This window comes from Simochromis diagramma, unplaced genomic scaffold (assembly GCF_900408965.1).
Source record: "Simochromis diagramma unplaced genomic scaffold, fSimDia1.1 OVJJ01000596.1, whole genome shotgun sequence".
In the NCBI taxonomy this organism is placed as follows: domain Eukaryota; kingdom Metazoa; phylum Chordata; class Actinopteri; order Cichliformes; family Cichlidae; genus Simochromis; species Simochromis diagramma.
The window spans coordinates 12,343,032-12,456,267 of record NW_024387245.1 but is presented as its reverse complement, the minus strand read 5'-3'; the positions used below and the strand labels follow the sequence as shown (position 1 = coordinate 12,456,267).

At 39.6% G+C, this 113,236-nt stretch overlaps 7 protein-coding genes across 12 annotated transcripts; 3 read left to right on the top strand and 4 right to left on the bottom strand.

Moving 5' to 3' along the window:
- Nucleotides 1-10,418: 10,418 nt before the first annotated feature.
- LOC120714132 (TBC1 domain family member 10A-like) lies at nt 10,419-22,148 on the bottom strand. Its single transcript, XM_040000190.1, has 9 exons — nt 21,510-22,148; nt 18,545-18,644; nt 18,341-18,448; nt 17,194-17,300; nt 16,978-17,092; nt 16,713-16,778; nt 15,446-15,635; nt 13,267-13,421; nt 10,419-13,089 (listed from the first exon to the last, which is right to left on the bottom strand). The coding sequence occupies exons 1-9, from the start codon at nt 21,689-21,691 to the stop codon at nt 12,685-12,687; spliced, it is 1,428 nt and encodes a 475-aa protein (XP_039856124.1). The 5' UTR covers nt 21,692-22,148; the 3' UTR covers nt 10,419-12,684.
- Nucleotides 22,149-24,535: 2,387 nt separating this feature from the next.
- LOC120714286 (protein phosphatase PTC7 homolog) lies at nt 24,536-33,779 on the bottom strand. Its single transcript, XM_040000420.1, has 6 exons — nt 33,234-33,779; nt 30,909-31,088; nt 29,777-29,975; nt 28,533-28,656; nt 28,314-28,443; nt 24,536-27,145 (listed from the first exon to the last, which is right to left on the bottom strand). Exons 1-6 carry the CDS (start codon nt 33,433-33,435, stop codon nt 27,087-27,089), a joined length of 894 nt encoding a protein of 297 aa, XP_039856354.1. The 5' UTR covers nt 33,436-33,779; the 3' UTR covers nt 24,536-27,086.
- A 2,093-nt stretch (nt 33,780-35,872) lies between these two features.
- LOC120714153 (calcium-binding protein P-like) lies at nt 35,873-40,837 on the top strand. The gene is made up of 2 exons (XM_040000215.1): nt 35,873-36,016; nt 36,541-40,837. The coding sequence occupies exon 2, from the start codon at nt 36,545-36,547 to the stop codon at nt 37,913-37,915; it is 1,371 nt and encodes a 456-aa protein (XP_039856149.1). The 5' UTR covers nt 35,873-36,016; nt 36,541-36,544; the 3' UTR covers nt 37,916-40,837.
- A 2,860-nt stretch (nt 40,838-43,697) lies between these two features.
- LOC120714154 (calsenilin-like) lies at nt 43,698-61,995 on the bottom strand. 5 transcript variants are annotated; one of them, XM_040000217.1, is made up of 11 exons: nt 61,785-61,995; nt 60,138-60,235; nt 55,997-56,195; nt 49,450-49,452; nt 48,465-48,589; nt 45,811-45,880; nt 45,480-45,550; nt 45,289-45,396; nt 45,109-45,213; nt 44,313-44,375; nt 43,698-44,219 (listed from the first exon to the last, which is right to left on the bottom strand). In XM_040000217.1, exons 2-11 carry the CDS (start codon nt 60,141-60,143, stop codon nt 44,172-44,174), a joined length of 798 nt encoding a protein of 265 aa, XP_039856151.1. In that variant the 5' UTR covers nt 60,144-60,235; nt 61,785-61,995; the 3' UTR covers nt 43,698-44,171. The 5 variants fall into 5 exon arrangements, with proteins under 5 accessions (XP_039856151.1, XP_039856153.1, XP_039856150.1 ...); XM_040000219.1 differs by lacking the exon at nt 61,785-61,995 and having other exon boundaries at nt 55,997-56,171; nt 60,138-60,447; XM_040000216.1 differs by lacking the exon at nt 61,785-61,995 and having other exon boundaries at nt 60,138-60,446.
- A 3,709-nt stretch (nt 61,996-65,704) lies between these two features.
- On the top strand, nt 65,705-69,907 carry trim69 (tripartite motif containing 69). The gene is made up of 6 exons (XM_040000569.1): nt 65,705-66,679; nt 67,303-67,398; nt 67,601-67,834; nt 68,518-68,540; nt 68,632-68,747; nt 68,875-69,907. Exons 1-6 carry the CDS (start codon nt 66,044-66,046, stop codon nt 69,417-69,419), a joined length of 1,650 nt encoding a protein of 549 aa, XP_039856503.1. The 5' UTR covers nt 65,705-66,043; the 3' UTR covers nt 69,420-69,907.
- On the bottom strand, nt 69,721-92,562 carry LOC120714385 (bone morphogenetic protein 1-like). Of its 2 annotated transcripts, none has more exons than XM_040000567.1 (20): nt 92,079-92,562; nt 86,957-87,058; nt 86,724-86,873; nt 86,282-86,399; nt 85,771-85,949; nt 85,553-85,658; nt 84,539-84,663; nt 82,685-82,800; nt 80,015-80,117; nt 79,818-79,934; nt 79,553-79,698; nt 78,971-79,166; nt 78,743-78,868; nt 76,395-76,558; nt 76,030-76,210; nt 74,063-74,188; nt 73,552-73,679; nt 73,262-73,475; nt 72,199-72,449; nt 69,721-72,108 (listed from the first exon to the last, which is right to left on the bottom strand). In XM_040000567.1, exons 1-20 carry the CDS (start codon nt 92,203-92,205, stop codon nt 71,974-71,976), a joined length of 2,910 nt encoding a protein of 969 aa, XP_039856501.1. In that variant the 5' UTR covers nt 92,206-92,562; the 3' UTR covers nt 69,721-71,973. The 2 variants fall into 2 exon arrangements, with proteins under 2 accessions (XP_039856501.1, XP_039856502.1); XM_040000568.1 differs by having other exon boundaries at nt 76,395-76,555.
- A 1,425-nt stretch (nt 92,563-93,987) lies between these two features.
- LOC120714024 (anthrax toxin receptor 1-like) lies at nt 93,988-110,998 on the top strand. Its single transcript, XM_040000018.1, has 18 exons — nt 93,988-94,583; nt 97,287-97,358; nt 97,456-97,527; nt 97,633-97,714; nt 97,833-97,866; nt 98,119-98,198; nt 98,839-98,907; nt 99,878-99,958; nt 100,041-100,101; nt 100,460-100,558; nt 102,735-102,804; nt 102,990-103,068; nt 103,331-103,426; nt 103,550-103,591; nt 103,689-103,781; nt 107,883-108,047; nt 108,777-108,857; nt 109,565-110,998. Exons 1-18 carry the CDS (start codon nt 94,384-94,386, stop codon nt 109,940-109,942), a joined length of 1,854 nt encoding a protein of 617 aa, XP_039855952.1. The 5' UTR covers nt 93,988-94,383; the 3' UTR covers nt 109,943-110,998.
- Nucleotides 110,999-113,236: the final 2,238 nt, after the last annotated feature.

Genomic DNA, 113,236 nt, shown 5'->3' with positions numbered 1-113,236 from the left:
ACAATGTTCAGCTCTTGTTTTTCCTCTTTAATTGGCCACCTGTGTGTGTCGTACTGTTTGTTGTTGTAGTCCACTCTCATGTGTGGCCTAGTGCTGTAAACCACATGCCATGAATGCACAAAGATGCTCCTTGTGTTTTGCCTTTTCTTCAAGCACTTTAAGGCATTTCACTCTTAATCCCAGCCCTTCGCTCAGCTGTCATCCGTCACAAAGACATAAACACACGCTGCAGTGGAAGTGTGTCTGCAGGGCTGCAGAACGCCTCTCTGATCTTTTATCGCAGCCTCGTGTGTTTGCGTGTTTATGGACCTCTTTCAGTGATACTTATAGCGCTAGAGGAGCATGAGGTGTGTGTTCTCTCTGTTTAGGTGTGTGTGAGAGCTGGTGGGGGTCTGACAGTTGTTTGATGTGTGTGTTAAGTTGTCAGACCACATGCACACCAGCACCCCCGCCCTCCCCCACTTTACCAAGGCAACTGTCTCCGCAAAGGTTTTATTTGTGTTCTGACGAACTCTGAGTCAGACTCGTGTGGAAAAGTTATGATGTTGCCCGTCTGATACAAACACCCGAGAGCAGTTTCACAGCCCCGATGATAAAATAACCCTCGAGGAGATACTGATCAGCACAGGTGATATTAGCAATTCAATTACAGCCTGATATCCACTTTTAATTATGAGAAACTCATTAAAGCTAACACTTGAGCTGCTCCTGGAGAGCGAGACCATTTGGGTGTCATTCTGGTCTTTTAAGCAGAGACGCTGGGGTGATTGACACCAAGTTGTTACCAACAGGGTGGAAGTTTATGCATAAATATTTCCGCAGAGACTACTGAGCTTTACAGCTTTACATTTGTTTGGCTGAACCAGCGTTGAGCTCATCTTTTAAGAAGTGATTACCTTGCATAGACTTGTGGCAGCTGGTGCCCAGTTGCCCTGCCAGACTGTGGGTGGGGAAAAAAGTTTTCATCTGTAGCTTTTCTCTTGCAGATGATAGAGAGTAAAACGATCATACTCTTTTATTTGGGATGTTTCACTTGAGTTTTGGATAGCTCTACTTTAAGTTATTGTTATATTTTTGTTTTTTGTTTTTTTGTTTTTAAAAAGAGCAGCAGTTAACAGTTAACAGCAGGATGGCACAGAAGCTATGAGTATTGAATACATAGATTTCCTTATTTTCTGTTTGTCCTCCTCACATTTAGCACTGTTTCAGTTGTGTTTCACTTTCACAGCCATAATAAATAAATGACGTATAGTACTTCGAGAACAATTATATTAAATAAAAGGTCACAAAGGATCAGGAAATAGCCATGCCACAGCACCCGAGCAGTGTAAACACTAATACTGCACTTTCTTGTTTCCTTGCAGCATACGTGCAAGAGGTCAGAGAATTTTTTTCTTTGTGCACTTTTGACCTGATGACCCCACTGCACTGCGTGTCATTCAGATATCAAGAAGAACAGCAGCTAAGCTCAACAACAGGTCAACCCACTGCAGACTTGTTAGTGTTTTCTGTTTGTAGGTCATCTGGCCAGGACAGTCTGTTGATAGAAATCTTCCTGCTTTCCAAAGTGTTGCTGTCTTCTGAGCCAAGAGAGAAATATTTATCAAATACAAATCCGAGGACAAGACAGGAAAATCCTGAATAGTTTTTGTTTTTATAAATAACTCAGGCTTGGACTCCGGATCATTCGTGAAAATAGAATATTTACAGAGTGCGACTCCTCGTCTCTTAAGCTGAGTTGAGTTTTGATAATAAACAAAACGTGATGAGCTAATTCGTGATTTATAGAAGCACTGTTGCATGGCAACAGCGGCTTGTTTACAGCCACAGAGCGCTGTATCAGTATGTTTTCATTTCCTGTCTGCTGCAGGATAATGACCTATAAGGAGGTTTGTTTGTTTGGTGATGGTAGGAAACAGATACAGCATATAATAGTGAGAGATGTACAGTAACTCGTACCGCCCTTGTTTACAAAGTCACAGCAGTATGAGATGCGACTGTGTCGTCTTCAAGTCACAGCGTTGGAGAGCAAACCTGCTTTGCTCAGAGTATTTATTTATTTATTTAATAGAGTTGACTCTGTTTAGAAGATGTGAACGTGACGTATGTTTATTACTCAGTATTGGTTTGAGTGTTGCAGCCATTTGAAGCTGCAGACTGGAGCTGTATTATGCACGCTGCGGGATTTAGCCTGCTCAGGGGTTTGTTACTAATATGGGGGGGATGGGTGAGGACATGGGGGACTGGACTCCTTCTGAAAGTTTTTAAGGGATCACGTAGATAGGAATTACAGATTACAACTGCAGTTATTGAATATGCAGTGCTCAAATAGTAACAATACAGGAGTGATGAAAGATGAAGTAACTGATATTAGTTAGCAGCAGGTGCAAGCTGTATGTATACAACAAGTATACATACAGCTATACTTGTGGTATACAAGGCTGTAGTTCATCTAGGAGGTGCAATGTACAGAAGTTTTCATGCAATCATCATTGGCACGAATGTCAATGGAAATTGTGAATGGTAATTTTACAGTTTATTAATTTCTTGTAATGTTCCTTTTTCCAGGGTAGAATGATTGTATAGCACACATCTGTTCTTAAGTTTGAAAGCCTCACCTTTACTCCTGTAAAGATACCTCTTGTCACTGTGAACAAAAAGTCTTTGTCTCACCAATCTTAAAAATACTTAAAAATTCTCAAAGTTGTTTCTTATCAACATCACCCAAGATTATTCATTTTGGCTCTACCATTGTGGTCTCAGTGAATAAAAAAATAGCTAATGGGCTTGCCTTCTGGACATAGGCAATGTTAGACATGTCAAATACTTTAAAGAACCCGTCTTCCACTTGTGTTGGGCGTGCAGAAAAAGAAAAACATAGTGGATTTACTGATAGCAGACTTAGTGGCAACTGAATCTGTAGCTGTGTCATTAACTGGCAGTTATGCGTGTGAATGTTATGTGTTGAGGGAGAGGATGCATGCCAATTTGACGATCCAAACCGTTTGGGAACAATAGAGATAGGACCAGTGGTTCCCTGCAGTAAAACCCACAGTAACACATCCTTCTTCCTGCAGGGATCATCCAGCAGGCAGGAAAACTTTATCGTCTGCATTCCTTCGCCTTCTTTTTCTTCTTCTTCGTCTTCTCGTTGGAAGACCAATGTTGTCTGCAAGAGCACTAGGTAGCCTAACAACTGTGTGAACTATTCCAAATGCACCTCAAGGGTTTAGTAAGTGTTTGAGTCTTTTATCCCTCACATGTAACATGAACATTTTTATAGATTTTTATGGCTGTCCAAACTTCACAGAGTTTTTGAAACACAAGCCTCTGGTTTAGTTTCAAGGTTGAGAAATGGACACACACACACACACACACACACACACACACACACACACACACACACACACACACACACACACACACACACACACACAAAATCCTGCATGTTCATAAAATAACACCCATGACTGCACTGGATGCAATACAATAAGCTATTGTAACCTCAAACCAGAGGTCTTGATGGACATGTGCTTTTGCCATTAGTTCAAAATTATAAAATGAGGTCACTTGCTGCCGTATGTTAACACCTACATCCCTTGCTCTCTCTCTCTCTCTCTTGAGTGGACACATGTATACACACACAAAGCAAATATTAAGAAAAGAATATAGTCTCTCTTAGTGCCTGTTATTAGTTTATTTTTGACTGTTATTGAGAATTTCAGTATTTGAAGGTCGCTCCCATTAGTTCCCCACCACTGTATCCTATGTGCACAATGCACTTACTTGTGTAGCATGAATTTCTACAGATTACTGTGGCCCCAAAACATTGTGAGAGAAATGATAACCACAGCATTTAGCTGTCTGACACTTTTATACACATAAAATGAAAATGTAAAATCAATGCTCCTTAGCTAACTACTGGTTGATGATGTATCCTCTTCCTACGCTGTGGTCAAATTGTCCACTTGTTCGCTCACTCATCCACTAGTGTTTGCTACATAGTGGGGAACATGTGCAGACAGCTGTTTATAGATTTCAAACCCTACTTGGAAGTACTACAGTTGCATAATTATCCACCTGATATTTCTAATTATTTCTGTTTCTGAAACACTGACAGACGATCTGCACCACATTTGAAGCTACATTAGCCTGAAGATTATTTTTGAAAACGTACATATTGTCTCTCCACATTTATATAAAAATAATAACATATATATATATATATGTGCACAGACATTTGTTACACTATATTGAAAATAAAGATGGTAACTGCTTGGGGTTGCTACTTACATATTACTTGTCATTTTAAAAAAATGTGTTACGTAAAGCATTACATTACTTATTAGCTTATTAGCTTCCTTTAGTACAGTACTGTGCAAAACTCTTGATGATGTGCTTTTGTGACAGCCTGCGAGTGCAGAAAGTAGTGAACTTAAAATGAAAAAGAAACAAGAAATCCTCTGAAACTGGTTAAGTACAAGGACTGGACTGAAAATGGGTGAAAATGCAACCATTGTCCAACAGAAAACACATCACATAATTAAGAGTATAAATGTTGGGCTACAGTCGCTCATACTGGCCACAATCTCTGCGCCAATGAGGACACATAGAACACCTATTATTTGGTTTTTAAGCATTAACTCAAAGCTGTTTTAAAGTTTTAAAACAACACAAAGAACACTTCATCCTGTAGCCAAAATCCTGTAGCCACTGTAGCTACTGTACTACTACAAAAGAAGGTACAAATAGAAATGGAGGGTACAATCCCACAAGTGTAACTGCTGGGTTGTTAGCTTTGTATTAGCATGCTGTTTTTGTAGAAGCTTGTACTGCTGTGTTACTTTCTGGGAGGGTGCTAATTGCATATAAAAACTGTGTACAAGTACAGCTACAACAAGTATACTGCACTGAAGCTGAGCCAGAATACTGCTTTGTGTCTGAAAATAAGATCCATCTATTCATGCAGTCATTTACAAATATTATAACTGCTTATCCAGTTTAGGGTCACAAACCCAGCTGTAACCCAGGAAACCCAGTAAAACAAGATCCACTATAATAAATCGAATGATATACATTTCTGATAGGAACTTTGATTCTCTGTATCTCTGAGTTATTCTGAAGGCAGGCCCAACTCACTAACCTCAATATTTTTTACACTTCTGCAGGTCTTTGTTGATGTAAGGATCCGGCTGACGTTTCTGTTGGTGTTATCAAATGCTGGCAAGTGCTTCTGCTCACCAGTGGCTACGTTATCAGGGTCAGAGCAGACTCTGCCCCTCACACACAGACACATGCACGCCACAACTAACATATCCCAAGGTTTGACCTTCATATAATTAACACAGCTTCAGCTTAAATTTTTGAATCACAGCCCTTGTATTTTTTTCTTATTGTTGTTCTTTTTGTCCCCCTCACGTGCCTGTAAACAGATTAATGGCCCTAAAACATGAGTAATGCTTAAACACTCACCTACGGCACTACCACCCCCCCCCCCCCCACCCCCCATCCCCTTCTTTGTGTATCCTCTTCAAGCCCCCGGTTTCCTTGCCGGGGAAAAAGAGGACTAGATGGACAGGAAGAGAGGAGACAGTGGGGATGTGAAAAAACAATGGCAGGAAGTGGCTTTAGATCAATACAGATTAGTGGAAAACATCATCAACGCAGCAGAGCGGAGTCAACAAACATCCCCCGGTGAAGAGATAAACACGCCACACGAACAGTGCCAAAAACTCTTCACATGAGACGGGTCTTGTTATAGGATATTTTACACCTTAAATCAGCAGAACATCTCCTACATAATACAAAATTAGCTGCTGAAACTTCACTCATGAGCTACGACATTTTCATTGTCACTGGCTTTTGATTTACAAAAAACAAAACAAAAAAATGAGTAGTTGTTGCATGTTAGACACCCGTTATAGATTACAAGCAGCGCTGGATGACTTTAGCTAATTATTATAATCATATGTTAAAATTGAAATGGTTTAACCACAGTGAATTAGAGCTGTAGGCATTTTTAAGTTATGATGCATTCCTCTGTGTTTTAAATATGCAAATAGATAAAGTATAATCATCCTCTGACAGCTTCAGTTGCAATGAATGTAATAAACATGCTGAGCAGTCCAGCCTGCAGGCTTCCATCAGCTTAAATGTATATTGTTATACAGTGTTTGATATAGGTAGGTGGGTAGAGCCAAATATCTATGATATCGATACCAACCTTGGTATTGGAAAGACACTAGTGTGGTGGGATAGATATTGATTATTGCAGAAAGTTTACATCACAGTGATTTAGTCGTCATTAAAATGTGTCCAGAATTTGCAAGTTGATGATGATTCATGTCATAAATCATGGCACACTGCTCTCTCCTACATAAGCTGCCTAAAAGTGTCAGTATAGGTATTGGCAATACTGGCCTTGTATTCACTTGGTATCAGATCGATACAAGTACTGCACGGCGCTAGTGTTTGAGTGACATCCCAAAAAGAAAACGTGCAAATTGAAACACAAAGGCTAATCAGGAGATTGTGACCGCGATGAAACGAAAACAACTTGAAACAGAGTGGGAGGTTCAGCAGGTCAGAGGTCACATGGAGGTTACTAAAACAGAAAACCTGATAGGAGTAGAGGTTGTTTATTGTGTAACCAAGAGCCTAGCCAACTTCAAACATACTGAAATCTGGTGGAAAATTGGCAAATTAACTGTCAATGCTGGTGCACAGAGCTCCAGTAACCAAAGAATATTATCATTTCACTGTATGACGTCTTTTTTTCTGTTAATGTGTAAAACTTGACATGACCCAATAAATTTTAATTATATTTAGTCTATAAAGGGCAGCGATTTCGTTGCATCTTCTTGGATCTTTTGTATGAAGAGAATCTGTGGTCCTAGAACCTCAAGGCTTTGCTATCCTGCACTTCATGCTCTGCAGTACAGGCTACAAAGAGAGGAAATCATTCTTTTGGTGATTGCTTGCTTAGTTGTAACTTTTCTATAAAAGAGACTGGGGGGAACCCCGGGCTTAAACCAAACAGGTGTGTGCTATCATTTCCTATTACAAATCACAGAGTGTCAGAAAAAGCTGATGGAGCTGAGATCATCAGAGTTACATTCCCAACTACTGTTATCCTGAGGGAGAGTGATAAAGGGAACACACACACTTCCTGTTCACTGTCCATTCAATGAGCATCTGTCTGCCCCCCTGACACCTTCCACTCCTCTTCCTGTCCCACACGTGCTGCTCTGCTACTTGAAACTTCTCATCAAAGCCCCCCAAATACAGAGGGGTTACCAACTGGAAGGTCTCAGACAACTAAGATGGATAATTTCCTAAATGCATGTTTCTCCCATAAAAAGTCAGCCTTCCTAAAGGAGTACTGGGTTGGATTAGTTTTACAAGAGCAGCTGTTTTGTCTGGCACTGTCCAGCAATAATTTGGTTTTGCACGCAAATGCAGACTTCAGAAAAATCATATCAGCAAATCCTTACAACTCATAATGGACCCACAAGAGCAGTGGAAGGCTCTTAATGAGATTGACGCAAGCGTGTGTGAGGAGATGACGTACGGCGAGGTGAAAGCCCCAGAAGAGTTTGCCCTGAGAGATGAAGATAAATAATAATACCACTACCCTGCTGAGGAATTCTACCAGGACCTTGTGGAGTGGGTGGTGCCAGTCATCATGGAGCTGGAGAGGCGAGAGAACATCCAGCGGCAGATAACCAGTATCTGCCTGGATAAGAGTGCAGATGAGATGACCTACCTGCTAAAATGTCCACTATGCACAGTTCTCAGAGATACACTCTTGTTTTATCTTGTCCTCACATGTTCCCTTCAGGGATTTTTATCAACCAGCTGGGCTGTGTTTATTGTCATTGCTATGCTGATGATACGCAGTTGTGTGTGTGTGTGTGTGTGTGTGTGTGTGTGTGCAACTTTGCAAACTGTTGCAGGGATCTCACATATTTCAGTGTAGTGATATCATAACCTCATCCCAAATGTAATCAGGAATAATTAAACAAATAATAATTTGTCTGACTTCAAGAGCACACGAGTCCATCGACTTATGAATCATCGACTTGCAGAAACTACATATTTCCCCCCACATCCTGGTATTTTCACTTTGGTAAACAGCTTGAACACATCACACTCTCTTTTATCTCATTGGGTATTGACAGCTGTGACACACTTAACTTTTTTTTCTTTTTTTTAAGCCAAGATGCAATGTCGTTTCTACAGTTAGTCCGAAGAGTGACTTTCTGTTATCACTTTGGTGCTGGCTTTGGGACACTCGCCTTCTGTGAAATTTAAGATGGGTTCCTGCCCATATCAGTAAGCTGCTGATCCCCTTATAAGTACAGCAGGCCTCTCAGAAACTCCTGTTGGTGCTCAAAGTTCAAGACTTGACGGTAACAGTTGTGCTTTGAAGGCCACACCAGCAGACTCCGAGTGTTTTAAACCCTGCAAGCTTTCTCTGTTGCAGGAATTTCATTTAAGCAATTGCTCTATCATAGTTAGCCACTGTAAAGCAGGTTTTTTTCAGAACGTTCCACAAATGTTCAGTTTACTTAAGGTTGCATTTCATTTTTGTTTGGTTTTTTAAAGTCACCCCTTCTAATTTGCCCATTGGGCAGGGATGGGGGGATGGCAGGTGAGGATAAAGCTTCAGACCCTCAGTCCTTGTTACCAAAAAGCTTTACAAGAGCTTTAGAGCTCACGAAGGCAGACTATAATCTCCCAGACGCTTCACACATATGGCATCGTGAGATCATCCACCTCACTCTGCTCACCCCCCCATAAACAGCTACAGTGTATAAACAGACATCACATGAGAGATATCTGCTTACATACACATACTGTATGTGCATGCTGTTGATGTGAATCTGCTGAAAGGAAAATGGTTAAATGATTGTGAGTAAATATTGTGGGTTTCATCCTTATACACCTCTGGGATGCTCCCTTTTGAAGAAATGTTGTTATACTGGTTTTTGTACATATGTACATATTTTTACATATAAAATGAGCCACATAACATAAAAGTGCATAAGAAAGCGCTATTTAAACCAGGACATTGTGCTTCATATACACTGGGGACCTTTAGCAGGGGCATAGTGCAAAATGCTGTAGCCAAGAAAACTGTGCAAGAACACTGTGGATAGAAGGTGATTGTTGTTGCTTCCAGTGTAACAAAATACATGATTTTTTTCACTTTCCTGGATCATCTTTTGTGCGCACACACCGTTATTAGCCTGCAAAAAGCTTCACCACTGGGAGAAATAGCATTTCCAATTTAGAGCACTTATTTTCTGAAGATGATTTCACTGTTATTAAAAGACTTGTTCAGGTCACTCTACTTTTAAAGCACTGAGAGTAGGGGTGAAACATTTTAAAAGCTAAACAAAGTACAGTGATGTTCTTGTATGCAACCGAGGCCCAGCAACAGGCGATTACACTGCTAAAGCTCAAAATTCTCATCTGCTCTTTACAGAGCGTGGTTATGGGATCACGTCTGGGTCACATCTCCTCCTCCTCCTCTGCAGATTAGCCATAAACACAAAGTCTCCCATTACACCCTCTCTGGTCTACGATCAGGTCTAACCAGTGTCACTGAGCACTAGCAGAGGGAGAAGGTCCACAGGTGGACGGCTGGGGGGCAGGGTGGGGTTAGATTGAGGTGAAGGGTGTCGCTGGATTGGAAATAGGCAGTTCAGCCTGCATTGTTACAACTAGCGGAGACATACACAAAAATGCTCTAATGACAGGCATCCCCTTGACAAAAACACGCACAAAATCCTTCACATAAATAGAAGAAGCCACTGTGAAGGCTTCCTGTGCAGAATGTGACATGAGGAAGCTGGGTGTGCCAAATTAAATCCTAGCATCTCCTCTAATTCAAGAAGTGTACTATCAAATGACAGAAAATAAGAAAAACTGAGACCATACAACCATCTTTTACTTTTTAATGCAGTTTTGGCTTCTCACCAGTTTAGTAAATTAAAATGTAGCAGGAGACATTCTTGGCTGTCATGTTCTTGGACTGCAGCTGAATCTTACTGAGGGAACGAGAAGAAGAAAAAGAAGGCCTGTGTGCACGCAGAAGACTCCATTCAGAGACCAAAGGCAAATGGCTGTGTGAGGCACTTTGGATGGTGGTGTGGGAATTCGCCCTATTTGACATGCAAATTCCTCCAAGAGCTGAAAGAGCCGGAGAAACAGGTGTCCAAGGAAGTGTGCTGCTGCGTGGGTGAGGGCGGGCGGGCGGACGGGTGGGTGTGAGGGCGCTGAACGATAACACAGGAGGCATTCAAATACTGCTCGTAACTTTGGTCCCGTCTGTGTGGCACTTTATCCCCTTGTGTTTGACAGTAAATGCAGACGTAAGAGGAGCGTTATCATAAAACAAAAAACCCAGGAAATACATGTTCAAGTTTTATTGATTTAAATGGAATTTGGTGGAAAAAAAAATACACATTTTAAATCAAATGAGGCAAAATATCAGAAATCTACATGCTCCTATCAAAATAAATGCTCTGTTGTTTCAAAATATAACTGTTGCAACGATTAATAATAAGCAGCATCTTATCAACTTAGTGGAGTGTGCATTTTCCAGTGGATGGGAAGCAAACTAAATGTTCTTACTCTTTAAAACGACCGGTTAACTTATTCAAATTCCTTCCCTGGACCAAAATCAACTCTTCAGGACAGCTTTTTGCAGAAACCGTTGAAGTATTGGTTAAAAAACAAAACAAAAAACCCACAAAAATCAAAGTTTTAAAATCTCCAATGTGACTTTAAAAAGCTACACAGGGCATCACAAGTAAACAGTGCCTCAGAACAAATTTTTTAAAATGAACCCGTAGCATATGCTTTACAACATTTGACAGTGTTTAAAAGTCAACACATACCCACAACCATTTTCCATTATAAAAATCATCGACTGAAAATAATCTCCAAAGGTATGGTGGTAACTCCAAATAAAGCCACATCTTTTGCTGGTAATGTTAAACGTTGCCTGTTTTTCAGTTCATTTCGAATTTTTCTTCACTTGCAGCATCTCTGTTTTATACAAGTATTTATACGTCACCGTCAAAGGTGCAGCTCCATCGGCTTTAGCCGCAGAGAACAACCCTCTAGTGCGCTCCTTTTCCTTTTATTGTAATAATTATACAAATTTAAAGCAGATGAAACCTTTAAAGTGTAATTGTACAAAAACAGCTTATACTGTTTTATTTACAGCATAAATAAAAACTCCACACACTCCCAAACTGACAATACTGTCAGACACAACTGAATTACTTCCACGAATACATCTTAAAAAATAAACTTTACAAATCTTTGGCTTAGTGGCACAAAATGTCCCTGAACTATCGTCCTTCATTTGAGTGTCAAACAGCTTGCGTCGGTTTTTTCCTGTAAGACAAAGGCTGCTGCTCACTGACGGAGGCTGAGAGATAATCTCAGGACGCCCTCTAGTGTTCAGTGACAGCAGAGACTGACTCACTGAGGCAGCACCACAGACTCTGCAGAGTGCACGCCTAAAAACTGTGCGTCTGCGATTTAGTGCGAATAACTGAGACTAACGATACAAATCTATCTGATGGCAACGTAGTGACTGTAGGCAAAAAGGAAGTCTGGGAAAAAAAGCAAAGAGCTCCTGGCAAAAAACTCAATAATTAAGACTCAATGTTTTAAAAGATGGGAGATAATCAGAGTGCTGCTTTTAAGAGGTAACTAGCAGGAGGTGTTAACAGTTAGCTACAAGCTTTTTTTTTTCCTCCCAAAGGGAGAGATCAGCAGCCTTTACTATCAAGAGAGCTGCTCTGAAGCAATTCTGTATACAAATGTATGGAGCAACAAAAGCTATTTGAGCTTTATAACTTTCTACTTATAGAACTTCCCAACTCTGTGATAAATAAGAGAACATATACTTTATATATAAAGAATACGTTCTTCTCTTTTCAAGAAGGTGCACAGCGTAATAAGCATTAGTGACCCTGTCAACATTACCGACAGGTGTCATTAAAGTCTTTTGCCACATGTGACTACTCTCCAGTGGGCTATTTTTATTATTATTTAGTACTTTAACGTTGCATTGTGATTACAATCACAGAACTCCAGTAGTGGCTCAAGCATACTGGTAAGACGGTGGCATTAGAGGTGAAAGCAGGCGAATTTGATCATGCACTCACTAATTCTTTTTTCTTCTTCATTGTTTATCTTTTAGAGTTTGAATTAAACTTGGGGGAATCAGGACTAGACATTTATGTGTTTACATGAGTGATTATGAGGTTCATCTTTTTTTGTTGTTAAAGCCCAATGGAGATGGGCAAAATAGCCCCAAGTTCAAACGCCTGCCTGCAGGAATAAAACCTAATTTATCAGCGTCACACATTGTTGTCATCTGCTGCTGGTCCCTGGAAATGACACCTCTCAGTTCCACTTTACAAATGTGGCTGTAGGATGTAGTTAAAAAGCATAGCAACCTGTGTGAGTGAAATGATTTCAGCAGCTGCTTAGCCTAGCTGCTTAGCTGGCGTTCAGTTTTACAAACTTACGTAAAAATTCACAAACATCTCAGTTTTATTTTTGCCCCAGACACACTGAAAGGTGTCGTCATGTCACTGCTTGGTTAGGCCTGTATGGACTTACTGCTGTTTGTAAACTGTGATAAATCTTCTCCTGCTACAGATAGGTGTCTTGCTCTACACTGCTCAGACTCTCTTTGGACCCTTTTAGGGTTATATGTTCAAAGAGAGGTGAGGGGTCAGAGGAAGGAGCGTAAGGATTAATCAGCTCCTGTGAAGGGAATGCTGTCTTCATCTCATCTTCATCCTTAGTCTTTCTACTTCTTGTGGCTGCATTTTCTTCATTCACATCCGTCTTGGGTGCCAAGGGAGACTCCACAGTGATGGCAGGTCTTTGTTTCAGGTGTTGTTTGCTGTGTGGCTCAGAGGTCATGATGGCTTTAGCCCCGTGCATCCTGGGAGGGGATTTACAGTGCAGATCTCCGTGACTCTCCTTCCAGCGCCGGAGCTGAGCATTGTGCTCCTTCTCAATCTTTGTCTCGGATATCGTTAACTCGATAATCTGAAACACACATAAATACAGGACTGTGAGCCACACGTGATTTAATGTCTGAGTTTTTAGTTAAAGCATTTTCATTATTGGTGTTTTCACAATCTCAGCAGTTAAAGTCTCAGAAGGGTTTGCAGGGTCAAAATAAGAAAATGGATTGCAAAGACTTAATGGTCTGTGTAGGTGTACCTCATGCACCAGGAAACTTTCTTGCATGTACTCTGGATTTATTGCTCGGAGCAGCTCCATTGTCTCATAGAGACCTTGGCAGTCCTTCAGTTTCTGCTGGGATCCCAACGTGCATTTGAGGAGGACCAGGCCCACTTTGAAGAGGATCTTCACTCCTGAGAACATACACGTCACACAAGATCAACTAACTTTCACATTTTATATTAGTAATTCATTTCTCCATAATAACCATGAGAAGTACTTTGAGTTGGGTTGGGTGACACAATGATTCAGTGCGGTGACACATTTTTATTATTTCAAAATAAAACAACAGGGAGGCTTCATGTTTTTAGTCTGTGGGTTGTTACTTGGATATTCTGATCACAGCTCACTGATCACTCTTTATCTCTGTTTTACCCCGATTAGTACCAGAGAAACCCTCCATCAGCGCATATACACTTGCCAGCCACTTCATTAGACACATCTGTTAAACTGTTCATTAACACAAACACATAAACAACCAATTACACGGCACATAAATGCAATTAGGCCTGTAGACATGGCCAAGATGACATGCTTTAGGTTAAACTCAGAAGAAATGGTGACTTCAGTGACTTTGAATGTGGCAGATGGGCTGATGTGAGTATTTCACAAATAGGTGCGATTTTTCTGAACAATCATCTCAAAGGTTGACAGAAAATGGTCAGGTATGCAAGGTATGCAGAAAAGCATCTCTGAATGCACAACACAATAAACCTTAAAGCAGAGTGGCAGAAAACCACAGCAGGAGCCGCTCCTGTCAGCTAAGAACAGGAAACTGAGGCCACAATTTATAAGGGCTCACAACAAGTAGACATCTAAAGATTTGAAAAATGTTGCTTAACCTGGTTAGTCTTGACTTCTGCTGCAGATTCTCACTCTCTCGCTCTCCCTCACACACAGCAAAATTTTATTTTTGTGTACCTCCCTTTGTTTTGTCTTTCAGGTGATAATAATATAAATAAGATAAACAACAAAATAAAAAGATTAACAAGAGGAGCCTACAGAGTCCATAGTGCTCCTCTTGGAAAACAAGTTGTGTTTGGCACAACAAAGCAGAGTGCCCCTTTGTGCCAACTGACCATCATTTAAATACCACTCTCTACCTGAGTATTATTACTGACCAACCCTTTATAACCACAACGTCACAAAGCTAGAATCATCTCAATCATGAGATGACATGACAATGAGTTCACTGTGTTCAAAACACAGTCACCAGATCTCAAGAGCACCTTAGGTATGTTGTGGAACGGGAGGTTGCCATCATGGATGTGCATGAGTCTGTGATCCTATCATGTTATCAGCACCCTGTTGACTTTGTGCAACAACAATTTAAGACAGCCAGTCATTAAAAAAAAAAAAAAGAGTTCCTAGCAAAGTGTCCTGTGCATGTAAATGGTAAATGTATTTATATAGTCCTTTTCTAGTTTTATCAACCCACTTAGATTCACACACAAAAATAAAGCAAGGTTTGGGGGTTCAGCATCTTGCCCAAGAGCACTGATGTGCAGACTGGAAGAAGCCTGAATCGAACCACCGACCTTTCAATGGCTGAAAAACCGCCTCCCCCTCTGGAACCATCAGACCCAGCTCTTCAGGTTTTGTACTTTCTACTTGGTTTTGTTACAGTTATCTACCTTAAACTGTTACTGATTCCTGACATTAAAGTAAAATCAAAGAGGAGGATGATGGTCATATGATGGGTATTGGCGGACCGTTAAATGCTACCATTTTGTATTCATTTAATTGCTGTCTAGAGACTGATAATTTAAGCAACGGAGGGATGCGTTTAAATGAAAAACCAAAAAGCACACAACTTTCAGCCAGGCCACTAATACTTCATCTTGTCTATCTCAACACTTCTCTTATTTGTCTGCACCAACTAACTCAATGCAAAGACAGGAAGTTCTTCTTAGGTGTGCCCCCAAACTCAAGTGTGGCATTTTCCACTACTGCACTGTGAACTCTCCACTCAGTCAAACAAAAATCAACCACAAGCCACATCAAACAAATCTTCCATCTGTGAGCTTAAAGTAAAACACTTCTGTTTAATAGCATTTGAATACACTATCGTATCTATCCCATCATCTCTGTAAGAGTAGCAATTCAATGCAATGCAATTATAAAAAAGAAGAAAATCTATCAGTGTGGGGCACTTCACCTTCACACAGGAACATGTCCCAGACGCGCAGCACCGAGGCCCACGGCAGAGTGCGAGAGAAGATGCACATGAACCACTCGGTCATGCACAGGGTGGGCTCCAGCTTCTGCTTCTTTAAGTGACGGTAGGCCACAGAGGAAACCTGCTGCAGCAGAGCGTACAGAATCTCCCCGTCGAGCTGGATCGCCTCCTGTGGAGACAACATGCAAAAACAGTCAGCAGAGAAAGAACAGACTGCTTTGTCTTTGCTTAATCTGATTGTCTGATTATCCTATCCTTCTAGCCTGGTCACCACCTCAGGTAATTAGGCTGTTAGCATATCAGCATGAGTGACAGAGACAACGGCCTAAAGAGCTGTAACACTAGAGCAGCCACACGTACCATCGAGCTGAAAAAGTGAAGTTCTGACTTTAGAAAATTAGGCCAACAGACAAGCTGTAAATATCAAACTAAACTTTGAATGACTTCAAATCTTGAAGCTGAATTTGTTTTAGCTACGGGTAAAAGTCACCTTAATTCCTGGGAAAAATATCCATAAATATCAAAACTGTAAAACAAAATGATTTTTGCCCATTATGGGGTGTGTTTGGAGTCCTTAAATGACTCATTTATTTACTTGTTGGTAGAAAACACATGTTCATTTTGTGTACATAGATATACACTCACCAACCACTTCATTTAGTATTAACTTGTTACAACTTTCACTTACACCTTGTTATTACCAGGTTGGCCCCCTTTTGTCTCACCCCATATTAAATCTTTTCATCACAAAATCAAAAAGGTGGTGGAAACATTCTTCAGAGATTTTGGTGTATATTAAAATGACACCACTGCACAGTTTCTATAGGTTTGTCGGCTTCACATCCATGATGTGAACCTCCGGTACAGCCACATTCCAAGGGTGCTTATTAGATTGTGATCTGCTGAGTGTGGAAGCTATTCGAGTACAGTGAACTCAAATAACACAAAAACCCCAGTGTAAGATGACATGGGCTTTATGACATGGCACTTTCTTCTGCTGGAAGCGGCCACCAAACATGGGTACACAGACATAGACAAGGTCAGCAACAATGTTCTGACATGGTGTGGCATTTAAACATGCCCAGTTTGTCTAAGGGACAAATTATGCCAAGAAAATATACACCTAAGAAATTTCCTGTTCTTAGGTGACAGGAACAGCGTGTGATTAGATATTTAGTGGCTGGTGAGTGTACAGATTACAGGTAGATGAATAACAGGTGGAACAATGACACTGACAGCAACATACCAGCCCTGCACTGTAGTATCCAGGAAGGTATTTTTCACAAATCTGAACAAGAACCCAGAAAGCATCCTAGGACCAAAGAAAGAGGGAGAGAGAATTAGAGGAATCACAAATTAAAGTAATAAAAAAAGTACTTTTTACATAAAGTAAAACGATGATGCCGTTGATAGAAAAATATACATTTGAAAAACAAACTTAGAAATTAACATTTTCGATTAGAACAGATGGCATCCAGTATTTTAGATTAGAAAAAGTATTAAATATTCACCTCAGCTGGCATATGCATCAGAAGTACAGCAGCGACGGGAGCCTGAGCCTGGCAGTAACCCTCATCAGGCCGATACAGAGTGTAAGCCTTCAGCACACGAAACAGGTCCTGCTGCCTATACATCAAAACAGCTGGTTTAGAAACAACGTTTGGCCTCATTAGGCGAAAAGTGGGACACATAAAAGGATTCTGGAAGCAAGGAATGGAAACGCATACCCGTGACCTCCTCTCGCTGCAAACATTTCATGGAAAGGGAACTGTCGATGAAGGTCCCGCTCAATGATATCAACCCATTTGGGATCTCCTTGCTCCTCGTCCAGTTTCTAAATAACACAATTTGGTCGGCATTTTTAACATTATGTTGCTTTGTAAAACATTCTAAGTATAGCTACAAGCCTTCTATTCCAAATAGCAACATCTGTTTGCAATTTAGTCTTTGCTAAACTATAGCAGTGTAGTTTTGGTTGCTGATCTTAACAATGCTTTTCAATGCAAAGTGCAACAGCACAGATAGAAATATTGAAACTAAAACTTTAAGTGTGTACCGTGTTTGGATGTTTACTGGCGTGCTATTGTTAAAACTGAAACAATAGACAATATCCTGGCATGCTGTCAGTGATGTGTACGTATCAGGACTCTTCCTGCACAGTTCCACCCAAAGATATTTTAGCCAGAGCTAAAACTAAAACTGTTCCTTTAACTGCATTCTTGCTTTAAGGATTTATTTAGTCGATCTTTAACGACAGTTTCACATCTAAAATTGTCACAAATATGGTAAAAAACGTACAGCTGAAACTTTTTCTGTCAAATACAGGAAGACAGACTCCCTAACTTATTTTACAAATGATTTTGCATCATATATCTTGTCCCAGGCCTGAAAAGAGTGCACTTTTTTTCCAAATAGATAATAATAATAATAATAATAATAATAATAATAATAATAATAATAGATTGGATTTATATAGCGCTTTTCAAGGCACCCAAAGCGCTTTACAATACCACTATGGTGGTATTGTAAATTATAACTATATAATTACTCTAGGAAAACAATTCAGGGTGAATTTAAAGAAAAATTGATCCAAAGTGGAAAACCCCATCTCCATTCTTATGTTACAGAGCTTATGTTCTTCTCATCATACCCAGCATATACTCTGAACACATGCTAAGACTGCCTACCATGATTGGTACGTGCAACACATCTCATCACCTTCTTTTTGTAATATTTCTGTTTGTCTCTTCCTATGTTTAATGTGTAATTGTCTTTTTGTAATATGTCGTCTAATATTGTCATATTATGTTTTATTTATTTGAGAATTTATAAAAAAAAAAAAGTCCACTTTTTAAACAGCTTCCTATGACTGACCTGGAACTTGCCCTGGTTTAGCTCCCTTTTCACTTTGCCTCCAGAAAGGTAGAGCCAAGCTCGGCCTCTCAGGGATGGAGGGATCCCCTTCTGACAGCGCTCTTTCACCTGTTATACAACACATGGACAGTTCAAGAAGAAGCTGTATAAAACATCTGGACATAATTAATACATCTGATGTCATTTACAGCTTATAAAGCGGACCTTCTTGTGTCTTTTGGCCATCCACTTGTCCCAGCTGTTGAGCATCTCCAACCATTTTGCCTCCCGCTGTCTCAACACCTCAGTTGGGACCTCTTCAGCACTGTGGAGGAGGAAACAATTAAACTGATAGAGGCAAACAAATTATTCTCAGCCCTGACTGACAATGGTTTCACTCTTCTGTGCCATGTCCAGTAATCCTGTCATCATAGAGGGCAGGAATCTCTTCCTTGTACGTGTAGGAAACCTAACCTCAGGCTAAGCAGTTAAACACTGGCAATCAGCAAAGTGGATGGAAAACAGGAAGCTGTGGGAGAACTTTCCCTTTGTTCAGCTTACTACAGCCTCCTACTCAAAACATTTACTAATCTCTCACCTCACTGCAGAGCTGCTGAAGACCTGAGCTGTCACATTTGACACACACAAAAACAACCAAAGAAACCTGGTCTATTTATTTATATGATTAACTTTACAACTTACTGCAGTGCAGTTATTAAAGCAAGCTCAAACAATGCCACTTACACCAATGTTATCTAATAACCCCAAAAAACAAGATAAGGACAGACTGCATTGTGTCTTCAAAACAGTAAAAAACACTAAACATTTTGTTGTTGACAGTACAGCCTGCTTGGCTGAATCCGTTTTTCTTCATTTATTTGAAAATGAGTCATATCACTTGGTTTATAAGGAAAATTAAAAGAAATGAATTAATTAAAGCAAACAAACAAACTTTCTGCCAAACTTTGCCTATGTTCAAGGCAAAGTCCAAGACTAGCTTTAAAAGCAAGGAAGATAGACAAACCAGGACGGTGAGCAGACCCAGAAGTGAAAGCTACCTTTTGAGGAGGGCTTTATTAAAGGGGACTTACAGCATTATACACAAACATGTACAGTAACAAAGGTAGATATTTGTATGTCAGCTAACAAGGTCAGCATATGTGCAAGCAATCCTTGTGATCCAAAATGTCAGGATTTATATTGCACCAAACACACTTTTTCAGACCCTTTTTTTACTCTTAGGTCTGTATGATGACCACACATAGGTGAGTGTGACAAAGGAAAAAAACAAAAAAGCTACCTCCTATTCCTACCTTCTGTTTACAAGGGTCAACCAATCAGAAGAAACTTGTCTTAAAAGAACTGTGTGTCCTTAAAAAGAGAGGAGCTACCATGACTTCTTTTGAGGTTGAATTGAGGGGCTGCACCAAGTCCCAGTATAAGAGAAATATAATGATTTTGAACTGTGGATGATGGAAATGTGGCTCCTTTGGCTCCACAGGGATGGATGGTGAAGGTATAGAGAGCAAATTTAGCAGTGGAAGAAACTTTTCTCCCACTCCCACTTGTTATTACCAAACAATTCACAATTGAAATTCCTGTCTGATGTCATTTCTTTTGGAATATCTCAAATATTGTTCACTAGAATACATCTGTTTCCCCATTTTCAAGCCTTAATATTTTTAATACCATTCATGTCATTTGGGTAAATTGATGGTATAGAGCACACCTCATATATGGGAATCTGTGTAACAAATTTCAACCCCCTCTTTAAAACTGTTCTGTCTACAGGGTTTCTAAAACACTAGTGCAGGCTGTACTATCAGATTTTCAAGCAAATGCAAGAATTTAATGTTGAACTTCAGCTACATTTTTGAAATTCCACATTCATTAAATCATAGTAGCAGATATTTGGCCTAAAAAATGTGATTGACATAATTTAAGCAGCTCCCTAGGTATACCCGTTTAAAAATGGCTCCACAGAAAACTATCTTCATCACAATATGTTAGTTTACTTATTGAAAAACAACAGTAATCTGGCAGTTCTTCTACTAAGAAGTATAGATATCATCACCCAAGATCCCGCTGCTCCCCCATGGAAAGGTGGTTAGGCTGAAGGAACTTGGTCCGTTCACATGAAATGACCCTTATCTAATTCAGGGTCATGTCCCAGAGCCATAATGGGATGAAATGTGTGGTACACCTATGGCCAATTAACCTAACAGGCATGTCTTGACTCTGGGAGGAAGCCAGAGTAGAGTGAACCCACCCAGCTGCAGACAGAACATGGAAACTTTGAACCAAGAAATTTCTTCCTGTGAAGTGACAGTGCCAAGTTACTGAATATTAATGCCAGTGAGAAAAATACAACAAAGAAGGAATCCGGTCTCTCTCATTTTGGTGCCAGAGAGCTGTTGAGCCAGAAAAGTAGGAACACAGAATACAGACTAACACAAATAGCTTGGGATGAATGGAGAGCCAGTCCCATCAGAAACAAACTGACCAATCCACTGAATCGTAACCCTCCTTTTTAACAATGCGGCCATTTTTTTTCCCTGACAGTGATGCATTACAAAACAGTGACGTCAAACTCAGGGCAGTGTACACTATTGCACATACGGGCTTTATTTCTGCTGTTTCTACGCCGTGGTGTGAGATAGAGATGATACAGCAGCTGTGCTGATGCTGAGGCTGTAACAATGCACTGAAACCAAATCCAGTCTTATCACGGTGCATCTCAAAGATTACAATGGTATAATATCCTTTTGCAACAAATAATTAAATACACTTTTTTTTTACTAAAAAACTTTCACCCTGATGCACAACTCATAAGGTCAAGGGATCATCAGCGCACTCTGGTTCACTTTGAGGCAAACAACAGTAACAATAAAAAGCAGTGAACCATTAAACCAGGTGGGGTTGGGTTAAACTGTAAAGCAATGTGTTTACCGTGTACAGTTTGAAGCCATCCAACCTTAACTTTTCTTCTTTTGACTATAAACAAACTCATTAATGATAAATATTACAGCGTCAGTGGGGGAAAGAAGCCATCTGAGCCGCAGAGAAGACTGAGTTTCATTCCCGTTTATCCATCTCAGTCAAAGAAGAAAAGGGACAAGGAAACCTTTATGAATTACTCCATTGATTTCGAGGGCTAAATAAAATATCAGTTATGTTAAACGACACTTACGAGTCTCCAGCGTATTGCTGGGCTCCTCCTGTGAATCCGTACTTGTCCACCTGGGTCTCTCCGGGGACGACATTGCCGTTTACCTCTGGGTCTAATCCGTGCGAGGAGCCCGTTCCATTTTCTGTCAGCTTCTCTGGGTTGTCTCGCAAATTAAGTCCATTGCTCAGCTCCGTTCTGGCCATTGAGCCAACATTTATCTTAGCGTAAGCCGCCTACAGGGTCTTCAGAAGAAAAGCTGACACTTTAATGCCGTCCATGGGAGCCGCCTGCTAGCTACGGTTGCTACTGAGATAGCTGCTAGCTCGCTAACGCTACAACAGCCACTTGAGTTTTTTTTTTTTATGTACATCCCCCTCTCCTCCACATAATTAACGCTCCACTCACACTCTAAATCGCACCTCGATGACCGCTTAATTAGCAGCAAAGTATCTGTTTGCTAATCGCCCAAAGTTACTGTGCTAGCATCACACAACTGTCAGCTGACACACACCTAGTTTCTGTGCTGTCAGCAGGAATGTGAGTTAGCTGCTGGCTACAAGGAAGAGAAAAGCTGTCTTGCCCCGAAGAGCGTAGTAAACAAAACATCCATGGAATCTTGTGACTCCCTGTTGCCACCTAATGCTGGAAATCACACATGCAGGTACGGTTAGCAATTTCACTTCACTGACAGTTACCACAGGAAGTTATTTTTCTGCAACCAGCATAAGAGTGCTCCATTAAATCGTTATATCTGATCTTAATTACAAGTGAGGTGACATTGTCTTTCAAATAGTTCAGACAGAACTTGTATTGTAATAACTGCATTGCACTGAAGCAGCAAAATCTTAGTTGATGCAGAATACTGAGTAAAATAGCAGACATGCAAAAACGCCCTGCATTCACATCTTTAATCATTCACTTCTGCAAAAGTCATGAGTCATCCCTCATTTCTTCATATTTTGCTTTCAAGGAGTCAGACTTGAGCAATAGTTCTCTGGGCTTTCTGAAAGTCTTCCAAAGATAGCGGCTCCTTTTTGATTCAATTCCAGAGTGAAAACGTTTGTTTGTTTGTCAAACCACTTTACTGTAACCTATGAATATTTCAAGAATAAAAGAGTTAGGTGTGTATTTTATGTTTGCACACAGAAAGGAATTTAACTCAAGGGATGAACAAGATAAGACAATATAAAGATAATTTAAAATTGTATACTTATCTACTTTGTTATTAGGAAAATGTAATTTGTTCCAATTTCTAGAGATGAATCTATGAAAAATGAAAGAAATAACACAGTGTGACAGGCATAAAACAGTATTTTGGGATCGACAAGGTGATTCCTGAAGCGATATTAGTTGAAAACATGGTATAAATCAGCATGGTGCTTAAAGTGTTCTTAAACAATAGGGGCAAAAACGAAGATGCGTCAGGCCTAAAAACTATCTACAGCAGATGAATAGTAAAAGATGAAGATGAAAGATGAAATTAATATCCTTAAAAAACAGGAAAGAAATCCAGCAAAGACCTGACATAGGACCTGAGAAATGCATCTGAGCCCTTAGTTGCGCCATCTGCTGTTCACTGAAGCCTCTTCGGAAATGGTCTCAGTGGAAGGATGACTGTCAAGAAGCCAATTCTTAAGAAGAGAAACAGAGAAGGGGGAGGTATGCCATATTACACAAGAACTGGATTGAATCTGTAGCAACAGGTCACTGTCAGTGCGTATGTGGGAGGTGACTGTCTATAGGTTTGGGACTGAATTTCAGTCAGTCAGAATCGATGGAATTAATAACCATCAGATTTTTATCCACCAGGCTGTACCATAGTGGATCAATCACACCACCAATGCAGTAAAATCATACCTGGCTAGAAAAACACACAAAGGACACCTATAAGTCACAAACAGATAAGCTGTGACATTCAAATGATGCTCAGTTGGTACTAAGGAGCCCAAAGTGTGTCACTAAAGTACCCCCCTGCACAATGTGTTATACATTCATATATGTTCTCATACATAATACACTTGTTGACATGCAGTATCTTTTTCTTTTTTTGCAGAACTGTATTTTATGTGTATTTATGCTACATTTAAAGTAAATTAAATCTCCTTCCTTTCCCATTCTGGTGCTCAGTATGAACGTCTTGACCATGTCTACTTCCATTAACTTGCTGCCATGTGACTGGCCGATCAGGTATTTGGGTTTCAGGTTAAGTTATATTAGATTAGATGAAACTTTATTTATCCCTCAGGTGGGTTCCTCTGGGAAATTCTGTTTCCATTAGCACAGCACCGACAGAAGTTGCAGAATGTGAGCAGAAATGTACCGTATATACACATATAAATACAGAGACACATATAAATACAGAGTATACAACAGGGATAAATAAGAATAAGAATACCAGGGAATTGCACATTTCAACTATTGCAAGTCTATTACACCGCTGGATATTTAAAAAAAAAAAAAGAAGGAAATATTGCACAGTGAAAAAGGCACTAATGATTAGTTGTTCCCGCCCTCATTTGTCCCCGTTTCCCCTCCCTCTCCCCTCCAGCGAGGAGTTAGGGCGTGTGGGACAAAAGCATTTTTAAGTCTGTTGGTTCTTGACTTTAGAAGAAACAACCTGTCACTGAATAGACTCCTCTGGCTGTTTATGGCCATGTGCAGAGGATGCCCAGCATTGTCCATAATGTCCAACAGTTTCTTTAACGTCTCTGTGAAGGTTCTCAGTCATCCAGGTCATCGTAGTCTAAGGAGCTTGGAAAGAAAAGCGTCTGGACTTCTTTAAGTTGCTTAAAGACATTTCACCTCTCATCCAAGAAGCTTCTTCAGTTCCAGGATCAAATGGTGGAGAGTCCCAGATTTAAACCCTGTGGGAGTATCCCCCCTTTTGTCCCTCTTGGGGGGACACTCCCACAGAGGTTTAAACTCCTACAGGGTTTTTGTCCCTCGTGGGGACATAGGTAGGTTATTGTAATTGACTTATCCTGTTTATCCCTTGAGTTAAGTTACTACTTCAAACATGATATGCATAAAGAAGACACCTAAACAAGTTTAGTATAAATACTAGGTTGTTTATTTAAATATTGTACATATTTTAAAACATATTTACATAAATTAGACCTGCATTGTTTCACTGTAGACATAAGTTTATCTTTCATACGCTTGCTGGGAACAGGACAATCATACCATACAGACTGCAGAAGCACCTTTGAGAACGGCTTTATAAGAGAAAAAGACATGTCCACATTTCATTTACATCAAACACCGGGCAACACGGCAGGGACGACACAAGCTTGCAATGACAGGAAAGGCCTCTTGATTACAGGTCAAGCTATTGGTTAAGGCTGAAACTGTGCTCACCCTCATACTGCAAGTTCACACCCCCTCCTGCATAAGGGTTACATCTCTCTGTCAAATATAGGTCTATATTTGAGAAACAGACATTCCCCCCCCTTTTTTTTTCTTACATAAACCCCTCAAAGACAAGAAGAGCCTAAAACAGTGAGAAATTACACTAAAATAGAAACTACACAAAAAACAAAAACAATGATGAAAGCAGGACAGATATGCAAATCATTACCCCCATTATGTTTATGAGGAAGAAAAACCTGCCTAATTTGATGTGAAATGCAATCATTGTAGCACAAACTGCTGCCAAATTGCACATATGAACTGCTCTCTAGTAATAAAATGCATGGTGGATCAGTGGATTCAAGTATGGCAGCAACAGTACAACTTCTACCGTGATTGTTAGATAAGCACCACAGTGACTGTTACCATTACAGTGGTGCTTCCAGAGCAGTGCCCTAATTGTGAACTATGGCTTCCCTTCTTTGGTTTTTCTTTTAAAAACCTGTCTTTATAGTTACTTACAGATAACCAGTTACATATAACTTAAAACCAGGAATATGATACAACTTTAGGAATAGAAAATACACTTTAATGTAATTCTGAACATTTCCACACAGACCTCTGGCCATCACACACACATAGAACAAGAAAATTAGAGTATTTAGAGTATTGCTGTATGATGTTTGTGTCAAAAAAAAAAAAAAAAAAAAAAAAAAAAAAGAGCATAATGAGATACACAAAGAAAATGTGTCTTTGGTGCACATGCTTTTAAATTGTAAAGAGTTTATCCACAACACTTAGGTGAAGTGTTAGACCCTCATAAGCAGAACGGTATCATCAGTGTCTTTGATTCGTGTAGTTTGGTGAAATCCAGAGCGCACGTTTACGCACTCGTCGCAATCACGGTCACAGCGGTTATGCAAATCAAGTCATACGTGACTAACAAAAGCAGCAGCAAACAAATGAAACAGGAAAATGAGGGACAGAGAAACAAAACATTTGAAGCAGACTCACACAATGCACATTTCTTCTTCTTTTTTTTAAGATACCTGGATCTTTTAGTCATCCACGGGACGTTTGTCACATCTGCATATGCTTCAGTCTGTAGCTTTTAAAACAAAATAAGGTTTAAAAAATACATCTTTCTCCTTTGAATTTGTTCCTGACCTATCACTGCAATTGTAAGCATTCCCAGATGCTAACTTGAGCTTTATAACAAATATAAACATTACGTACAACAGCTTCTCAAATATGCCACACAAACCAGTCATATGTTTTAGCGGCCTTTCTGCAACACGACTGCTTCAGAGATTAATCTCAGGAAGCGACTTTCAACTTTCAAACGGAAGTGTGGTATTGATGAAAATCACCTGGAGATTAGTATCTGTACAAGAAAGTATACGAGAGCATGTGTAGATCTTCCATAAAGTAACGAAACAGCTCTTCGCTTTAACAACCAATTCAAAGACAACAGAAAGGCCAGAACAAGTTTCTCAAAAAACAAAAATATTTACAACTCATCAGGAGGTGCGGTTCCCTCGGCCAAGCGACAAAACCTGATTAACCTTCATGTGAAAGCTTTAATAAGTGTTACAGTTTCTTATTACAGAGTTTTGATCTGAGCAAAGACACTTAATCCCAACTCGTACATTTCATACTCAAACAACATCCCAGCAGCAGCTTCCTCAGTCTAGTCTACATGCTTTGTTCAAACACATTTACCACATGGAACAGATTAACAACAGAGACCAATAGCCAGGTTTCGCCTGCTAAATCTGTTACTAAGCTCTAAAGAATCCAAACCCATGGCTTACTCCTTATCACATTTTTATTTCAGATTTTAAAGCCTACAGGCCGTCCATCTGTCCTGGGCTGTCACATCATTGAAAAAGATGTTGATGCTACAGGATGAGACGTTGAAGAATGAAAGGCATCTTCCCGCCCGTCTCTCTCTCTCTCTCTCTGCTCCTCCTGCATCACGATCAACATGAAAGAAAAAACAAAACGTTCTAGCTGCCTGCCTTCCCTCAGCCGCTCAAGCACCAAAACAAAACCAGCGGAAGAAAACTAAATGTTAACACGGGCCGTGCTGTAAGGAGTGTGTGCCGTGGTGTTGGCGGGCCTCCCCTGTCAGCCCCACAGGACGCAGTGCATTTCGGGAGGGCCGCAGGTGGAAGACTCAGGCAGGCGGCGAAGAAGGAACAGCCCCAGAGAAGCGCACTCAAACACACACGCACCCACACACACATTTTAGTCTGTGTATTCAGCCACGATAGAGAGCAGCACCGTGATGTCATCTGGCTTCCCTCCTGCAGGACAAGAAAACAAAGATAAAGTGAGGAAATGTAAGAACTAGTTCATGCAAAGTACTTTTTAATTATAAGACCTCCTGAATATATAGGAGAAGACTTTTCTATTTCATAATAGTGTTAAAGCCGCATATAACAATAATTGTAGTGATTTGTTTCGTATTAGCTGTAAAGCGGTGGTCAGCCATCATCAAGGTTAAACTTGCAAAAACTAAATGCTTGGGATTCCTACAGAGAAAAAAAACTGGTTGTGCCAGCAGGAGTTTCGTCTCATGTGTGTTATCATGACCACGCCAAGGACACAGCGGAGGAACTGCAGACGTCAGAGCCTCAATAGGTCTAGATAAACTGATTGAAAAAATGCTTTAACCAAGCTTATTACAAACGTGTCATGTAATGTGGCTTCAAATATAAAGTATAACTGCTGAAATCTTATTGTGTAAAGCAACTTTTAGTCAACACAAGGAGAATCACATTTAAAAGTCTGAGTGGTTTAAGGCCTGATTTGGACTTCTGTGAGCAATCTTTGTAGAGCCTATGACATACATCCCTTCAGATAGTTTCAGCAATCTCCCTCCAAAGATTTGCTGACATTTGTGAGAATTTCAATTCATGTTATGATTGTTATTTCTTAGATTGAGGTGATGAGTGTTTTTCTCTCACTGACAAATTCAAAAACGCAGCTGGAAATGCACAGGAGGTATCGACTGTAGTGAACCGGCAACAGTTTTGTGCCGTGTGTAGTTAGGTTTCTATGGAGATTCACATCAGGTTGCGATGTAGAGTTTCAGATGGGTTTGCGGTTACGACATAGTTACAGTGTAGATTTACTGCTGAAGTATAAAGCCCCAGCGAGACATCCTTAACTTGTGTCTTTTGTGGCCAACTACTAATATTAACAGTGTACAGTTTTATTAAGGACATCAAAAGTACTTTGGAGTATGTATGTTTGTATGCTCCTCATTATGCATCTAATAACACACAAATTATGTTTATTTCAATGTTTATTAATTAATTATTCAAAACATGATAAATAATAGTGCCATCTCCAAAATTTGTACAACCAAAACTTATTATTAATATTAATCAGGAAAAGGGGCGTGCTGTAAAAACATTATACTGCAGTTATGTGTATGGTGCTTTTAAAGGGAGCTAACAGTAACCTTACCTCTTACATTCAGGCCATTGTCACAGGCAAACTGTGCAAAAGGGGACATATAATTAGGGTCGTAGGCAAGATCATGAGCTTGCTTTGCAATGCTCTGTGCAGTCTGCAGGATGCTGTCATAGTTGGTAGTCTGAAACGAGATGCAATAATAAAAAAAGCATTAAAATTTGAATTTGTTTCCAACACATATAAGCATAAGCTGACATGTTGAAGTGATACCTTGAGTTTTTTGAGCTCCTGAAGAATCATGTAGTCTGGCATGTTGTCAAAGAGACCGTCTGTTGCGGTTAAGATGATGTCACCAAGCTGCACGTCGAAAGAGGAGCTGTCAGCCGCTTCGGGACTACAGGAAACAAGGAAGCACGGGAAGATCATGAAGTGAAACTAGAGCGCGAAGCACCTGAGCTGCTGGCAACAGTTTTAAGTGTGGAATTAAGCAGGTCAGAAGCCACTCTGCTAAATTTTGAAGATGGAGTGTGAGCGTTTAATGTGACAGCTGACGTAAAACCTGACTTCTCCGTTTACTTCTCTGTCCGTGCCGAATGCCGGCATGGCCTGTCACTTCCTACCACCATACACAAGTCTCAGACTGAGGTTTTATTACCTGGGAGCCTCATATTTCTGCTTGGTCTTAATTTATGATGACATTTAAACAGGTCTATAAATGTACTTTAATGGGAACGTTAACCCATTAAACCTGCCAAACCAGTGAGAAAAGTCAAACAAAACATCTAGACTGCTCCAAATGGATTACAGAGTTTCCCTCTTGTTTATCAGTTGCCATTGCCATGGCTTGCTAGTACTGAAAGCCTGTATCCATGGAGGAACGGGCAATTTGAAAGTAACATTCCTGATGTCTGCAGAGAGCTAAAAACACTAAGGAAAACTTCTAAAGAAGGACACTTTTTGTTGTTGCTACCAACTCTAGCCAAATCCAGGTAATCACTGACATCATCTGGCAATTCAGACATAAAAACAGATCATGTTACAAAAGCTTTATTAGAGTTGATGCCAGTCATAACAGATGTAAATTGGTTTGGCCAGCAAACCTGTGCACACCTGCACACACTTTAGTGTGTGAGGTGAAAAGCAGGTTCTGTTTACATGGCAAACAACAACATAAAGGCCTTTATGCTATGATATTTGCTTCCCACATGAGAGATGAGTCATGTTTTTGATAAGTTGGGCTAATTAAGCTGTCCACAAATTAGCTTGGCAGCGAAAATGACAGAGATCATGACCTGCACTTCTATTTTAAATCCTGCTTTGCATTACAAAGTGGCACGCAAACCCAATGACTGCAAGTAGGGATGCTCAGAATGGAATGATATGCCTTTACCATTTTATCCGAGCCTGCTGTAAGCAGGACATGTACAGTGCTGTACAACTACCAGCCCAGCCCAGCATCTATCTAATATAGTTTTATTTATTTACAAAGATATATCTAACACTGAGCAACTGACCTGTCACTGAGCACGACTCCCTCGGCTCCCGGAGGAGCGATGGACAGCTGGAAGGGTGTATTAAAATAGTGCTGTTGCTCGTCCGAGCGATGGACCACCTCTCCACCACGTACCACTAAAAAGCCAGAGTCGCCAAGGTTACACGTATGTAGCCTGTGACTCCGCCGATCCAGAACTACGATGCAGGCCGTGCTGCTTCCTGAAAATAAAGCGGAGTAAAACAACACTAAGGTTATGTATACAAACAGATAATTTGATCAGGGCAAAAGAAAAGAGTTATGTTGCCCAACCAGTACAAAGTAGTCTTTGTGAGTGTCCTCATTGTGAATCTAATATATCCATGGAGAGTGGAAGAAATATAATACAGACGGAAAAAAAAAACAACCAAAAAGATTGCATTCCCAGTGACAGCTACTAGCAACAATTCAGGTAACCTTGAGCAGAGAAGGTCAAGAGCTGACCTTGCCACGACTTTCCAAAATAAAAGTATGCCAACTAAATTTAACGACAGCTAACCTGCGTCTGCACTAACTCTTGGCCAGGGACACTGAGCCAAGATATGAGACCTTGATCACGTGCTTGGTGTTAACCTACTTTTAAAATCTCACTGACCCTCCTGTAGTATCAGTTACAGACAGACTCATGACCTTTTGAAGCTCTGGCAGGGGGCAAAGTGTTTGGCCTGCGTAATAGGGCAAATTGTGGGGAGTCACAAGATCGCTGAATTTCAACTACCAAGTGTTAGCATAAGAAATCACTGCCCAATCAAAGATAGTTACCTCTCTGGTTTTAAATCACTCGGTGGGACAAAGGTTTGTGTCAAACAAAATTCACATAATATATATACCTCGCCAACTAACACAATCGTTGAAGCATAATTTGGTTCCCTCTTGATGAACTGATCACGCACTTAAAGGCTGTATATTAGTAATTGCCAAGGTAGAAGAAGAGATTCCATATTAAACAGATAGTATAACTCAGGACAGAGCTTGTGTTCTGTGCTCGGTGAGCAGGGCCAATACTCACAGTGTGACTCATACTGCAGCTATGTTATTTATTTCTCTCAGCACGGCTGAGCTCGCTCCACCACTTGCTGTGTTTGTAACCAGGTGGATCATCTCTATGTACTCACCTAGCAAGGGAACTTTGTTCTGCAAGAGCTCGTAGTAGCCAGACGTCAGGATGCCCACTGGATTACTGGGTGTGAAGCGACCCTCCTTCACCAGTCGCTCACAGGTCTTCATTAAGGTTGCAGAGAACTGAGATGGGTCGACACCATAGTCCCGCCAACCACCTACGCCATCTGCTACGCCTGATGGGGAAAAAAAAGGAATTAAAAACATTTGTTTTACTACTGAACCACTACCATACAATACCTTATTAACACCAGATTCGTGACAGAGGATTGATCAGGCATTTCAAAAGTGTAAATACCAAACATCTGCTGGTAGCAGTTTGGCTGATTTTAGTTGTTGAATTTTTATTAAGTTATCTTTATTTTTTACAGCAGACATGACTTTCTTTTCCTTCCAAGGTCAATGCATCATGTCTATATTTGCACAGCCACACTGCTCTTCTGATCTTTCTTTTCTAGGTGCTGATGCTTTATTGATTACTGAACTGCTTTTCTCTCTGGTGTCTGTATCCCTGCTAAACAGGAACACATTGGTTTATTATCTTTCCATTGTAACTTCTCATGTACTGCTTCGTGTGTGCCTAATTTATCTAGTTTACCTGAAGTGTAAGAATTTTACCCCGGAAAATGTGTTACTTGCAGCTATGGAACAGAAATAATTGTATACTCTTTAACATCTTGTGTGTAATTCATATTTACACACTGATACCTCATAATCTACTAGCTTCCTGTTTTATTTTACTTTTGATTCATTCTAGTTGCACACCATGAGTCAGAACAGCAAAGATACAAATTGATTTTGAAACCTCATCAGGAACCAAAGTCTCTTTAGCTCTAGACACACAAACAAACGTAATCTAATATCCTGTAGGTGCTACATGAATCATTCAAGTTTGTACTTGTAAGCACGTGGTTCCAAAATGCATATAATTTTTGTGGTATACCGGTAAGGTTACTTGCGTCCAAATGACTTCTAAAGTCAGTTTAAATATATTTACACATTGTGGCTTCACATCAATCACCTCATAAATGCCTTTATTTGCACATTCATTTGAAAGCTGATGCAAAGCAATTTTTTTCCAAGACCAGATGATTTTACTTAAGTTCTGTTTAGTTCAATGGCCAAAGAGGATGGCAAGTGAATATCTGCACCAGTATTTTTTTTTTGTCAGAAGACAGTTGTAAAAGAAATATGTACATAACAATGAGAATAATGTAATAATGATGTATAACTTTTCTCCCCACTACATGCTCATAGTATTTGACTTTCAGAGAATCTATGTGTTTCCTCTTAACTCCCTGCTTAGTTGTTTTGAAAGTATTTCTTTCTACAGCACACAGACTACTGGGAATATTGCTTCCATAGTTTATAAGGCTGTGACTTTGGAATTATTTTCCCTTTCTCACAGAGGTGAAAGTAACCTTTAAAAAGAAAGTGAAAATATTATACATCCTGGAAAACCCCACGCATTTTCTTCTGCACTGCTTGATCATCACTGTCAGCTACGCCCTTCACTACGATTTCCATCAGCCTGAATTAAAGCAAGGGACGTTTTCAACACTCTGACTTGAAGTCTCACAGATTCCACTTCCATTTCTCCTTGCCGTGTATACACGTGTTGCCATGTGTTCCTCAGAAATGTCAATTTTATTTCTCTAACCAACCTAAACGTTTAACACTAAACACACCTTCTAAACTATGAAATACACCTTGCGTGTGTCTAACCAACCACGTGGTAGTTTAAGTCTTTGGCAGCAGGAGGTGGCGAGGACAAAGCAAGCTTAGCCTGCTAGCTAAGCTAATAGGCTAATGATGCTATTAGCAACATGGCTGCCTCCATGCTCAACCATTCTGACCTTTGCAAGACATTGTAGTGTTAAGTCTGATACGTTTTAATGAGCTCTATTTTTTGCCACGTCCGAATAAAATAAGGCCGATTTACGTCTTCTAATGTTGTGATTGCAACAGCCTACGTCATCGCAGTGTATCCCACAGTGGGGACACATGTAGGTGAAAGGTCATTTAGCGTTTCACCTGAAAACTACCCCCTAACAGTAAAATAAATGTCATTTATTAAAGTAATGACGTGAGTGCAGGTGCTATGTGCGTACAGATATGCTTTAAGCGTCTATCCGGGTTAGAGTCTTGTTTTATCCGGGTTAAAGTGCTGTCTTTTTTTTTTATGTGTGAGCGGGGAGGGGGGCTGGTGTGTTTTGATCCGACGGGTCGGCACACGTGCTGGCTAAACTCACTGAAGGTCAACCGAGCACAGAGGGCGTCTAACTTTCATGCAAGCCATTTGCAGAGCCCTGAATCCTTACCCAATACATCAGCCGTCTTGTGCCGTGCAATGAAGCAAGCATCATCACCGTAGCACATCCCTTTCTTCAGGATCCCCTTGCGAAAGTCTTTACCGAAACCATAACTGGCGGTGATCAGACTGTAGTCCCGACCGTCCGTCTGAGAGAGTCCGCCCAGGACAGCCCTGGCTACCAGTCTGCCATAAGACAGTACGGATAACATCCCCTAGCAAGGAGAAACCCCGTTCTGATCCGAGATCGTACACGCTGTCCCCCCTCTCTCGCTCTTTCTCTCTAACCGGCTCGACCACCTGCCTGCGAGGCTAAGTCTTCAGATCAAGCCCCGGCTGTCTGTCTTTAGTCGTCCATCCGATCCCGACCGGCTCGCTTCTGTGACAGCGGAAGGCTGCAGTTGCTCCAAACTCGAACAAACACGCCGCCGTTTCCTTTCTGACTCTGTCGCTTTCGGTTTATGTCTCAGGTGAGCATTTGATAGACGAAGCAGTTCCTCCACTGGGCTCTCTCCTCCCCGACATGTTTCCACGGGACACAATGCGAGTACATACGGGTGTTTACAACCGTGACGTCGCGTGCCGTAACGTGGCCCCGCCCACCAGGTTCACCGTGGGGGTGTCCAAATTCATCTTTTGTTGTTTTTAGCTAACTTATGCAATAAATATGGGCTTAACGTAGGTTGCACCCAATAATGCAGCCCTAGAACATTTAACATGTTCTAATTTTCTTTAAAATTTGGGGTCTATACATGATAACCTAAAACTAAAAGGGGAAATTTGGAGGTTTTATAGGGATTTAGAAGTATTATAAAGTGTAGGATAAATATTTTTAAGAAATGAGTACCTTCAAGTATTTTAAAATGAAACGGCCAACAAATATACTGTAAATAATTTTTAAGTAATTGAATTTTTTTTAGTATTTTAGATAAAGGAAATGCAAATTATACTTTTAATGCATTTGAAATTTCACTATAAGCTACTGCAGTGTTACAAAGTGCTAATGTAAAGACAAGAAAATTAAAAGAAGGGTTTGGTAAGCTCTCTAATATGTAGCCCTCTTGTTTATAACGTAATTGAGTACTTGGACAATTGGCTCTGAAGTTTCTCCAACATGTGTGGGCTATTTCATTGTTTTTGTCTTTGTTAGCTAATTAACCGAATAAATGCCTGGAGTTAATTCTAAATGTGGCATTTACATCTCCAGGCTGCAAAATTCAAAACAAAATTACCAGAAAGAATACAGAAATATGACTGGTCAAAATAACCTTCTGGTATATTCTGCAGGAAGGGGGTGCACTGGAAACCTCAGCAGCATGAAAAGACTTGAGTTGTACAAGAAACAACAGTGGGGGGATGATTGCAGGATCCTTTCTATGGTGATGAAAATCCCCTTGACAATACTGAGCCAAGTGAAGAGTGCATTGTGTATGATAGACTTGAAAGCATTTTTCAAGTCAACCATAATAAGGTCATGTTACAAGAGCGAATAGAGAGGGTTTACCACAAGGTGTTAACCATTTAAAACCTCGATAATTAAAAGGTTGCCTTAAATATGGCCAAAAATAAATAAACAAACAAAGAGCATTCTGCAGATGGATAAAAATAAGAAAAACATGGGTATAAGCATTTGATGCTTTCATGCATGGACAGATATGCAACATATATATATATATATGAGATATCGCTAAACAAATGTATATTTATATGTGTGTATAAGCTGAAGTTGGCTCAAGCTAAAGGGACTTGGGTTGCTGATGAGTTTTCAAACTTGTTCTAAGTCTCTTCTTGAAAACAGCCGAAATTCCCTGTAGTATGTTATCCCAATTTAAATAATGTACCGTTTAATCCTGTATGACCAAAGCATAATTTGGATATGGTAATTTAATCCTTTTGTCCCGTTTTCCTCATTATGTCAATTTTTCTTTGAATTTTATAGAGCCACCTGCCAGTTCTTTCTTCTTACCACTGTTTCTGTCTGCCATCTTCCCTTGAGCTTTTATTTAATTACTGTTCCCTTTCAGTCGATCCACTCTGTACAACACATAAGTATGGGATATCATGCCCTCAAAGTTATCTATTTCAGCTGTTACTCATCATGTCCACCTCTATCATCAAAACTCCCAAAGCAAATGCATTCCTTTCATTCAGATTTTCCTAGAAATTAAGGATTAATGGTTCACTGAAGCTGTAAATATTTTTACATTTGCAGTGTTCCTTTTTTGTCATTTCAGATCAATACACCTAAAAAAATCCACTTAAATTGTTAGTATCATTTATTTATTTTATTATTTAATTGCATTGAACTGTGGTTGGAGGAGGTCTTGTCATTTTTGTTCCGTTTCCCCAAAAAACCCTAGGCTCGCCACTGAAACTGTTATCAGGCTGTTGGTAAAGAGGCCTGACCGGAAATACATTCTATGTAGGGTACATATGTGCGCTTGTCGTGAATAACGGGACGTAGCTGACAGTCGTAACGGACGGTGCGGATATATAATTAATACTGTTTAGCCTCCCTTATAGGACACTTTCTGATATGGTCGCCATTAGTTTTACACTAAAAACTGGTATTCTAAGTAAGAATACCAGTTTTGCAGGTAAAAATAGTTTTAGTATACATGCTGTTGTTTCGCATCGTTGGAACATTTAATCCGGTGCTTCCTATGATAAAAAACGAGCGCACCGCATTTGGAAGAAACCACCCTGGTCCCTTTAGGGAGCGGAGAGAAGACGGAGCGAGAACAACAAACGCACTCGAATTATCGACGCTTACACACAAAACACCAATTCCTGGTAAGATATTAGCCTTCATCACATTTCATTTAATTGTGATGCTATTATAAAACGCTTTGCTGATTGGTTCGGCGAGATAAAAAGACGACACACACATCCGTTATAATATGGCTCCGTTATGTTTTTCTAATGGAAGGGGAAGGATGATGCAGTGATAACAGCCTCACGTTTATGAACCCTAAATTTGTTCATTAATTATTATTATCATTATCATTATCATTATTATTGTTATCATCAAATGATAAGATAATAATGCGATTGACACCATTTCTAAATTTTAAATAGGACAAGGATTAAATGAGGGTGTTCTAGCTATACACGTTATATAAATATATAAATAGATATAGCCAGAATGATACATTGTTTCTTATTGATCGTTATCGAAAAAAAGTGCAGCTGACTCTTTTTAATCTTATGCCTATACAACACACTTAAAATGAAGAGATGTTTGTTTATTATATATATATATGTGTGTGTATATATATATATATACGGGTGTTTACAACCATGACTTTTCCTTTTAGGGCCATGATGGGGAGGTTGTGTGAGATGGTTCTTGTGTCTCTTCTTATCATGTCGCTTTTGACCACTGAGCTGGCATGTGCTAAAAGAGGTGGCAGCAGCAGCAGCAGGGGAAAATCTTCATCCAGCAGCAACAAGGGTTGGACAAATTCAAAGACATCCAACTCTCAACCAGGAAACTACCCTCGTCAGCCACAGAGTCCTAATCGAAACACCAATCCTTATCCTCCTGGTGGAAGTTACCCTTATCCCAAACAGAACCAGCCAAGTTATCCAGGTGCCGGTAGCAACCCAAATCAGTACCCTGGCAGAGGCAATCCTGCAGGTTATCCGAACCAGAACCCTGCAGGTGGATACCCAGCAGGAGGGTATCCTAATCAAAACCCAGCTCGAGGAAATTATCCAAATCAAAATCCAGCTGCCGGAGGCTACCCCAACCAATATCCAGGCAGAGCTGGTAGCAACCCCGGAGGTTATCCTAATCAGTACCCTGCTGGAGGTTATCCAAACCAGAATTATCCTAATCAGCATCCAGGTGGGGGTTTCCCAGCAGCGGGTGGTTATCCACAAAACCCAGGAAGGTATCCTTACCAGTATCCAGGTGGTTACCCAGTCCAAACTGGAAACACACGACCAGGTTGGAATGTGCCTGGTTCAAATCCAGGAGGTTATCCAGGAGGTTACCCTGGTGGAGCAGTTGGTGGCTACTCCAACTGGAACCCAAATAATAAGATTCTGAGTCCCCGCTTTGGTGGAGGAGGCTATGGCTATGGGATGGCAGGGTCACCTTTTTCTCGTTCTGTGCAGAACATGGGGTATGCGCCCAAGTCACCAAGTTTTGCCAAAAAAGCCATGGTGGCTGCAGGCGTCGGTGCTTTGGCTGGAATGGCAGTTGGATATGGATTAGGACGCTTCCCCCGACCACATTTCACTTTCCGTAACCCTGAAGAAGAGTACTACTACAATAATTACATGCAGCGTCGTTATGGCACCCAGTCAACAGATCAAAAAGACTATGGCCGTGATTATGTCTACAGCCCTCCTCCACGTGCTGAGACCTACGAAAGCTTCATGAGTCGCTGCATGAATTCGACTGATATGTTTAAGGATCAAGGCTCTTCCACATCCAAGAGTGCAGCTGAGGACGCAGATGACGACACCGTCAGCATTGAGGAGATTGGATACCCAGCCCTGATTGAGCAAGTGAAGTCGCGGCGGTGTGTAGAGAAATACATGAAGTACTCCGAGCAATTTCTGAAGGAACGTAAAACTGAACAACAATATCAGCTAAGTCGCTCTAGCCCTCTGAGCCAAGGGCTCATTCATCTTCTCACTTCCTCCGTGATGCTATTGTCCAGCATGCTCCTGCTCCAGTGAGAAAACACCTTCCACTTCACTTCAAATGGCTTTCTACTGCCTCCATCATATGCACACACTCATTTCCTGCTTATATTATAGTAGCTCCACATTGCAAACCACAGCTGCATACTTCCAGAGAGTACAGTCTTTTAATATCTATTATATAAAAAATATTGACATGTACATACTGACTAAAAATGTCTATTTCAAGTGTGGCACTCAGTTTCAAGTGTTACAGTTAGATCTGTCTTAGATGTTCACTATACTTTATATTAATTTATTTTGGATCCATATTTTGCACTTTTTATCTCCAGATTGTTGGACACTGAATGCAGAAATTCATGATTAAAGAAAGAAAACAGGACAGGACAATTACTTTAGCAGTTTTTTCTTAGGAAGACTATCAGGGCAGTTTCTTTCATAGTTTGGATAAGAATGAAAAAATAATGAAAGCTCATAGTCCACATTATGGCTTATATTTAGGGGTACAAGTGGGATTTGGCAAGTGGGGTAACTCAGAGATTTGTTTGTATTTGTGCAGCATGGGGACAAGAATTACGTAGAAATAAGTCACATGATGACTTGCAGGCCAGATTTGTGCATACAGGCTGTGATCAGCTGAGCTGTGCTGCTTCTCCTGTATTCAGTATTCACTGCTTTTTGTGGATTTAACCACGTTGAATTCAACAAGTTATAAGCAGATCTATCCAGAGCTGCATGGCTGATGCATTGTATAAAAGCTAGAATTAGCTTAGTGAATGTAATAATATTTGCTACTCTTGATCTAATCTAACATTGACCATGAACAGCCTGCTCCATACCCCTCCAGCAGAGTGAATCACTGTGAACTTCACCACAGTACTGCAAATATAACCAGTGCAGCCTGCACTAACTTGCCTGGTATTTTCATGCAACCTTTGAAGAATGCAAAATTAATATGCTTCCATTTATTTTGGGATAATTTGGCAACACATCACGTGTAGATCCATTTAAGAGCTCTAAAACGAACGAGGATATTGGAAGTTTTACATTTTCAGCTTATCAAACCTTGCGTGTTGCCATCCTTACCCTTGAAAATAATCTTCTTCTTCGGTTTCCTGTCTTTCATACATCTTTTTCTACATCTCTGATAGTGTTGCACATCAATGCTTCTTTTCCCCTCTCCCTTCAGCTGGCAGACACATTTGTCAGATGTTTTCTGTTGATTGACAGACTGCACAGAAACAGTTTGTGTATTTGGTGATATTTTAATGTCCTCGAGAAGTTGCATTTGAAATTACCGCCACTTAAAAAAAAACTTTACTGCCTTGATGCTCACTCCTCTGTGATGTTCTAGATGCTGAAGTACAGTAACCAGGATTATTTACCTTTACACCATGAACACATCACAGGGATGAGAATGAAAAAGTTCACTTCAGGTTATAAGTGGGTTGTGGGATGTCATTTTTTTGGCTTATTACCGGACAAATATTTGCATGTAATAACTGGCAGCAGGATTGTGGCACATGAAAAATAAAGGCATTCAGCGATAATACTGATCAGTAATAATAAATCCAGCTCACTTTAACCCCTGTTTATTATCTGGGGTAATGTTAGGAGAAATCTCTTTGGAGGATTTAAGTTTTATGTGTGTTTTTTGGATTCCACTCAGTCTCACTCCACAGAGCACATGCACAGACTGAAGCAAACCCTGGTCACTAATAGTTTTTACAGATTGCTTGATGGTGATAAAGAATTCCTTGTAAATAATTCAGCCAAACTTCCCACGTGAACTTTAAGCCATCGAGGTTTGCTGAACAGCAGAGACAGAAATAAAAATAAAAGTAGAAAGAATCGCCCTGGTTCATATTTAATATGTGCTACTTATGTTATTGCATGTAATAGCTTTTCACAGAAAGTAGACAGTAATCATGATGGGTTCATAAATGAGCAGTGAAGTTGCACAAATAGCACTTGTTGCTTTAATCTGTGCAGTCTGTTGAACGGATGCGGTCTTTTATCTGTATTTCCTTGTAGTATGTAAACTGTCCTTAGTTAAAATGGGTGTGGTAGCACTCAAACTGCATTCCTTTATCCCGTTGAACTCTGCCATTATGTGTGTGAGTCATTAGAACATTTATTCCCATAAAAGCCTTGGTTTTACATCCATATCCCCAGGCACATTTTAACTTTCCATAGCCACTTATTTTCCAGTCGTCTGCCCTGAAGTTGGTCATCGTTTCCGTGCGTCTTCCTCTAATCTCCTACATCTTATTGTAGCATGGGGAAACAGTCTCATAGGACAGTTTTTCTCAGATATGTAAATACTACTGTTTATTTTCTTGCGCCGGTTGTCATGGTACAGTCTCTGCGAGTATGACTACTAAAATCTGTTCTCCTTTTTTTTCTTCAAGAGTAGGTGTTGTTATTATTTTTATTTTTGTGGGTGTTTCATGTGATCATTTCACTTTTCTTTTTACCGTACTTTTTATGATCCTGTTTTATTTTTCCTCCATGCCTGAGTTTTGTAAAGGATTCTGGAAAAATGCTGTGTAAGTTAGGTGTGAAAATCTCGAAGTGATGGAATTCTCCTTCCCATACTGATGTTGTTCTTTGTGACCAGGCTTTCAAATTTCTTTTATTCTCTCCTGTTAATAAGCTTTTATATTCGACTGTTCCTGTTTTGCTTTTTTGGTTGATTCTGGCAAAACGACTTAATTTGATGGGAAATTCCACCTTAAATCAAGGCTGTGGAATATCTGTAAAGTGCACTTATTTCTCCTCAGTTGTGGATATTCTGTAACTTTGTAATTGAGCTCATGTTACCATTAGAGACATCGCTTGTTTTTGACTCAGAATTGCAAACATTTCGTGATACTCCTCAGATGTTATGACTAACACGGTGTAATATAGTTTGTCTTGGATGTTCATGTGTTAAATAAAATAAATCATGAAATCTTTTCTCTGGCCTGTGACATCTTCACGTCTAAAATGTTGCTGTATCTCTTCAAGGGATATCAAGAGAGGGGTTATTAGAAAAATGCACAAGTGGACTACTTGTGCATTTTTTTAACCAAACTCTCAGAAAAATCCTCCATGAGGATGACATGATGACATTTAATTCCAATAAAATGACACAGTAGAGATCATTTGTTCAAAAAAGCTTTAATTTACTTTGATAAATGACAGCTTTTTCATTAATTAGATGGTGGATCACACGTCTCTTATCCAAGCTGCTGTAAGAAAAGGCACCACATGTCCCAGCCTGAGAAAGAGGTGAGTCGCAGGAGCAGGGGCAGCACCTTTAACGAAGGCTCTCCAGAGAGACTGGTTGCAGCATCTTTGGTCTTGCTGGTAGTAAAGCTGTCGATCTTGCTCAGAGGCGACTGCTTTGTGGCCATAGTTATTTCCGGACCCATGCTTTGGCTTTCCAAGGAACCCCAGCCCGTACCCGGTGCCTGTGCCTCCCAGCATCCCCGCTGCTGCTGCACCTGCCCACTTTACACCCTGCTTGGAGAGACCTCGATTCTGAGAGGGAGGCGCTTTGTTACCAGTACCGCGACCTCTGAAGCTGCCTGCTCGCTTGCTGTATGCATACTGTGCACCTGGGCACAAAGCTGCAATAAGCAGCATCCAAACCCACAGTGAGGGAAGCTTTTGCTGGCCCGCCATCAGAGCAGAGCTGCAAAAACAGATTAGGTTGAGTTGAACTTTAGAAAGAAAAAAATGTTATTAAAATGATACTGCGCTTCATTAATTGTCATTTAGGACACGTGCAGAGGAGCTTTTTGAAAGTCTGTCAGCAGCCTGTCAGCAGTCAGTTCAGCTGGCGATAAAGCTTTTGATTTCCTGCGGCTCAGTAACAAAAGCTACATGCTCCCTAACCCTGACACAACAGACATCTAGAATGACCGATATGCTCTGTAAACACGAGGATTAGCTGGGCCTTATGTGGCACATTTGTTCTTCCATTCACTAGGCATTTGCTTCTTTTATCTCTCATAAACTGCATATCATATAAATTGTTAAAAAACATATCAGTGATGTATTTGGAACAGTAACCACATGTACATTATTGTAAAATATTTGGTAAGGGGCCTTTTAAAAAAAACGTTAGAAAGTTGTTAAATAAAACTGATTAAATGTGTACATTATCTATAAAAAATAATTTTTTTAAGGAAACAAAATGGAATTTATTTACCTTTCTTAGGAGTTACTTAAAGAGGCTGTGATCCTGGAGCGGTTGTTGTTTATCAAACCACAACACAGCAGGGCTGCGAGGTGGTTTTCATCTTCATTTACAGACTATCAACCCAACCAACACAGTCAGCACCAAGACCCCCCCCCCCCACCCCAACACACATGCCCACCCACCCACAAAAAGAAAATCCTGCTTTGCTATTGGTTCTACATCAATAATACAGAACAGGTTCAATGTTTTTGCTGACAGTGGATTTTCACACATGCAGTGTGAGTTTCTCTCATTACTCAGCAAATGGACATGAGTGCAAACAAATCAAAACATTACTGTCTCAACTAACATTTCATTTAGTATTTATTTATGTTTATGTCTACATAAAGTGTCTGACCACTAAAAAATGTTCTGGGCTTATAACATTTTTCAGAATCCTGAGAAAAAAAATGTTCAGAAATAAAATTGTAGTCAAATTCTAGGAAAAAGTTTGTAATGAATATTGTAATTAAAATCAGAAAAAAACCAAACAAACAAACAAAAAAAAACAACAACAAAAACAAAAAGTAAGAAAAGAGTCAGATTTGAATTTAAGAAGTCATACCTTCTGAGTTGAAAAGTCAGAATTTGGAAATGAGAATTTTGAGAATAAAATCTGAATGTTTGTTTGTTTGTTTGTTTGTTTGTTTTGGGGGGGGGGGAATCAGAAATCTAAATTAAATTCAGACTTCTGCCGCAAAAAAGTAAAATTTAAAAAGTCAGAATTCATTAAGTAATATAAGAACTGTGCAAAATACTTTTTTCAGTAACTCCAATCGTCTTTCATGGCGATTCTAATGTCCAGCCAATGTTTGTGCACAGACGTGGCGCATGCGCACAACACCAACGCTGAATTAACTTCTTTTTCTCTCACCCATCCGGAATATTTCTTAAGGTTATGGTTATGGTTAGGGTTAGGTTTAGTCGCAAGTCACCGTCAAATTATAATACGGGTAGGACGTTTTGTCAGAGTAGGATGGTTTCTCAGAACACCGGTCCTTTGGATGGAAGCATGGCCTGCAGAATAAGGGGGCAGTCGAGCCGGTGACTGATTGTGTATGCATTTTTCTTTTTTAGTATTATTTTTTTAAGATTATAATTTAATGTCAGAACTCGAAAATGAAATTCCATTGTCAGACTTAGAGAATAAAACTATTTTTGCATGGAACAAAGAACAAACCTGCAATGGAGAGGATAAAGAGAACTCTGAGGATGTAGAGCATGAGAGATGACTGTCTGCCAAAGGCTAAAAGATCAGGAATAATCCCTCTTGGGACCATGACCATGAAGCACTGGTTTGGATCAGGAATTTAAAGAAGCCCCCTGAGGCTTCATCTTGCACAACTGCAGTATTGTTTGTCTGACCTTATACAGTGACTTAAGACTGTGAATGACTTGTTTTACAGCATTTTAAGAGCTTTACTATTACAAAATGCCAGATTCAGTGCAACAAATTTGATACAATCACTTACTCTATACTCTATTTTCTATAAGGACTGTTAAACATATGGAAACTGATAAAATGCACATGTGGAATTTCTTTTGCCTGTTGCATTTTTTTTTATAAAAAGAAGGGATTCAGCAGGAGTATCAGTATGTGAGAGCAAATATTTATTTCAACTGGATTCTGGTAAGCACAACAATGTCTGGGTTTCATTTCTGCACAGTTGAATATAGTAACAAAGAATTCACATTTGCACGTTTGTGGCAAAAAATACAATAAAAGGAATAATTTGTGTTTGAGGTGGTTTGCAGTACATGCTCTCTAATGTCAGGCGAACACTCATGCTCATCTGGTAATCACAGCACGTTGTTTCATGTGCAGAAATGAAAGTTGAAATATCATGCAAAGAAACATTGTTTTCTCAGGTGATTTTGGTGAATCCTGTACATTTCTCTGCATGAAACAGCTTGACTGGAAACTCAATAGTGTCCATCAGTTAGTAGTAGAAAGTGTCAAAACACCCAGTTTTTCCTTTTTAGGATAAATGAAATTGTTCAGGCCCAGACGTTTGTAGTGGGAAGCTCTATACAGCATTATTGGTCCACCTTTCTCTGCAGAAACTAGATGACGTTCTCAAACAGCTGCATAGAAGCCATTATATTTTCATCCTGTTATGGAAACAATAGTTATACAAGTAATATAGTGTATAAATTTGGCCAATCATCATGTGGCAAAATCTTTAGATTTACATAAGGATTTACCTTTTGGCAGGTTTCTATGAATTCATCTATTGTCACCACTCCATCTCTGTTACGGTCCATTTTCTGATCCATATTAAAGAAACAAAGTGGATAACATGAGGTAAAATAACAGGTTCGTTCTTTCTTTCAGTTTATTTATCATTCATTTCTTTCATGAATGAGTAACTGAAAAAAAGTGTACACCCCTGTAGCCTGTCACAGTAACAAATAAAATGTGGCACTGGGTAGTAATTGGTAAATGGACTGGTTCTTATAGTACTTTTCTACTCTACTTGAGCACTCAGTGCTTCAATACAATATCTGGATGTACTAATGTACATTCACTGCATACTTTATTAGGTCCTCTGTTAAACTGCACACTAACACAAGGATCTGATCAGCCAGTTAAATGTCACAAACTCAATATAATTAAGTGACTTTGAGCATGGCAACTTTGTTGGTGCCAAATTTTAAAAACGGCTGATCAAACTGGGATTTTGCCCACACACTGATTTTTAGGGTTTACAGATAATGGTTGAAAAAAGTGAAAATATCCAGTGAGCAGCAGTTCTCTGGGAAAAAAGGACTTGTTGCTTTCAGAGGTCAGAAGAGAGTGGTTAGATACAAGGAAACAGCAACTGAAATAACTACTTATTACAACCAAGGTATGCAGAACAGCATCTCTGAATGGGCTGATGAGGCCTGATTTCTTCTCTAGGGTCAAAATTGACTGAAGTAAACAACATGAGAGCATGGATCCCCCATCCTCCTGTGAGCAGTGGCGGTGGGAGTGTGGGGGTTTCTGGATTAAGTATACCTGGAAGAACTTCTCCACATGTTCACCTGGGGAATCGTCTTTTACGCTGGGTAAAGTATACCTGCCCATCATGTCATAAATGGAGGTCATGATAGCCATCATTTCCTGCAGGAAAAAAGACAGACATCATAAAAGTGCAACAGATTTGGATTTTATTTATTTATTTTTTTATCATTGTACCTCTTTTGTAATGTAGCCATCCTTGTTGATGTCATATAGATTAAATGCCCAGCGAAGTTTCTCCGTAACTGAGCCTCGAAGTAACACAGACAGACCTAGAACAAAGTCCTGTAAATGCAATCCATTGTTTAATTTCTTTTAAGCTTTTTATAAATGAAAACCTTTAAACTTGCAGCCCCTGCTGTACTCACCTCAAACCGGATGGAGCCATTTCTGTCCATGTCAAAAGCATTAAACAAGAAATGTGCATATGTAGTTGCATCTGAGAGAAAATAATGAAAAGCAAGAAATGACCATTGTTAATTGCAATGCATGTTTAGCACTGAATATTAACTGTAAGCAACTGTGGTCTTTTTAAAAAATGAATCTAGAGGGAGTGAGAAAAATTTACTTAATTACTTAATGTTGCTATGGCAACTTTACAAAGAAACAGCATCTAGCAAATATAAACTGCACCTTTAAAATATCAAGTATCAAGTATCATGCTTATTATAATTTTTATTATCAAGTTGCATAATGTACCTCCTTGAGGGAAGAACTGTGAGTAAATGCTCTTGAATGTTTCTTCATCCACTAGCCCACTGGGACACTCCTATTGAAAGGTAAACAATAGAAAAACAAGTCAGTGAAAGAAAAGAGTGTTTAACTCTGCTAATGAACAGTTAGGAGTCATTAACACATATGGACTTAGTGTATACCAGTTAAGAAGTACAGAATATTAACAACATTAAACGTGAGACACTAAAAGTGAATCAGGAAATTGCTGGGACATCCAATCCTGGAAAGATTGGGACTTGTCTTGAATACTTCCCACTAATAAAAAATAGTTCTTACAGCTGAATAATCGACTTCAAATTGATTGTAATTAGTGATACAAGCCTTCCCAGATTGATGGGCAGCAACACGGTCCTTGGTCTAAGGAGCTTGGAAAGAACTGAAGAAACTTCTTCACTTCTAGAACTGAAGAAGTTTCTTGGTGAAACGTCTTTAAGCAACTTAAAGAAGTCCAGACGCTTTTTTCCCAAGCTCCTTAGACTATGATGACCTGGATAACAGAAAAACCTTCACAGACAACATGGCCCTTGCTCCTCTAAGATGATGATGTCATTCCTCATCGGCTTTGTGTCCCCTGTTGCATTGTCTTAAGGAAAAAACTTAAGGAAATCTTATTTGAGACCTTATAAGATCATCGTTTACTCAAAGAATTGATTTGTCATAAAACAACGCAACAATTGTAGTAACACTGATACATGTGTGGAGAATACCTTGCTTGTGCTGGGAAAAGAAAGTGCAATAAACTACACAGGAATGAAGCAAAAACTTTGATTTCATTTGGCAAAAAAAGGGTGGAAACCGGTTTTAGTGCGAAATGTAATAAAGCTGCAAAAACAACTAAAAAACTCAGATCGAACGATTAACTTTGGTGATTGCTCTGCTCGTTTAGTGTTACCTGGAATTCCAAAGCAAAGTGGAATACAGCACCGGGTATCAACTAATACTCTTGTACTTAATACTACTGTACTTATCCTGCTATGACAAGTCAGAACGTCTGCTGTGAAAACAAATCTGTTTGGTTAGTTAAAATCATCTTCTTGATATCATCATTAAAGATTTGTTTATGCTGGACATTTCTCTGCGCAACTCTTTATGTATCATTAATGCCTCTGAAGACTCTTAAAAAACATTTTCAGGCTTCTTTTTTTTCTAAGTTTAAAGCTTCTTTGTTTACATCAGCTTGTGGTCTTCTCCTTCCCCTCTTTAATGGAGCTTTGCTTCCTATTACAACCACTTACTGTCGATATCTATTACCCCGTCCTGCAGTGGGCAAAAATATGTGTTAAGTCACTCCCAAGTTTATGCGTGCATGCCGTGGTTGACCAATACGATTTGAGCAATACATGCATCGGCTCATAAAAAGGAAGAAATTTGCAAAAGTGCTGAAGCTGCCATCAAAATAAAGATTTCTGCCCTTAGGCACTTGCATGCACACTTATTGTTTACACACACACACACACACACACACACACACACACACACACACACACACACACACACACACACACACACACACACACACTCATTTTCAATAATCTTCTTGTTCAATTGTACATTTGGAGAGAAACTATTTTACATGATTACACATTTTTTTGTTTGAAAAAAGGGGAAAAATGGTAGTATCTGACTAGGATGCTTCCTGCATTCCTCATAGGTGAGTTGCTTTATAGCTGTCCTGCAGAGAGGAAACCCTACGCACACCCAGGAATCACTGGAGAGATTATGTTACTGGGCTGGGTTTCCCCCGTGAAGAGCCTGGGCGAGGGAGGTCTGAGCTTCTCTGCTTAGACAACCCAATAAGATGCAACAAATAGATAGAATATAAAAGTAATTTCCTGTAAGCCTGGGATTTTTAAAGTTTTTATGACTAAGTGCCAAATGCGCACATAAAACACTATAATTCCAATCATATGTTTACAGTAGGCTACCTGAAAAGTGGCCTGAGCAACACCGGAGAACTTCTTAAATCACAACTTCTTAAAATGACGCAGTAGTCCCATAACGTGTTAAAAATAGATTCAGTATTCAGTCAGTCTGTGAAGTTTTATGGTTTTATTTGGTTTATTAGTGATTGTCATATCTCTGTTTAAAAGATGCCGGTTTATATTGTAACGGTCATTTTTGTGCCAGTTTCGAGTGCTCTTGTGGTCCAATCCTTGAAGCCAGGATTCAAAACTTTCTGGAAGTCCATGTTGTTGACATTTGATGATTAATAATTACGCACAGTTTAGACATGAAAACCTGGTTGTCTATATATGTTTACATGAACTTTTCTTGTACTTTTCATTGTATTGAATATTTTTTTGTAGCATTTATATTCATTTTAATAGAAGGAATGGTTAGAGAGTGCTCCACAGGAAATTAAGTTAAATGGTGTCACTGATGCTTCTTTTTATGCAAAGTACATTGAGTTTATGTGTAATGAAGTGTGCTTATATTTTATAATTAAGTAACTACACTATAATTAATCAATCAAACTGCAACTCACAATGTCACAAATACATAAAGGATAATAGCAAAACACGTGGTTAGGGAAAGATGCTCCTTTGTGCTAAAATACTGCCAAATAATAAAGAGTAAAACTGATGAATTGCTTCTAAGTATGCTGATTGTTTTCTTACATTCTTAAAGCCTCTGTAAAGCGACTGCAGCTCCTTCCTCGTGAACTGCGTCTGGGCTTGGAGCTGTTCGAGACCCTCAGGTTGGTGACGCACCATGGAGAGTTCAAGGTCACTGTCACTGCTGTCTGTCACACGAAAAGAGACAAAAAGGGGAAACGAGAGGGTAGAAGGAAAGGGGGATTCTTACTAGCAGTAAGACTAGAAAGACAGAAAAAGGAAATCATAGAGGCAAAACATTTACATTTACATCCTATAACTCAAAATGCTCACCATCTTCACAGAAACAACACAAACATGGAGAGGTTCAAGAGGGAGAGGGACGACAAATAAATGGGTGGAAGCAACGGCGTAAGAAGAATGTTCAACATCGTACAAGTAAAAAATAAGAAGATGAAACAGAAAGAAAGACGTGGGAGTTGTTTTGAGAGAAAGAGAGAAACTTGTAGCATCGAAGTATTATGCTAAAGTAACACAGCGAGCTCTTCCAGTTCTAGTTGAGCTATTTGGTGCAGTGCTACATTTTTATGAACATTGCATGAAGGAATATTTTTTGCTAAAGGCGTAACAGAAATAATCTTGATAGAAAAAGCTTTTTCTTCTTCATAATTTTGTTTATGAAGAAATAACCAGGCAGAAAGTACATGCTGCCATGCTTTTCTTTTTTTGGCATTTTCAAGGTCGCTGTTGGCATCCTGACACTTAAATGAAAAGATATTAGACAAGGGTGATTTAAAGCACATTTTTAGGGTTGCAAAAGCAAAAGGAGTTGCACATTTTTAGACAGCCACTGGCATTTAATGCAGTTACACCTGTGTTTGACAAGCTTAAATGCCAACTGTGAGAAAAAAAGCTTGCTTCGTCAGCCTTAAGGACCAAAAAATGTACATACTGCAATTACCAAAAACCAAAAATTTCCAAGAACAGCTGGAATGCAATTACAGTCGCATGTAATAATGTGCAGAGGAATACCATTGTAGGTACTCACCATCTTCATGAGAATGCCACAGATATAGCAAGTTGAAGAGGTTGAGAAACAGGGAAGGAGAAATTGATATGACTGTTAAAAAATATTTAGTTAGACCAAAATTTTTACCAATACGGAAAATTAAAAGGTAGGTTCAGGGTCGCTGTAAAAACAACACTGTAAGAATTTGTTCATGAAGAGGCCTCATAGTGACTTTCAAAGTTACTCTTTTTTCATGGATGGACTTCGAGTTTTGTTCAAAAGTCCATGAATTTGTCCCAATAAACACAATAAGTTTTGTCATGAAAAGAGTTACAAGGGGATTAATTAACTGTCAGTACGGGAAAATTCAACTTACTGCATGTGCATGACTATTGTTAACTTTTCCATTTCTATTACGTATGTAAAAAAAAAACCCTGTGAGATATTAAAGGCTATCCTACAAAGATCAATGTTTAATTTCTCTCTTTCTCTGTCTTACCTTCCAGTGACAAAGGGTCGCAAATCCCAAACTGTTTGAGGACAACAATACATAGTCCAATAACAACAATGATAGCAATTATTTCCATGCCCTCCAAAGCCATCGTTGCAATTCATTAGATATAGCTTCTGCAAAAGCCCTTTAAAAAAAAAAACCTTTAAAATAACAACTGACATATAACACTTGCTATGGTGCAAGCTCCACTAGTTGTTAGTTTTCATATGCAAATGGCCAGTGAATGGGGGAAAGAAATAAAAGTGACTGCAGAGCCTTCTTCATTAAAGAAACAGGTTCAAAGTCCATTTTTGCTCCTGCAGGTAGATAAAAAATTCACTGAATCTGAGTTCCCCCAAATTATCCAAAGTTATCCCCAGTTGCAGATGATTCAGTTCTGCTGCGGCTCAGCAGCGTTTCGCATCCTGCTGGATCTTTCCCACTGTCCCATCAACTCAGGGCTCCACCTCCACTTACACTGTCTTGAGCTGTGTGTTTGAGGTTGTGGGCGGGTGGGTGGATCACTGTTACTGAAGGGATTCCTCTGCTAATAGTTTCTGATTGGCAATCTGCAATGTCTAAATATGCCCGGTCATGATAAAGATGCAAAATGATATACCAAGCATTGATTCACATTTTCTGATGTTTGGGATATTAACAGCACTCATAAAGAAAACTATTATGTCCTGTGTGGTGCTGCCTGTGTCTACAGGACTGCTCAGCGATGCACGCACTCAATAATACAGATGTATTCACTCTGAGCTCAAAAGCAGTTAGACCACTGTGATTGTAAAAACTGTCTTTTATGACATTGCAAAAAACAAAACAAAAGCTGAAATGAACTATTGCTATCCTGCAAAGCTAAACTGACAACACAGATATATATATTTTATAAATAATGTATGTAACAGTATTTATATATACTTTTTGAGTTTTTTATGATTATGCTCTATTGTAAAGATCATTGGGATAGTTCACAACTGATGAGTCTGCACAACATAATGGACTCAATGTAAGTAGGAAAGAGGGGTGGAAAGCAAATCAATTGTGCAGAGGAACAATATTGGTCTGTGAGCAGGCAGAGGATGTATGCCAGATATGCATTTCGATGGTCAGGGAGGGTTTATGTAAGTTAGAGAGTTTAAATGGACCTAATGAACGGGGATAGTGCCCTGCCAAAAATACAAGAAATATCAATAGTAGAGCTGCCGAGCTCCTCAAATGTACATTTGGACGATGTAATTTAGACTGAGACCTGATGTCGTTGTGCATTATGAAAATGTATGGGTTTTTTGTAAAAAGGTGTCTATCAGCTCATTTTCTGAGAAAAGGCTTCTGTTTATTTGATTAGGACATTATATATGGCATAATCAAATACACTGTATTCATTTATTTTTGTAAATTTAGACCTACTTCATAATATGTGTCTACACTGAAACAAATTGCTGTAAAAATACAATATATTTTGTACAGCAATACACCACTTTTTGTAAATACAGCCATATACTGCAAATGCTGATGTAGAAAATATTAACAGCAGTCATTTCTATTATTGTAGCAGCTCAAGAAGATGGTCTATGAAGGCAAACTTTTATGAGTTCAAACTCTGATTCCAAATTGAGTTCACACATGATGATTCCTATATTGGTCACCAGCATGACCTGTATTTTTTCCATAATTTTTTGGCTTTTTGCAGTGAAGAGTAAATAGGAAAGTGGGTAAACATGCCCATCAAAGGGCCTCAGGTCAGAGTCAAACCTGCGCTGTTGCATTTAGCTTTGAAGCATATGGTTGCCTCCTTAAACTATTAGCTAGGTTTTGCATCTTTTTTTGTTTACATTATTATCATCAAAAATAATATCTATGTTTAGCACAACAGCTCATTAAAACTTTAATTCTGATTGCCAATTGGGGTCTGTGTGATCGTTGCTATTGTTATTTTTTATTTCATAATAAAAGTCTCATGGTTGTGACACCCTGACATTTGAGAAGATACAAATTTCTGGACATTGACAAAAAAAAATAGTACTTTAAAATACTCTGCAGTATACTACAAAGTGTATATTTTATACATTATAGCACTGTTATAGTTACTGTTACTGTTTTTCACAGTAAGAAACTGTTATTGTAGAGTACAGATGTAAAATGACCGTTTAATCCTGTAAAATCTCAGTGATTGTGGTTTCCTGTCATTTAACAATGAAATTTACTACATTGTAAGCTCAACTTGGGCACTGTAAACTGTAAAGTAGAGCAGATGTACTGCCCAGCTAACAAAATGCAGGAACTTGTTATTTCTTTTATGTGGATTTTTTTGCAACCTGTCTTTTTTGTGAGATGGACTCAGCCATTATATAAAACATGCAAGATGCATGAGCTCATGAGGGAACCTTCCATAAAAATAATGCATCATTACATTGTTTAATGCACCTTAAGTGCTGATGTATTCCTGTTCTTCTATTAAATACAGACAAGAGTGAGGTGGCTTAAGCTCGCAGAGATGCCGACAGTGCAGCCATCAGTCCCATCATCAGGCTTTAATGACTACACTGAAAGCTACATTACAGCCTGGAGTCTAAGCCATCAATCAAAACTTCTTGTCAAACAATTAAATTAGCTAGCTAGGACATTTTTTCTTGATGCAGGCATGGAGGTCTGGTTTAAGGCACAGGTCTTAATATCTACGCATTCAAATGGTACATTTGGGCTTTCCATTCAGGTTACAGTTGTGTTGCTTTTGAAACTTAAGAGGTCACTTCTATGAATCAGCGGTTCCCAACCCCCGGGCCATGGGCCGGTACCGGTCTGTGAGTCGTTTGGTACCGGGCCGCGAGAGTTGAGGCTTGGGTGTGAAATTGATGGTTTTCAGGGTTTTAATCGGTTGTTAACGTTAATTTTTTAAAATCGTTTTTAGCGTTAACTCGGTTTCCCTGGGTCTTTTCTAGCGTGTTATGAATGAATCTTCTTTTTCTGCCCAATTTAGTTATTAAGCAGAAACAGGGCCAGCAACAGCAACAACGTGAAATATTTTAACTGTATTTTAACAGTTTCTTCAGATCTTGTGTTTTCATTTTCTTTACTAACATCAAATACAGCAACAAGGAAAGAAAACTCTATACAGATACAGAATATCTGTATTATAAAGTAACGATTTCCAAGATATAATTGAGGGCATTTTTTTATTTTAGACTAACAGATTTGTCCCCTCTGGATGGGTGTGATGTACAAGCTGGCCAAGAGCAGGAACAGTGAGCTTGCTGTAGAGTCTTTTCTAAAGGAACTTTCAGCTGCTCCCTTATTCTGCAAGTGGATCTACGTGTTTGATTTGGCACAGATCCCCTTCCTGACACAATCCTCCCATTTATCAAGGATTTACACCACTACTAGGCGTACACTAGCTTGGCTGTCGTTTGTATTTCCTCCCAGAATTGAACTGAGGATCTTTCACATGTTGGGGCAGGTGTGTAAAGCTTTACACCATGGAGCCACTAAACTGAGCCTTGTCTAAATGTGACAAGTTATGATTTCATATAGATTTTACACTGAGCATCATCAAAGTGGAAGACCTTCCAAGTCAGTGTTGCATTTGAAGGGCTCCCACTATAGCACAACAACAACAACAACAAGACAAACAAAGTCACAATCTCCAGGTTTTTAGTTGCTTTGGAGTTTTTTTGAATTCTTATTTTGAGTTTTCTTTTCATTTCCAATGTTATCCTAACACATTGAACCCTTAAGTGTATCATTTTTGATTTATTTTGACATTTTTTCTGGCTGTTATTTCATCGTTTAGGCTTTAAAGAGTTAAGTCTTTAATTACTGTTGAGATTTTGAGTCCTGTTTAGAGTTGATTATCATATATAGTAATTACTGGTTTTTATATACCTTAAGTTTCTATTGTGAGTTTCTTTCTAATGTGTTTAGTTCCCAAAGGTTTTCCTAGTTGTTCCTTTGTCTGTCTTGCCTTCTGTGTTTTCCCTTGAGTAAGTTCATTTGTGTTTCATTGTTTTCAGTACATTCCCTGTTTTATTCCTATAGTTAGCTTCGTGAGGTGGGTTTTACTTCCTGAATGTCTGCACTGATGTCTCATTCCAACTTTTGTCTAATCAGCCCTTTAATATGTGCAAAAACAGTCCAGTCTTCCCTGTGTCCTTTGTTAAGAGGTCTGCTATCCTCTGTACTTGTCCTCTTTCCTTGTATCCATTTAGATTTTGTTTTTTTTTCCTTCTGTTGATGTTTCACTATTTGTTTTATCATCAACCTAAAGAAAGTGTCTCCCCTTTTGTAAGTCAGCTTGCCTCCCATGTTTGGGTCCTAACTCTACACAATATGACAAACAGACAAATTATAGATAATGCAAACATTAATTAAACATTAATTTAATGAAATACTTAATGACAGAATGATATCGATAAGTCTGTTAACTCACAGTTTGCATTTTTGCCAGCTTTCTTTCCGGTCTTCAAATAGGCTCAGTTTCATTAATATAGCAGCTCTGTTCCAGTCTTACAGGAAAATGTTTAAAGTGGACACACTTTATACTAAAAGTGTTGTTGAAGTGTGCACACTGCTTTTCCTCTCACACATGCTGCTTTGTCAGCAGTAGCTGTATTGCTTTCAGTCTGTATAATGTTTTCAACCGCTTCATATTTTCCCGGTGCTCAGTTCTATTATCTTTTGTGAAATCAACCACACTGCTGCCAGTTCACTTATCCTTAACTGTGATTCATTGGATGCTGCCAGGGACACTCCTTTCATGTAAGCATGCAAGGAAAACCCTGGAATAGGCTGATAACCAGCGTCCTGTTACTGCTTATCCTGATTGTCAGTCTTAAGGTAAGTGAGTCCAGATAACAGAAAGATTCCCTGGGTGGTGAATTGGCTGTGTAGTGCAGACCTACATCGCATCTGTTTTTTAGTTCATTTTAATGCATTTCATTTGATGCAGATGAATCTCCTCTTTCATAGACTCTTCCATTCACTGTACAACCGCACAGTATGAATGTCAGTGCAGCCCATCAGCTACTATAGACAGAGAGTGGTGTGTGTGAAATTCAGGTGCTGTAATCTCCACACGCCAGTAGATGGTGATAGTGTTGTAATAAAGTGCAGAGACTGTGGAGGAGCTTTAACAAACCTTTAAATTTCTCTGAATAACTGTTCAAAAAACTAAAAATAATCTAATTCTAATTTTTGCTGTTCTCTGCTTTAGGTGCAAAATAGTGCTACCAGAAATATACTGGATGAGTTAAGATTAGCACACACATTCCCTTTCTGGTGTTAAACATGAGATGGAATGCATTATTATAGATAAAAACAATATTTACACTATAATGGTACTCTTATAAGTGCAAAATATTGTGTTTGCCAAAAAGCATTTGCCCTCTTGTCTTCCTGTCCAAGACATATTGCCATCTGTCTGCTGGCAGAGAGACAAGTCAGCAGAAAATGAGTCTGGATGACAGGAGCGGGTCGTTTCTAGAAACCGCAGAGGACAATTTCCATTAACCTCATTCTATATTTCTTCCGCTAAAACAAGTGAAATGTGAGAAATGGAAAGAAAATCAAGACAGAATGTGAAATTGTTAGGATGGATTGGGAAAAAAAATGTCTGCACTGAAGGTATATGTCAATAACTTACATAAACCAAGAAAAGAGGGGCAGATGCTGGAAGACTCTGTGGCATTCATTTTTAAAAACGTGCCACTTTTCACTTCTCAGGGAGTCAGACAAAAAATGGCAACAGTCTGTCTGTGTGTGTTTGAGAGAGAACGAATGACAAAGGAGGGTAAAAATATAAAAACTCAAGAGTGAAAGCCTCCACAATGCACTCATTGACTGGTTAAAAGCTGAAAAATGAAGTTTTTAGCTGAAAAAAGGTTTACATGGTAAAGAATGTGATACTTATAAGGTAAATCTATACTGCACATATGAATATGGTTAAAATCAATGTATTGTGTAGTACATGACAGCGGGCATGCATTCTTCCTATATTAATCCTGCGTTTCTCTTCCTCCACCCCGCTGTCACAGACAATCAACAATTTCCACTGAGGGTATTAGCGTGGTGCTGCAGCCTTCTTTGTGCTTCTACCTGGGCCCTGCTGTGTGGTGCTGGCAATTATCCACTTCACAAGGCAGCACTTCATCAGAGATTTACGCGAGAGCCGTGGTCTCTGCCACTTTGAGCCCTCCGTCTGACCGCCCGGGTTTGGCTCTTTCCCATTGGCATCCGGCAGCAGACCGCCATCGACCGCCTTCTCATCTGCCTGAAGACAGAAAGAAACTGTCCTCTGAGAGAGAAAAGAGAAGCAGACACACCTGATTTTAAAGAACTAGCCACGCTTTAAATCAGGGGAATAAAACAAAAGCCCCTCTCTGTAAGTGGATGTAAATATACCAGGTGTAATTATTTCAGGCTGTAAAACAGAGTCACTGCTAACTGTGGCGTGTCTCTTTACACTGAATTAATTCTTTAATATTTTGGTATTTTAGTCACAAATTAGATTTTAGAGAAAGTATTTCTCATTTTTAATAAAATTACAGTTCTGCAGATCTTTTTTTTTTTTGATGTTGCATGGTTTAGCTCAGTAAGCCTGATTTAGTTCTCTTCACAATGCCATTAACAGCTGAAAATGACTAAATCCATACAAACACAGTCAGCAATTAGCCAGTGAGAAATAGCTGAACATTTACCAGCTAACAAACCAGATTTTCCCTGTGGAGATGATCACCAAAGATTTTAAACAAGAATCAATATCTGACCCACATTTATCAAGTGGACACAAATGAATGTTAATGTGTTGCTTAAAGCAGGTTTAATGATTTTATCCACTTCACCAGAGCCTAAAAAACCTCACCAATATACTCAGAGCTCTTCTCTTTTGGAGTGTATTGTCTCGATGTCTAGGATGTTGTCTACAATGGTTAATACAGAAGCTGTAACCTAGAGAAATAACAAGCTGGGACTGGCACGTGGCTGAACAGACTTTGGCACACATAAGCAAAGAACTGCGCTGCAGAGAGTGACCAGTGTTAACGAGGAGTAGAACTGATGTGGATGTTTAATAGAATAATGGTGTAGAAATCACAAGCTGCATCCATATTTATATTGTGAAATGAGTCAAAGCAACATTTAGACATTGATTTACTTTGTAATTGATGATCATTTAGTCATTTTAGTCATCAATTAAAAAGACTATTAAAAAGTGTTTCTTTATTTATCTGTCCTGTTGTGTGACCCATTTTCGGCCAAGCTTTAGCTATCAGACAGATTACCTCATTTGACTCTACAATGCTTTGGTATACAAAGGAGTTAATGGTCCACTCAATGTCTGCAAGGTGCCGAAATTCTTGTGGGTGCAAAGCAAGCCTGAATCATCATCCCTCCACCATCGTGCTTAAAGCTGGTACGAGGTGTTTGTGCTGATGTGCATTTTGGCCAAACATCGCCACTTGTTTCAGAAGTCTGGGGATTTGTTTTCAACTTCTCCTGGCAACCCTCTCAAACAAGCGAGACTTGTTCAGTCTTTTCCTAACTGTCAAGGTTAATATAGTAAGCAAAACTAAAACTAAATGTGAAAAAAAAAAAACTTTGGTTAACTAAAATAAAAACTAGACTTTGAAAAAAAAACTATTTTGTGAACTTGGAAAACCAACTAAAATAAAAATAGAGTGGAAATGCCCTCACTTTTAGTACCTGCTAATTTGACCAAAATGTTATTATAACTTGCCTGATGAGGCTTTAATGGACGTGGTTATTGAGATTTTGGTTATTGAGATGTCTTTAAAAGTGTTTTTATTCTAATACCTGCACTGATTTTTCCTAAATCTGACCTCTGACATGTGCCCTCCATACAATAATAATTAAAATGTAACACAGAAACCAATAAAAACTGAAGTGAACTGAAAACAAAAAGTCAAAAAGAAATAAAAAAAGAACAATTATATAGAAATTATAACATTATAATAACTCTGTTATCTGCACTCTCATGAACTTTTCACATGCTAAGTCCTGTAGAATCTGAGCGTCATGTCCAGATTTGATTCTTTTTTGCAGTTTCTTTGAGCATTGCACAGTCTGACCTGTCATCTTGAATGTTTTTCACTTGTGAATAATCTTTTTCACTGTATAAAGTTGGAATTCTGTGTTAATGGCCCCATAAGTCTTCCCAGATTGATGAGCAGTGACAGTTGCTTCTCCAAGGTCATAGCTGATGCACTGACATTAACACACCTGAATGCTTCAGACCAGCAAACTTGCAGACAATTTCTATGTTTTTAGAAGTGACTTTAACTTTTTTTCACATGATGGATTTAGAAATGTGCTTTCTGAAAGAAATGAAAAAGGTCTCCGGTGACAGGAGCGCTTCTGGGAACAATAGCACAAAAGCTCTCATGTTACCACCACATTATATCATCACGACTCACATATTCAGTGTTTCTGTATCAGCAATGTAATTCACATCTCTGATTTTAAGCAGCACAAATGATGTACTGTGAAACAATATAAGAGTAGTGCTTTTTTTTTTGGCTTTGTCCCTTTTGTTGCTTTTTATTCTGAATGAGGTCTTTGGGCACGATCTCCCAACCTATCAGTGCTACTGTACCACGTGATGTTAAGATATGTAACTCTGCTTGCTTATCCTTTCCCACAGGTTTAGATTTTGAAGTTTCTTCTCCTTTCCTTTTAACTCTCTGCACACTGCACGAATAATGCAGCCATTAGATCTTATTGTTTAGAGGATATTTAGATGAAAGTATTAAGAGTGTTGTAGGAAACAACTGTCTGGGGAGTTCCTCTGTCCCCTATTTGAATATGGAAGGATGCTAAATCAGCTTAGCATCAACGCTGTTGCTCAATAATTCACACTGCTTAAAACTTCATCAATAAAAGATCAGAGTGGACAGCCGTGGTGAGGTGAAGGATGACTAAGAATATAAGGAGTGATAGTAGAATACACACATAGCCTACATACACACAGGCATGTTGTATGCATCTGTGCCAGTCACACGCTCACATTTAAAAATGCATGACTACACATTTAGCAGTCTCATACATAAATGCAGCATATAGCCTTCTGGCGCGTCTAAAACGGTCTCCTCTGACCTGAAATCTGATTTTACTTCACCCGAATCAAAATAAATTCAACAATCAAATAGATGTCATTGGAATTTATACATTTATTTACCTTTAAAGGGTAAATAAAACAAAATGAGACAAAATGATGTGTAAAGAACTCACATGCTGCTCTAGCAGATCCAAAAGGAGGTTATTTTGGGTCTTCACATGCGGGGAGCTGCATTATTAAAAGAGAGATGCTCCGTGCGATCTACCTCGTCGTGAACTCTCTGGGCACCCGACCCCCACTGAGCGTCACATATGTTACCTTTTTGCATGCACACACACCTGCATGCAGGCATGAGCTCACACATAGTGTTGTGTCGTGTTTTTGGTATCTTCAAGACTGCCTTGCAGTTCTGCTGCATGCATATGTTTTTGCCCTGTGTTTGAGCTCAGTCATGAACAACAAAGGAGTATTCCTGTTAGCATTCTCCTTGAGGGCAGGATAGTAAGCTTCTAAGTTTTAAATAGCCAGTTGGTGGAAGGAAACAAATCTCATTTAGAATGTACTTAAATAATGAAAGGTACTCTTTTCTAGTAAATTTACAATTCTAGGTGAACTACTTCGGGTTTTGCTCCACCACAGTACTCCAAATCTCTAGATATAAAAATGATTAATAAATAAACAATAAGGAGCAAAAAATAACATATAATCAGCTGCAACATGTTTGAGGAAACATAAAACATCAATAACTGAAGAAAAAATTCATTACATCTGCATAGTCTTATAATGCAGATGTATTATAAGTTATGGTCGGTTACAGTTTCAAAGGGCTTATTTCACCTTTAATACTTCATGTGTGGTTTTCAGATAATACCAAGGTATTAGTTACTCCATAAGTTGGAATATTGATTTTGGAGTACTGTAAAAGGAGCATTGATGGATCTCTGTATCGTTAAAAATATCACAAAATCATATGGTCCAGTCCTCTTTCTTTCAAATGTTCAGTTGTGAGACTTTTTAGCGCTGATAAATAAAAGGTCAGAGCATGTGCGCTAGGGCAGGTAAGACACTGCAGGAGCATTATTGTGATTAATCGTCTGTATTCTGGGTAAATCGTATTCAGCAATGACAGAAAGTAACAGTCAAAGTGATAAATGCTCACCCTACCTGCATTGCGTCTGGATTTCACTTGCTGTTTTGAGGGAAAAAATCGCTGCAACCTTCGTCTGCGCTCCTCAGATGAGACCCCGGGCGAGCTGCAGCCGCTTGCAGACACAGAGAGACATCAGCTATTTAGAGGAGGAGGAGCAGAGCTGCTCAGAGTCCTGCGCTCACAAGCTGAGCCGAACATAAACACTATACAGTTGTGATCATCACATCCAGCGTCGCAGGACAACACCTCTGAAGAAAAATGACTTAGTCATTGATCTAAGGGAAGAGTCGTGATCTTCAGCAGATACTGAAAAGTGCCAGTGCTCGTCTCAACAAGTGAACAATTTATAGAGCTGCAGAGGCAGTGAAGTGTGGATGAGCTGTTTACATTGTGACAAATGTTATTAGAAGTACCAGACACATTATAACCTGCAGCACTGGCGTGCGAGTCCCGGCCCAGTCTGCGTGCCTCTCTGAGGAAATTAAAAAAATATTGCTGTGTTGTCTGTAAGCTCCTGCTCAGATATCATAATGAAAAGATTATTATATACAGACATTCATCTATAAGGGCTTCTAAGGATTTCTCACTTGTAATTAGAGTTTGGTTTTGGGGGAAATGTCTGCTGTATGGGGAAAAATATTTCACATTCAGTTTCAGAGGATGAAAGGAATCATAATGCACTATGTAGAAAAGAGCATCGACATCTCACATTGAATAATTATAATTTTAGTTACTTGGAGGGATCATTTTGATCATTCTAGACCTGTAAATAGAAATATTATGATATTTGAGTGCTCATTGATTACATTTCTTCTTGTCAAATGATGTCAGGTCATAGAAAAAAAGGCTGCAGACATTAATGTTCAGTGTGCAGCTGAAAACACATTATGGTAAAACATTCCTTAATTTTGACATTGAAATGTAAAATGATAGCTCCGTTCCCTGCACGAGTTTCTATCTATGGCATGGTATCAACTTGAAAGGTAAATGAATACAAGTACAGGAAGCTGCCTAAAATATACTCTGATACCGCATCTGTTAAAGTACTTCATCTGAAATTCTCTGAAAGTCAGACTGACGAACACACACACACACACACACACGTGCACGCACACACACACACACACACGCGCACGCACGCACGCACGCACACACGCACACACACGCGCACACACACACGCACGCACACATCTGCTGTTGTTTTTGGGGATTGCCTTATGCGCACCACCTTAAATTTTAAACTGAACAATTATTATGTGATTTAACTATGCGTGGAAATATATCATTGCCAAGGTCTACTATCAAGAAATGCCTTACATTTGCACAATGACGGGAACTAGCCCACTGAATCAATGAGCTTTGATTAGTGATTGTTGATCAATGGTCATGACAATTTGCATGTTAATGATCAAGGAACTGACCTCCCAGCCCATTGTTCACTGGGCTTCATTGGACACATATGGCTGCCAGTGGAACTCGGTCACTAGTGTTTATTGATGACACAATTGCTGATAGAAGTAACAGGATGAAGTCTGAAGTGTACTCTGCTATAAGCGGCTCAGATTCAACCAAATGTTGCAACAGCGACCCAAAGCAACCCAAGAGTTTCTCAAGGCAATGATCAGGTGGCCACGACCTGATCTCAACATGGTTTAACCTACCTTTTAGTTTCTGAAGACAAAACTGAGGGCAGCAAGACCCGCAAAGAAGCAGCGACTGAAAGTGGCAGCATGAAAGGCCTGGCAGAAGGTGACAAGGCCAGAAACACGGCAGTTGGTGATGTCCATGAGTTCTGGGTAGAATTCTGGTATTCCCTACACCCTGGAGCTAAAGGAAGGGAAAGGCGGAGAGAGCAAGAGCAAAGAAAAGAAGACAATGACAGATTAGCCGGTTAGCTTTACAAATAACTGTTCATTCAGAACTGGAAGGTATGTTGATTTTAATGACACATGTCTTTGTTGTTGCAATTGAAGATAGAGCTGGTCAGTAATATTACAAACTGGAAACCACTAGCATTTAGTGGAGAGTGGGCAGGCGGGTGAGGGAAGAGCCTTTTGTCTTACAGGAAAACATCCCAGCCTGCATCCACACAGTTCATCACTCTGCAGGTAAGGAAAGGGGGAGAGACAGTGAGAGCGGAGAGAGACAGAAAAGACAAGGCTAAAAGACACTGCGTCTGGCAGCACCATAACATTTTTATACAGAGAATTAATGTTTTTAGAAGTCGGAGATTGTTCTCATGGTATCCAAAAACAATAAAAAAGTAAGTATACACCATGCGTCAAAGAAACACAGTTTATCAACGCACAGTGGGAAAACTATCTCATAATATCTCATTCTGTGGCTGCTGTTTCACGTTTTACATGCACACGTAGTGATACGTCCAGTGAAGTAAACCCTGCAAAGAAAAACCCAGGTCGCATATGCTGCATGTACTGCATTAGTTATGATGTTCAATGGCTGGAAAGAGAAGAAAGCCAGTATGATATGAAACTTTTATCTGCTCTATTCCACATTCATGATGAGGCTTTGGTGGAAAAAATAATAAAATGATGGCACTGAGTGTAATTAACCTTCAGGAGTCACTAATAAAAAAAATGTCCATGACAACATCTTTCAAGCTGCTCGGGGATGCCGGCACATAATTAACACAGGGGAGGGGTTAAGGGTTGTTGAGTTAATTAAGATGTTGAAATGCCTCAATGTTACGGTTCCTGGAAGACTCGTGGGTCAAAAAATTTAAGTGGGGTGAATGAAGAAGTTCTAGTCTGACACGTCGCACTTGTTAAAAGCCATACAGCCATGCTGCAAAACTCCAGCGGCAATTTTGGTATTTCACTTAATAAAAGACAAATCGACAGAGAGGCTGTGGAAGTAAAAGGCAGAGGGGAAGAGGACAAAGACATCGTGGTGGAAGAAATCTTTGTATTCCTGGAAATGTTCCTCCTGCTGCTTAAAAAAAAAAAAACAACACAATGCAGCGTCCAACACGGCCAAGATCCTGTGTCTAAACAGACACTGAAGAAAAACATGCCTGCAGCTTTTTAATAATAATGGTAATAATAATAGCTTTTACAGGTTGTTTTGAACAGAATACTTGTGATTTATAAGCTGTTTATTATATGTATTAGCGCAAAAGACAGTATAAAGCAAGTCTTCAAAGGACAAGTATAATTTTTCTTTCAAAGGCTGTGATGATTTTAATATTGGTTCCTCTGTATTTTCATCCTGTTGAACCTTTGGGGAGAGTGTTTGAATGTGCTCATTCCTATGAGGCTGTAAAACCTCATGCGCATCATGTGCACGTGTTTATCCTTTGATAGTCCATCTAAAGCTTTGGATATATGGTGTTGGCCAGAGAGGCCGATGGCAGCCTCACTTCTGTCAGTCTGCCCCAGGGCAGCTGTGGCTACAACTGCAGTTTGCCTCCACCAGTGTGTGAATGTGAGAGTGAATGAATAGTGGAATTGTAAAGCGCTATAAGGGTCTCGAAAAGCGCTATATAAATGCAATCCATTATTATTATATATTTTAATAATATTGCAGAAACAGGTAGGCTTGCCTCTTATGATACTCACAGACGAGTATCAGCAGATATTTGTGGCAGAGCTTGAGAACAAAAGGGCGAATATGTGCATAAATGCGTGCAGCCATGCATGTGAGTGTTTGTGGCAAATTTAGAGGGGACAAAAAATGCAACATTCATGAGGCGAGATAGAAAATAAAAGAAACTCCCACACGCACACATGAAGCACGTCCGCACTGAGCACACACCCTCAATTAAACTCGGAGCTCATGTGTAAGGCACCGGGGAAACTGGAGGCTCTCTGGAACTTGTGCTGCTAAAAATAACTTAAGTGTCTGCAGCAGTGAGGCAAACCTGTAGGAAGATAAGAGGCGCAAGGACAGCCGGTGTAAAAATACAGAGGAGAAGAAAGATGTGATATCATTTTACTTTAATTGGGATTCCTGACAATTACCTGACAACATTCATAAGGAAATGAAATATAACAAATTCGTAAATAAATATTCGTAGCCTAGTATGACCTTGCTCGTACTAGGCTGGACTCCTTTTGGCTTCAGAGCTGCCTTAATTCTTTATGGTAAAGACGAAGTCTCTCTGGTTCCACCAGTAGTCATAAAGGGATGGACATGGTCAGCAACAACACCAACAATACTCAGGTAGATTGTAGCATTTAACTTCTGCTCAGATGCTACTAATGGGCCCAGTGTGCCAAGAAAATATCCTGTACACCATCACATCACCCCCATCTTCTGCTGCTTTAGCACATTTGCTTGAAAATCTAGTGTGTTCACAGATGCTCTTCTGCACACCTTGGTTGTAATTAGTGGTTATTTGTGTCACTGTTCCTATCAACTCGAAGCAGCCTGGCCATTCTCAACAAGGCGTTTTCACCAGAGAACTGCAGCTCACTGGGTATTTTCTCTTTTTTGGACGATTCTCTGGAAACCCTAGAGATGGCTTTGTGGGAAAATCCCAGAATATCACTTAAGTCATCCTTTTCCATTCTGATGGTCAGTTTGAAGTTCAGCGGGTTTTCTTGATGTCTACACGATTAAGTGCATGTGATGCTGATACGAGCAGTGAAATAGATGTACTTAATACGTTTCCATGAGTGTATTGCGATGCCTTTAATTTGCAGCACACTGATTTTACACTGTAATATTGCTACTTTGCAAGCACTTTGTTCACCTGTAAAACTCTGATTCAATGCAAAACAATTTTCTGAAATCCTTTAGGTGTTGGTTCCTGCTTTCCACCCTCAACTGGTACTACATTTTAAAAAATGGGTTTATTTAATCATAGCTGTTGTTTACCCAGTTATATTATCAATTTGATGTTCATCATATTGATCTGTAATAAGTTTAGTTCTAGTTAAAGTTTCACTTTGGACACCAGATGTCCCTATTGCTCATAACACAGAGTACAGGCAGAGAAAAAGCAGAGAAACTGACTGAAAGGTTTTCTAAAAGAAAACAAGAACGTCTTCAGGTATATTCATGTCATTCATCATAGGAGGAACACGGTTCTAAGTGTTATTTACAGAGAGTGCAGCAATCAGAATATTGGCACACAAAAGACAGGCTGATTAAAACAAACAAACAGGCAAACAAATAAAAACTCTCACTCAGTATAAACATTTATGCAGTACTGCTGTGCTTTTACTCACCCGACCTGTGATTATGCACTAAATAATCACAGCATGCCTACATTTACAGTGTCATCAGCCTGATGTAACATCCTGTAATATTTAGTCGGCCCATGTGGTGCTGCTGATACGAGTCTTGGCAAGCGAAACACAAATTTCTCACTCAGCTTGGATTTTTAAATAAGCTTTACTGGACGTTATGTCTGGATAAAGAGTACTCTGTCTGTTGTGGAGCTTTCTATGCGTACAGTTTTGAATGATACCCTTCTACCTTTTACTTACTTGGCAGAGATCGTGGCCATAATTAGAATGATGAAATCGCTATCTACTACTCACAGATGTTTTCCTGCTTTCTCCCTCTAACACACACTCACGGCAAGAGCTCACACAGTCACATCCACTGGATTTACATTTTTCTTTAATTATTCTTAGAGCAGATTAAGAGTTTAGTGAAGTCGGACTTTACTTGCGCAGACTTTACTAAACAAACATGCAAAGGAAAGAATATCCATGGTCCGCCTCAATTTCCTGACTGACGTCAGTCTAAGGGGGAAAGGGGGGCCTCTGAGATCCCCTCACTATCTGATCTGCATGTGAGAGGCTCATGCTGCCTCTGCACCACCCCCTTGTTTTCCCCACAGCAACAGGAAAACTGGAGGCCAAAGAGAGCGGCCACACTCTGTAGGAGAGGAAGGACTCAGAAGTCCAGCAGTACAGTAAGAACAAAGAAGGACACTAAAGGCAAAGGAATGAGCAAGAATCAGAAAGAAGTGAAGAAAATCCAGTCAGTCTATCTGCAGAACCTGGAGAAAGTGAACCAGGGGATAAAGCCGGACAAAAAAAGTTGGAAACCTAAAGAAGGAGACTTTGCTGTGCAAACAGCAATGGAAAAGCCGCGACAGCCTCCCATAGCTGGAAAAGTGGCTAAAAGCTCGGCTCACAGAATCAGCAGAGACCTGACTTGCTCCATCTGTTTGGATCTTTTCAAGCAGCCGGTATCCTTGCCCTGTGATCACACCTTTTGCCAGGGTTGCATTGAGGGTTACTGGGCAGGGCCACGGGGCACCGGGCAAGGTGGAGCCGGCTCCTGCCCTCAGTGCAGGAAGGTGTATCCCGGACCGAGCTACAGACCCAACCGTATAGTGGCCAACATAGTGGAGAGTTACTGTCAGGGTCTGGAGGAGAGCGGGACTGGACCCTGCCTGCCAGATGCCGGGGTGCCAGAGAGGGCTCCTGCACCGGTTGCACGCTGTAGCCGACACAGGGAGGAGCTGAAACTGTATTGTGAGGAGGACCAGGAGCTGGTGTGTCTGGTGTGTGGCATCTCCCAGGAGCACAGAAGTCACACCATGGTGTGTGTCCAGGAGGCAGAACAGAAGTATCGGGTGAGTTAAGCTTTAATGAAGTGCCTGTCAGCAGTTAAACGTTCAGCAGGAAGTCAATATCACTGTTAATGGGGTTTAAACTGTTTTTGCTTTTATAGTTTTAGACTTGGCTGCATATTTCCCAAAAACAACTTCTTCTGGTATTGCAAACATGCATCCTCTTGTGTTGTTCATCAGTGTGGAGTCTCCCAGGTTAGGCTTAAAGCAAAAGTAAGCTCTAATTTATCACGCTTCCCATTGTGTTTTCAACAAATCACCCTGGACAAGACATTGAGGGAGTCAGTATGTTTTGACGGGCTGCACAGTGGTGAGGCGGTTAGCACTGGTGCCTCAGAGTGAGAAGGTCTGGGGTTTGAATCCACCATCGTTTGCATGTTCTCCCTTTGAATGCGTGAATTCTCTCAAAGTACTGCCTTCCTGCCACAGTCCAAAGACATAGACAGGTGTGAGTGTGAATGGTTGTCTCTGTGTTAGCTCTGCAACAGATTGGCCATCTGTCCAGGGTGTACCCCGCCTCTCGCAGCTGGGATAGGCTAAAGCCCCCCTGTGACCCTGAATTGGCTAAGCAGAAGAGAATGGATGGTTAAACAAAATGCTTTGATTTTGTGTTTCTGCCCTGACAGGCATCTCTGCACAGCTCAATGGACTCTTTAAAAGCTGAGCTCAACATAGCGCTGCAGTGTGACAGAGAAGCTGAAGATGAGGTCAAGAAGCTGAAGGTGAGAGGAAACACATCGGAATCAAAATTTGCCACTGCGCATGCTACAATCACTATAAATATCCAGACTGACCCACTCGACCCACAGTTTTCTGTCTCATTCCCCTCATGGATTTTTAATGCTTTTGTGTATGTGCGCACAGACTGTTGTGCTTTTTGAAATAGACCATCGCTCCCAGTAACAATGTGCATCTCCCACTCAGGAGCACACCGCTGATCTGAAGCAGCGCATCGAAGCCCAGTTCAGCGACCTGCACCAGTTCCTCTACCAGGAGGAGAAACTGCTGCAGGTGAAGCTGAAGACCGAGGAGCGAAGAGAGCTGATTCGCCTGGACGAGCACAAGGCCCTGCTGTGCGTGGAGATCTCGCGTCTGCAGAGGGCCGTCCATGAGATAGAGGACAAACTAAAAGAGCAGGACCCATTCACTCTGCTCCGGGTACGCTTAGCCTGTTTGTACATACAGCACAGTTCATCTGGAAGTTATTACCAGGATGATGAGTCAGCTCTGGGGATGATTAAGTCAAAAAATGCTGAACTCTTGATTTTAAATATGTTTTCAAAACATTTGTATCACTGTTTTCAAAGAAATGGAATCAGAAGCACAATATTTGGGAAGAAAATGAGGTGTTTTTCAATCTATTATGTAGCAGACATACATTTATGTGCCAACAGGTTAAACAGGGTCCAACGTCAACATTCAAGATATAACTGAGCTGGGTGTGACCGCTTTGGCTTTCCTGTTAAGTCTGCAGAGTGGTCTTAGCAAGACGGTCGATTTGATTACATCATTATGAAAAAACTTCAAGGGTAAAGCGTGATAAATAACAACAACACTGTTGTAGTTTTTTTCCAAACAAGACATTTATGAGCTTAGACAGGATTCAGGCCAACGCTGGCCTGCTGAGCTCTAGAAAAATGAGTTCAGTTCAGGCACCGGGCCATACTCAGGCCAAGGCAGTGGGAATTTCCCCCGGCCACAGGGAGATCCCGCAGGGTGGGATAATGTGAGGTCAGACATTGATGTAATGTGGAAAAAGCTCTCTCTTCTTTCAAATACAGCAAAACTAATTACAGTCTTTTTGTCTCTTTTCCTGTGTTTATTCCCGTGTCTCATTTCAGAGCATCAAAGCACTTCTCCAGAGGTGAGCGTGGGAAAGAGGCCGAATATTTTGTCCTTGAAAGGCTCTGTTTTTGTTCTTTGGTTTCATTGTTTGACTTTGCTTTCGTTGACAGGCCTCCACTTAAGTTTGAGAAACCCGTGTTTACACCGCCCAGTCTGTGTGAGGGCCGGTTTGCAGGGCCCCTACAGTACAGAGTGTGGAAATCTATGAAAGGAAGCATCTATCCAGGTACTTAAAAGTGACACTCAGACTCCTGAATCGCTGCACTGCGCAGAAACCATCATCAAAATATCCAGCAAAGAAACATCTTTAGCCTTAAACTTCCTCTCTTGCCTTTGCTTTCTCCTCTTTTTAGTTCCAGCTTCCATTACATTTAACTCCAGCACGGCCAACCCCTGGCTCAGTCTGACTTCCTCCCTCACCTGCGTTCGATACCAGAACTTTAACCACACTGTGGAGGACAATCCCAACAGGTTTAATGCCGCCCTGTCACTGCTGGGTAGCCAGGGCTTCACCCACGGGCGCCACTACTGGGAGATTGAGGTCTACAGCAGCACAGTCTGGACTGTGGGGGTAGCCCGGGAGTCGGTACCCAGAAAGGGAGTCATCAAAGCCCTTCCAGCTAACGGCTTCTGGACTATCTCTCTCTCTTATGGGATTCAGTACATGGCGGGTACGTCCCCTCCAACTGTCCTGTCACTGGAGGAGCCACTGGCCAGGATCGGTGTGTACGTGGACTACAAGAGGGGCCTGGTGTCCTTCTACAATGCAGAGAGCATGACACACCTGTACACCTTCAGGGAGACCTTCACTGAAACACTGTATCCTTATTTCAACTTGGGCTTCCTGGACAAAGTGCATGAAAATGAGCCTCTCAAAGTTTTCTTGCCAAAGATTTAACTGCTGTGAAAAAAAAGAAGACAAAGGGTCAAACAGTTACCGAAAATGACTAGATATGCAAAAAACCACATGTGAATAAAAAAGGTTCCTACTGTACAGATTTGAAACTGTGCAAATGCACTGTGCAGTTTATCTCATCAGAAATCAGAAACACATGTATCTAAGCTTTGCTGAGTTTGCAGACTATGAATCTACTGTCAACCATTTCATTTCAGAGAAGCTGTGCTTCGGTGAAGAATGTGAAACTGTCTGGTTATCTGACTGTAGTGACATTATTGTAATGTGCTGTTATGTAATCTTCTTTATGCATGATTCATTAATTCATTCAGTACTTTGTTTTTTACTCTGTAAATAACTGACATCCTGAATTATACTGGAGTCACAAGACTTGATGATGTGATGCATTCAAGGACCATGGAGAAACTTTTTATTTCATCATAGCAAACATTAGGTTTGCACATACTTAAATAAAAATCAATTTAAATCGCCTTTTTGTATGTGTGCACATTTTTGTAACTGAGAAATCTTTGCACATATTGATCAAAAGCCTGCTACACTAAATGTGTGGTACCAAAGACGTAAAAAGATGTCCGTAATTATATGCACAAGTGTGTTATTTCCAGTATTAAAATGAACAGAACACCTCCATGATCAAACTCCTTAATTCTGCTTTCTATGACTACCTTATGGTACCCTTAAGAGTTCATTAATTAATTTATTCAACCACTTGCAGCACTATGAATAAATGTTTTACACTAGGGGGTCACAAGCAAAGAACTGAAATGAACACGTTTGCAGCCTGGAACAAAAAACTGTCCCTTTAATGATGATTGATTGTGCAGGGGGGACAAAATGAAAATAAATAAATAAATAAATAAACAAATAACTAAAACATGGCCATTGTCACTGCCAGGTTATCCATTTGCTTTAGGCTTCATTTTGAAACCATAATGTTAGCGTTATGTTAATGGCCATGTTGCTGTTTTGGAGCAAGAATGTCATATTTGGATTAGTAGGTGGATGCTTGGTTAACAAACTGGATTCATAGATTGTACATGTGCAATCCACACATATATTTGCTAATTAGTTCTAAGTAATTTCAGCACTTCTTGGGTGGCCTGAACCACACATCAAGGCATGCTAGTTCTATTTGTAACAGGTTCCAACAGTAATAACACAGCAGCTAGAGGTTCCCTAACTCCAGTATCCAGATAGATGAGTTAGCTATAAAAAGATTCACCCACCTGCAGTGATGCTGAAGGGGGAAACCGTGCACAGAGGCCAAAACCAATTTGTTACCAGGCTGTAAACATGATTCTTGCTTTTGGATGCAGCTTCAAGTGGCTGGTCGAAGAACTGCAGTTTCTTGCTCTTTCAAGTAGGTTTAATTTTATGTGACTGTGTGTCTCCGCAATACACTCAGTTCACCCAATTAGCGAGATTAGATCTGGCTCAGAAAACAAAAGGGGGGCATCAAGTCCCAAATAATCAGAGCAAAGCAGAGAAAGATTGTAGCCAAGAGAAAAATATGTCAAATCGATTTTGATTTAAAAGATGTCAGGCATGGCACAGGTGTGCAGAGGGTTTTTCGTACTAAACTTACAAACAAAGCTGGATGTTACTTGTGAAAACATCTTTGCAGTCATAGATGGGAAACCATGAAAAGGCTCATCAAGGTGCAGACGTACACACATCTCTCAGTAATTTGAAATTGGGAAAGAAAGTTAGTTGGTTAATTCACCATCAGCTTTCATAAACGGAACTTTGTTCACAACAAAAATCGAACATTTGTCCAAGACATTAGCGTCCTCTCCGCACGCTCAGCATCAGTGATGATGCAGCTGTAACCACACGCAGCAGGTGGTAATTTGCATGCATTTATGCCAAGTTCAGCAAAGGAAAAACTTCCCGATTAGCAAGTAGTCCAGGAGTTTAAGGAATCGTTTTTGATCGGGTGAAAAAAAACTTAACTGCTGTGAAGCAACAACAAGAAGCTGTAGAGGATGGCTGACATACAAACTCAAAAACTAAACTAATTTAAAGCAAAGCCAGATAAGAATATAATCTTAAATAAGAGATTAGGTATGATTCAAGAATACAGTTTTGCTGATTTCCATACATATTAAGTTAATTTATCAAGTAATATAATACATGAAACTGCATTACATCCAACAGAAGTGATGAAGGTTTCAACCTCAGAGAGAAAAAAGTGACACAGTGGAAATTATGATTAAAATAAAAGGGCAAACTATTATCACAATATATACATTTTACATTTTAAAACAGCGCTCCAATCAGCTCATTACAAGTGGTGTGATTGTATATTTATATATGAAATCATTCAAACTGTTACGGTACAGGGCTATATGATGATGAAGAGTGAAGATGTAATGTCTCTGCATGGCTTCAGTCTGTCTAACAGAAGTCAATGTAAAGCGTTTGGGCTGTTGTTTGTGGTATCAACCCGTGCATTCACTCCTCGCCAGGAAATGGGTGTGACCAACCAAATGCTAGGGGTGAAGTCTCCATTTAGGTTTGGGGAAGGTTTGGAAAGTCACTTGCTTACGTGTAATGTGTCCTGGAACTTTGTGCTTATGTAGCGTACATGAAAGCCTTTTTTATTGATGCTGTCATCCGAGTGAAATTTTAGAACAATGGAATCTCCAGCTGAGTACACGTCCTCTGGGGCCTGAGGAAAAGCAACCGATACAGACAAGAAAATAAACAAATAAATAAAAAATAGAAATTAGTGAGCGAGACTGATTTTATTCAGCCCTACCCCAGATCCGCAGTATCGTCCCAGCCTGGGAGACTTGGTGTCAGCGCCGTCATATAGCTCCACATAATCGTACCCGCAGTCAGCCTCCTCTTCAATTTCAAACACTTGGAAGATGATCTCGACACCGTAACCCTTCTCAGCAGTTACCACCCACAAACAGTCAGAGCCTCCAGGGTAGTTGTTATCTCCAAACTGGGCATGGGAGTACAGATCTTTTGTCTTGACCTCTGCTTTAAAGCTTCCTCCACATTCTGAGAATCCACAACCACAAAATTAGAGGGTCAAAAAGAGGAACTCATAAAAGTTAGGAAGGAATGCAGCTGAATTGTGACATTTTTGAGCTTTTATTCTGTCTTCAAAACACCATTTTACTCTATTTTTGCTTGGGGTTTTTTTCTTCTTTTTCAGCAGAGCAGTATTTTATAGTCTGTTTACTACAGTGGCCCTGAGATGCAAAACAACTTAAGAAAACACAGACAAACAGAAAACACTGTAAAAGCAATCAAAACACAAAATAAGTTGAAGAAAATCTTACAAAACATAAGGTGAATTGAATAAAATACAAAGGAAACTGAACAAAGCAAAATAGAAGCTGAATAAAACACAATAGAAGTTGACTAGAACACAAAGACAACTGAAAAAAACAAAATCTCTCAAAACACAATGGAAGTTGGAAATGGAAACTGAATCCAACACAAAGGATTCAAAGATTCAAGTGTTTTTGAGGAGACATTAACAGCTGTGGAGCTGATGGAGACCAAAACATGGGAAGGCTTTCACTGAGACGTGTTCAAAGGATTCATGCAGTGTTATGATTCATATAACACCGTACACACATGTTTGCTGTTAGCAAAGCAACTGTTAGCTTGTCACTTCTGCAGCTGTTCACGCACATTGGTGTTTTTCCAAAAACGCGTTTGTGTTTGTTATTGTGTTTTTTCTGTTGTCCTTTATTTAACCTTTGTTGTGTTTTGAGTGCTTTTGTAGCATTTTTCTATTTGCTTTTTGTGTTTTCTTATGTTGCAGAAGGTTTGACCTCTCAGGGCCACTGTAGTTTGCTCACCTGCTCTGTACGAAGCCTCAAACCCTCTCTTCTGCACAGAGTTGTCGGAGAAGAAACGCAGGAACATTTTGTTGGCGCTGGAGATGACCGGAGAAGGCTTTTTGGTGCCACAAAAGCGTCCCAGAGTCGCGGCGCGATTGTCTCTTCCGTCATAAATCTCCAGATGATCATAAGCGCACTCCAGATGAGCCTCCATGTCGACCTCATTAAAAATCTGGAAATTGTTTCGAGTTAAACTTAAAACGATATAAATGGTTTTGAACAGCTTTAATTTTGGCATCGTGACATACGAGTTTGATTCGATGGCCCGGGGTTGTAGAAAGAGACCAGGTGCAAGCCTTCTTGCTGGGATATTTGTCAGGCCAGTTGGGGCTGGCGATGGTGCCGGACACACTGTTTATCACATGATCACATCCCGCTGTAAAAAAAAACAAACAAAAACAAAGCAGGATGCAAAACAATGACAGCTGCACATCATTTCCTTTTCTCCAGCACAAGCATCCTCTGAGGTCATGCTGTGGAAAACAGGCCGAACATATTAACTGTCAAAATAAAAGCAAAACTAAAGCTGCCCTTAAGCAATCCTACTTTCCCACTCAGGCTATTAATAAATAGTCCTAAGGTCAAACTTTTGTCTGTAAATATGCAGCAGCTGGTAAAGGGTGTGTTCCCTCTAGGAGACTACTTCATCTTTAGATAGTAAGTGAATCACAAACGATAGCTTCATGTGTCCACTAGAGAAAAGTAAGGATGTATAAGGCCATACATCACACTGATGAGTGAACAGTGGACATACTGCACCTTCCTTGCAGTCATGCCTGTTGTCGTGCAGCATGAAGCCCCTGCGGCACTGACAGCTGTAGCTCCCGAAGGTGTTTACACATTCATGCTGGCAGCCTCCATTACCTTTGGAGCACTCATCTATATCTGTGGACATAGAATAGAGTAGAATAGAATACAATAGAAACTTTATTGTCACTAGCAACAAATTCCAGTGACAAACAGTAACATCGAGATATTGTAGAAGTAATTTGTAATTTTGCTTTTTATTTTGACACTACTACACATAGTATATATCATTTATAAGGATTTGACTGATGTAAAAATAATTCCCAAAAGTTATATAGAGCTTGCTGATCCTGGTACTCTAGGCAGTTTACATAATACATTTCGGAATACTCTGAAATAATCAGAATATAATTTTTCCCACACTCTAATGTGTGAAAGCAGGCATCAGAACTTATTGGGTCAGACTGAGATTAAGCCTTTCCTCAAGAAGGAAATGTCTGCTACATTAGGCACAGGATTTTAGGATTATATGGCTGCTAGAAATCATACATTGTCGTACTGTACAGAGTTTAAACGTGCTTTTTAGTGTTGCTGAGGAAAAGTAAATAACTTCAGGTAGCTGTTTATCTGATGATATTGCATAAACACAAGTAATCTGATCATTAGCCAGACTTTAAAAGGGGAACTATTATGATCATTTTCAGTTCCATATTCTGGAAAATTTTCTGCATATTTACAAACTGGGCGATTAGTTTACCATTTAAGTAATGGAGCGGGGCCGTTTATATGTGCAGTATTTTTTTAAAATAATATTAAATTTTCATACCTGAAATGGTGATTGTACATTATGATTCTTTTTTTTTAATTTTTATTCTTATTTTCCTAATATTCTTTACAGGTTTTCTCTTTTTTTGAGTAATCTATTTAGACAAATGTCTCTTATATTCTTACGTTTACATATCTGAGATTCGTTTCACATCTTTAGATTTAGATTGTATTATGATTTAAGCCGTACAGTCGAATGGTGAGTAAATGCACCAAATGTTTTTTTCTGATGTGCACAAACTGGTCTGTGTTCTGAATCACAATAAAGTAGCTATTCTATTCTGTTCTATTGAAATTTTGTGCTTTGATTTTATTGTTATATTATTTGACTAGCTTGATTAAAGGGGCAAAAATAAAGAACTGTAAAAGAAGAGAAAATCCTCAGATTTTGATGTGAATAATAAAAATACACAAGAGGAAGAATGTGTTTACACACGAAGACTAAGCATTCTGGGTAAGGTTGTGTAAGATTATATCTCTGTGATACATTATATCTCATTGTGAAGTCAGCGGACTGCATCTTTCTGGTTTTGCCGTTTTCCCTGCACCATACTGTTATTGTCACGGTCCAGCAGATCCGCCTGAGAAATTCTGTGTTGTTTTCTCTTTTTTCTCTCTCCCTCTGTCACCTGGGCGGAGTTCATTGTGGGCTCCCGCCTTTGGCCTACATACCTGCGAGATGAACACCTGCGTCTCATTAACTGGCCTCTACTAAAGGGAAGAAGCAAGACTGCTCTTCGCTGGCTCGATGCTTGACCTGTGTCAGTGAAATCCTGGCTAGGACACTGCAGTCTAGTTCCTGTGGTTTTGCTTCTTGCATTAACGCATTGTTTCCTGTGTACAGACACCGTGGACCTGCCCTTGTTGCCTACAGAGATTCTGGTGCGAGAGAGGAGTGAGAGACTGGTGAGACACCAAGAGAGACTGAAGAGGAGTGAGAGTGTTCCCCTGCTTTTCCCTGTGGATTCCCTGGAGCCCTGATCCCCGCACCCTTGTATATAGCACTTTGTCACTGTTTCACATTTCACCTGGTGTTTGTGAATAAACCCTCTGTTCTTCCTTTGAGCCAAGGAGTCCTGCGTTTGAGTCCCTCCATAACAGATATATTTACTGTGCAGTTCCTTCTATGCTTCCTAAATCATCAGTCAACTCACCAGAGAAGAAATGAGCCTTGAAGCCTCTCTTGGAGACGGTGTTATCAGACTTAAACTCAATTCTCATGTTGTTCTGCTGGGAGGTGATGACCTCTGGTTTCTCTGCTCCACAGAATTTGCCGTGAAGCTTCGAGTCTGAGCTCAACCCACTGCGCACTTCTACAAAGTCATATTTACACACCTGATGGGAAACACACAGAAATGATCCCTGTTAATAAATGTATTGATGTACATCATTCACTTGATGTATTTTTTACACATATATTTTAGCACGAGAGATTTTTATCAGGTATTTATTCCTGCTGAATGCTCTTTAACCATGTGTACAAGCACTTTCCTAGCAAATCACAAAAACCCCCACTAACATCATTTCCTTCGGTTTCAAACACATCAAACACCAGGGTGATGCGATACTGAATGGGTGCCACTAGCTGCCAGACACAGTTCTTGTTGGGTGGGTATTCTTTGGGCCAGCCGGGGGTGATGATGGAGCCATTCAGCATGGTGATGAATCCACCACAGGCAGCTGCTGGTGGGGCAAAAACACAGATTTAAGTGGTAAAAGTAAAAAAAACAAAAAACAAAACAAAACCCCAAATCCCAGAAACAACAGCAAAAAACAAAATTTGAAACTGAATGTTATTTTAAAAATAATCGAAATAATTAAACTGATGGATTTGAAATTGTGGTACTGGAAATAGAAAAAGACATCCTTAAATTTAACACCATTAGTTAGATTATTTGTTATTTTTTAAAAATGAGAGTAAACGTCAGCTCCTACTGCTATTTGTGTCTGCAAACACTTTTAAAACGATGAATCAAGGTCTAAGTTCTTAGTGAAGATACAACAGGGGAGCGCTGCCCTCATGTGGTAGAAACAGGAAGCTTCCTTGGAATCAAGACTCAACAAGGTAAAAATCTCATTCTAGTAACACCTGCGAGTCCCAAATACTCAGGATTATTATCAGAAATCCTATATATATGGCCTATATAACTTTAGGTTTACATCTATCTATTTATAGCACAGGGAAAAAGATGTGGGATTTAACTGTAGGCATAATAGAGCTGACAGCTTAGGCACACTACCGTAAAATTAAGCATGACATGGCAGAAATTCTAAACTACAGAATTTACAAACAGGTTTGTCAGCTGCACAATAACAATGTGAATCTGCTGTTTCACCACATCTGAAAGGTGGTGGATTGGACCGGTCACTGTGAAGGCCATTTGAGTACAGTGAAGTCACTGTCCTGGCCAAGAAGCCGGTCTGAGATCATCTGAGCTTTGTGACATTATACTGTTGGAAGCAGTCATCACACACTGGACTCATTCGTTAACCAGAGACTGTTTTACGAGGTGGTTTAAATATCTTTTATTTTGAAAATCTGAACCCTTACCTAAACTCAACTTTATTATGTGTCTTGATTCTCCCTCTAAAGTCAGTACCTGCAGGGATTATGGAATTATTATTGTGCACATGTGTGTTTCCCATAGTGAGTGGGTCCTCTCTAAACATTAGTATCCAAGAAAAAATGACATGAGGTAGCTTCATAAATAATGAATTTCTCATATAAACTATTAGAATTATTATTATTATGCTGTGGGGCTTTAGGTTTTACAAAATACAAAAAGGTCTCTGCCACTGAGCTCTTTAAAGGGCCACTTTATCCAAAAGACCAGAGCTACATATACAAGAGATGCTGTCAGGCTTCAAATTTATGCATCGTTCCCCTGCAAAGCTAACGACCCAGTGTTTTAACCCCTAAGACACCTCATCAACCTCATCAGTGCAGGTTGGAATTTCCATCTTTCTTTTCTGAATCATCAGTCACCATTTGTATTAATTTTTCACAGCAGTGAACTAGGGAAGCTATAGCCTAGTATATTTATATACATATTAATATACTACACTATAATAATAAATAAAGTATAGAATAATGTAGTGTGAAATAAATAAATAGTGTTTAGTTTACAACATGAAACTTGCATGAAGTGTTTCCATGGTGACCTGCAGAGACATACAGCAACAACACTTCAGCAGAGTCACTGATGGAGGCAGAGGAATCTGCAAAGTTTTTGTTTTTTCTATAGTTTAAGGATTTAAAGAAGTTGGTGTATTTTAAAAGCTGAGAAACTGAGAGTCAAGTTAGTCAAGAGTAAATTCTTATTTCTTCGACAAGTGTCGGGCAACACACCGATTTACTACACGGCCATGCACATCTGCTGCCATCTTCAAGGCTACAAGACTCAGATAAGACCCACTATTCATCCAAGCCAAAGCTAACATTAAATATCTGGTAAATTCTGATAAACCGAGAGTGGTCATGCTTAAATGTTAAATGCTTGCTGCTTGCTGGTTATTTTTACTTATTTGGACCATTCTCTGTAAATACTAAAGATGGATGTGTGGGAAAATCACAGAAAATCACTAGGAACAGTCCGTCTGATAAGTTCAGCGTCACATTTCTTCCCAATTCTGATGCTCAAGTTTGAACTTCAGCAGATCATTTGACCATTTCTTCATGCCTAAATATACTGTCTTGCTGACATGTTTCGATGATTTGATATTTGGTTAATGAGCAGTTAAAGGTGTGCATAGTGAGTATATATCATGTAGAGGGAACATACTCGTCAGAGTGTACTTCATATCGTGAAGCAGTGGCATTCTGAAGTTGACAGTAATTTAATATGAGCAGTCAGGCTGTAAACTCACTCTCACAGGTGTGTTTGTCAGCTGCCAGCTCATACCCCGGGTCACAAGCACATCTGTAGCTACCCAGTGTGTTCAGACAGCGCTGCTTGCAATTACCATTGTCAGGTCTGGAGCACTCATCCATCTCTAACAAAAGAAAATGGCAATTACTAGTTTTCTGTGCCAGACAAATGCATCAAACAGGTCTCACTGCCGGCAGATTGTTTGCTGCTAAAATGACCTTCTGACCTTTAAAAAAGTTGGCCGCAAACCCAGCTTTGTTGACCGATCCGTCAGATGCAAACTTGAGCCAGAGCTGGTTGGAGGTGCTTTTGATGTCGTCTGGTTTGTCGTACCCGCAGAAACGTCCGAGCAGCGGGCTGCTCTCTGAAGCGCCGTCTCTCACTTCCACGTAGTCGTAGGTACAACTGTCGTGTTTCTCAATCTGCACAGCGCGGACACAAAAGTCTGCTAATAGACATTACAGCAGAGGATTGTGAAGTCTGTCCAAAGCGTCATCCTCGCCATCCACAAACAATAAAAGTGAGATGTTTTTTTTCTGCTGACACTCTGTAGACTTTTCAAAGTTTAAAAAAGTTGCTATAGTACTATAGTATAGTAGGTAATTATTTAACAAATTTAATAAAACAAGTTCCAACATAGCAGCACATTAAAATCTTTGCAAATTAGCTAAGACTGTTTTAAATCTTTCCAGGTTGGCCATTCCTCTCTATATGCCAACTGCACCATTCACTGCAGGGACCACCTTTTAATTTTATTTGCTAGCACGTTGCCAGAATGCAGGAATAACAACAAAAGAGGTAATTTTACCTCAAATGATTGAAAGGAGAGGCCAACATTAAACCCCTCTGCCACTGTGATTTTCCACACACACTCTTTGTTGGACTGGTATTCATCAGGATAATTAGGCGACTGGATCTGGCCGCTCTCCCGCTTCACCTCTCCTCCACAGATGGCTGCGCAGGAGGTGAGAAGTGACATAAGCACCAGTTGATTGCAGTCACAGACTTGCTTTCATATGGCCAAATTCACATCTGTACCAAAAGGAGACGCATGGGAAAACTGAGCATTGTACCTTCATAAACAGCTGAAAATCCTTTGCCCACCCAGCTGCTGCTGCTCCTGAATTCAATCCACAGTCGGCTGTCGGTCGAGATAATCTGAGCTGGAAGTGTGTCTCCACAAAAACGCCCTGCAAAAGTGCAAAAAAACCCCCAAACTGTCATTTCTTCTAGGTAAGAACTTCACATTAGAGACGCAAGTAAAACAGACCTTTTAGAGGAGCCTTCCTCCAGAAGCCGTCCCGGACTTCGACATGGTCGTACCAGCACAAGTGACTCCTGAAGAGGTCCATGGACGTAAAATTGAGAACAATCTAAGATGCAGAGGAGACAGAAGGACACCAGGGTGTTAGCAAATGATCTGGCATCAAGATTTTACATCTGTGTCGTCCCAAAAGAGGTAAAAAAGGTGGAAGGTGATACAAATTCATTTGGGTTGTGCTAGAAAAAATCTGCCAAATCAAAATGTGTAATCCGATTACTTTTTTCAGGTAACAAGTAAAGTAAAGGATTACTATTGCAAAAAGGTAATTAGATTACTGTTACTAAAGCACGCTGCATTACTGCGTTACTAAAACCGTGATTTTTTTGCGAGAGTGTCTCATGACAATGATGTAAGTGAGTGTGACCTTCGTGGCAACAGCTGTTTGCAGATCAACAATGGATAATATAACGAGTGCGGGAGAGAGTATGAGCGTGAAGGGTTTAAAGCGTGGAAGTACTGACCTTACTTTGAGTTTGATTCCGTAAAAAGTGACAAAAACATTAGCGTCTGCTGCTCACTGCGTGGGAAGAAAACTTATTTTTAGAGCAAAAAAACCCCCTAAACTTCAGAGTAAGCACCGAGTGCGCTACGACGGGAATGTGAAACTCCCAGATCCTTCCACTGACTGCTACGACACACCTGCACCAGGGCAAACCTCTGCCTGCCCCACTCCTGCTTTACGGTGAAAATAGAGCAACAGGACCGCTGAGTCTCTGATTTTATTTATTTTCTGCTGTCTTATACATGCATCTATTTGAAAGACTGAGTGTAAACACAACAAACTTTTAATTTATGTGCTGGAATGTGCAGAAAATAGGTTTAAATGTTAAACAATTTTCTTCCAGTCAGAGAATGTTGCATATAATTTAATTTTTTGCTTCATGCGTAAAGTTAAAATATTAAAACTAATAAAACTACTTTCAAAAAGAGACTTTTTCATTTGATTACATTTTATATGATGGATTATGCAGAAACAATAGAACTGGGCTGAAAGATCTATCGCTTTATCACCTATTCAGGTTGTAAATCATCTTTTAAAAAAGTAACTAAGTTACTAATTACTTTTGAAAATAAGTAACCGGTAAAGTAACAAGATTACTTTTGGGGGGAAGTAATCAGTAACTAATTACTGATTACTTTTTTCAAGTAACTTGACTAACACTGGTGTTGGCCCTGAGAGGCCAAACGGACTGCAACTTAAGAAAACACCAGCAATAAGAAAAACGCTGCAAAAGTACACAAAACACAACGTATATATGAAAAATGACAACAGAAATAGGAAAAACGAAAACAGAAATGGAGAAAAACAGATTTCCAAAAGCACAAGGGAAGTGTTTCTGGGGAGACAATAACCCGACGGACCAGTTGCAGGAGCCCAAAACATGGTAGGCATATTTTATCATGATTCATTTAATACTGATGACGGATTTTCAGGCTAATAGTTAGGCTAACACACTTAACTCTCATCTTTTCCTTTCTCACAAAACCGATAGATCCTCCACTTCTTTTAAGTGTCTCCCAGCACAATTCTTAGCATATTTTGGTTGCAACTGGTCCGTCGGGTTATTGTCCCCCCAGAAACACTTCCCTTGTGCTTTTGGAAATCTGTTTCTTCCTGTTTCTGTTTCGTTTTTTCCTATTTCCGCTGTTGTTTTTCCTATTTCCGTTGTGTTTCGTGTGCTTTTGCAGCATTTTTCTTATTGCTGGTGTTTTCTTAAGTTGCAGTACGTTTGGCCTCTCAGGGCCACCGTAGTACGACTCATTGTGTTGACGCCTTGTGAATAAGAGCAACCAAAAGTAGCTATTATGTGAATGAAATAACTAGACTGACTTAGCCATATTCACCTCCGCATCCATGTGGCTAAATTAGAAACACCAATCAGCCCAAACAAATGAGAAAAAAACAAAAAACATATGTCTTGGTCACTAATTTATTTGAGAAAATTCTTTCAATATTATACATCTGCGATTGGGAAACTTGTTAACTTAGCAGAAGAAGTAAAGATGATGGTTGCAGTCCATGTGCTGTGAATGCTTGCTAACTGATATGGAGCATTAATACAACACTTAATGGACCTCATTTGAACTTTACTCAAGTCCTCCTTGCAGAACAGCTTCGACTGTAATGCATATGTTATAGTTTCTGCATCTGCTGAAGTTCAAGTGGCATGAATTTCTTCTTCAGATGGCGAGGCTCCGCGCAGATGTCTGCATGCCTGCCAAGTTTTCCCACGCTAAGTTTTTCCTTATGACTTGAGGAGTCACTTGAAGAAACTACATAACAATCCACTAACTACTCATGGGCTCTTATGCATAAATAAGCATAAATAAGAATGACTGCTCGTTTGTGGTATCTGCAGCTATCTGTGTCTGTATTCCCTGGAAAGATGTTAGTGGATTTCCTCACATTAACTGCTAACATCAGGGCTTTGAATTGGCAGTTTGAAAAATAAATTATGATTCTATGATGTGTTTAAGATCATTATCTTGTTGCACTACCACTTTATCTTTTGATTTAGCTCATGATCACTATGGATAAAGACTTTATAAATTCATTAGGTGAGTAACCATGCTGATCATGCCCTTATGGAGCTAATGCATCCACATATTGAGTACCTTTTCTCCAGGAGTGACAGAAATCCTCCAGACACAGTGGGTGTATGCCGAGTATCCGTTAGGGAAACCAGGGGAAGAGAAGTTTCCAGAACTGTCCTGCAGACTTTCCCCACATTCTGTCACAATAGGAGATTATTTAAAATATATTTAACTAAGAACTGAAAACAGAAAGATGTGAGGAAAGAAACATTACAAAGCCTTGACTGATCATCTGATTGGTGTTCAGGTAAAAAAAAACACAAAAAAAACCAGTTCACAAAGGACTTCATTTTAGGGAGAAATAATATAATTTTTTATCAATTTATTTAAACCAGTGATGATTAACTCTCAGTCATGAGTGCCTCACAAGCACAGAATTAGTAGAAATGATAAGTGAGTTCCATGTCTTGCTTCAAATAGGGTGTACAATGGGGATAAAAACATATAATCTCCTCTGATTTTTAACACATCTTGAATCTATGCAAGACGATTAGGGCCACTGATGAAAAAAGTGGACACACCTTTTTTTTTTCTTTTCCAGAATTCTGAGAAAAAAAGTCAGAATTCTGACTGTAACTGCAATCGAGAAATGGAAAGCTGCTCACTCTTCAGGGGAAAAAAGTCGGAATTCTGACTTTTTTTCTGAGATTAAAGTCTGAATTCTGGAAAAGAAAAAAAAAAGATGTGCCCACTTTTTGTTCCAGTGACTCTAATCATCTTCTGTATGAAACAGTCCATGGTGCATATAATAATAAAAGCACTTTTACTTTTAACCTGTGACAGTAGAGATGAGACTTTTCATTATGCTGCCATCAGGTTGAAACTGCTGTTTCAACTTGAAAACTACCACTAACTAAATAAAACAGAAATGAAAAGGATCCAGGAGTGTTAGAGTTTTTAGGAGCCTTAAACCACATGCCTTATCTATATCAGAATTCCCTAAAGAGTGAGCAGCTTTTCATTTCTCGATTGCAGTTACAGTACGCAACACAGTTGCTGTCTGCACTGTCCTGCAGTTAGAAACCATCAGTGTGAAGAGCGTCTCTAAACAAAACATAAAAGCTACTCTCCAGACTATCCAGCTACGTGGATAGTCTGTTGGCTTTGCAAGTAGCAGCTGCTATAATTGGTTCGATAGAGACGAGGAGCGACACTCCTGTGTGTCTAAAGATCAACCTTAACCTGACCATCGTTCACTGCGTCATTCTCGGCTAGAACATGAGGCCCACGAGTCTGTGAAACATATTAGTGAGCCGAGTAATTTTCACATATTCATTGACGCAGGAACTCCAAAGGTCTGCTGTTGATCTCAGTAAATGGATCAACAGCAGACGTCTGCCTGGAAATGTGGGTAAATGAGTGTGACGCACTCCAGAAGACACTCTGCAAGAAAGCAGATAAAATACGGCATCAAGACTGTTTTCTTAGAAATGTACTGCAGTGAAATATTGATTTATTCTTTCTTTAAACTGACAGCATTTGGTGTTGCTGTATTTTGACAAGATTTCATATTAGATATTGAAGCCGGCACAGTTGTCCAAATAGCATGAAGCGAACGGGGGATTTAATCTTGGCATCTTAAACCGTTTGTGTTGTTGTGTTTGATCGTAGAAGAATTTTATCCAAGAGTAAAATTGTATTATTTCTCCTGAATATGGAGGTTTTTGTTCCATGGTTTTCTGCTCTATTTAATATCAAGCAAGAATTCCTGAACCTTTTTTGTTAACCCTTTGTTTTTGTTTGACAAGGGTAGAGGAGTTTTATCTTCAGTTAGACCAGTTACTTTTAAATTAATGAATAATAAAAGTATAAAGGCCACATGGGATTTCATTATATAGTTTGGTGAGTAGCCTCTCTACATCAAATGTAGCTTACTTGCGCATTTGTAGAGTTTGCAGGCCTGTGCAATGTCTCCTTTACTGAGCTTGGTCCTCTGCCCAATAGATGGCCTGACTCCATTGACATCATAACGGGGCAAGATTGTGTCTAAGAAGATGCCTCTGTTTCAGAAAAACCACAGCAAAGAATCCAGTGACAACACTTAAAGCCTGAAGAGAAAAAAAACATCTTCTAACTTCTAACTTTTACTGATGTGCAAGAAGATCTGAGTTTCAGAGGTTTTAAACTGAAGGATCGATGAAATCTACATGATTTTTCTGATGTACCTCCTGTTCAGGACCTTGATTTATTGATTGTGATAATCTTTCACTGAGTTCGGAGCTCCCACCCTGCAGTTCCCATGGTGATGCACCCATGAATGACAAGCATGTGCAAACAGAGCGCTCTGAATGGGGCCTTTCGCCGGTGCCAGCCGGCTCAGTGGAGCCCGCTCCTGAATGCCAGAGTAAAAGGCCACTCCACCCCAAATTGTTTGACAAAGACTGAACTGCCGGGCCTTTTTTTAGCTTGGCATGCCTCCATGACCCAGACCTGCAATGTGGTTATGGGGGTAAAAAACCAAAACACCGAGAAACTGAAAGGGGCAACGACATGCATGGGAGAGAAACAAAAAAGGAGACTAGTGTGGAATCGCTTCTGTAACAATACAGGACAAATCCCCCAGAGGTTTCCTGTGAGGCATGCTAAGCAGAGCTGACTCAAGGGACAAACACCAGGTCAGGGTAATAGCCCTGTTAGATAATCAGAAACAAGCTTGGTGACGATGACACGTGGGGCTAGTCAGGCTAGTGTGTTTGCAGTTTGGAGGTAGGCAGAGAAAATCATGAATGAGATATTTAGCGATTAACTGAAAGGTTTTTAATTGCCTGTTAATGTAAATAAGGTAAAGCTAAAAGTGCAAATGTTCAGAAAAAAACACAAAAAACAAAAGAAAAAAACCTTACATTTCTGTTGAGAATATACTAACATGAAGCAAAAAAAGATGCCAACCTGGAAAATGTATTCCTTGCATAATGCATGATGCTGCCAAAGTCGTATACCTCTCCCAGTGAGTCGACCTCCCCTGGTTCCATCTTCAGGAAGTTATACTCCTGCCCTTTTGATGGACAAACAGGCAAAGAACTAAATGCAAAGACAAACATCTGCAGCATCAGTATCCATTCCCACATATTTATTTCATCCTCAACGCACGCATGCAGTAAGAGTACCTTGTTGAATGTTGTCTCTGATGATGCTTACATGCTCATCACGGTCCGGACGTGTGTGTTCATGCCAGAAGCCAATCACGTGGCCGAGTTCATGCACAACGATGCCAAACTTGTCACAGTTTTTTCCTATAGAGATAGCCTGAGGGCCGCCACCTCTCCTCCCCACATAGGAGCAACACCTGCCGGTCAGCGACACTATTCAGGTCCACATCCTGTTTTTATTTCCCCCCCATGTTTTTAACAGGTTAACTATAAAGAGAGGTATATGCCCACTTTTAAAGAAAGTATTCAGTCTGAGCTTTCCATCTTTTATATACAGTCTATGGTTTCTGAATAGAAAACAGTGGAAACAATAAATCTGGTAAAATAAATAAATAAATAAATGAATAAGAGCTCCAATAATTTTAGTTTAGATCATTGTGCGTTTTTTTTCTAAGCCAACAAGCTGAGACAAACACTTCTGTTAAAAAACCGATGACATCATAAAAATGTTGACATGCTCCCAACTTACCCACAAGGTCTGTAAGTGAAAACAATGTAGCTTTCTTCAGTCGCCCTCTCTGTGAACGTTACACAAATGTGTTTCTCCCAGTGACGCATCGCCTGACGGAAAATGGCTCGCTGACTGCCTGAAAGGAAACTCTGAATTAGACGTTGACAGTTTCAGGATGTCCAAGCTGCACATGGCAACAAAGACTCCTTAAAGCAGTGGTTTTTAAATGTTTTTGTGCCCAATGCACACTACAGGGCAAGCCGAAGATTTCCAGGCCCAGCAAGTCTGCAGAAAATAACCTCTATGCCGTCTGGTATGTTGTCAGTTCTTTTTGATTGAATTGTCAGGTGGATGCACTGTTAAGCATTACACCTAAAATTCATTTGCTTTTTGATATCCTGCAACCATCCTATCATGGTGAAATCAGATGTAAGACTTATTGTTGTCCACCAAAGCTCACCACTGAAATTTCCGCTGATCACGTAGGGGATGATACCATCAGGCCATACTCGCTCAGGTCTGGCGGTGGCTGCTCTCCTCTGTCGACGGAGGCTGTGTCTGTCAGCAGCCCTCTCACTCCTTCTGTTTTCACTGGAAGTGGAACTGTTAGCTGTAAAAGATAGATAGATCCGCTTATTTGCACATTCAGTTTGAATTCCTAACATATTAGTTGGGTTTTCTCTGTTTTGACACCTGAGTTTGTGTGGTTGCTCTGGACAGCGTGCTGTGCATCATCAGCTCCTTTGAATAAGCGGAGGTCGTCTTCATCCAGTGCGATGTCTCCCAAAAAGGCAGCTATGAGGATAAAAGTTCTCCGATAAATTAAAGATATATAACTTTGTGTTAAAGCGACAGGGAGGAGAATTTTAGAAAGCACCTCTTAAAGAGCAGTCGCACAACAACATGAGCATAAAGTCGCTGATATCAAAAGTCTCTGATTAAAGGTTTTAATTTTTTGTTTTATTTTCTCAACCCCTTTCTACGTTTGTCTTTTCCCCTTCTTTGTGTTTTCGTCCTCATTCGATTACATGTTTTTTTTAGAGCTGCTATTTCTTCTTGTGGTTTGCTCATGTTCACCTCTTCCTGCTGCCTTATTTTGTCTTTTATGTTTTGACTCTTCTTATTAGTTTGTCCTTCAGTGGGACTTTTATTGGATTGTCTCATCTACTTTAACAAGTTTATTAAAGTCATCTCTTTTTGCAACCTGCCCTTGGCTCACAAGCTAAAACATATCTGAGGACTGTTTGTGTCCTTTTAAAGGAAGGAAGGTAGATGTGAACTGAATACATTACAGGACTGTGATCGTGCTGAGCTGGAGTTTGCAGGACTGCTGAATAGCAACTGAAATGGGTGCATACAGTAGAAATTGAATTATTAAATCAGTTCACATTTTTAACTAAATATCATAAAATCTCTTTGGATTTTATGATGGATCTCTGGATCATCCAGTCCGTGATGAAGATTAGAAATACCATTAATCATTATTCTAACAGCGTGGTTTTAATTTAGAGCAATGCTAAAGTTAGTTACTATTAAAAAAAACTGCTATTCAGTGTTTAGCAACTGACCGGATCAGTGTACTCTTGTGCGTGTTCGTGCGTGTGTGTTCATATCTGACATATCAGTATGATATTTGACTTTTGTTTTCATCCACACAAGCTGCAAAATTTGGACTTCTAAATACAGTAGTGTGCAAAACTTTTGAGCCACCACCCATTTCTTTATGCTTTGCTTCCAAGGAGACAGACTGTTGTAATTCTTTAAAGTGGTCTTGAGCAATAGTCTTTTACACATTGCTTTTCACTCATTTTTTATTCCAGTTCTTGTACCAGACCATTTTCACAGGACTGTTTCTTTTTGTTTGTCTGTTTATTTGTTTAAGCCACTTACCACTGACCTATTACTCATTCAAGCATAAAAAGTCACGTAACAAGGGGTGAACCGGTGTTGTGTCTGCACATAACAAACAACTTAGCAAAGAACCTATTTTAAATTGTATCTTCAGGCACTTTGCTACTAGCAGCTTGTTGTAAAATGAATAATTAAATAAAAATCCTCCAATTTCTTTAGTTGAATCCATGAAAAATACCAAAGATCGCACAGTTTGATAGATAGAAAATAAGATTTTTGCACCAACCAGCTATCAGCTGATATCTCTGCATAAGATGCACCATGTCTAACTAAACTAAGTAAACTGCACAAGTGGAAGAAAAACAAAGAGTGGAAGGCCAAAAACCTATCTACAACAGATGAACAGCAACTGAAAGTCATGTCCTTAAGAAATAGGAGAAAACGTCTAGAAAGGCTTTGACAGAGGATCTGAGAGACGCATCTGGCTCATCTACTGTTCACTGAAGCTTCATCAGAAATGGTCTCAGTGGAAGGACGGCTGTCAATAAGCCATTATTAGGAAAGAGAAACAGAAAGGAAAAATTGAGGTATACCAAATTACACAAGAACTAGACTGATGGAGTGATGAATCCAAATTGTTGATTCAAATCATTATCAAGATATATGGAGGAGGTCAGAAGGTGAGGGAACGGTGTGTCCACAGCTGTCTGTAAAACACAGTGGACGCTCTGTCATGGTTTGGAGTTGCATTTTAGTCAGTGGTGATGGAGATCTTGTCAAAATTCGTGGAATTATGAACATAGAAAAATACCACTAGATTCTGATCCGCTATGCAGTGCCACCTGTAAAGTGTTTGATAAATTTTTATTAAGGAGACCAATCCACGAGTCTCATGGATTGGTCTCCCCAAAGCCTGGACCTCAACATTACTGATGCAGTGTGGGATCATATTTGATAGAACAGAACAAAGAGCAGCCAAAGAAGAGCTTTGAATGTCCTTCAAGAAGCCTCTAGAACTATTCCTGAAGACTACATAAAGACATTACAAAAAACCTGACTCAAATATTGAAATTCAAACTTATTAAAATTGCACTCATTTTTTTTCTACCTTATATACTGGCTCTCCATGTATTCTTGCTTCAATAAATCACTACACATATTTTCTATACCACAACATAAAGAAATGAGCATTGGCTCTTTCATCCAGGTCTGTATATAAAATGCTAACAGCAGATAAAATGGACTGAATTTGCACTTTGACACAGAAAACGAGTAAACTCCACGAATTCACAGAGGTAAATGCCCCAGAGGTAGATTTGTAAAGGTCTCATCAACTTTTCTGCAATACCTTAAAAAAAAAACAAAAAAGAAAAAAACAAGTTGCGTCACTACAGGATTTCTTACAAAGTCAGCAGTGCAGCAAACACAGCAGAAGACAAAAGTGGTGAAACAGCTTCAAGATATGGCATAGCTCAGTGTCAGCTGCAGAGAACTGTTAAAGAAGAGTCTGACAGAAAACTGGGCTCTAACAGGCCGTGGGGAAGTGAACGAAGAAACCATAAACTTCTATGCTGAACTATAAGATTAGCTACAAAACATCTTCCAGTGGCCAACAAAGGTGAGAGTGAGGAACACAATTAAGGGTTGTGGATAACTTCCAAAACTCAAGGATGACATGAAACGCTCTTTGAAAAATAATATCCGTCATATTGGCCAAGCAGAGCTGCTCACTTGAGTCTTTCCCTCTAAATACCTCATTTAACAGTGTGTGTAACAACCTTTGAAAGTACAAATGAAAAGAGGTAGTGGGCCCTGTGTCAGCCTTTGAAGTAAACTCACTCAAGCAAAGGGTGACTGTAAATGACTGTCACCCCTGCAGTGCGCACCCCATGCTCTGGAGCTCGAGGGATTTCACCACAGTCCAGCTGAGGGTTGTGCTGGCACGGCCTCAGTGACCTCAAGTCTCCAGGCAACTTCCTCAGAGTGGAAGAGTGGTCTGTTTTGAAAGCTTCAGAAGTCACAAGTGAAAAAGGAACCCCAACCTGCTGGAGGCCCAGGATAACCGCAGTGAACTGTTTGTCATGTTGGATGATGGAAACCTTTTCTTTTATATGTATATATATATATATATACACACTGCCTGGATGTCCTTTACCAATATAGTATAATATGACATATTATGCTATATTGGTAAAGGACATTAAACATTTCTTGTTTTAATGGGATTTTCCCCCTCTCAATAAATGTTAAACGTGAGGAACACGCTCTTCTCGATGACTTCTGCAGTCCTCTGTGGCAGACTGGATGTCGGCTTCTGTGGTAAATCCTGATTGATGACCAGCCATTCCTGGCTTGTCAGTGCACCAAGTTGATCACAACAATGATCATAATCACATTCATGCATGATGGAGCGCCATGTCACAAGCCAAAAGCGAGTCGAAAGTGCCTCGATAATCATCAAATTAACATTTTCGATCCAATACCAGGAAACTCTCCAGACCAAGAGTTTATGCCTTAGCGAGACCTTAAAAAAGTGGATGGACAAGCAGAAGCTCATATACTGGGGACATCGTGGAGTTTGGATCACCATCAAACAGGATTTTGAGGCTGATATCCAACACGTCGTGAAGAATTGCAGAAGTTATGAAGAAGGGTCAGCATTGTGAATACAGACTCTTTGTAAAAATGTATTTTGTTTAACAATAAAAGTCTTTGAAATTCATAAAATGCTTATGATTGTTCTTCATCATCAAAAGAAGTAAAAATGTAACAAAAAAAAAACTGAAACGCAAAATCTGTGCCATTGCCTAAACTTTTAGTTATGACAGTACAACCTATTTATATTAAAAACACAGACATGTACCATGTACCACTGCACTTATGTTAATTGAAAGTTATGGTATTGTCTTGACTGCAGGTATTTAAAGTTACTCTTCATTGCATTTAAAAAACAACTACTGTACTTTAACACATTAATTTCAACAGATGCAGTTTCTTGCATCTTGCTCACAATACTTTGTCATTATATTAAGGAAATATGACATTACTTTATTTTGGAGCATGTATTTATTTTAACTCTACCAGAATGCTAATGTTAATATTACTGTTATTTTACATGACAGACCTTTGAAGTGTAACAAAATTTACACTGTTAAACACTAAAATTGAAAAAAATTGAAAATACAGTAATAGTTTTTTTTTAAAGTATAACATGATTAAAAGAACAATTATTTCACTACATAAATTAATTTGGGGTACATACTGTGCTGTGTCTATAGCGTCACTGTCACCTCTACATCTCTTTCTTACAACTGAGTAAAGATAAAAACATGCTTGCTTTACTTTGAAAAAAACACACACATATTAATAAGTGCAAACAAAAAAATAATTGGTTGAACTTTTTCAGTACAGAAAGTCTACATTTGACTTTAAAAGTAGTCCTTTTTGTAAATACCACTGCAGTTTGCAATGGCACAATCGTTTTGTTTGTCTTTTAAAACTGCATTTACACCATTTTCATGTCGTTTAACAGTTTTTTTTCTTCTTATTAAACTTGATTTAATAGCTTTAGGTTAAAAAAAATAACTTTTTGTTCCAGAGGATGTAAAACATTTACACTTTTTGTATTTGAACATATTGTGTAACATCCTCACAATCGATTAGCTGCTATTCTAAATATTTTCAAACAACAATAAAATGTAAAAAATAAAAAAATAAAAAAATGTAAATATTATTTTTGGACTGAAAATATTTTCCCTGGTTTAAAGCTTATTTACATCCAGTCTTCACACCTATTAAGCTGAGAGCATCATTTTTTTTCTTCTTTTAAAGGTTTATCCTTTAATAAACATCTAGCTCTTCTCACAGGGATTGGAGCCTTCAAGACTTCGAACTGTTGGCCAAAAATACACCAATAACACACAACAAGAGAAGGAGGTATCATGTACAGTAATATGGACAGTACCGGCTTTACATGGATCCTTGTAGTCGATTTCGTCCCCGAGGTCAGTAAAAGTTGCGTCCACAGTCTCCCAATCAGCCGCCAGAGGAACGCAAAGACAAACAAACAAAAATCTAGGGACGACTTCCATTGCCTTTTGATCAAATATGCAGAGGAGCTAAAGTTTGTAATTGTGCTGCAGTAAGAGGAAAAAGGCGCTGAAAAGACTCTCCTGCCCAGCGGCGCTGTTTCCTCACGTCTCCATGCTGCTGCAGTGATTTCGCTGGCATCCAGCACCGAGCGCACAGCAACGCACACACCCATGCCTCTGAAGCCAGAGAGGTGCTTCACCTGCTGTCAGGTGACTTAGGGGGCTTTGCATCGGACGTAAGCGCGGGTAAAATCCGTGTCATTTCTTTCTGTGTTAATAAACATGTTAGAAAGATTTAAAATTAAAGGGGAAAAACACCTATAGCAGGAACACAAAGCTGACATGTAGCCCATCCTGTATTTGTGCACTACAACTGTTTCTCGACAACCTGCATCTGTTAAATAAGAGAGACTGGGTCGTGTTTGTGTAACAGAATCCCGATACTGTGTATGCCTCAGAGACTATCACAAGGTGCTGATTCCTGACCCGCTACACCACCTGCAGGCTACAAGGTCCACTCACACGTTAGCTCTGAAATGCGGGAATACTGACTCAGCAGTTAAGAGAGGAGCTGACTCATAACTGAAGCTAAGGGAAATTAAAAAAAGAAAGAAAGAAAGAAAGAAAGAAAGAAAAAAAAAGAAAAGAAAAAAACGTTTATTTAATTTTTTTTTGCCAAAAGACTTACTATCCGTCTTATCTAATTTCCAAAAACAAACAAAAGAACTGTTTATTTATCTATATTTATTTACATAACGTACAGTAAGATTTCCCATCAAAAGAAATTATGAATGTGTGATGAGGTTTCGAAACTTTCTGAAAGGTTTACTGTAGTGATACTGATAGAAGGGGACTTCTATCGTGAGTGATTTAACATAAAATAATAATAATAATAATAATAATAATAATAATAATAATGATAATAATAATAACAATAATAATAATAAGAATAATCTGGCACATTAATCCTGTAAGACACTTAGGAGCAGCTGGAAAAGGCATCCAGCTGCTCCAGAAGACTGAGGGATGAGACTGGAAATCAGACCAAGGGCACCTGGTGGAAAGGTGGGAGATGAAATACACTCAAGAAAGCATGTGAAATGATATATACCAGATCTTACTAAATATAATAAAATCCAGCAATCATGTTTTTGAAATTCCTACATAACAGAAATATAAAATTAGTTTTTTATTGTTAATGACTGCTAATTGTTGAGTGTGGAGCATTAAATTGATTTGGCTTCTGAAGTGGAACATACAGTATCAGACAGCATGTGACTCATCCTGTGTTATTCTTTAACCATTTGGTTTACTGATTATTAATCAGCTAAAAGAGTTCATTTCAGTTCAGTTCCACTGAGGTTTATTTATATAGACCAAATCAAAGCAACACTATACAAGCGGCACTTAGTGAGCAAGCAGTTTGTGACAGTGGGAAGGAAAAACTCCCTTTTACCAGTAAGAAGCCTCGAGCAAGGAAATGAGTAATGAAAAGAGGTGAGTGGAGGAGTGCTCAGTGCATCACAGTGTATTGCAGGGCTCCCTGCAGCAGTCTCAGCCTATAGCAGCATAACCAAGAAATGGTTCAGCCTCAAAGAGAAAATCCTTCATGTGGACACTTTATATTAACCCTGTATAGTATTTATCTTGTGAATCATCTGGCATTCAGTTCCACTAAAATATTAAAAGCAGTGTGGAAAAAAAGTGTTTAATGTTTATTTGCAGTGACAGCTTTGCACAGTGCATATGTTTACCACTGAGTGGCACTGATGGGTAAGTTGTAGATTCAAGTGAACTACCAAAAGAAGTCAAGGAAAAAAAGAAGAAAAAAAACAAAACAAGGAAAAGTATGAGTGAAAACAAATACCTGGACAAAGCTGTGGAGTCATTCAGAGAAACACTCTGAGAGGAGAGGAAGCATCTATGGGTGAGAGTTTTGTTTTGTTGTGCAAACTCTTAGCAAAGTTTTCTACAAGTGTGATGTGAGTGGGAGTCAAAGACTCAGTCCCACAAGCCTCACTCCTCCTCTGCCACCACACATCTGCTCCTGAGGAGATGGGACCCTGATCAGGAGGAAAGCTCTCTTCATCCCTCAGTCTGTATGGCTGAAACCTCCAGAGCACTGTAAGGAGAGGAGCCACCAGGAAAAGAAAAATCCTTCATCCTGAGACAATATTTATGTTTACCATCTCCCAAGCTGATTGCTCTCCTAAATTTGGAGTGATGTCCCAGTGCTGGTGCAGGCGGGTCGTGCTTTGTGTGGAACTGGGTGTACTGGTGGCAGTCCTGGCGGCTGGCAGCACAGCTCAGCTATTTGAGAGGAAACAAGCCGGGTCATCGTGCTATGGAGGATTTGACCTCTACTTTGTTTTGGACAAGTGAGTGCTTTTATTTTTACTTGATCACAGAAGAGATCTGTGTGACTCATCGGTGCTTTTTGAAGGCACAGGTGCACGCATCATTCAAGCTGTCATCCAGAGGCAATGATGGGCTGCTAGTTGCCTGACAAAAATATGCTAATGTGATGTAACTAGCATGTTTTAGCCTACTGAAATATTAAGGCCTTTATAAAGCTGAAGGTAGGGTCTGGATTCCAGATAGAAACTGAATCGAATGTGACCGTAATTGACATGGATATAATGCATTTTTAATTTTGAAATGTCACCAGCTTGAGACTTTCTGATCACACCAGTAGAAGCCTGATTTAAAAAGAACAGACTCAGTCATCAGATTTGTTAATTTCCTAACAATGTACCTGCCACAACAGTTCAAAACTCCAAGTCGTGATATTGCATTTGCATTGTGAGATACAAACTCATTGCTGCTGTGACCTACACCATCAACTTAAAACTGAATGAATTATCAACTGATTTTCTAGGTGATCAGTAGCTTTGAATCACTGTGCAAACAGCTTAGGAGGTAAAGTGGCCCCTGTTGCCACAATCTGTGTCAGTATGTTTGACGTATGCATTGAAGAAAAAGCACTATATGAATATCTGTGAATGAATGAGTGTGGATTGCAGGGTAAAGAGCATTCAGTGGTTAATAAGATTAGAAATGCTGTATATAAAGGCCAACATGGTGAAAAACACCAATTGGAGTTTTGGAGTCTAAAATAAAGCCTTTAAATGTGTTATTTTGTACAATGTGAAACCCCAAAATATTTCTATTCATATAAAAAATGTTGTTTTTTGTCTTAAATGGCTTAAGTGATATTATAGTACTTATCTTAGAATACTTATTGTTCTCAGCTGCTATTGCGGTATCGTCCCATTTTATTCAAGGAAACAGTCGCGGGTTATAAGAGACTCAAATGCCAAGAGCTCACATAAGGGTTCAATTAAATGTCATGAGGCTAACAAGACACTGTTGAACAGGTCAAGTCACATCAGTGTGCTGTTTCATAAATTCTCTCTTAAAAGAGCCGTGCATACATAAATCAAAAACACTCATATCGTTTTCTTTTTGCAAATCACCTCAAAGTTGTAAGAACTGACATGAAGTGTGTTTACACGGTGACATCTTCATGCATGCATCAGCGGATGATAAACTGCCCTGCAGGGATTCCTGTTTTCCAAAAGCAGCCGCTCTTCGCTGACAGGCGCTGCCCACATCCAGACCCAATTTCATCTCTCTGCGCTTCGGTCTGCAGAACCCTTTCTCCATTAGAGCCAGATGTTCCAAAGATCCCGAGTGTTTGGCTGTCTCTGCACTGCGACTCACATCACAGGATAAATGAAAACATAAGGGAGGAGGCGAAGGGAGAGTGCAGAGAGAGAAAGGGGCCACAAGAAGTTGTGCATATTTGCTCCACGAGTCTCTTTAATTACAGCCTTCCACTTAGAGAAATCAGCTGGTTGTTTATGTTGGTCTGCACCTGTCGCAAAACCTGGACCCAGGAGGAAGCCATGTAAGGATCAAGTGGAACTATAACTTTGGCTTGGAGTAAAAGTGGGCAATAAAGTCACATAAAAAAGTGAGATTTTTTTTATGAATAATATACCAAGAATAGCATACCAGTCCCATCCAACCTTATTTAGCATAACAGCATAGCTGAACAAAGTGCTTTCTAGTTAAAAAAAAAAGAAAAGAAAAAAAAAAGAGCAATAAAAAACTAAAACAAACATATAATAAAAGGAAAATAAATAACAGCAAGACATACAAAATGGAAATAAATAGACAATAAAATGTATAAGAAATAAAATGGAAAAAAATGAATAAAAAAATAAGGAGGTTAAAAAATGATTGAAACTGGCAAGACCTCTGGTACTAAACTTAAAATGTCTTGGAGAATATTTATGATTCTAGAAGCTGTTTAAAAATATCAGTTGTTCACACTGATTCCATAATTTGGTGTCCACAACAGCTAAAGCTCAGTTGAGTGGACAGGGGACAAGTGGACAACGGACTGTCCCCACTACAGGTTAAATACCTGGACTCTTAGACAGCTGTTTTAGAACTGAAGAAGCCTTGTGGATGAAAAGGTAAAAACATCTTCACGAGCCAAAAAGAAGTCCAGTCACCTTCTTTTAAAGCACTCAACACCAGTAATTTCCTCTTTTTTCTAAAATATTTTTACACGAAAAGATTCAGGTGATAGCCAATAATCACAATAAGAATACTCTTTAACTAAAACACCTTTAATAAGTGTCCACCGTGTTCTCCATCACTGCTGCTCACTGTCAGTGAGAATAGACTCCAGTCCTTCTTTCAGCCAGCAAACGCTATTATATTGTATGCAGTGCAAAAACAATCTTTAATTACATCACATTACAGGGTTATAAGGAGATCTAGACTTTAAAGGCAGTTTCCACAATTTCACAGATATTCAGTGTTTCCGTCTTTCAGCTTTTAATGTCACGCTTTTCTTGTCTGTTTTGATGACTCCCTTTTTATTCTTCCTAATTCTGGAAGCAAAGAAGCTAAACAACACTAAAACAGCATTAAGTTGTTCACTATTAGAGTATTTCTAAGTTCTTTCTTAGTCAATTGTGTTATGTGTCTTTTTCAGTCAATTGTGAATTGACTTTTTCATGCCAAAGCTCCTGTGTGTCACTGAAACTGCTGAATCTTTGTTTCAGGTCTGGCAGTGTGCAGCATTACTGGAATGAGATCTATTACTTTGTCGATCATCTGGCTCACAAGTTTATCAGGTACAGTTACGCACAAGCCGTGGCACTATAAGAGTAAAGGGGGGGAAGAGAACATAAAAACATGTAACAATCATCTCTGGTGCTTTTGTTTTCCCAGTCCTCAGCTGCGGATGTCTTTTATTGTATTTTCAACAGAAGGAAGGATTCTCATGCCTCTAACAGAAGACAGGTGGCACATATACTAACACACCTAAATTTAATAATTCTTTTTATTTTGTTGTATCATCCCCTTCTGATCAGTAGTTTTTGTCCTTTTTCACGTGTCAATAATAAGAGATCAGATTCGGGCGGGACTGGAGGAGTTACGTATGGTGCAGCCAGGCGGAGACACCTTCATGCACAGAGGATTTCAAAGGGTAAGTCATCTGTAAAGTCAATGAAAAACGGACCCTACCCAACAGTATGGCATCGGAGCCTTTAAATGAGGCCTTTTTAAAGTTTATAGCCACTGACGCCTCAAAACTTCCCTCTCAGGCCAGCGAGCAAATATACTACGGGACTGGAGATGGTAAGTAGATTTTTTCTTTCTTTTCTTTTTTTTTTTAACACTTAATCATAGTAAAGTCTTTGACCCGAACATTAAAATTAATTTCACTCCTAATTCAGACACGTTAGAATCACTCTATAAGGAAACAATAGAAACACAGCTGCTCTTCACATCACAAATATGTTCAAAATATTTTTCCAACTTAGAGATTGTGCTCTTAAAGATTTCTTTTTTCTTTTTAGCGTTTTAACAGCTCTTCCTTCTGTGCTGTAGGTTACCGGACAGCCAGTGTCATCATTGCCCTGACGGACGGTGAACTGAGAGAAAATCAGTTTGACCTGGCTCAAAGAGAGGTAGAAGAATCCGTGTGAAAAGAAACTTACTAACACTTAATTAAGAAGTTTATGAACAATTATTAACTTAAATAGAAATTTAAAGCCTGTTTTAGTACGAAGCATAAGATAATGTAAATACAGCGTACTGCGTATTTTCTTCTCACTATATTGCTCAAAACATTAGAACACTATTAGAACATTAGAGAACCTAAAGTGTGAATGCATGCTGAACTACTGTACACACTCCAGAAAGTGTGTGTCCCTCTATAGGTAGAAATCACAGACTGTAAATAAAAGATGGACTGTGGAATAACTTAAACCTACATTCTCTTAAATGGTCATCAAGGGTTGATTTCTTAGGTTTCAAGAAAATTCAAGTTTTATAGACATCTTTGAGAAAAATTAAGTGTCCCGAGATAGCAATAGCCACGGGTGATGTCACAGTGGCTATGTACAGCTTTCATATACTGTCGATAACAGAAACCTCTTGTGCATTACTTCCAGATGTTCCCAGCAGTTGTCAGTGACATGAGAATAACTACAATATAGCTGATGGAGCTTTTAAGTTTCAGCCCAACCAAATTCTAATGTGATTAAGTGAGCGTTCACCATTTCACTGTAGCTTGTTTATTCTGTTTAATGTCTCACTTTCTCTCAGGCTGGCAGAGCACGGCAACTGGGTGCCACTGTGTACTGTGTGGGAGTAAAAGACTTTAATGAAACCCAGGTAAATCTAACAGTTAACCCTTTAAAGCCGGTCGGAGCGGGCGCGCTCTGTTTTGCTTAACTATTTTTAAATCCCGGTAGCTCTGCAACCACATAAGCTAGCGCAATAATTTTTTTTGCATATGAAACTGGAGGAGTTGTACTTACATCTTATGCCATCAGCTTGTCCTAGGTCACAGTTTCCTTCCACATATAGCTTTGCAAAAACTTCATAAAAAGCACTTGCAGGAACAAAAACACAAAATTCTAGAAACACGCTTTGCCGATCTGATCAGCTGTTTGTAACACTTCCTACGTCCATCAGCATGAACTATCGCATGTCCACCATGACCTGCCCGAAGCCGGAAGTGACGCCATTTTGCGGAAATGTAGTTTTTTACCATCAGAGCCTAGCGAGCCTGTACTGGTGTTTTTAAAAGTTATGTTTTGACTTTATGACTTTCAGTGTCGTTTCTGGGATGCTTAGGACTCATATTGCACTGCTGGAAATAGTTTATTTTGATGCATGTGCTGTTTTTTTTTTTTTGCAAATTTGCATTATAATATTTATTTTCGTTTTTCCTGCAGTATATAAAAATTGGTGTATTTCAAAAATAAAACTATGAAGACACTCAAAATAAATTTCCTGTGGTGGGAAATTATTTTGTGCAACTTTTTTGTATTTACAGTTTTGAGGGATAAGCCTCTTAAATTTCTCTAACTAGAAATATATGTTAAAAAAACAAAAACGATTTTCAATTGCTTTGTAGTTTATTGCACGTTTTTGCAATTTATGTAATTACTATAAATGTACTGCATACATATTATTAAAATTTGGGCTATAATGGTTGTATTGATGTATAGCAACTATGATATGATATAAGCCCTGGCGGACTTGGTTCTATGGTAGGTCTTAAAGGGTTAACAGTTAGAAGATCAATTAATCAGTCAGCTAAAGAACAATTTAACCATGTAGACATATTTCTCCACAGCTTTCAACGATAGCTGACAGCAAGGATCACGTTTTCCCTGTGAATGATGGATTTCAAGCATTGCAAGGCGTCATAGACTCGGTACTAAAACACAATAAGATCACATTATATCAGTGGAAGGTCCTGCACTAAGTTAAGCTTCTGATATTATTTTCTCTTTCAGATCCTAAAGAGATCATGTATTGAAATCCTAGCTGTCGAGCCCTCCAGCATCTGTGAAGGAGGTGAAGAAACTTGAACTCAAAATACTGTCTCAAAATGCAAAAGCTTGATGTATACATACACCTTTCTACTTACACTTGATCGTTACTTTTGATATATACTCCAAATTATACACAGACAATTACTAAAATCACAGTTTAGCAACCAAACTTGGCACACAGCTACATCTTAGGCCCATAAAAGTTTTCATCATCTATATCAGATATTATGACATTATACTATGACATAACAGTACTGTAGTATCGGTATGGACCAGTAGTCCTACTGAGAGCACTTCCCTCCCTAAAACTCACTCTATAGTATTCCAAATTTACCACAAAGACAAAAGTTGATTAAATGATCAATTTAATCCCACTTCAGAATCCTTCCAGGTGGTGGTGAGTGGAAATGGTTTCCTTCATGCCCGAGATGTACAGAAAGTTCTCTGCAGCTTCTGGATCAACGACACTGTTACTTTGAGTAAGTACCACTTGCAAAGTTTTTCATTTTAATTCATTCTTAGCTGTAATTTCACCTCTCCCATGCAGACTTTATTTATTTAAACCATCACACCATTATGTTACCCAGCTCTCCAGCCCTCTCATTTTTCATAGAGCTTCATTGCAGCTTTCTCTCTCATTGATTTGTTTTGACTAATTACTAACGTTACTGAGGCAGTGATACATGCTGAGGGCTAAACAGCAGACTGGCAAGACTGGCAACCAGTTGGTGAATGTGATGAGGCTACAGAGCCAAATACTTCTGTGAGTAGTTGCTAAAGACCAAAACACAAAGCAAAATATAGGCTTACTAATCTTACTTTGTGCCTGTAACTATTTGCTAAAACTTCTGCGAAATCATATTTTGAAGTGTCTAATATCTCACACGTGTGAGCTTATTGTGGAGCTCTGCCCCAACAAGACTAAAACTCTTCTGTTTATATTCAGTCATTGCTTTGGACAATGAAATCCACCTCCACCCAGTCAGTGTGCACAAACTCAAACAGATGCTTTCTATAACTTCTTTATTAATGCTGTAAAAACACAAGTGATGAGGGTTATAACTATATCTTGATGCTTGCATCTGGATGTAGCAATGCTATGTTTTCAGAAATCCACTTTTTTGGGTTATAACTATACCTAAATGAATAGTTTCTCACTTTGAAATATTCTTTCAAAGACACACTTTGTTGCAGAAAGTCAGACACTCTGATGTATTTAACTATTTCAATCAGGAGAGATCATTTGGCAGTATTAAGCATGTTTATTGAATTCAATAAACAGAATCCATTGCAATTAGAACAGGATTTCCTGAAGTTGAGATGCTGGTGTGATGAAGAAGGGGGCTTGGGTGGAGGTCTGAGTGACCAGGCTGAAGTGGTTATGGAGAGAAGGCAGATGCACAAATGAGATCCAAAAGGCAGAAGGACAGAAGAGCACCGAGATATAAAGAAAATGATTGGACTACAGCAATGATGTCAGCATGGAGTTTGACAGTGTGAGAAAGTGGAATTGACGTAAAGAATAGCCGAGCAGTCAAGCACCCAAGAAAGCAGCTAGATGAGGGATTAGAGATTCTCCTTATTGAACTAAAACATAAGCTTCTTAACGTAGAGTGGAGTTAGCTTTGCTCTTTATATAGATTGGAAACAGAGGAAGAAAATGAGTTTGTTTAAAGTTTGCAGGTAAACTTTTATTGCAGGATAGCATGTTTCTGCTTTTTGCCCCTCAGCACTCAGGGACCCTGCTCTGTAATTTTACACCACCACTTACAGCTGAATAGTCAGGGGGAAGAAATTGGAAACTGGAACCATTTTTTATCTTAATTTTTTATTTAGCATGTTTTGAAACTAGTGATTGATGATTGAGGAGATAAAATTATTAGGAAAATGTTTACTGGGGCTAAAAAGCAAATGAGCAATACAATCATTTACCTGTCGAGAGTTGTCAGAGTGGTCTCTGATACCCAGAGGGGTCTGGTTATTAGGATTAATACAGAGTCAAGGACCTTCTGCAAATACTTCACTTTCCAGAGCTGGGAGTAACAGCCATCTTTTATATACAGTTTGTCGTTGGTGTTTGCAGAAAGAAAAATGTGTGAATCGGTTCAGCCAACAATTATCCTTTAAATGATCAGCAGAATGTATTATTTAGGGATTGCCCTCAGCATTTTCTTCATTGTGCTAAATTTACTTTGGCCAGCATGGGAGTACGATGGGTGGGGGACAGCAGCTCTTTGTTGGCAATGTAAATCCTCGCCCTCATGAAAAGCCATCAGCGCACTCTTCCTCTCCTTTTAATCAGCTGGTATAGCGCTTTACGCATCTCAGATGTCTAAAGGGGAATGTGGATCTCATCAGAGACGAGCACTGTCTTTGCACACTCCAGACACTCGCTCAGCCAGGGTAAATAAACCACAGCCCTCCCTCATTTGCTTCATTTTCCATAAGAGCAGGAAGTCCAGGAATTCAAAAAAAGAAGATATTTTGAGGTTTGAATCTCCTAAAGTTACAGGACTGCAAGAGGAAAGTGAAGTAAATTTTTCCTTTGCATCACTCACAGCTTTCTCTTTCATCATGGATACTCACGTAATGTGTAGTTTACTTTGCTGTGTGCAGTGCTAAATATAAATTTTCACATTATTTCATTTTGCACAGTGAAAAGACCTTTGGTGGTGAGAGATACCTACCTTTTGTGCCCAGCTCCTGTTCTGGAAAAACAGGGAACGTAAGTAATCGCTGCTACAGGAAACTTTAATGAGCTTCATTACTTCTTATCAAAGTCTAAGCAGTATACACAGCTTGACAGCATGAAAGCGTTTTCATCTGTATCGTTATTTATAATTGCAGTAAACATCTATGAGCACTAAGTATGCAAACCGAGTCCTAGTTACGCTCTTACCTTTTCTACAGGTCTGCCACTCTCCACGTCAGCATGAATAATGGCCTGAGCTTCATATCAAGCTCTGTCACAATCACTGCAGTAGCTTGTGTAAGTATAATGGAAACCAGGAGGGGACAAAAACAATCCCCACACATTACCTCATGGCTAAAAGTATGTGAGGAACTTTATTGACTTAGAAGGAGAATTTGCACATAATGACATAACGTCACAGAAATCTTTCATCTCGCACGCACATTATGCAGGTTAAACCGCTCGACCCACTTCCACAGTGTTCTGCAGTTCATTAGTGGATGAATATAAATAGTGTATCTATGAGCAACATATCCTCAATATGTCCTTTTGTTTGCAGTCTGACGGGACCTTTGTGGCCATCGCGCTTCTGATCCTGCTGCTCCTGTTGACCATCGCTCTGCTGTGGTGGTTTTGGCCTCTCTGCTGCACTGTGGTATGATCATGAAAAACTTACATCCCAACTAAATTAGCGATGCTTATTTTCACAATTACATGATTCCTGTTGTTGCTCTTTGGTGCGAAAACAAAAATCAGGCACTGTCTTTTTGGTTTGCAGGTCATCCATGAGCCACCTCCACCAGTAATAGAGGACATTTCTGTAAGTGGAGTGTTTCTTTTTTCTATTCTTTTTTTTTTAAAGTTCCTTCCTAAATTTCCCTTTCTTAGAAATAACATATGCCTATTTTTTTCTTTAGGATGATGAAGATGGTTTTCCAAAGAAGAGGTGGCCCACGGTAGATGCGTCATACTACGGAGGCCGTGGAGTCGGGGGTATCAAGAGAATGGAGGTAATCCAGAAAGCAAACTGTAAATAGATCAGTACTGCATATGTATAATAACTATCGTGCATATTTCCCATTAACAACAAGTATCGACCAGTTGCTCATGTTGGCTAATAGAAATCAAATTCTTGGCTGTACAGTTTAAATTAATCAACCAGCCAAAAAATGTGATTTTCTTTGTTTTCTTTTATTTAACTGAATTATCTCCAGGATTAAACTCTATTTATTTAATGCGATTAAACTCTGTCATGGAGCTATGTCCTAATGAGGATTGTTGAGAGGAGATTTAGGATCCAAAAGTGTGGGAAGCAGAAGAACGAATGTTTAATGAAGGCTGATCCGTTTCATTGTAGCTTATTCCAGAATCCAAAATAAACAGTCCAAAAGGAGGATACAAAGAGGAATATGAGGAATACTAAAGAATCTAAGGAGTGCAGCCAGAGGTCTGTACTGCGGAGCAGGATCTGGGCTTGTCTCTGTAATTGTTAACCCTGGGTTTTCTGGACTACAAATACAGATCACTTCTTTATTGGGTTGTATCACCATGGTAACTGTAGAAGCACCATGAAGTCACGACCTACTGACCAATCAGTTCTCTGGAAAATAACATCAGTATTCCTGGAAGAGCCCTCACACCCTCTGTTTTTCAGTAGCATTTAAAGTTTCAAATCTGACTCATTGACTTTCCTTGTTGGTTGCAAAGAATTGTTTCTGTTTATAAGCATTATTATATAATACAGGACATCTGTTTGCATTTGTGGATTTTAAGTCAAACTTTCATCATTTAGCATAAACGGGGCTGCGGCTGAAAGAATCGAAACTTGAACTGTCTTACACGCATTAATGGAACAAAAATTCTAATCCATCTCATTCTCCTGTGTCTTAATGATAGTATTGTGATGTCGATAGGTCTGTCAACCTACACAGTTGATATTTTTGCCAGGCTTCAAATAGAGTGACTTTATTAATATAGTAGGTCTTCTCCAGCCTTACAGTCCAAAATGTTTAAAGGCCTCACACGTTCATGCAGCACTTTTATTACTAAAATACTGAACAGTGCTTTTCCTCCAATACACATTCACACCTGTAGCAGCTGTGTTATATTTAGTCTGTATTGTATGTTTAACATCGTCATATTTTTCTAATATTATAGTTTCATTTTCACTGGTAAAATCAGCTGCTTGTCACGCTGTACACTACACTGTTTGTGATTAGTCAGATGCTCCTTTAATGTGTACCATTTGGTTAAATTAACAAGCTGATAATCAGCTTCCTGTGACCGCTCATCCTGAGTGCCGACATTAGGGTAAGCAAACAGAAGATGATGGAAAGATATTGTTTCTTCACAGTATGAGGGCAATATGTAGATGCACACATATACAAAGGGCTGACTGGGGTTTAGACGCAGGAGGAGAATGAGGTGGAAACAAAGAGGGAAACAGGAAGTCATACAGGAAGCAAAATTAACACAGAAAACAAAAAAAACTCACGTTGAAAGTAAAACAGGACCAAAAAAAAAACCCAGACAAGAATACTAAGACTTAACAAGGCAACACAGAGGGGCATGAGAACATGAAAATATGAAAGCACTCGGGCGACTATTACAACTAATACTACTATGTCGGTCAAAAACCCTGTGACTATATACTTATATAGTTACCAGTCTGCTTGTGTGCTAGATTGCATGCTATTTGAGTTTTTAAGTTGCTTGGCAACTTAAAAACATCGGGCTCTTGTTGAATCTTACACAAGTGAAAATGAAATTAAAATGTTCTAATGTGATTGTACATTTTATTTGGTGCTGCTGACTAGGGCTGGGCCATATCATACCGTTCACGGTAATACCGGTGTGATGTTGGGCAACGATAAGAAAATGAAATATCGCTATAGAATATGGGTAAAACGCGCATGCGCAGTGCCTTTGTTTACATACGCACATGGCGGCGACGCAGAATGAGAAGAGCGAAAGTGGATCGTTGAATGAAACGGATGAACCAGAATTGGTTTGTAAAAATGCTGCAACTTCAGTGGTGTGGAACTGGTTTAGCTTTTGTCCGTCAGATACACAACAAAGCACTATTTTTGGTAGAGCATGCTAGCGGGCCGTCGTTATTACCGTGTTTTTTGGAAAATACGGCACACCTAAAATCAATCCTTTGATTTTTCTGAAAATCGACAGTGCCCCTTATAATCCCGTGTGCCTTATGTTTGAATTCTGGTTGTGTTTACTGACCTTGAAACAATTTTATGTTGTACACGGCGCTCGAAAATTTGTCAAATGTTTTAGTACGACTTTGCTAAGCTACGAAGCCGCACCGCTTGATGGATTGTCGGAGCACTGTAGGCAGGAGCCTCGCGGAGTGATACGTACTGTGCTTCAACATAATATTACCGTATTGTGTGTGTATAACTCAAGTTTTGTGGATATTATACATGGTTATGCTGAGGATATGTCGGCCAGTTTCCACTGGAAATGCCTTTTGGTTTAACTGTCAGCAAGGAATTTGCATTTGCACTGTAAAATTTTTATATAACTTTAATGCACATAAAAAAGCTGCTTGTTTAAGTGAAAATACATTGATGTTTGTTTGTTTTTTGCACGTTGAGGAGTTGTAAAGTATTTTGTCTACTTTCAATTATATCGTCAGTTATATCGTTATCGCAAATTTTCAAATGTATATCGTGATAAATATTTTTGGTCATATCGCCCTGCTCTACTGCTGACTGGTTTCAGCCTCACTGATATACACGTGGCAAGCTTCACTCCCGCATTCAGCTGAAAGTAAATGCTCAAAGACGGGAATGAGATCAAACAGTAGTACAGCAAGCATACACAAGAAAACAGGAAGCAAGTCAGCCTTTGAAAGAGATGAGTATGCGACTCTGTGCTGGACGGCACTGAGTCACTTTGTTGTCGTGATTAGCTCTGAGAAACAGAAAGAGTTAAGATGAGGCCCTGTGCACAATAAACTGCAAAGTCGGCATAAGTGCTCCAAAGAGTGGAGCGGTTTGGTTCATGGTGTTGAGATAAGAGCAAGCAAGCTGTTCCCAGTGTACGCTGAAATGCGAGAGGAGGAGGAGGAAGACAACAGAATCTTCAGACCAGAGAGGACCAGATGTGTGCGTGGTTTGGGAGGATAAGGTCAAGGAGACAGTTGTCACCCAGTCAGTGTGAAGTTTTGGGTTTTTTTTTTAACAGACTGGTTGTGAAGTCTGAAGAGTCTTTGCTGTGAAGACTTCCAAAACCAGCTACGGAAAGTATGCACAGCTTCATTTATGTGCCTTTTCTGCCAAGTTAAAGCCTTGGTGGCTTGTCTGGTGCAGCTGAAAGGGAGTGAATTTGAGTAATGAACTTTCAAGGCTGCTTTGACAGAAATGCTTTCACTCTTACTGTGCCGGGTTCCTTTTTTAGCTTTATTGGTGACTCTGAGAATCGATATATTTGCGTTAGAGAAAAACTCAGTTGGGCTCTTGTTGAATCTTAAGATTTCTTAGTGAATATGGTTTGAGACTTAATGCTCTATATCCTCTTGAAGGTTTAGAAATAAAACCTAAATGTAAAACTTGTGTCGCAAATTGAAACAATTCAAGTCAGAGCCAAAGGAGCTACTTTTGTGTGTGTGTGTTTTGAGATCTTGTGGACTTCAGTGGACTGGCTTTAATTAAAACCCACACAGGAATGCTTCAAAACATGTTAACGTACAAGGAAAGAGATTTTTTTTGTTTCTTTTAGTAAAAGGAAATGCGGCACATTGTGTCAAACACAAACCTCATTTACAGCAGTCACATTCAGGCACCCTGACACACGTGCAGAGGCAGTGGTAAAACTAGAACCCACTGGATGTGATTTTATTGGCTCAGATCTTGTCAGTTCTCCAGAATCACAACTTCAGTCCAACTTTTCACTTTTTTCTGGCTTCATATTTTTCCTCTTGGACTCTACTAGAGAAGCTTTGCATGACTGATGACAAAATCCTTATTTATCTTCTATCACCCCTTCATCCATTCTCTGTCTGAGTTGTGGAGCTTTTTTACCACCGTTGGAGACCACTGGAGGCTCCATACTAACGTGGCTGTCTGAAACACAAAGCTTTTCTTTCTTTTCAGGTTCGATGGGGAGATAAAGGATCGACTGAAGAAGGAGCCAAACTGGAAAAGGCTAAAAACGCTCGCGTTGTGATGCCCGCGCAGGAGTACGATCCTGCTCCACTGCGGCATTACTACAACTCACACAAATCTTCCCAACCCCACAAGTGGTACTCGCCCATCAAGGTGCTCCAGTATTTCACTTTTCATGTCCATCTGTTTGGCAGTTTGTTCATGGCCCTTCTGTGCACTGTGTTCTACAGTAGACTTGCTTGCCATAAATAAAACGCGCTATTTTGGTCTAATACACTCTCCCGACAGAGATTCTTAATATCAAGAGTTACACTTTCTGGTTAAATAAGGGTTAAATAAATCCAAAGTATTACTGTAGCTTTCCTGTTTTGAAAAAAAAATTCATCTCAGCTCTACTTGCTGGCTTTTCCCAGAGTTTTAAATCTCATGGCCATCACACAGAAATGTATTACTGCCATAAAATGTATTCTAAGGCATGGATCACATATGTAATATATAGATAATAGTGTTTCCAGATGCTCTTCTTTGACATGTAGGACCCTTCCTTACATATGTCTTCCAACACAGAAAAAAATGACTTTATGTATGACCAGGAAACAGTTAATACAATTGGTTTCCTCACATATTAGTCAGCTGGATGGATGGTAATAGGAACCAGACATGCACTGAGCTAACCCCTGAATATGGAATTTGTTGAGCGGGTGTTATTTCAAACAAAATACATTCTTTGTTTATCTGTCTCTTTGTCATATTAAAGCCTCCTGAGATACATCTGGAGCAAAAGTGCTTCAGAGCCAGGCTGGCAATTAACTGTGGATAAGGGATTGTTGGTATTTTTATTTATTTATGCTGTTTTGTTTTGTTGTAATCGTCCTCCTTTAGGGCAAACTGGATGCTCTCTGTGTATTTCTGAGAAAAGGCTACGACAGAGTGTCTGTAATGCGACCTTATCCCGGAGACAAGGTGAGGCATGAGAAAATAAAAGGTAACATTTTAAACTCCTCTGCAAGGTAACACAACTGGATATTTCACGCTTGTAAGATGAGCACACGTTGAAATAATAAAAGGATTGCGAACCAGCTATTTCAGCTTGTGGCAGGAAGACATTTAAGAGTCTGAATTTATTATCTTTGGAAAATAGGAATGTTTGAAGTTCAGGATCAAACAAGGAAAAAAAGAAAAGTGGAGTGGATGGAAAATAACCTTGAATCTTATCTGCATGACATTAACTTCACTTATCCAATAAACTAAACATTTTTAAGTCAAAGCCGCTTCAAATCACAGGAGTATTTACTTCAAGGAAACCCTCAAGTGGCACAGCGAGTAGACAAAAGTGAAAACAACTGCAGCATTGTCTGGAGCATTGCTTTCATCATCTGCAGAAATCATTAAGAGTAGATGTTGCCTGCCTTCCTAAACTCCCAGCGTCAGCACGGCTGGCCTGTCAGGAATGCTGTTTTCTTCCACAGCACAAAGTAATGGTGGAATTTTCTCTTTCCATCCGAGAGCTGTATCTCTCCAAACCTGCTAACTGCTGTGCCACAGGAGATGTTGGACTTTTCTTGTCTTAATTGCCCTTTTTCTTCATGTCTCTCACTGTACAGTTGAAGTACTTAACAAAAGCAAACTTCTGTATTGAGCCGTGAACACTTCCTGTGCTCTAATTACAGGGCAGGTGCATAAACTTCACCCGGAGTAAATCCTATCCTGCTCCTCGCTACCCCATCTACAAACACCCCGCCACACCTGTCTACACTTTGCCCCACAGCTACCAGCGCCGTCTGTCGGAGGGCAACGAGCTCTCCCACTTGCCCCCCTCTCCAACTTCAACCCTTCCTCCTCTGCCATCCACTCCTCCGCCATCCTCCTCCAGCTCGCCCATGTACACGCCACCTCCAAACAGAGCCCTGCCCTCAACCAGCAACAGCTCTCTCTCTGCTCCTCCGTCTCCTACCGGCTCTCTGCCGCCTCCACCTCAGGGTCCACCTCCGTGTAGAGCACCACCTCCATCGCGGCCCCCTCCACGCCCCAATCATGACAACCACTGATAGCTAAAAACTGAAATACTGGAGGATCCCAGCTCCGAACGGGAACCTAAAAAAGGGCTTTTCACTGTGTCTTTTCACCTGGTGATCACCCACTCGTGGCCCACACCTGCCATGATATGAACTGTGACTTTGTTTTTTTAAGTTTAAAAAGTGAAATTTTTTGGTGTAAATGAGCACAGCTTTGGCTAATGGAGTTAGCATTCATTTCTTTTTTTAAAGAAGTTTTGCTCTTCAAATCAGATAATTTGGTCAAACATTTCAAATTACCAATGAAAATTGTAACCTTTGTCTTTAAACTGTCACGAGTTTGAACAGCAGAAAACCCAGTGCTTCATCAAAGGTATCATGTGTTTTATACATGAGAGTTGGTCCAGGAAGCAATATTTTGTGAATGAATGTTCTTTGAATCACAAAAACATACATGTACACACATTGTATTTAATGGAAGTTGATTGTTTTTAATACTATGAGTATTTTTGAGGTTTTTTGGGTTAATTTTTTTTAAAGTAAGCAGAGCTGGGCAAGCTGTTTTGCTACAAGTGTTTATGCTAAGCTAAGCTAACTGCACCCTAGCTTCACATTCATCGTACAGGCACGAGAGTGGCTTTGATATCCTCACCTAGCTTTTGGCAAGAAAACAAATAAGCATATTTACCACAGTTAAGATTTACACATTGCTGACACAAACATTGTTTGCTGCAGAGAAACTGGTCCACTCGCCCTTGTCAGTGTGGAAATAAATTCTTTCGCAGACCGGAGATGTTCGAGTATTCAGACACTGAGTTTGGCAGCGTGTGACGCTGTTTAAGTTCTGTCACAAATGTGACCTCTGGAAAGTCACTGTGCGACTGATTCAGCTGGCAGAACGGCAGACTCAGATTTATGTTACGTCTGATTTGTTCACACCACTATGATGTGCAATAAATCATTTTAAAGATAACTTTCCTTTCCTTCTTTTGCCCCGTGTCAGAGATTTTATCAGAAATTTGAACACTACAGGCACCTCTGCAAATGTTTCCATTCATTTTGAATGAATAAACTCCTCTCAAGTGTGTAGTAGATGTGTGTAGTGTTCAGTATCACCACGTAACCCGATAAATGTGTGCACTTGTTAAGCCTAAACAGATTTTGGCTTGTCACAGTGGAGAGAAGACAGCTACTAGTATCATAGCATATATATATTAAAAGAAAGTCATCTTATGAATCGCTTGTTATGACTCAGCGAGATCCCCAAATCCACACCTGAAATATGTGCCTTCAAAACTACCTGTATATTACATGCAATTTTATTAGGGACACTCGAATAAAAAACAAAAATGAATTAAAAATATCAATTATCTTTTATCTACTGTCACTTCAGAGGACAAAACTATACTCATTTGCTCAGGACTGCAAGACTGAAAAAGTGGAAAAGATCAAAATAAGGTTTCTTTTCTGAGTGGCTCCATGAGCTTTGAAGCGGAGGAAGTGAGCTGCCTGAAGTGATTCTTAATCCTTGTAAAAAAAAAAAAAAGAAAGAAAGAAAGAAAGAAAAGAAAAGAAAATGCCCAATTTTTCCATGTATGGAAGTCAGTGGGAATGGGGAAGTAAAAGAGGCAGATGGACTTTACTGCTGTGATTCAGTGGGAAAACACCTACAGCTGAAATGTGGACATATACATACATGCATATATAAGTTACTGAAAGGATTTATAATAAACTACAAAACCAGAACATATAATCACAACCACTTTATTAGGGTACAGCTTGCTAGTACTGGGTTGGACCCCCCTTAATTCTTTCTGGCATAGATTCACAAGCTGCTGGAAACACTCCTCATGATTTTGGTCCATACTGACACGATAGCATCACACGGCTTGTTGACTGCACATCCACCCTATTGGAAGAAGCCATCAGAAGATGGATATACTGTGATCATAAAGGGATGGAGTCAGCAGCATTACTCAAAAAGGCTGTGGTGTTTTAAATATGCCTGATTTTTACTATGGTGCCCAACGTGGTCCAAGAAAATATTACCAACACCATCACATCACCACCACCAGCTTGAAGTAATGATACAGGCAGGATGCACGGATGCATTGATGCACGCGTTCATGTCATTTACATAAACCTCTAACCCTACCATATGAATGTTGCAGAAGAAATGAAGACTCGTCAGGGTGGCAACATTTTGCTGTCCAATTTTGATGAATTTTTGTGGTTAGGGTGAACTGTATAGCCTCAGTTTCCTGTTCTTAGTTGACAGGAGTGGCACGCAGTGTGTCATATTCAGAGGTGCTCTTCTGCATGCCTTGATTCTAAAGTGATTATTTGAGTTATAGTGGTGGGGAACTGCTAGATATTTAGTCTTTTTTGGACTGTTCTCTGTAAACCCTAGAGATGGTTGTGTGGGAAAATCCCAGCAGATCAGCACTTTCTGAAATACTCAGACCAGCCTGTCTGGAACCAACAACCATGCCACGTTCAAAGTCACTTACATCACTCTGCTCTGCTCACTTTGAACATCAGCAGATCATCTTAATCATGTCTACGTGCCTAAATGCGTTGGGCTGCTGCCACATGATTGGCTGACTTTTGTGCTAACAAGCAGTTTATTTAGTGTGCCTAATAAAATGGCAAGTTAGTGTATATCGTTGCGATAGGTTAAACCATATTACAACACATTTTCAGCGATTTGCTTTTCGGGTGAGATGTGGCTCTCTGTAACAAAAGACAGGGGGAAAATGCATTATGTAACAATCCAGAGCAGCCGGTCAGCTGATTTTCATTAAACTCAGATCTCCTAAAATAAATCCTAATGTAACTTTTCCATGTGTTTTTGTTCAGTTTTTTTCACCAGTAGGAAATGCTTTCGCAGACACGCGCAGGCGGACTTGCAGTCCTGTGAGCGGTGAGCTCATGGAGGCGTGTCAAAGAAAACTTCCAGAAGCAGAGGCAGCAGTGGGATTAAAGGCAGCAAACTGCCGAAGTGAAAGCAAAATCCAACCATTATGACCTGGAGATATGGAAGAAGGTGTTTATGCATCCTAATGCTGGCAAAGAATTCACATGAAAGCAAGAAAAAGATTCATTCAGTTTGCAGCTATACAGGGGAGAGTGTTTGTCTTTTTTATTAACCTATGCCATCAATGCGAGGAGCAGCAGTGTTTGTGTTGCTCTTTCTCCCCCATACCTTTAAAAACAGTCAAAATAAATGGAGTACTATGCTTTTGCTGAGGTTTGCTAGTGCTACTGTTTACCTTGGCTGCACAAACAATGGCAGTGAGTGTCTTCAGGCAGCTTAATCACCCCCAG

Coding starts and splice junctions, on each gene's coding strand:
- LOC120714132 (XM_040000190.1), bottom strand. CDS start 21,691: ATGGCCAGAACGGAGCTGAGCAATGGACTTAATTTGCGAGACAACCCA. Junction 18,645..21,509: donor CAGCAATACGCTGGAGACTC/GTAAGTGTCGTT, acceptor CCTCCTCCACAG/TGCTGAAGAGGTCCCAACTG. Junction 18,449..18,544: donor TGGCCAAAAGACACAAGAAG/GTCCGCTTTATA, acceptor GTTGTATAACAG/GTGAAAGAGCGCTGTCAGAA.
- LOC120714286 (XM_040000420.1), bottom strand. CDS start 33,435: ATGTTATCCGTACTGTCTTATGGCAGACTGGTAGCCAGGGCTGTCCTG. Junction 29,976..30,908: donor GAACAAAGTTCCCTTGCTAG/GTGAGTACATAG, acceptor CTTTATTTTCAG/GAAGCAGCACGGCCTGCATC. Junction 28,657..29,776: donor GGAGTCGTGCTCAGTGACAG/GTCAGTTGCTCA, acceptor TGTTTCCTGTAG/TCCCGAAGCGGCTGACAGCT.
- LOC120714153 (XM_040000215.1), top strand. CDS start 36,545: ATGATGGGGAGGTTGTGTGAGATGGTTCTTGTGTCTCTTCTTATCATG.
- LOC120714154 (XM_040000217.1), bottom strand. Junction 45,214..45,288: donor ATGGCTACATTACAAAAGAG/GTACAATGATAA, acceptor TTTTTCCTGCAG/GAAATGATGGCTATCATGAC. Junction 44,220..44,312: donor TCATAGAAACCTGCCAAAAG/GTAAATCCTTAT, acceptor TTTCCATAACAG/GATGAAAATATAATGGCTTC.
- trim69 (XM_040000569.1), top strand. CDS start 66,044: ATGAGCAAGAATCAGAAAGAAGTGAAGAAAATCCAGTCAGTCTATCTG. Junction 67,835..68,517: donor ACCCATTCACTCTGCTCCGG/GTACGCTTAGCC, acceptor GTCTCATTTCAG/AGCATCAAAGCACTTCTCCA. Junction 68,541..68,631: donor ATCAAAGCACTTCTCCAGAG/GTGAGCGTGGGA, acceptor TTTCGTTGACAG/GCCTCCACTTAAGTTTGAGA.
- LOC120714385 (XM_040000567.1), bottom strand. CDS start 92,205: ATGGAAGTCGTCCCTAGATTTTTGTTTGTTTGTCTTTGCGTTCCTCTG. Junction 82,801..84,538: donor CAAACTCTACAAATGCGCAA/GTAAGCTACATT, acceptor CTATTGTGACAG/AATGTGGGGAAAGTCTGCAG. Junction 76,559..78,742: donor TGACAAACACACCTGTGAGA/GTGAGTTTACAG, acceptor TTGCCCCACCAG/CAGCTGCCTGTGGTGGATTC.
- LOC120714024 (XM_040000018.1), top strand. CDS start 94,384: ATGTTTACCATCTCCCAAGCTGATTGCTCTCCTAAATTTGGAGTGATG. Junction 100,559..102,734: donor CAACGACACTGTTACTTTGA/GTAAGTACCACT, acceptor CATTTTGCACAG/TGAAAAGACCTTTGGTGGTG. Junction 103,069..103,330: donor CAATCACTGCAGTAGCTTGT/GTAAGTATAATG, acceptor TTTTGTTTGCAG/TCTGACGGGACCTTTGTGGC.